Below are 144179 nucleotides of genomic sequence, written 5' to 3'. Positions count from 1 at the left end.
AGGCTGTAGTTACAGAATTACCTAGGCAGCTGTAAAAACTCCCCCGTGCCCAGGCCTCACCCTGGACGGATTAAAGTAGAATCTCTGGGGGGAGGGGTGGGTGTTAGTAGTGCGGAAGGAAGCTCTCCATGTGATTCCAACCCGCCGGGAAAGTTGAGGACATCTCTCCAGGCCGTGGCTTATTTAACCCTGCTTTATTAAGTTGCCACTCCTCTCTCTGCTTCCAGGAACTTATTGGTAGTGCTTATTTGCTGATGATGCTGATTCATTCACTAGCATTCTGTGATCTATTTTGTGTGTATACATGGTTTTTTATCATTTGTCATTTTAATGGGGTCCTTGGAGGTAGTAGAGATGAGTGCGAATAGTCAGCTTGCCTATCAAGTCAGAAGATCTTATCTTTAATTTAAAAAAAAGCTATTAACTATTTTCTTATGAAAACTTGAGGGGAAAAAAGAACACAAAAGTATCACTCTTAATCTCACAACCCAGAGACAACCTCTGTTGGCTTTGCTTTGGCATCTACCCTTCCAGGCCTTTTCTCTCTGTACCAGTCTAAAACAAAGTTGGGATCATGTGTATATAGAGGTTAGGATTCTAATTTTGCTTATCAGATCTCCTAAGCCTAAGTTCCATTGAAAACATGCATCTAAAAATATCTGTGTCTACTCTTCTATAGCGTAGCGGTAATATATTCTATTTAGTTGTTCTGCTATTGGTAGTCAGCTAGGCTGTTCCTAATTTGTTTATATAAAAATATAAAGCTGTTAGAATAATTTTGTTTTGAAATTTTTGTGCACATCTATGATTATTTTTTAGAATGGATGCTAAAATATAGAATTACTGGCTCAAAAATATGAATAATTCATAGGCTATTAGTACATATACATTTGTATTTCTATAACTCTCTATGAGAGTTAATTTTATGTGTCAACTTGGCTAGGCCCTGGTACCCAGATATTTGGTTACACACCAGTCTAGATGTCTCTGTGATAGTATTTTTTTTAGATGAGATTCACATTTAAATCAGTAGACTTTCTCATCCAATCATTTGAAGGCCTTAAGAGAAAAAGAAAAAAAAAAGTCCAAGGTCCCCCAGGGAGAGGGAATTCTGCCTACAGACAGCCTTCAGACTTGAGCTTCAGTATCAATCCTTGTTTGGGTCTCCAGCCTTCTGGCTTGCTGTGCAGATCCTGAACCTGCCAGGCCTACAGTCATGTGAGCAAATTCCCTAAAATATAGATCCCTCTCTTCACCTCCCTCCCCGCCCCCACACCCTATTGATTCTGTTTCTCTGGAGAACCTTTGCTAATACACTGTCCTTCCCCAGTATCTAGCACAGTGTTTTCTCCAGAGAAGTTGTATCAATGTTTATTGAACCCCAGCATTAACTCATTAAGATACTCAAGAGTATAAGAAAGTGTTTTCCTCATCCTCTTAAGATTATTTATTTATTTATTTATGTTTACATAGAAAACTTTTTGTTACATAAAGTTCAATGTGAAAAAGGAAGCTTTCGTGGTTATTTTACGTGATTCATCCATGTCCAAAGCATGTGGCCAAAAATCAAATAAAACGAAGGGTCTCTTTTGCTGGGCTTTGCTTGAGTTTCCTCAGACAACAATAACAATAAAAATTGTTTATGTCCTTTATTAAATCGCAATTTGTTGAGCAACTACTATGTCCCCAACATTGTCTGAAACTGTCCAGAGACTGCAAAAGCTACTTTATTTATTTAGTGGGTCCCTCTTAAAACTACAATGAAGTTACTGGTTACTAGAGATAGTTTCTGTGCTCTTTGTGTGTGTGTGTGTGTGTTTCCATTTCTGCAGGTAAGGTAAAAAATAAAAGGACACTTGGATGGCGTAAAGACTGTCTTAACACGTCATAGTAGCATAAGCTTATGATAGCTATGGTTTAATAACTTACTTTTATTTAAAAAATCTGTTTTGACTTAATAGCATGCTTTTCCATGATGACATCATTAATGGCACCTAGTAGAGAAAATAAAATATTTTCCTGTGAAACTAAAGTTTAGACTACTTTTAGATAAATCAGGATAGAACTATAAAGTGCAATATTGTCTGGCTTGCCATTATTCTTTATTATATTAAACTCCATTAAAAACAAATGATAGGACATTTCCTATTATACTGAATGAGCTATGGTAATAGGAATGCCAGCTGCTTATTGACAAAGGAATATTGAACTGCTTTCTTCCCAGAAAATATGAGTGCAGATATTTGATAATATAGTACAGCAATCCAACAAAGACGGGCTAAATTCAGACTGGAAGTATGATTCACTCTCAACTTGGGCAGAAAAGGAATTAAAATTGCTCTGAAGTGTAAATAAGTCTTTCATCTACCTGATTGCATTTATCCTAGATGGCAATGGCAAAAATCTGAGCATGTACCTTACAGTAACCATGGTCACTCCCTGGAGTCTTTTAAGGTCAGCGTTCCCAGGGCTGACCTAACATCAGATTTACCCAGAATGCTTGTTGCAGACTCCTGATCCCAGTCTAGATACCTAAATCGGAATCTCTCAGGGAATGGTCTAGGTATATGTATTTTTAACGAGTCTCCCCTGGTGATTGTTACGCTCAATCAAATTTGGGAAACGCTATTTTAGGCTATCAATATTCCTATGCAGGGTGCTAGACCAGGAGACCGGGGTGGCCATATGGATAAGTCACAATGAACTGGTTTGGTTGTAGTTGGCATGTAGGGTTTGAGGGATGGAGATGATTATATAAGATTATCTTCCCTCTCTTGTGTCTATAATCCTGCCATTCGAGATTAATATTTTACTCTCTTCATAGTTCTTTTTTGTAAGTTACACATCCTGGAAATATTTGCAGTATGAGATGTTAAGAATTTTACCACGTGACAGGAAGAACTGGGCATAATGGAAGCTCTGGGCTTGCATGGGGGATGACAGCAGTGTGGACACATATATAAAGGGGATTTGTGGAACACCACAGGTCTACTGTGCCTATTCCCAGACTTCCCCAAGAAGACAGCTCCATAGCAGTTAGAGTTCTAAAGAGCATCCTATATTTTAACAAGGAGTCAATTTTCTTACTGAAATATTGGGCCTCTGTTTATTTTCCCCTTAATAGAAGTGTCAAATGGGATAATATGTGAAAAAAATGGATAAAATATTATACACAGTGAACCATAACCTAGTGAAATAATTCAGTAACTTATGATTGGGAACATGTAATTATATACCCATGCAATGTGTGTGTGTGTGTGTGTATTTATGTACACACTCATACACACATTCCAAACACACACATATACACATATGTATGTGTATATTCGTATATGTTTAAGTATACCCAAGGGGTGGAGTAAGGAAAAAAAAAAAGTATACCCAAAATAACTTTGTTTCCAAGAATTATAAGATGACTCCCAGTGCTCTAAAAACCTTTGTCATATAGGACAGCTCCTCATACAAAGTGAAGATTCTCTCTTGCAATGGGATTCTTTGTTCATGTCTTTTGTTTATAATGATGTATGAGTAATGAAGGTAGTTAATGTAGGTGTTCACTGAGCTTTTGAGAACTACCTGTCCAGGGAGCACTCAGCATGCATTCCAGGGCTGGCTGCCTTCTGAATTGGTAATTCAATCTAGTGATAAAGAATATGAGCTTTGCTGTTAGGTTAGACTAGGGTTTGGGTACTACGTGTATTACTTACAAGTTAATGTAACTATTTTTGAGTCTCAGTTTTCACATCTGTAAAATGGTACTAATAATATTATAGTGGAAATAACTCTTGGAATTAGTATAAGGGTGGAATAAGGTTTTGCACGTAAAAAGAATATTTAACTTTTATTATAAATATTGAGACAAGCCTCCGAGGATACTGCCATCTCCTAACAACAGGGATGAGTGGCCTGACATATAATCCATTACTGTCATTTCCATCGAGATGAGGGGAATTCTGGTTCTAACAAAGTGATGGAGAAGAGTGAATTCAGCTGGTCCTAGAGATGATTCAACGTCTGCCTTCAAGGAGCAGGAGGGGGGCTCTTGGAGTAGACTCATTTGGTAACAGTGGCTCCTTATTCTAGAATGAGGATGAGAACTCCTCATTTTGCCTCTGATGGTTACCCAGGAGTCAGAAGAAGAGTAAAGAGTGAGATTAAGAGTGAAAACGTGCAAGTACACCCACATGACATGACCAAAGAGGGCAGACTTCCATAGAATGATAGGCGTCTGAGAATGAGTGAATAACATCTGAGATAGAGGCTCTAGAAGAGGTGAGGGTAAAGCCAGGCTCAAACTCTGAGACCAGAGAGGTCTGATTAAGTTAAAAAATCAGAATTATTTATTTTTAATGGCATTGGAACGGCGTATGGATCTCATCGAACAAGATGGAAATATTAACAGTTATGTGGTAGAGATTTTTTAGCATCGTCCATTTTCATGGAAGTCATTTTTAGCCCATTCTAAATTCTATGTGTTAAAAGGATACATGAATTCATTAAATTATTTTTAACTCAGCTCATTATTACAGTCAGCTTGACATCTCAGACAGTTGCTAATTTTTAACCAATTTAACAAAATGTCTTTTGTTAAGACTTAAGTAGCAATGCTTCCAACTTTTTATAGTTGAAGCAAAAGAAAGCCTTTTACAGAAGAAATAAATGTTTTGAAGGTATACCGAGTATAGAATCATGGTGAATCAAAGCCAGAAAGACCCTACAAATGATTGGGTTCCATCTTCCCTGGGACAGAGGAGGTAACAAAATCATGCCCTGATACCCACATTAGGGTGATAGTAAATAAGTGATGAACCTATCACATCTTTAGAGAATGTCTAATATATTCACGGCACTGTGCTACAGGGTGAAACATAAAGGAACTATGTAAGACATACCCTCTGCTCTTACATGAGGGTCACGATCTAGCCAAGGGATCAGACATGCTTGTGTAACCATGTTTGAGGTAGCTTATTATAAGTGGTACAAAATGTTACCTGAATCAAGAAGTTGGAAAGATCTCTTTGGAGAGTTTTTTCTTTTTTTTTTTTAAGATTTTATTTATTTATTTGACAGAAAGAGACACAGCGAGAAAGGGAACACAAGCCAGGGGAGTGGGAGAGGGAGAAGCAGGCTTCCCGTGGAGCAGGGAGCCCGATGTGGGGCTGGATCCCAGGACCCCGGGATCACGGCCTGAGCCGGAGGCAGACTCTTAACGACTGAGCCACCCAGGCACCCCTGGAGAGTCTTTTCTTAAAAGTTCACCCATCATTTTTTAAATGATAGAGATTTACGTTTAGTGATGAAAAAAGATGCCTTGGTAAGTTTTGAGTGGAAAAAGTAGCTTACAAAACAATATAGTGTAATCTATTGACTTTTTTTGGTGAATAGTTTTATGAACTTGAACACATGTGTAGATTGATATGACCATGACCACAATACAGAAAAGTTCAATCATCCCCAAAAAACTCCTTCATACTGTCTCTCCATGCACCAACTCCTAAACCCTAATAACCATTGATTCATCCTCCATCACTATATTTTCTCTGTTTGTGACTTTTTACAACTTTTTACCACTATCTTCTTTCACTCGGCCTAGTGCCTTTGAGATTCATTCAAGTTGTGTGGATCAGAAGTTCATTCCTTTTTATTGATGAGTAATATCCCACTGTATAGATGTAGCACAGTTTATTTGTCCATTCACCCACTGAAGGACATCTGAGTTGTTTTGGAGAGTCATAAGAGAAATGTCTTGAGCAGGGTGGTATTTTAGTTCACTCTCAGATTTCTCCTCAAACTGTGCTTGTATATAAGTTCATTTGATAATAATGCTTATGCAAATAACAAAAAAAATGCATGGTTAAAATTATTCATAGGGACTGAGAGGTTTTTTTTAAAATATAGTCTTGGTGCATATATTGTCATGCTTAGAAATGTTGATGTTCATTCATTCATTGAACCAATATTTAGTGAATGCCAACTGTGTGCTAGCCACGATGGATAAAATAACGAAACTAAGTGCCTCTGCTCATGGTAGAATCGAGTCGAGGAAGAAAGACAACAAACAGATATACAAACGGCCCTTGAATATTTCAGATTGTGGTGAATCCTACAAAGAAGCAGGGTAAGGAGCTAGCGAAGAGGGATGGGCGGGATGAAGTCCTGTTATTTTAATACAGACTGGTAAGGGAAGGTTTCTCTGTTGGGCTGGGACTTGAAGAAAGGGGAGTGGGAGGGGAGCCATGCACATAGCTGGGGGAAGAGCATTCTAAGCAGAACAAACAAGTAAATTGTATTAATATTGTTTATTGAACTAGCACAAAAGACATTTATTAGTCAAGCCTGCTTTTCTTCCCAATTACAGGTCAGGGTAAAGGACTTTCACTTGATGATGGAAAGGAGTTAATGAACTTATCACCTTATCACTACCAATGCAGACCTTCTATGGAAGGTAAGAGGAAAAAGAGGTGGGAAGGAGAGAAAGAAGGAAAGGGCAGGATGGAGCTGAGTGAGAGAAATGAAGGAGTGGAGACAGAGGAAGGGAAAAGAAAGACAGACAGATAAGACACCGGAGAATAATGGATTTGAATCCCAACATCAGCCTATCCAGACAAAAGCCAGGAACTTATCTCCTGCATCCTAAGCAGCATCTGCTACATACTTGTCTCTGAAATTGCTTGCACCAACAATATCCTGTTGTAGGGCTCTAGGTTCTCATTTTTTTAAGATTTTATTTGGGTTTTTTTTTTTACGATTTTATTTATTCATTTGAGACAGAGAGATACAGAGAGAGAAAGCATGAGCAGGGGGAGAGCCAGAGGGAGAGGGAGAAGCAGGCTCCCCGCTGAGCCTGGAGCCCCACGTGGGGCTCGATCTCAGGACCCAGAGACCATGACCTGAGCTGAAAGCAGACGCTTAACCATCGGAGCCACCCAGGTGCCCCTATTTTATTTTTTTTAAAGATTTCATTTTTAAGTAGTCTCCATACCCAACATGGAGCTCGAACCCACAACCCTGAGATCGAGTGTCACCTATTCCACCGACTGAACCAGCCAGGTGCCCCAGTTCTCATTTTTAAGGCAATCTATTTAATAATAAGGTCCCTCTGGATACCTGGTGTATGACCAGACCTGAGATAGGGCAGAGAGAGAGGAATGACAAGGCACAGTCTTATAGGCAGAAATGAATATTTATGTGTTCATAATATATTTTACAAGATGTATTTTCCTGGATTTCTCTTATATGCCCCCTACACACACACACACACACACACACACACACACACACACACACGGAGTATGGTAAGGTTGCTCACAAGCTTGTATCCAGCCCAACACATGACACATTTGAGGGATATAATAAACCCCCAAGAGTACTGGTGACTCACTACAGTAATGATTATCATAGTGTTGGAGCATGAATGTAATTCTGATCTGACCCCGAGGGCATAGAAAAAGTCTTACTAACCTTTTTCACATCATGGCATATATAGAAAAAGATAATAAAATTACGGCACACTGAAGTGATAAGAAGGATGCCCCAGACCCCAGTCAGCCGACCCCCAGGGCTGAGAACCATCTCTGGGCACATTAACAGCCCATTCACAGACTATCATTTGGAAGCTCTGGTTTAAGGATGAAACCCAAGATTTTCATTTGTATACTTTCCCCTGCTTCTGCTCCCCCCGGACTCCCCCCGCCCCGCCACCGCGTCAAGCTACCTTTTGTAGGCTAAAGCAATTTGAAGATGCTGAAATATTGTGAACCCACACATACATACAAGGTCCTTCCATTAGTATTGTGTATTTTTTTTTTTATCGCTTGAGATCCATTTTAACTTAAAGATCACCATCCAATGTCTATAAAGAATAGCTAACAGCAAATGCAGGAATGAGGGTCCTGTTGTATTTATTGTGGCTCATGATTTTTTATCTCCTTAAGACTTGGGCCTTTCTGAGAACCAAAGCCTGTGGCTGGGGAGGGGGGTGGGGGGATGGGGGAAATAGGGGCTTGGGATGAAGGAGAGCACTTGTCGTGATGAGCACGGGGGTGATGTATGGAAGTGTTGAATCACTATATTGTACACCTGAAACTAACACTGTATGTTAGCTAACTGGCATTTAAATAAAAACTTTTTTTTAAAAAGCCTGTGGCTAAGCCTGGTGATGGGTATTAAAGAGGGCAGGTACTGCATGGAGCACTGGGTGTTATACGCAAACAATGAATCATGGAACACTACATCAAAAACTAATGATGTAACGTATGGTGATTAACATAACATAATAAAAAAACCAAAAAGATAAAAAAATTAAAAAAGCCTGTGGCATAATATTGCACGCGAACAAAGCAGGATAGATGCTCCTTAGGAAACGCAGAATATGCGATTCACAACTTGTCAAATTTAAGCTTATCACTAAACATTACCTCTGCTCAGATATAAAAATCACTCCCATTGAAACAAAAGATTGCAGTCCATGACAAGTGTAGATAAGATGCTAATTAGTAAAAGTGCTTGCAATTGTGCCATTTTTGAGTTGACACTAGCCTTAGTTTGCTGTGAAAGATTTCAGTTTGCAATTGTAGTCCTTTTTTCAACCCGTTTTGGAAAATAAGACCATTTCTGTTATTTATATGGCAGAACATCATACTGAGGCCAGTATTTACGCTGTATGGAGTAGCTTCCTGAGAAAAAAGCCCTGTCTTTTAAGACTAAACTTCTTTTCTTCTTGCTGGCAGTCATACTATTTATTACATGTATAAAGATGGTGATTAATTAGTAGGAAGGAGTTCGGGGACAGTGATCTTCCCCTCTAATGGAGGAACTTGCCAACAAAACGGAGTTCTGAACATAATGAAGACTTGAAAATGAAATCTACTTTATCTGAAGAAAAGCTCTCCCAGCCGCTGGAGATATAAATAGGGAAAAATCAATTAGCACAAACTAGAATTGAAAATCATGTGGTTTATTAGATAATGAAATTGTTTTTGGTGAAGGAAATGCAAACGAATCCGTGACCAAGGATGATAACACTAATATCCTTCTCTGGAGGGACGGTGTAAAAATGAATGCTGGCAAACTGACACCCTTCTTTCCTCATTAATTGAACTTCCTCCTAGGCTGGGGGCAAATATGTAATTTTCACGCCCAGATGATAATAGGAGGATTAGGTTAAAACCTATTCTGGAATGGAGTGGGTGGGGGGAAATGCACAATCTATTTGGCTCAAGGCAGTTGTTTCACAGAAGTAGGAAGCTAATAAAGGAGGAAGGAGGGAAAAGCTCTTCTTTAGTGCTCTCTAGGATCACATACGCCCTGAGATCTTGATGAGCCCAATATGTCTTCCCGCATTGTCTTTTCAAGGGCAATCGTTGGTGGGTAGAGTTGTTTCTTACCTATCACAATGAGAATTATTGACAAAATGATGACTATAGCCCAATACTGTATAGAGACCGTCCTGTATGCACCATCTCCACTTGGAGATCAGCTATCAAGTACATAGACTCTCAAACATACCCAGGGAGGAGAGGAGATGGACCCCCTTTCCAAGGGTGATGAAACACCAGACTCTCAGAGCAGGAAGAGTGCTGACAAATCATCTAGTTCATTTCACAAAGGGGGAAAACTGAGGCCAAGGGAGAGAAGGGACTCTTCCAAGGTCATTTACTTGGTTGGTTAAAGCTCGTCATCTTCCTTGACTCTGAATCTTTCTATCAAACCATGCTACTTCTTGCTGAAGGTGAAATTAGGGTGGGGACAAATGAGAGACACTTCTTCCCTCATTCTCTCACCCATTCAACTAGGTTTGCCAGGTTTAGCCAATAAGCAACAATGCTTAACTATAAGTATATCCCAAATATCACATGGGGCATACTTATGCTAAAATCTATTTGTTGTTTATCAGAAATTCAAATTTAACTGGGTGCCCTGGATTTCATGTGGCTGTCCTACAGTCAACACATAGCTTTCATTCCTTCCCTGTGATTTCATTCTTGTCCATGCCAACAAGAAAGAGGATGGACAAAATAATTTGCGACACAGGCTGAAGTCAATGGGGCTTCAGAATTGGTGGCTATAGCTGTTCTGCTTGCTACAGCCTCATTAAACCACAAATGCTTCATTCATTCAAGGGACTCTTCTGCATGAGGTCACTTCTTTGGAGCCTCTCTCTCTTGCTTCTACCAGGTACGTTGTGAAGCCGGACAAGAGTCAAGGATGGATGGCAAGAGATATTGAGGAATTGAAGACTGCTGTATAAACACCGGCTGTGTTCGCAGAATCTTACAACACATCATTTTGGAAACTACGGTTATAAGAGATGAAACAATTAGTACCAGAGAACTAGAGAGTTAGTACTAGAGAAGAGAAGGTATGACAACTCGAACCCAGAGTATATCAGACATGGCTGATTTTCACAAACACCTGGAAATTTCTGAAACTACAGGTTCTTAGGTCTCACTCCCAACAGATCGAATTTAGGAGACCTGGGATTTAACTCAAAATCCTAATGGTGCTCATGCAGGTGGTGCAGGGACGACCCTTTGCAAAGCACTGGCCTGAGATATGTGAAGACAGTCTTTTTTTTTTTTTTTTAAGATTTTATTTATTTAGTTGAGAGAGGGAACAAGCCGGGAGGAGGGGCAGAGGAAGAGGGAAAAGCAGACTCCCCACTGAGCAGGGAGCCTGATGTGGGGCTCGACATGGGGCTCAACCCCAGGACCCCGGGATCATGAACTGAGCCAAAGGCAGACGTTTAACTGATTGAGCCCCCCAGGAACCCCTGTGAAGATCGTCTTCATCTCCCCTCCGGTCCTAATCTCTCTCTGCTCTCCTGTTACTCAACCATAGGTAAGTCCCCTTCAGGATTTTAACCTTCCCCCCCACATTTATTGTACCTGTGGAGCAGTCTATTTGCTAGTCACTATTTACTCCTTCTAAACATAAATTCCAAGTTATGAAGTAGCTTCCAATCTTCCTCCCAAAATAAGATGGCTAAGTGGTTGGAATCATAGGCCTGTTGCAGGTTACTTTTGTTTGATTTTGACCGGAATGTGCAAACTCTAGTGGGAAATGTCAATGTAAAACTTAGAGCTCTTTCTCCACCCTCATTCTGGATGTCATATACCAGTGCCCTCCTGTACCTTGAGAACGATGCCTCCCACCCATTTCTGTCACATTGGGAGATATTCCATCAAGAAAGGCAGAACATTGAATCTGAGCTGTTCCTTGAGGTATGAGCTAGACTTCAAAATACAGAGATAGAGGGAAAAATATCCTAGAAAGAGACACCATCACTAACAGGTTAATGTTTCTGAAAACCTGGGTTATCATCAGAATCACTGGAAGAGTTTGGTAAAAATTTATTCGGGGAGAGTATTCAAAATCAGTGTCAGATTTAAGTCCATGTAGAATGGGCTCCAGAGTCTGCCTGTTAGGCCAAGTCCACATTTATGAAGTATAATTAAGTTTAAGAACCATTTGAGCTAAAGTATGGGCACCTGAAAAAAAAAAAAGAAGTAAAGGACCCTGATATACTTGAATCATTTTTTTGGAGGGGAGTGGTCTAGGAATCAGGCCGTGACTTGCTGCACGCTGCACGTCTCCTTGATTTCTACTGCCTTGCCATTATGAAGTCAGACATGGTTTAAGGATGTGCAAAAATATGTTTTCCTCCTATCCACCCAACAGCAAATGTGCTAAGGAGAGCAGCGTGTGGAAGTGAAGTGCTGACCTACATTCACTCAAACAATAACAGACAGCGCTTCGCCAGTCATTACTTGGACCATCAGAATCAGTAAAGTGCCTAAAAATGACTGTGCATTATTCAGCAATCTAGATGTGCTTTGAAAGCCTCCTGTGATGGATTGGGCCTTCTTCAAGTGTGATTGATGGTTCAGACACCATATGCCTGGTGACCCAGAGAAAGACATTGAACTTCTATCTGCAGAGAGGATTCCAGTGCCCTGGTCATACTTATATATATATATGATGGCCAGAATTTGAATCCCATCTTTTAAAATCAGGAACAAGACATAATGTTCTGGGGTTAAAAAGGCCAGGTGTGGATAATGTGATTAGTGAGCCCGAAGAGTGTCTATTATGGGAGCTGGGGACATATCCTCACTGCCTTATTGATACACTCAGGGTGAGATTTTCCCCATGTTGTTCGTATTTGTAGGTATAAATTCAATCTCTCTGGAATAATAACAACAATTACTCTTACTGTCATTTGGGGGGTGCTTATGTGTGCCTGATATGTGGTTGGCCTTTTACACACATCATATTCTTTAAAAAAAAAAAAAGATTTTATTTATGTATTTGACAGAGAGAGACGAAGCGAGAGAGGGAACACAAGCAGGAGGAGTGGGAGAGGGAGAAGCAGGCTTCCCGCTGAGCAGGGAGCGTGATGCGGGGCTCCATCCCAGGACCCTGGGATCATGACCTGAGCCGAGGGCAGACGCTTAATGACTGAGCCACCCAGGCGCCCCCATATTCTTTAGTTCTTCAAACAAGTCATACAGGTAGATGTTATTCACTTCATTTCATGAAAGAGAAAACTTCTCTTGTGGGGCTTACGTGCTAGTGGAGGAATGCAGATCAAAACCAAAGAAATGGATATTTGCAGGTGATGATTAGTGCTAAGGAAAAAAAGTACCAAAAAAATAAGACTGTGTAAGGGGGGGAGAGAGTAGGAGCTGTTTTAGAAAGGATAATCAGGGAAGGCCTCTGATAAAGTGGCATTTTTGCGGAGTCCCTAAGGAGATGAGGGGGGAGGGTGACGAAGAGTCCACTCACCATTCCATTGCCAGAACAATCTACCACCTCAAGTCACTCTCAGCACCACAAGATACCTCCACCCAAAGATCCCCTTTGTCACAAGCTACCCATGTCACAAGAAAGAGACAAAAACAATTATTGGAATAAAGGACCACTAACCACAGAGGAAGACTGGTTTCACAGAGAAACCTCTGAGAGCTTGCTCAAGTGACTAGGCTAGTTGCAGATTTGTTCCGTATTTTATGACATATTTGTTGTTGTTGTTGTTGTTGTTTTAAGTGAACTCTACATGCAATGTAGGGCTTGAACCCACAACCCTGAGATCAAGAGTCGCATGCTCTACTGACTGAGCCAGCCAGGCGCCCCCTTGTATGACATGTTTGTAACTTGCAGGTACTAAAGAACTGAAAGTATACTGCTGTCCACCTGGAGATTGTGCCCTTCTGCTCGCTCCTCTTCTTGCATGCAGAATATCAGCAGTAAACAGCGGTCTCAATTTGAGTAAGTCTCTAGCCTTTATTTCCACAACACAAGCCGTACATATATCTGTTCAAAGAGCTTCCCAAGAAAAGAGAACAGAAAGGTCGAAGATCTGAGGCAGGAGTCCATTGGTGAGTTTGCCTTTTGCACCAGCGTGGCTGGAGTGGAACAAGGGTGGCAAGAGTGGTAAAAGACAAGGTCACAGAGGTCACGGGGTCCAGGTCATGCAAGTCACATAGCCAGGGAGTGGGAGAAACAGGATTTAACAAAGACCTCTCCGACTCTAACGTCCTCATTTCTGATAGACTCCAGAAGACAAAAACTACCAGATAGAATGCCCTCATCCTCCCATTGCCAAATCTCCCCTCCAGCCTGCATCAGTATTTTTCAGAACGAAGAACGAATGGTCTTGCTCCATATAAAGGACAAACTTCTCCATGTGGGTTCCAGATCCCAGCCTTCTTAGTTTTCCAAAGGCATTCCTCCTGCAATTCTCGCCTCTCTCCTGAATCGTCAATTTCTTCTGCTTTATATTTTCCATTAACATACAAATATGCTGTAGTATCTCAGACCCTTAAAAAAAATGAAATGAAAAGAAACCAACAGAACCTCCACACTCCCTTCTGTTTGTCTTTAAACCAAAGGATAAGTTACTGTCTCTACTTCTTCCCTTAGTAATTACTTTCGGAAGCTACTCCTACATCTCCGCTGAGGTTCCTCGTGTCAAGTTCACCAGTGACGTCCCTGATGCCAAATCTCTGGGCTATTTTTCCATTTTCATCTGAATTTACCTCTAAGAAAATTTAACAGAATTGTCCGCTTTATTGCAACACTTTCTCCACCTTTTCTAAGACCTCACATTCCTACTTCACTGGCTCTTCCTTCTTAGGCTCCTTTGCTGTGTTCTCTTTCCCATCTCTATATGGATTATTGTCCCGTTCAAATTGTGTCACGCCTGTTTTTCTAGGTGATCTCATCAAGTTCACTGGTGTTAACTGCCATTCATACACCATCTCTACCTCCATCTGGCATCTTATATCTGAGCTCCATATTTACTCATGTCTTGTTATCTATTTAATATGTCCCTCTTGGGGCACCTGAGTGGCTCAGTTGGTTAAGCATCTGCTTTCAGCTCAGGTCAGGATCCCAGGGTCCTGGGATCGAGCCCCGCATCGGGCTCCCTGCTCGGCGGGAAGCCTGCTTCTCCCTCTCCCACTCCCCCTGCTTGTGTTCCCTCTCTCACTGTCTCTCTCTCTCTCTCTCTCTCTCTGTCAAATAAATAAATAAAATCTTAAAAAAAATAAAAATAAAAGACAATATGTCCCTCTTAATGTCTCATAGATATTGCAAATCTAATATGTTTGGATTTCTTTCTTAAGCCTGTTGTTCTCCTGGTATTCCTTCTCTCAAACTAAGGCATCCTCCGCCCCCCAGAGATTCAAGTCAGAAAGCTAGGAGTCCTCCTGATTTCTCTTTCCCTCCGCTCCAGTAACGAGCCCTGTTAGCTCTACCAAACACATCGCAAAAGCATATACTCTTCTTCACCTCCATAAGCTACCAACTTACTCCCGGCTAGTATCATTGTGCACCTGGGTTACTACAGTGGTGTCCCAATAGGTCTCTTTGCTTCCAGGCTTGTCTTCAAAAACAAAATGTTGTCCCACAAAACAGCCAGTTATTTTTAGAAAGTTCTCGCTGGTTTCTGCTGGTGGTATGTTGAGGGGACAGAAGGAGCTGCTTCAAGCTGAGTCCACCTGGTGCCTCTAGTTGGGGGAGGAGAGTCTGGCCCCCTGGGTTTCCTGAGCAGGCACTTGATGTGGTGGGATATTCCCTGTCCGTGGGAGATGAAGAGAGGTTGCCAGGTCCATAGCTTGTTGTGGCAGGATCTGGATCTGTCTTGCTGGTGCCGACCTGGTATCTCTGGGTAGGGGAGGGAAGTCTCGGGTCATTTCCGGTCTGGGTGCTTGTTGAGGTGAGATCCCCTTTGCCAGCTTCCCAGTGGGCCACTCATCATTCCTTTGGGTGGGGGGAGGGGACTCCATTCATTTTGCGTTTCCAAATTACTATCTCCATTCTGCCCCTCTTATCTGAGTTCCATGCTTGTATATTCCACCATTTACTTAATATGTCCATTTCATGCCTAATGGATATCTCACATCTAATATATCTTGATCTCTTCTCAACATTTACTTACTTATCCAATCCTTGTCTTAGGGTAATTTCTTTGGGAAAGCATTCCTTAGAACCCATTTGAGCCTAGTGGGTAGGATATTTACTAAAAAGTGTTGTTAGTGGTAAGACTTGCGGAAGGGAAAGGCAGGAGGCAGGGCTGGGCACAGGGAAGAGTCAAGGTGTGATGCACACCCAAGAAGATCCTACAAGGAGGGATGCTTGGGTGGCTCAGTCGGTTGAGCATCCAACTCTTGGTTTGGCTCAGGTCATGATCTCAGGGTTGTTGAGATGGAGCCCTGTGTCAGGCTCCGTGCTTAGTGCAGAGTCTGCTTGTCCCTCTCACCCCGCTCCTTTCCCTGCTCACGCTCTCTCTCTCTAAATAAAATCTTAAGAAAAAAAAAATCCAACAAGGACCTATAGAGCAAGAATAATCCTTCATAATTGTTGCAAATTTGCCAAATTTGCTGGGCCCTTATATTTTCCGTGAACCATACCTTGGATGTGGGCCACCTGGGAAGGGGTGTGGCCTGGGGTGAAGCAACCATTAGGCCAGCTATAGCTAAAGGCTGTCTGCAAATAGCACTCGCAGCCACTGGGGCATCAAGTCCTTCACCGAAGTGGGGTCTGAGCAGCGCATCAGTTCCACACAATCCCTGTGTATATAACCGTAGTCCTGACCCAGCGGGCCTCATTCGTCTCAGCACAGTGGAATTGAGTAGACCAGCACAGAGTGTTTCTAAGTTCTTCCTGGAGGAGAACCTAGCCAAAGGTTCTTCCCTCAGCCTCGTGATCTGCTAAGAGTTTTCCTGGCCCCAGCGATGCTTCCTGGGTGTGCATACACAGAGGGTACACCCTGGTCTCGGCAGAATGCCAGCTCAGAGTTTCCTCCAGCCCCCACGAGGTACACTCATTCCTGTTGGTCCATTCAGGCCAAGATTTCCTCCCTAGCCTGCTTGCCAGGTGAGAGTTCTCTGCCTGGACCACGGTGCGCTCTCTGTGCAGGATTTCCTCCCCCGCCGTACCTGCCCTAGCGAAGAATTTCCTCCTGGCTGCAAACGGTCTCACCCTTAAGAGTTACAACTCTAGCCCTCTATAGGTCCAGTTAAGAGCCCTTTAAATATTGTAGTGATTGTGGACTTTCTTTGTGTGTGTGGGACGATAGTGATGAATAATGTTTTGCATGTTTTCACGAGTGCTTATTGGCCCTTGGTACATAATCTTTGGTGGATTTTCTGATTCCTTTGTTCAGTTGCTGGGAATGTTTGTGTTCTTATTGACTCGTGTGGGATTTTTGACTTGACATGGGATATTATTCACTTGTCTGGGACTCCGTATATAATATATACATATATACGAGGGAGATTTATTCCTGAACAAGCTTATTTTTTGAGTAAGATTACCAGCAGAGAAGCTAATTAGCTTGCTACTGTCTCTAGGCAAAATCTCCTTTTAGGTGACTTAAAGGGCACAGCTGTTAATCATTTGACCGCAAACAACTCTGGTCTTTGGATGTGAAGCTTCTGACTAGAACCTACCAACGTAAGCACCACGCACCCCCCCCAATAATTTCAAAACCATGTAATTTTTTGAGTTGCTCTGTGCCATTTGTCTGCATACATAGCTCTTGCCTCAAGTTAAACATACACCACCAGACTGTTTGATATTCCAAGCTTAAGTGCCCGTCTGAGAATTCAATTCAGAAAATAAGACCGCAACTCTAAACCCACACCCAAATGCATTGCCTGAAATCTTGATCTCTAATGAAAATACACTGTCACCGTTCTTCAAACAGCAGTCATTCTTGATGAGGAAAGTGCAGGCAGAAGTTATAAGTTGGGCGCTGCTTTAACACCAACCGGAGGATAAGCCCAGTTTTCGTGTGGAGAGATTTAAAGGTGCGAGAGGCAAAGAATGATGGGGACCAATTCAATCGAACTGGAGTTCGTGTCGGTTCGTTCAGTTCTTTAACCTGTCCCGTATGAGCTATCAAAGCCAAGCCCCTGGGTTTGCCTCTCTGCTACCGGGATCCGGGGAATGGACCGCTGTCCTGCAGGTGCATTCACATCCGGGAAGATGGGCTATGTTGGAGTTAGAGTTGAGTCACGTTAGCCAAAGGAGACCAGGCTTGGAAGTTCTGTAATCCTTACCCCTCCCTTCAACAAAGGTGAAACCACATGGAGAGGAAAAGGAAATATCCAAAAGTTAACTGAATTAGTTTCTGGTTTAGGTTACCAGGGGATTCGTCAGAGATTCTTTCCTCTATACTACTAATTTCAATTGTATTGTTTTTGACAGCACAGTTTGGTTTGTGTGAGAAATGAGTTCTGAATCTCGTTCCTAGAGCTGGCCTTCTAAAGTGAAGAAGGACATTGATGGTTTCTGATTGCCTTCCAAACCAGTTTCCTATTGCTTCTATTTCCTCTTCTAGTGCTGGTCTCATTTCCTGTTCTCTGGGGCCCATTCTATTAAAAAAAAAAATTCTCTCCACTTAAGATTCTGTTGCTAATGTCTAGCACTGGACTATATATCCTTGAAAAGCGTTCCGTTGTCACTTCAGAGAAATAAGCCTGTTAATGAAAGGTGTTTTACGGGGCGCCTGGGTGGCTCAGTCATTAAGCGTCTGCCTTCGGCTCAGGTCATGATCCCAGGGTCCTGGGATTGAGTCCCACATCGGGCTCCCTGCTCAGCGGGAAGCCTGCTTCTCTCTCTCCTACTCGCCCTGCTTGTGTTCCCTCTCTCATTGTGTCTCTCTCTGCCAAAAAAAAAAAAAGTGTTTTACAAAATTGTACATGGGATCTGAGGAGGAGGCTGGATTTATAGAACCATCGATAATTCCGTAGCATGGTTTTGGTTTCTGTAGGTTCCCCCCACTCCCATGTGCACTTGGAAGAAAAATAAAATAATAAATGGGAGTCTTCCTGTGACAGTTTGATGGCAGGTGAAGTCTGTTTCTGAAATGTGTGATAGAGTTGTTAATATTGTGACCATGTCCATGTGTGAACAATTCACAATTCCAAGCCAGCATGGGCTAGTTCATTTGGGCATGGGGATGGGTTTCCGTACTAGAAGGTGCTGTGAAAATCAAACTATTAACGGTAGTAACTTCCCAGTTGAAACAGGCATGGTTTTTATAGCAGATCTGGGGTTCTCAATATTTGGTAAAGAGTCAGAATAGTACGTCTAAAAAAAAAAAATCTCAAGTGCTTCTCATGTGCAAATAGAATTGCAAAATATTGAACCTCAAGAGTCTACTGCTGGTGTTTGACAAAATTTTAAATTACACGAGCTTTCCTTTTTTTGTTAATGAGGTATAATTTCCATACAATAAAGGGAACGGATTTTTTTTTAAAGATTTTATTTATTTATTCATGAGAGAGAGAGAGAGAGAGGCAGAGGGAGAAGCAGGCTCCCAAGGAGCAGGGAGCCCGATGCGGGACTCGATCCCAGGACCCTGGGATCATGACCTGAGCCGAAGGCAGACGCTTAACCATCTGAGCCACTCAGGCGCCCAAGGGAATGGATTTTTAAGTGTGCCGCTCAATTAATTTTGACAAATTTGATACCTGTGTGACCACCCAGCCTCAAACTCTGATCTGATTTCTCACCATAAGTTTGTTTTGCCTTTTTTTTTAACATTTCATATAAATGTGGTCATATAGCCTGTACTCTTTTGAAAATAGGTCACTCAGCAAAATGTTGCTGAGACTCCTCCATGTTGTTGTATGTAAAGATTGCTCCTTTCTCCATAGTATTCCGTTGTATGAATATTATGTTTGTTTATCCAAATTTATTTCTGTTCACAGATATTTGTTTTGATTAAAGTTGCTATGAACAGTCTTGCCCAAGAATTTCAGTGGATATAGGTTTTCAAGTCTGTTGGGTAAATACCTAAAACATGGGGAAGGTATATGCTTAACTTGATAAGAAACTGCCCAACAGTTTTTCAAAGTAATTGTAATTGCATCATTTTCCATTCCCTGCAGTGATGTATGAGGGTTCTGTTTGCTCAGCAACCTTGCCAGCATTTGGTATTAGAGACCTAATGTACGCTTGAGCCATTCTAGTAGGTATGAAGCGCTATCAGATTGTGCTTTTAATTTCCGTTTTCCTCATGACTAGTGCTATTAAGCATTGGTGATTTCTTCCAGCTTTATTGAGATATTATGGACATATAACATATGAGTTTAAGGCATTAACTGGGATGATTGGCTACACCTACATATTTTAAAGTGATTGCCACAATGAGGTTAGTTAATGCTTCCATCCCCTATCATAATTACCACTCTGTGTGGGTGTGTGCGCATGTGCATAATAACATTTGATTTACTTTAACAACTTTCAGGTATTGTTAATTATAGTCACCGTGCTTTACATCATCAGATCCTTAGAACTTACCTTAGCCCTGCAAATCTGTAGACTTTGAGGAACATCTCATTTCCTCCTCCCCTAGCCCCTGGCAACCATTATTCTCTGCTGTTTCTATGAGTTGAGCTTTTGTAGATTCCGCATGAAAGTGAGAACATACAATGATTATCTTTTTCTGCCTGACTTATTTCACTTATCATAATGCCTTCTTGGTCCATCCATGTTGTAGCAAAAGGCAGCATTTCCTTCTTTTTTGTGGCTGAATAATATTCCGTTGTGTGTGTATATATATATATATATATATATACACGATTTATCAATTCCTCTCTTAATGGACACTTAGGTGGTTTCCATGCCGTGGCTATTGTGAATAATGTTGCAATGAACAAGGAGGTGCAGATAAGGGTTCTGAATAGTGTTTTCATTTCCTTCAGATATGTACCCAGAAGTGTGATTGTTGGACCATATGGTAGTCCTATTTTTATTTTTCTGAAGAAACTCCGTACTGTTTTCCATAGTGATTGCAGCAACTTCCATTTCTACCAACCATGGTACGGGGTCCCTTACTCCACATCCTCGACAACACTTGTCTCTTTTTGCTAATGGCCATTTAACGGGTGTGAAGTGATACCTCTCACTGTGGTTTTGAATTGCATTTCTTTGGTGATTAGTGATGTATCTGAAAATGAGCAAAACAAATCTTCCACAGCTAAAGCCATAAAGAAGTCCACATTGAGAAGACTAGGAGGGGCAGTCACGTGGTTGGGAACCTAAACCCCCAGCAAGGCATTAACCCATAAGTAGGAGGAAAATCAGGCACTTAGAGGAGCCACTTTGGAAGACTGGCCGTTTCTTACAAAACTAAACCTACTCTTAGCCATTTGATCCAATACTCTCCTTGGTATTTACCCAAAGGAGTTGAGAGCTGGTGTACACACCAAAACCTGGGCATGGATGTTAATAAGCAGTTTTATTTATCACTGCCCAAACCTGGAAGCAACCAAGATGTCCCTCAGTAGATGAATGGATAAATAAAATGTGGTCTGTTCAGACGGTGGAACATTATTCAGTTCTAAAAAGAAATGAGACTTCAAGCCATGAAAAGACATGGAGGAAACTTAAATTCCTATTACTAAGTGAAAGAAGCCAATCTGAGAAGACTACGTACTATATGATTTGAGGTATAGGACATTCTGGAAAAGTCAAAACTATGTGGACTGTAAAGTTGTTTTACAACAATTAGTTGTTGCCAGGGGTGGAGGTTGGGGGTGGCATGAATAGTTGGAACACAAAAGATTCAGGGAAAATACCAGTATAGTACTGCAGTGGTGGATACATGTCCTCAGACCTTTGTCCAAATCCACAGGATATGCAACACCAACAGTAAACCATGGACTTTGGATAACTATGATGTGTCAATGTAGGTTTATCAATTATAACAAATACACTGAGAATGTTGATATTGGGGAAGGCTATGCATGTTGGGGGTATATGCGATATCTCTGTACCTTAGTTTTGCTGTGAACCTAAAACTCTACTAACTAAAATGTTTATTTAAAATGTCTATGCATGTTCTGCATGGAGCACTGGGTGTTATGCACAAACAATGAATCATGGAACACTACATCAAAAACTAATGATGTAATGTATGGTGATTAACATAACAATAAAAAAATTTAAGGAAAAAAATAAAATGTCTACGCATGAACATTTTAGGTCCTGTGATAAATGTATGTTTGACTTTAATGCCAATTGTTTACCAAAGTATCACACAATTTTTCATTCCTGTCTCCAATATATGAGAGTTCCAGTTGTAACACATATTCTCCGGTAATTGGATTGTCAGGTTTTTAAAAATTTTGTGCGTTAGACTAATTGGTATCTTACTGAGTCTTCAGTATGCATTTCTTTTATGACTAATGATATTGAACATCTATTTCAATTTTTTTTGCCATTTATATATAGTCCTCTGAAAAGTGTTCAAGTATTTTGCCCAGTTTTTAATTGGTTTGTTTCTTGTCTTATTTACATGGAAGAATTTTTATATATTCTGTATGCAAGTCTTGTGTCAGATCTAAGTAATGTGAATATTGTCCCATAGTCCGAGGCTTTTTTAATTTTCCTAAGGATATTATTCAAAGAACAGTAGGTTTTAATTTTCATGAAGTCAGTTTATCAATTTTCTTTATGATTCATGCTTTTTGGTTCTATCTAAAAAAAATCTGCCTACTATAAGATGCAAAGGATTTTCTCTTAGGTTATCTTCTAGAAGTTTTATTATTATAGCTTCCACATTTAAAACTATGATCTATTTTGAGTCATATGTTTTGTTTTTGTTGCATGGTAAGAATTGAGGTATTTTTTTTTCATATGGCTATTCAGTTATTTCAGCTGTGTTTTGAAAATTCAATCCTTTTCCCACTGAGTACCTTTAGTGCCTTTGAAGAAAGTTAGTTGACTATGTACATGTGGATCTAGTTTAGATGTCTCTATTCAGTTCCATTGATATAGGTCTGTCTTTGGCTAATACCACACTGTTTTATTTTATTAAAAGCCTTGGGGCACCTGGGTGGCTCAGTCATTAAGCATCCACCTTCGGCTGGTCCTGGGATCGAGCCCCGTGTCGGGCTCCCTGCTCCGTGGGGAGTCTGCTTCTCCCTCTCCCACTCCCCCTGCTTGTGTTCCCTCTCTCGCTGTGTCTCTCTCTGTCAAATAAATAAATAAAATCTTAAAAATAAATAAATAGATAAAAGCCTTAACATGAGGTAGTGTAAATTCTCCATCTTTTTTCTTTTAAAAGTTGTTTTCTAGTCTTTTTTTTTTCCAAGCTATTCCAAAACGAGTTTGGTTATTCAAGTTGGTTTTACATTTTCATATCAATTTAACAAGAATGTTAATTTTTATTTTAAAGCCTGCTGAGATTCTGATTGGGATTGCACTGAATCTCAGTTTTGGAAGAATTAACATCTTAAAAATGTGATTTTCTGATCCAATAAGTAGTATATTTCTCCATTTATTTAGGAATTCCTAATTGTTTCCAGTAATATTCATAGTGTGCTATGTACAGGTCTTCAGTATACAGATGTTTTATTAAAGCTATCTCTAGTTTGTCTTCAGAAATATTGCATTACTGTGAAATACCCCAAAAGCTTGTCATTTATTTCTAAATATTTCATGTTCTTTGATGATTGTATAGATAGGGTTTTGTTTTCACTTCCCAAATGTTTGTTCCTAGAATCAAGAACAATTGATTTTTTTTTTAACTGGTCTTGTATCTTGCAACCTTACTAATTTCACTTAGTAATTCTAATATAGATGTGATATATTAAGATTTTAAGATTTTCTCATTCAACAATCATCTGTGAGGAAAGACAGTTTTAAAATTTCCAGTTTTATTTTTTATTTCTTGCCTTAATGCGCTGGTTAGTATATCCAATACAATGCCAAATACAAATGGTGAAAGTGGATATCCTTGCCTTATTTTCAATCTAAGGGGAAAAATGTTTAACATTTCACCACTAAATATGATGCCACCTACTGATTTTTCTTTGGTCTTTGTCAGCTTGAGAAATTTTCCTTGCTATTTTTTTTAAAGGAATTTCCCTTATTTTAACATATTGCTGATTTTTTTTTAAACATGAGCAAATGCCAAATTTTATCAAATGCTTTTTCTGAATTTATTGAGAGGGTCATTTTTTTTCATTTTTTACTTTATATGGTATATTACATAAATTGATAAATATTGAACAAATTATGCATTCTTGGGATAAACTGCACTTGATGCATTTTAAACATTTTTGTTTGCTGGATTCTATTTGCTAATATTAAGAATTTTTAAATTTATTTTAATTAGAGGTACTGTTCTTCAGTTGTGATGTTTTTGTCAGGTTTTAGTATTAGGATAATACTGACTTCAAAATGAGTTGTGACATGTTCTCTCTTCCTCTATTTTTCTGAACAGCTTTATGGAAGATTGATATTATTTGTTCCTTAAATGTCTGCTACAATCCACCAGTGAAACTGGGTCTAAATATTTTTGGAGATTTTTATTAATTATATTCACTTAATATAATTTTATTAATTTTCTATTTCTTGTGTGTCTGTTTTGTTAAGTAATTTTTTGTAATTCCAGTCTGGTTAACAGTGTTATATTAGTTTCACGTGTACAATATAGTGATTCGACAGTTCTATATATTACTCTGTGCCACCAAGAGAAACGTACCCTTAGTCCCCATCACCTATTTCGCCCATCCCTATGTTTATTAGGTCATGTTTTGCAAGGAATTTGACCATCCAAGATGTTGAAGTTATCAGCCTAAAGTTTTTCCCAATAATAACCTTTTAATGTCTGTAGGATCTGTAATGATATTCTCTTTTAATTCTAATACTAATAAATGGGTAGCTCAGTCAGTTAAGTTGTCTGCCTTCAGCTCAGGTCATGATCTCAGGGTCCTGGGATTGAATCCCGTGTCAGGCCCCCTGCTCAGCCGGGAGTCTGCCTCTTCCTCGGCCCCTTTGCTGGGGATTGATTTTAAACCTTTTCTACTAATACAGGTATTTAATGTTACACGTTTTTGTCTAATATATTATTTTCATTATCTCTCAACTGAAGTATTTTTAATTTTCCTTTCAATCTTTGATCTTTAGGTTATTAGATGTGATATTTAATTTCAAAACATTTGGAAATTTTCTAGATATCTTATTAATATCTAACTGAATTCCATTGTTATCAGATAGTATACTTTGTAAAATTTCAAACATTTTAATTTAATGAGTTATATTTCATCACTTAGAATATAATCTCTTGATGAAAATTCTATGAAGTTGTTTTCTGATGTTACTGAGTGTAGTATCCTGTAAATATCATTTAGGTCCTATTCTTTGATTGTGTTGTTCATATTTTTTGTGTTTTAGTTTTTTTTTTAAGATTTTATTTATTTATTTGACAGAGAGAGACAGAGCGAGAATGGGAACACAAGCAGGGGGAGTGGGAGAGGGAGAAGCAGGCTTCCCTCAGAGCAGGGAGCCCGATGCGGGGCTGGATCCCAGGACCCTGGGACCATGACCTGAGCCGAAGGCAGACGCTTAACGCACCTTAACCCAGGTGCCCCGTGTTTTAGTAGTTTCTTTTCAACTTCAACCAGTTACTGAGAAAGGTGTACAAAATCTCTAACCATTATTGTAGATTTCTCAATTTGTCTTTTCAGTTCTATGTCGTGTATTTTGTGGGGTTCTTTTTAAGATTTATTTATTTATTTATTATTTTTATTATGTTAGCCACCCTGCAGTACATCATTAGTTTTTGACATAGTGTTCTATGATTCATTGTTTGTGTATAACCCCCAGTGCTCCGTGCAGTACGTGCCCTCCTTAATACCCATCACTGGGTTAACCTGTTCCCACACCCCCTCCCCCCTAAAACCCTCAGTTTGTTTCCCGGAGTCCATAGTCTCTCATGGTTCTTCTCCCCCTCCGATTCCCCCCCCTTCATTTTTCCCTTCCTTCTCCTAATGTCCTCCATGTTATTCCTTACGTTCCACAAAGAAATGAAACCATATAACTGACTTTCTCTGCTTGACTTATTTCGCTTAGCATAATCTCCAGTTCCATCCAGGTTGATGCAAAAGTTGGGTATTCATCCTTTATGATGGCTGAGTAGTAGTCCATTGTATATATGGACCACATCTTCTTTATCCATTCGTGTGTTGAAGGGCGTCTCGGCTCTTTCCACAGTTTGGCTATTATGGACATTGCTGCTATGAACACTGGGGTGTATATGGCCTTTCTTTACACTACATGTATCTTACTTTATAAAGAACATGCACAGAAGTGGGGGGAGGGGCAGAGGGAGAGAATCTTCAAGCAGACTCCTCACTGAGTGCACAGCCCAACATAGGCTCAATCTCAAGAGCCATGAGATCCTGAGCTGAAACCAAGAGTCAGGCGCTTAACCAACTAAGCCACCCAGCCATACCTACTTGATGTATTTTGTAAATCTGTTATCAGTATACACGTTCAGGATTATTATGTATTTATCTCAAAGTGTTCTTTTTATCACTCGCAATATTCCTATTTATCTCTGGTGCTAATCTTTGTTTTAAAATCTTCTTTGTCTGAATGTGTAGGCACTTTTTTTTTTGCATTGTTTTACTTCAATCTGTTTGTGGTCTTTATATTTAAATTACAACACCTGCAGACAGTGTATATTTCAATCTCCTTTTTATCCAGTTTGAGAATAAACAATTCTTCTATGTATATTTAATGTATTTAATGTTATGGCTCCTTTTGATTCTGTCATTTGCTGGTTGTGTTTTAGTTTTGTGTGTTTTTATTCACCCATTCCTCTTTTCCTGCTTCCTTTGGGTTAATCAAACATTTCATGGAATTTAATGTTCTTTATTGTCTTTGTAATGGTCTGCGTGGACTATACCTCTCCGTGTTAAGGTTGGAATTGTATGCTAATAGAGAGCCTAGAGTGAACATGGTGCTCATCTTCTCTGTTGCTGTTCTTTAAGTGTCATGTGATGGGCACCCGGGTGGCTCAGTTGGTTAAGCGACTGCCTTCGGCTCAGGTCATGATCCTGGAGTCCCTGGATCGAGTCCCACATCGGGCTCCCTGCTCAGCGGGGAGTCTGCTTCTCCCTCTGACCCTCTTCCCTCTCGTGCTATCTCTCATTCTCTCTCTCTCAAATAAATAAATAAAATCTTTAAGTGTTGTGTGTTGCCTCCTGTCCAGTGCCTGAAAACAATAGCTTCATATAGTTCGTTCAGTTTTATAACGGTTTACACTGGGAGGGCAAGTCTGGTACCACTTATGGCAACAGAGCTGGAAATGGAATTTTGATGTTTGTTTTTTAGATTCTCTTTCTTGGTGGTCTTTTTTTTTTTTTTTTTAAGATTTTGTCTATTTGAAAGAGAACAAGTAGAGGGGAGAGGCAGAGAAGCAGGGAGCCTGATGCAGGGCTGGATCCCAGGACCCTGAGATCATGACCTGGGCCCAAGCAGACACTTAACCAACTGAGCCACCCATGTGCCCCTCTTGGTTCTTTTTCTACCTCCTGGTCCTTTCTCTCCTTTCCCTACCCCTGCCCTCTCAGATATCCCGATTCTAGCATCTTGCTCTCAAAAACTGTGAATTAATAACTTTCTTAAGGTTTTATCTGATAAAAGCTGAGGGTGCAATATTGTCCTGAGTCATTTTCATGATTGTTAGGATTTTAGGAGATTCCATAGCCTCTAGGATGCAAAGGACTTCATCTCTGGTAGTGGAATGCACACAAGGAAGCAATATTTATTGGATATTATTGGATATCTACTGTACAGTAGCTATTTTCATAGTATCCATCAGAATGCTAACCCATACGTTTCTGTCCACTTCCCCTACTTTTATAACCAAGACTGTAGGAAGGAGAAGGGGTTTTGATGGTTAAATGAACTGTCAGCACAAATCCTTTTGTGGTGTTGGCCAAAAGAGGACAGTCCAGGGAAAATATAAAATGAGAGTTGTAGGAGTTGGGGATTTCAGCATGAGAACTGCACTCAAGAAGAGACAAAGCAGATGGAGGCAAAGGCATTTGGAAACACATCTCTCACATTCAGAGCTGACATTTTCCAGTCTTCTTGAGCTACTACTGGACTGATCAAAATTTTCCTGTTTTTATTTCTGACTGCCTCTTCTCTGTTCTTACTGTTTTCTTAGAAGCTTTTCTGTTTTTAATGCATGTTGATGGGTACAGTATTCTTTTTTCTTAAATTGGCATTCCATAGATTTACCAGTTAGTGAATTTTGTCTACCGGAAAATGATTTGGGTATTATCTTAGGCTATTCCACCATACCAGGAATTTCACTTTACAAATAATTGATTTAATAAGTATATTATAAAACCTTTTTTTTTTTATAAACTCTTACTGAGGACTTATAGTAGACCAGTAAGAACACTACATCGTGAATCAAAAAACTGGAATTGTTGTTCTGGCTCTATAATTAAGTGTGTGACCTTCAGGAAGTCACTCTATGTGGAAACTAAGCTAGGTGGTCCTTAAGGCCTGTTTCAGCTGTAAGAAAGATTCCATTTGCAAGTAAGATTTTCTTTATTTCTTCCTCCTCTCATTTTGGGGGATGAAGAATGTGTTGTTCTTGTATGACTCCTTGGTATTACTTGTATGTAAGAACAGAATATGTCCCAGTGAACAAACTTGTAAGCCCAACACAAACTTGCTGCCTAAACTCTGCCTTAATCATCTTGTTTCCCTTACCCCCAGTGTCTTGTAGCATCTTTCCAGATGATTTAGCTACAATTGACCACATAAAAAAAGAAAGAAAAGTTTTATGTTAAACTGGAATGTTTGTTTTTTTCTGTTGTCTTTCTAAGTCAGAATTCAGCCTAATTTTTTTTAAGACAAACATTTTGTAGCTTTAAGGGTATCTTGCAAAGTCAGAACTTGAATTTTTGTGTACCAATGATTCCGAGTAGCTTGGCTACCAAGAAAACAACCACATCAATTTCCAGTCTTAAGAAAGCAACCCTCAGAGAGAGCAATTCTCTCAACTAAGATTGAATTGCCAGTGCAGTATGAAGAAAAAATTTATTACCCTCTCCCTAGAGCCAAAAGGACTCTGCTTCAATCCTAAAACGGCAGACTTTGTCCCTAACTAAGCAGGAGGGAATAACAGAAGTCCGGCCTGTAGGCAAGTGGGGTGTGTGTGCATGTTTCCCAGATAAAAGAAAAACTTTTGAAACCATGTTGATGTCCCTTATATTGATGAGTGTGCCTTAAAAGATTTTGATAGAAGTATGTGGAATTAAGTTTGTCCAATGTCCTAGGTAAAATTATTATAATCACCTGATATTTAGGTAGTATTAACCTCTCAGTAAACCCAATTCTACTTTAAGTTCTTAAAAAAAATTATGGTAAGCTGGACAAATTAAAGCTCTATTCAGGACATGCCAAAAGATCCAGTCTATTCTATCAAAAATTCAGCTCCTAATCTGGTTGGTTTGATTGCATGACTATAAATGTCCTATTGGAATGAGTATTGGACTGATTATTTTGGCAAAGCCTCCATTGCAACAGTGTAGAGAGAAGGAGAGTGAGATTTTTAGGTCAACCTGATAACACAGAAGCTTGAAACTGGCAGGGATTTTAGGCATCTGTTTGTACACCTTTACTTATAAAAAAAAATTTAGGCTCTTAAAAATGTTTAATATTCTAAATAATTATGGTGAAGGAGGAGCTCTTTGGGTACAATTTAATTTTAATGTTAATAATTTTGAGCATTTAATACTTGAGATTTAATCTGATATACTCTGTAATCAGTACTTTGTATATATTATTTAATCCTAAAACCCACCATTTGAGTTAGGTACTACAATTGCCCCTATTTAAGGGCACAGAAACTGATGCATAGACAGGCTAACTGACTTGCTCAATGTTAAAGAGTTAATAAATTACGGTAGAGTTGGGATTCAAATCTGGATAGTCTGATTAGATTTAACTACTCTCTTCTATCGCCTCCCAATTAGCAAAGGCGATATTCTTGAATTTGTAGACAATAATCAAAATGTAAACTATTGTGGGTCTGTTCCCCAGAAAGGTATGCCTTCACTGTGAATGTTATTAACCATTGTCGGCAATGAACTATCACTTTAGAACTCTTGTTTCTAGGGTAGAAAAACAGTACTTTAATTACCAGGATTTATCTTAGCATAAACTATCAGTAATATCTAGTAATCTAATACAGAATCTAGCTTTATTCATGAGGTGTTTTACATTGTGACTTGTAGTGTGGCAGTATAGTTCATTGACTACAAATGGGTTTTCGAGTCAGATAGACATAGGCTCAGATCCTAGCTCTGTTCTTTATTCTAGAACCTTGAATGAGTTACTTGGGTTTGCTTTGCCTAGTCATCTCCTCTCAAATTGGTTTTCCCATCCTGGATATGGGGATGATAATAGTAATACCCACTGGGGGTAATGATGATCTTAGCTACTTCATAGGGTTGTTATGAGGATTAAATTAAAATTATAAAGTCCTTAGCACAGTGCCTGGCATATTGTAAGTGCTCAAAGCTGTTACTTATTAGAATATGTATATTATTATTAATTAGTTTGCTATGCCCATTCATTATTGATTGAGGGCTTTCTTTACCAGGGCCTTAGCTAAACATGTCTTCACTTTCATCCATTTCTTTGGTGAATAGCATTTAGTTGAGGGGAGTGGATGGTTGGTTGGTCGCGCTGTAGTGCTTGAGACTCTCCAAGAATTTGCATTTCTTGCCAAGCTTTACTGTTTCTGACTCTAGGTCTAAACTGGATTTTTTCCTTATGAATCATAGGAAGCTGATGATTACTATGGTTAAGAGCACTGAACGCTAACATTGTAATAAACATTTGGCATATGTAATATTATTTAAAACCCTTTCTGGGTAGCTCAGTAAGGCTAGACCTGATCAGATACACATTTTTGGAATTCGTACTAGCCTACCTGATTCTATTCTTATTCTGCTTCAACCCATCGTTTCTCCGCAGAGTAAGTTTTCCAAAATGAAACTCTGATCTTATCTAGCTCCGTTCTTTAAATGTTTCAGGGTTTTCTCATTGTCTTCAGACCATGGTTCTCAAATTAAAGTCAAGAAGACCCCTAGAGGTCTGTGAGATCTTTTGCTTTGCAAAGTCTAGACAATGTTCATGATCATATTGAGAGATTATTTGCCATTTTCACTTTCATTTGCTCATTAAGTCTACAGTAGAGTTTTCCATAGGTTAAGGGACATGTGACATTGCAATAAATAGACACAAGTCAGATATGAGAATCAGCTTGTTTTCTATATAAGCCAGACATTGAAGAGATTTGCAAAAAAACTCTTTATGTTGACATATAATGGGTTTTTAATTATTTTAAATCTTTTAAAATTTCCCAGTTTTTCTAATATGGCAAGTATTGATACATGTAACACTGACACTAAAGCTCCTTGGGGCCCTACAGAATTTTAAAGAATAGAACAGTGTCTTGGGGCATCTGGGTGGCTCAGTCAGTTAAGTGTCCAGCTCTTGGTTTCAGCTCAGGTCATGATCTCAGGGAACTGGTATTATCTATCTATCTATCTATCTATCTATCTATCTATCTATCTAACTATCTATATAACAGGTTTTTGAGACCCAAAAGTTCGCAAACTGTTACCTGAAGTTAATGTCCAAACTCTGTTATCTGCTTCACCAGCCATCATGTTTTGGGCCCTGCATGCTTTCCCAGCTTTCTCTCTCTGCCTCTTACCTATGTTCTAACCACCTTGAATTTTCTAATTCTTACTCTTCACCCATAGAACACATTGTTCCTCCTGCCAGGGATCTTCTCTTCCCTCTACTTGACTAAATCGTACCCATACTTTAAATTCAAAATTAGATATTACTTACATTGCAGCTGTCCCTCTCTTAGTAGTTATCATGCTATATTATAATTGCATGTCTATTTGTTTTACTTTCCCACCAGATCATAAACTGTATAAAAGCAGGCACTGTGTGTTATTCATACTGCTTTTCCAGGTCCTAGGACAGTAATGCACTACTAAGTAAAAAGTTTTGAAATGAACTAAATTAGAACAAACTGAAAGTTTAGTGAGATCCATTTGACAGATGTAGAAAAAGAATCTGGAGAAAATGACTTCCTCTTTTCATATAACAGGTCCATAAAGAGATCTGCAATAGTCGAGTTATTGGGTTCTACATTTACTACATTTATCTCCAGGGTAGGCTCTTCATCAACACAAGATAAATTGCTGTGACAAATAGCAGTCAGCTAATAGAATTCTGAAACCTGTAGTTTCATGTAGATAAATCCTTTAGTCCTAAGACTCCTGTTAGACCAAGTAAATCAGCTAGACTATGTAGAGCAGATGTTCCTTTATACCTAGTAGTATCCAGCCATACAGTCTAAACAGGAAGCCAATAAAAATGGTTTAATAAGCAGTAAGCTGAAAAACTTACTTTGTGAATAATTCCTATTTAGCAGAGCCAAGAAACAATTCATTTTTGCTCCATCTTATTTTAATATCCTCAAGTGTAATCGTTAAGATCTTGTTACTTATTTTTTTCCTTTAAATGTTTTTATTATGTTAATCACCATACATTGCATCATTAGTTTTTGATGTAGTGTTCCATGATTCACTGTTTGTGCATAACACCCAGTGCTCCACGCAGAATGTGCCCTCTTTAATACCCATCACCAGGCTTACCCATCCCCCCACCCCCCTCCCCTCTAGAACCCTCAGTTTGTTTTTCAGAGTCCATCATCTCTCATGGTTCGTCTCCCCCTCTGATTTCCCCCCCTTCATTCTTCCCCTCCTGCTATCTTCTTTTTTTTTTCCTTAACATGTATTGCATTATTTGTTTCTGAGGTACAGATCTGTGATTCAACAGTCTTGCACAATTCACAGCGCTCACCATAGCACATACCCTCCCCAATGTCTATCACCCAGCCGCCCCATCCCTCCCACCCCCCCACCACTCCAGCATCCTTCCATTTGTTTCCTGAGATTAAGAATTCCTCATATCAATGAGGTCATATAATACATGTCTTTGTCTGATTGACTTATTTTGCTCAGCATAACACCCTCCAGTTCCATCCACATCGTTGCAAATGGCAAGATCTCATTCCTTTTGATGGCTGCATAATATTCCATTGTGTGTGTGTGTGTGTGTGTGTGTGTGTGTGTGTGTGTGTATACACACACACCACATCTTCTTTATCCATTCATCTGTCGATGGACATCTTGGCTCTTGCCACAGTTTGGCTATTGTGGACATTGCTATAAACATCGGGGTGCATGTACCCCTTTGGATCCCTACATTTGTATCTTTGGGGTAAATACCCAGTAGTGCAATTGCTGGATCATATGGTAGCTCTACTGTCAACTTTCTGAGGAACCTCCATGCTGTTTTCCAGAGTGGTTGCACCAGCTTGCATTCCCACCAGCAGTGTAGACATCCAAATGGCCAACAGACACATGAAAAAGTGCTCAACATCGCTTGGCATCAGGGAAATCCAAATCAAAACCTCAATGAGATACCACCTCGCACCAGTCAGAATGGCTAAAATTAACAAGTCAGGAAACGACAGATGTTGGTGGGGATGCGGAGAAAGATCTTGTTACTTATAATATTGAGTGTGGTTAAAGAGGATTGGACTGAATTGATAAAAGGATAATTACCTCTCTGTGTTGTGCCATTTGCATTTGATTAGGAATATATTTAATTTTCTTGCAAGAGTAGGAAATTATAAAGGAATGAAATTTTAATTGGAAATAGATGTCTAGAAGTTTAAGTGGGAATTCTCCACAAAAGTCACATGAGAGTCCATTTTAGAAAATTGAGGTTACAAATGAAGAATTTATAAAATAGAGGTTATAATGAAGAATTATGAGTCATTAAACTTTATGTTTAATGTTGAAGAAATCATCATAAAAGCACACCTAGTTGTTCATCCCTAATATCCATGATCACTCTAAGTCTTGGAATGATTGTATGATATATTCTTGTTACTCAGGGTGTGGACATGCTGGTGCATAATCAATGGTCACCTGGGATCTTATTAGAAATGCCTCACTCAGACCTACTGTATTAGTTCTGTATTGCTGTGTACCAAATTGCCACAGATTTAGCAGCTCAAAATAACGCATTAACATTTCAAAGTTTTCATGGGTCAGGAATCTGGGGACAGCTTACCTGAATCCTCTGCTCAAGATCGCACAAGACTTCAGTCGAGATTATCAGCTAGGGCTGGAGTCTGATCCAAGGCACTGAGTCCTCTTCCAGGCTCACATGTTTGGTGGCAGAATTTATTTCCTTGTAGCTGTAGAGCTGCTAGAAACTCACTATCTCAAGGACAGCAAGAGAGTCTCTGACCTCTAGGCCCTCTTTTAATAGGCTTGCTTGATTAGGTCAGGCTCACCCAGGGTAATCTCCCTTTCATTAACTTCAAATCAACTGGTTTGGGACCCTAATTACAAAATCCTTTCATCTTTGTCATATAACCTAATCCTGAGAGTGACCTATCCTATACACAGGGACTGTTCACACTCAAGGTGAGGGGATTTTATAGAGCACGTACACAAGGCGGGCAGGAACCTTAGAATCTATCTAAAAAATTGTTTATAGCTACTGAATCAGAGTCTGCAATTAAAAAATATATATATCCAGGCAATTCATATGCATATTTTGAAGCTTTGTGATCACTTTCTGATATGAGAAAACCAAAGTAGCTACAAGTTAAGTAATACCATAGTTGATTATTAATGGAACCACTTAAACCTATGTCTTCAGTTATTGATGAACACAAAGCATGGCCTACGTTGGGTAGGTCCCAGACAATTAGAAAAATAGTCTGATGACCTGGAGTTTATGGGAAGAGTATAAAAGATCATTATAAAGAGTATAAAATTGATCATTACTAGGTACAATGTGGTATGCTTTGGCACTTCCACATATGGCATTACATGTAATTCTCATGATAACTCTACCATTATTATTGGGTGGTGGTAGTATTTTACTGATGAAGAAACTGAGATTAAGTAAGGTCATACATCTAGTATATGGACCTAGGATTCAAAGCAGTCATGCCAGACCTGATCTTTCCACCACATTGTCGTGTCTCCAAAGTGGGGAGGAGGACACAGCTGAAGACACAGCTTATATCAGGGTCTTGAAGACCCCGTTCTTCTGCCTACCTTGAAGTGAGAACTCCTGAGTCCCCCAGAGCTCTCAAGAAACAAGTGGAGATGTAACCAGTAGAGAACACAGCTCTCCCCCAGCAGCCCCTGCTCCATTTACTGGGATTTCCTGGAAGAAGATCATTACCTGAGTACGCTATCCATGTTCTGAGAAACTAGACTTAGGGGACCCTGCCTGATGATGAAGAGAGAAACTCTGTTTGGTGAGGACATTTAAATTCGTGAAAGCCAAACTGAAGACAGCATAGTTGCCAACTAATGATCGTAGTCTTCATATTAGAAAACATGCTCTTTTTCATTTTCCTTGTTTCTTTCCCCCTTGGCAAAAGTTGACTACTTCAGGTATTTTTTTTTTTTTCCAGGCAGCATTCAGGATGGGACTGATCTCTTCAAAACCAGAAAACATTTAGGATTTTATCCAATAGGAAGTTGCCTTATAGAAAGAGAAAGTAGATTAAAAGTTGCCTAAGGCAGGGGTTACAGGGGCTTAGAGGGTGATGGTTAAGGGGTATGATGTTTCTTTCTTTTAAGGGTAATGTAAATGTTCTAAAATTGATTTTGGTGATGGATGCACAAGTTTATGAATATACTAAAAGCTATCGATTGCATGCTTTAAATGAGTCCATTTGGGGAACATGGGTAAAACCACGAGTAAAAGGAGCCTGAGATCCCCTCCTCCCATGGATATACTAAGGCAACAAATACATGTATTGCAACTAAGATCAACCTAAAGAATGGCAGAACAGAACTTCCCCAGCTCTTCCTAGAGAGAAGGCCACAGAGAAAAGGGAGGGGCAGAGATGCAGTTGGGTACCAGATACCCTGTGCAATTAACCACAAATCGAAGGGACTTTACAACCATGGAAGGGCAAGGGGATCAGACCCCACATGGGTATCCCTGGCCCCCACTGGGAAGAAAACTCTCCATAATGTCTGGCTTTATAAATCAGCAGAGCTTAACTCGAGGACCTTAAGTGAATAGCAGGGCTTAACTCCAGAAGAGCTGGAGGGCTATAGGAAACCAAGACTCTGCCGTTAAAGAGCCAGCACACTAGATCACTCAGTCCAACACCCAGCACAGAGGCAGCAGTTTGAAAAGCAACTGGGGTATACACGAAGGAGATGTATTGACTAATTTTGGAATGTGTGCTGGAGGGGCAGGAATCTGCCAGAGATTTCTCGGGGAACAAAAATGCTGGCAGGCCCCATTTTTCTCACCATTCCCCAGACTATATAGCTGGACCTTGGCAGTAGCTGGTTTTAACACACTCCATCTACCTTGCTAGCAGAGCATGGCCCACTCTGGCCTTCCCCTGCTTTCCTGCTCCACCCAACCCAGCCACCTCAGTAGGCACCCTTTCAAAAGTGGCTCCTGCCCCAACACACCCAGCTGGGACAGGACCAGCACCACTCCAAAGTGATTCCTGCCCTGGGTGGGGGGCAGGGGGTAGGGGGTGGGAAATAACCCCACATACCCACAGTTCCTGTAGCTCAGCCTCCTAGCTGGCTGCGCAGGGAGTAGGCCATGTTCTTCAGAGGGACAGCAGGTGGTGCAGTGGCTAATTGTAGACAGCTGGGCTGAGTGCCAGCCCAGCCCATCAGCTAGCCCATGGTGCTCCTCAACAGCCTGTGGGAGCAAATTCTATCGAGTATGCATATAGGAAGTGAAGCAGGTTATTGTAGCCAGCTGGGATGAGGGTCAGCCCCACCTACCAGCATGCCCAAAGGAATCACAGCTGAGCTACAACAGGGGCGTGCATACAGAGCACACAGGAGAGCCTAATTCTGGTGACCAGAGGGGATTGTACTAAAGGGCATCACAGGACCCTCTTTGACATAAGACCACCACTTTTAAGACCAGGAGACATAGCAGACCGACCTAATACATAGAAACAAACACAGAATATTTTACAAAATGAGGACACAGCAGAATATCTACCAAATGAAAGAACAAGACAAAATTAGAGCTAAATTAAATGGAGCTAAGGAATATGCTTGATAAAGTGTTAAAAGTAATGGTCCCAAAGATTCTCACTGGACTTGAGAGAAGAGTAGATGAACTCTGTGAGAACTTCAACAAAGAAACGGAAAATGTGAAAAGAACCAGAGTTGAAGAATGCACTAACTGAAATGAAAAATACACTAGAAGGGATCAACAGATTAGTGGATGCAGAAGAATGGATCAGCAATCTGAAAGACCGGGTAATAGAAAGCAACCAAGCTGAACAGCCAAAAGGAGAAGAATAAAAAATAGGCTAAGGGATCTCTGCGACATGATTAAGTATGAGAACATTAGCATTATAGGGATCTCAGAAGGAGAAGAGAGGAGGCAGAAAATTTATTTGAAGAAATAATAACTGAAACTTCCCTAACCAGGGAAGGAAAAAAGACATCCAGGTCCAGGAATCAAAGAGAGCCCCAAGCAAGAAGACACATAATAACTACAGTGGAAAAAGCTAAAGGTAAAAAGAGAATTTTAAAAGCAGCAAGAGAAAAGCAAACAATTAAGGACCCACCCCCTCCACTTAAAGATATCACCTGATTTTTTAGCCGAAATATTTCAGGCCTAAACAGACTGGCAGGATATATCCAAAGTGCTGAAAGTAAAAAATTTACAACTATGAATACTCTACCCGGAAATTTATCAGTCGCAATTGAAGTAGAGGTGAAGAGTTTATCAGACAAACAAAAGTTAAAGTTGAGTTCATCACCACTAAACCAGCCTTACAAGAAATGTTAAAGGCAAGTCTTTGAGTGGAAGGAAAAGACCATAACTAGAATTAACAATATTATGAAAGGAAAATATTTTACTGGCAAAACAAGCATATAGTCAAGGTAGTAGATTAATCACTTATAAAGCCAGTATGAAGGCTAAAACACAACAGTACTAAACTCAATTTTATCTACAAAAATTAAAGATGGGATACACAAAATAAAAAGATGCAAGATATGTAAAGGTGTAAACTGTTTGATTTCACACATAAAACTTGGAGGGGGGAGGAACAATTTAGTGCTTTTAGAATGTATTCCAACCTAAGCCACCATCAACTTGATATAGACTGTTAAACACATGTTATATATGAACTCCATGGTAATAAGAAATCAAAAACCTGTAATAGATAGACAAACCCACAAAGGGATCTAAGCATAACACTAAAGAAAGCCATCAAACCACAGGGGAAGAGAGCAAGAGAACAACAAAGAACTACAAAAACAACCAGAAAGCAATTAACAGCATGGTAGCAAAATCTTTGAGACCCAGCAAAAGCAGTTCTAAGAGGGAAGTTACTTTAAATATAAGTGGACTAAATGCTCCAATGACATAGGGTGGCTGTATAAAAAAGCAAGACCCATCTACATGCTGCCTACAAGAAACTCATTTCAGACCTAAAGACATATACAGACTGAAAGTGAAGGGATGGGAAAAAGTCCATGCAAATGGAAGGAAAAAAAAAAAACGGGATAGAACTACTTCTATCAGACAAAATAGACATTAAAACGAAGACTATAGCAAGAGACAAGGAAGGGCATTATATAATAAAGGGATTATTTCAACAAGAGGATATAGCAATTGTAAATATCTATGCACCCAACATAGGAGCACCTGAATATATAAAGAAACTATTAACAGATATAAAGGGAGAAATTGAAAGTAATACAATAATAAAAGAGGCTATTCATCCTACTTATACCAGTGGATAGTTCAGACAAAGAATCAAAAAGGAAACAGTGGCTATGAATGGCACATTAGACCAGATGAACTTGACTATATGCAGAACTTTCCATCCAAAACCAGCATAATACACATTCTTTTCAAGTGTACATAGAGCATTCTGCAGGATAGATCACATATTAGGCCATAAAACAAGTCTCTGTCGATTTAAGAATATTAAAATCCTATCAAGCATCTCTTCTCACCACAATGGTGTGAAACTAGAAATCAATTACAAGAAAAAATACTGGGAAAAGCACAAACAAGTGCAGGCTAAACAACATGCTATTGAATAACCAATAGGTCAACAAAGAAAGAGGAAACAAATACATGGCAGAGGGGCACCTGGGTGGCTCAGTCAGTTAAGTGACTGACTCTTGATTTCAGCTCAGGTCATGATCTCAGGGCTGTGGAATCAAGCCCCATATTGGGCTCTGCACTCAATGGAGAGTCTGCTTGAGACTTTCTCTCTCCCTCCCCCTCACTCGCTTGCTCTCTGTCTCAAATAATAAATGAATCTTTAAAAAAATACATGGGAGACAAATGAAGTTATAAACACAATGATCCAAAATCGTTGAGACCTAGCAAAAGCAGTTCTAGGAGGGAAGTGTATAGCAATACAGGCCTATCTTAAGAAAGAAGAAAAATCTAAAACAAAATAACCTTATGCATGAAAGAACTAGAAAAAGAGCAAAACCCAAAGTTAGAAGAAAGGAAACAAAGATTAGAGTGAAAATAATTGAAATAGAGACTAAAAACAGTACAAAAGATCAATGGAACCAAGAGCTGGTTCTTTGAAAAGATAAACAGAATTGATAAACTTTAGCCAGACAGAGGAAAAAAAGAAGACTCAAAGTCAGAAATGAAAGGGGAGAAATAACCAACAGCACAAAAGTATAAATGATTGTAAGAGAATACTAGGAAATATTGCACAAAATTGGACAACCTAGAAGAAATGGTTAAATTCCTGAAAATACACAGTCCAAAATTGAATCAGGAAGAAGTAGAAAATTTGAATAGACTCAGTAGTGACAAAATCGAATTGGTAATCAAAAAAAACTCCCAACAAAGAAAATTATAGGACCAGATGGCTTCACAAGTAAATTCCACCAAACATTTAAAAAAGAGATAATACCTATTTTTCTCAAACTGTTCCAAAACATAGAAAAGGAGGGAAAACTTCCAAGTTCATTCTATGTGGTCAGCATTACTTTCATGCTAGGAGGACAAAGATCCTACAACAATTTACAGGCCAATATCTCTGATAAACATGGATACAAAAATCCTCAACAGAATATTAGCAAACCAAGTACAATAATACATTGAAGAAATCATTCATCATGATCAAGTGAGATTTATTCCAGGGATGCAAAGATGGTTCAATATTTGTAAATCAGTGTGATACAACATGTTAACAAGAGGAAAAATAGGGGCGCCTGGGTGGCTCAGTCGGTTAAGCAGCTGCCTTTGGTTCAGGTCATGATCCTGGGGTCCTGGGATTGCGCCCCACGTCCGGCTCCCTGCTCAGTGGAGAGCCTGCTTCTCCCTCTCCCTCTGCCTGCCACTCTGCCTACTTGTGCTCTCTCTCTCTGTCAAATAAATAAAATCTTTTTTTTAAAAAAAGGAAAAATAAAAAAAAATGATCATCTAAATAATTGCAGAAAAAGCATTTGACAAAATACAACATCTGTTCATTATAAAAACTCTCAACAAGTGGGTTTTGAGGGAATATACCTCAAAATAATAAAGGGTGCATATGAAGAACCTATAGCTAACACCATACTCAATGGTGAAAGACTGGAAGCTTTTTCTTTAAGATATAGAACAAGACAAGGATGTCCACACTCAACACTTTGATTCAACCTAGTACTGGAAGTACTATCCCGGGGCAAGAAAATAAGTAAAAGACATCCAAACTGATATGTAAAACAAAGTATTTGTAGATGGCATGATACTTTTTACAGAAAACCCTGAAGACTCCACCAAGAAACCATTAAAACTAGTCAGCAAATTCAGTAAAGTTTCAGAATACAAAATTAATACAAAGAAATCTGTTGCATTTCTATACACTAATAATGAAGTAGCAGAAAGAGAAGAAAACAATTCCATTTCCAGTTGCACCAAAAAGAATAAACTGCCTAGGAATAAATCTACCAAGGAGGTGAAAGATCTGTACTCTGAAAACTATCAAACATTGGTGAAAGAAATTGAAAATGGCACAAATGGATAGATATTTCATGCTTGTAGATTGGAAGAATTAATATTGTTACAAAAATACTGATTTGAAGGGATACATGCATCCCGATGTTTATAGCAGCATTATCAACAATGACCAAATTATGGAAAGAGCCCAGATGTCCATCAACTGACAAATGGATAAAGAAGGTAACAGTGGAATGTTATTCAGCCATAAAGAAGAATGAAATCTTGCCATTTGCAATGGCATGGATGGAACTAGAAAGTTTTATGCAAAGCAAAATAAGTCAGAAAAGACAAATACCGTATGATTTCATGCATATGTAGAATTTAAGAAACAAAACAAATGAACGTGGTAGAGGGGAAGAGAAGCAAACCAAGAAACGGACTCTTAACTATAGAGAATGAACTGAGGGTTACTGAAGGGGAGGTGTTGGGGGGGGGCAATGGGTTAAACAGATGATGGGTATCAGGGAGGGCACTTGTGATGAGAACTGGGCGTTGTATGTAAGTGAGGAACCACTAAATTCTACACCTGAAACTAATATTACACTGTATGTTAATGAGCTGGAATTTAAATAAAAATTTGGAGAAAGAAAAATAAAATGTCCATACGACCCAAAGCACTCTACTGCAATCCCTATCAAAATACTAATAGTATTTTTTTCAAAACTAAAACAAGTAATCCTAAAATTGGTATGGAACCACAGGAGACCCTGATGAATACCCAAAGGAATCTTGAGAAAGCAGAACAAAGCTGGGGGTATCACAAGCCCAGATTTCAAGATATAATACAAAGCTGTAGTAATCAGAACAGTATCATACTGACACACACACACAAAAGACACATAGATCAACAGAACATCACAGAGAGCCTAGAAATTAACCCACATTTATATGGTCAGTTAGCTAAGACAAGAATACACAATGGGGAAAAGACCATTTGTTCAATAAATGGTGCTAGGACAGCTGGGCAGCTACATGCAAAAGAATGGAACTGGGCCACTTTCTTAAACCCGAAAATAAACTCAAAATGGATTAAAGACCTAAATGTGAGACCTGAGACCTTACAACTACTAAAAGGAAACATAGGCAGTAATCTCTTGGACATCAGCCTTAGCAACATATATCTGTGGGTATGTCTCCATGAGCAAGGGAAACAAAACCAAAAATAATGTATTGGGATTACATTAAAATAAAAATCTTTTGCACAGTGAAGGAAACCAACAAAACAAAAGGCAAGCTACTGAATGGGAGATGATCTTTGCAAATGATTTATCTGATAAGGAGTTAATATCTAAAAAATACAAAGAGCTGCTACGACTCAACAATGGTTCCAAACAAAACAATAATCTGATTAAAAACTGGGCAGAGGACCTATTCAACATTTTTCCAAAGAAGACATGCAGATGGCCAACAGACACATGAAAAGATGCTCAACATCGCTAATCATCAGAGAAATGCAAATCAAAACCACAGTGAGATACCGCCTCACACCAGTCAGAATGCTTAGTATCAAAAAGACAAGTGTTGGCAAGGATGTAGAGAAAAGGGAACCCTCATGCACTGTTGGTGAGAATGTCAGTTGGTGCAACCAATGTGGGAAACAGTACGGAGGGTTTAAAAAAAAAATTTAAAGATACCATATGTTCCAGTAGTTCCACCTAGAGGGTATTACGTTAAATAAATCAAAGAAGGACAAATATCCTATGTTTTCACCTACATGCATAATCTTAAAACAAATGAAATACAAAGACAAACAGATTAGTTGAATACAGAGAACAAACTGGTAGTTACCAGAGCAGGGGGGTAGGGAGGATGGTTTAAATAGGTGAAGGGTATTAAGAGGTACAATTGCCAGTTATAAAATAAGTCATGGGGATGAAAAGTACAGCATAGGAGATATAGTCCATAATATTGTAATAACGTATGGTGACAAATTACCCTCAGTGTGGTGAGCATTGAGTAATGTATAGAATTGTCAAGTCACTGTTTTACACATGAAACTACTGTAACATTGCATGTCAATAATAAAATTTTTAAAAATGCGTGAATTTGTTCGTATGTGAATTAAGATTTTTTTTTTTGTTAAAGTTGCCTTTGTATCAAATTTTAGTGGATTAGAACAGGTCTCAAATTGAGATCAAAACACTATACCAAATAACAACCAGATTTTCAGCCTACATTTTAAATTAATTTTCTAGCAAATGGCCAAGAACCTTATGTGTAGATTTTGTCTTTACTTATAACCCTCTATGAGGAAGAAAAAAAGATAATTTGTTCCCCAAGAAATACCACTTTGACCCAACCCCTGAAATGAGTGGAATTACTTTTGGCAGAGTTGCAAAAGCAATTGCCATAGAGTTTCATGTAAACTATCGTCGGATAGTCTCTTTGCCCTCGTGAGCCCTTTGGAAAAGTTTTATAAAGTAGAAGAGCCAGTTCTGTTTTGATCCACAGAATCAGAATGGAGTGTATTTGGTCACAATTAGTTGATAGATGAGTGGGTTTACTTGGCTCCTCCTTCCATGCTCTCCTCTCTATTTCTTCTAATCTCTAACTTCTGTTTTCTTCGTTGCTTCTGGAAAACAGGGCTCCCTTCTCTAAAACCTTGCTGATATGTCCATTGTTTTTATGAAGCAGCTAAGCATAGTGGAAAGAGCGTACTGGCTTGGGAATAAGAGCTGTGACGGCTGGCTCTCTCAGTTACGGTGACACTTGGGGAAAACTTGTTTAACTTCTCTAAACTTCACCTGTTTCATTCCAAAGCTGGGGACAAGGCACTCATAGAGTAGGCATGAGGTTTACCTGATGTTCAGTAATAAATGGTGGCCATTGCTATAGTTATGGCTTACTAAGGTTTGGGTTTTTGTTTTTGTTTTTGTTTTTGTTTTTTACAACATTACATTAGTTTTCACTCATTGAATATTAATCTGGAATATTTAGAGTTTCACGTTTTGTTTTGTTTTTTAAATTCATTAGAGCACGAGCAGGAGGGGCAGAGGGAGAGGGAGAGAGAATCTCAAGCAGACACTGCACTGAGCGAGGAGCCCGGCTCGGGGCTCAATCTCACGACCCTGAGATCACCACCTGAGCAGAAATCAAGAGTGGGACACTTAACCAACTGTGCCATCCAGGCATCCCTAGAGTTTCATGGTTTTAAGCTCAGCTAAAAGTCACCTCTTGGTGACTTTTAGCCTCCTAAGTTCTGTGCCTGTACATCAAGATGCTCTCACATTTTACACCTTGCAGCCACATAATATATAAATTAGGTCCTCTAGTAGAAGGTTATAAGGCATTTTCTAGAAATGCTGAACGCTCCTATCTGCTAGGAGGTTGTAATTACAAATGTGATCATCTCTGGTTCTCTATCCTTTATCAGGGAAGGGAGGGGTGGGTGCAGTCCATATGAAAATAGTCAGCAAAACAAGAAAATGTTTGGAATACTGAAGAATGTTTTGAATATTTAATTAAATGGCAGGTTTCAAATATCCTGTATTTCACAGAGTCTATATGGTGGTGGCAGTTCATGTACGGTTTTTTCATTCCATTCAGTTTGTCCCCAGGCTTTAATGATGTGAGGTTCTAGCTCAGAAGTCGTGGGGGGCACCACATAGCCAGGATTTCAATTATGTTCTTCAATCCTTCATAGTTTCTTGATTATTTAGAACCAAACAAAGCCCTGTCCTTTTGTGTCTGGCCATATGGTAGAAATTGTCAGTAAGTGTGGGTGTCTTGTTCAGTTCACTTACTGGATGAGGAACTGGGGCATTGGATCTTTAATGGGGAAGGATGGGACAAAAATAAGCCCTCATTGAGGTATGTGCTTCAGTTGTATTCTTGAAAAAACAAAACCAGGCCTTTACACTAGGAAGAATAGACTCCTTTTAGCATTATCTCCTACACTTTATTATGTTAAAAAAAAAAAAACTATCTTCAGCCTCAATTTATGTTACCAAAGGTCCTCGACAGAGCCTCTAGCTTTCATAATCTCCAGGAAGATAATCGTGAAGAGAAAATCTGGACTGCCTTGAGAAAAATGCAGTAAATTTAGGAGGTGTGTTTCATATATACATTTAGTTTTATTTCTTGCTTTTAAATGTAATGTTCTGAACATTTTCATTGTAGATATATGTAATTTTTAATGTCTGCCTAGCACTTTATACATATTATAATTTATATATCTGTTTTCTTCAGTTGTTTGGCGTTTGGGGTTTTGCACTTAATATATAGTCCTGGATTCCTTCACCAAGTCCCTCTTCACAGGTGCAATAAAATAAAGACAAGTGGAAAAAATTTAGTGTGGGACTCCCAGGGCCACATTTTACCTTCTAACACTCTTTATTTTATTGCAAGTCCTTAGTCTGGCCATTTTTGTTTTCATCACCGTGATTCCTGGATTTTTATTATGAGAGGGTAAAATGGATCTAAAACCCTGATTGCTGACAAAAGCAATCATTAGCGGTGTACTTTCATCATCCAGCATGAGACCGAGGAACATGAAGCAAAATACATTGAGCAGTTTTTACCAGAAGTCAGCACATCTGTCCGTACAGACCTAGCACTTTAAATGGATCTGTGTAGAGTGACTTAGCAAAGCAGTTTATGACTACAAATTAGGTTGAAAGCCCAAATGAAAAGTTGTCACCTTGGTGACTTTTTTGATATGGATTTAATATAAAACACTATGATCCAAGATCATGGGGGAGAAGGCAGAGGAAAATTGTAGCATAATCAAATTCGAGCTGTGATTCCTTATCTTAAAGTTGACATCTTTGTAAGATGAATTTGTTCTCAGAATATCTTTATGAAATTGCAAAAAGTAATATATCACTTTATCAAAATGCAGATACAAGAGAAAAAGTCAAAAGAATCGGCCGGGCCTGGCTTGTGAAAATTGTCATGAATGCTCACGTTAGTAGTTGAACTATATAAGAGAGTTAAGAATCCTGGGTGCCTGGGTGGCTCAGTTGGTTGGGCGACTGCTTTTGGCTCAGGTCATGATCCTGCAGTCCCAGGATCGAGTCCCGCATCGGGCTCCCTGCTCAGCAGGGAGTCTGCCTCTCCCTCTGACCTTCTTCCCTCTCGGGCTCTCTCTCTACCATTCTCTCTCTCTCTCTCAATAAATAAATAAAAATCTTAAAAAAAAAAAAAGAATCCCATCACTCATCACACGGATGCTCAGCCTATTTGGGCCCGAATAAGTAATCCGTTTCCATCCAAATACACTCTGTGCATAATGTCTGATAAACTTGTACTTCCCATGATTAACCCAAGCTAAAGCTTTCATTAGAGGTTTTTATAGTCCCGGTATTGAGTTTTTAATTCAAATTAAACCAGATGTTTAGCTCTTAGTCCCTAAAAGTCCCAGTCCAACACTCTTCTCAGGGTGGACACAGAGGAGAACATATCACTCAAGCATCTATCTTGCTTATTACTCAAGCATCTTCTAACCTACTTGGCAGTAGTGCGGAGAAAGAGGTGGTGGGCGCAGATATGACAAGACAAGGGCACGGTGAGGAAGATTATGATTAGCGCCATAGAAAAGTCCATAGAGCCATTAAGTAATTTCAGAAGAGGAAAGAAGGAAGCGAAGATTTAGGAAGAGGACCGGAAATGCAGCAAATAGCAGTTCAACAGCAGCCAAGTTTGAGACGCCGTGAAAAGTAGTAGGCACAGCAGAAGGATGAGAGAAAACACAGTATGTGGTTTGCAGAGTTCATAAACTAGTGGGAGAAGTAGACCCACTTGTGGCATATGCTCGTATGTGAGCACATCCGGGCCGTGATGGAAGTCAGAATGTGGTAAGCAGAAACTCACATCTGCTCAAGGCCATCCTGTAGGCCAGGCATTGTACTTGACACTTGAAATATTTTCACAACTACCCTGGGCCTCAGTTATTATTAGAGCTATTGTACATAGAAGGAAACTGAGTTTGGGGAAGATTAAGAATCTAGCTCGAGATAATAGTAAGTAGCAAAGGGAGTAATTTCAACCCGCCATCAACAGCGTTTTAATGGCGATCATTGAGTGCCTACTACCTGCATATGGTACTATCAGACGCTTGATATGCGTTATGTTTTATAATAATTCTGCAAGGTATATGTTCTAACCATCGTTTTGTAGATCAAACTGAGTCTGAGAGAAATTTAACTTTCCAAGGTCTCGGCTGTTATTGGAACAATTAGGATTCGAATCTGTATCTAACTGATTCTAAGGAGTATGTCTTTTACAATTTAACTGCTCATTGGAGGGACAGGAGAGGTTTATTATGGAGATCTGGTGGGGGTGGCTTTTGGACAGGGTACATTTGAGACGGGCTTTTAAAATGGCTAGAACTTCAACAGCTAGAATTGGAGTAGAAAGATATTTAAGGAGGCAGGGAACAGCGACATAGCGATGTAATGCAGGGCATGGCTAAATTGTAGGGAACATCCAATGAAAAGAAGATAGAGCAAATGGTCAGGACACCAGAATAGCTACGGTATTATAAAGAAAAGTGGGTGTTTTCTTCTGCTTTTAAGGAGGAAATATGAGGGGGTCTGGGTGGCTCAGTCAGTTAAGCGTCTGCCTTCGGCTCAGGTCATGATCCTAGCGTTCTGGGATGGAGCCCCGTGTGGGGCTCCCTGCTCCACGGGGAGTCTGCTTCTCCCTCTGCCTCTCTCCCTGCTTGTGTTCCCTCTCTCGCTGTGTCTCTCTCTGTCAAATAAATGAAATATTTTAAAAAAGGAGGAAATACGAAACAAGAATTGACATGATCAGATCTGTGCTTTTTGCTTATTTGTGCCTCTCATCGCTAGACTGAGAACTCCAAGAGAGCAGGGATCATTTTTTTTTTTTTTCTGTGTAGTTCACTACTATGCCCCTAGTGACCAAAGTAGTGCCTAGAACATTGTTAGGGCTTCTATCTACAGCCACAGGTTTATAACCTGCATGATTTTGCAGGTGGCATTCACATATACTTACAATACAAATGGAGTGGTGCAGTTTTATGCACAGCAGTCATAATACACAGTTGAGAAATAGTTTGAATAAATGAATGATTCACTAATTTGCTTTAGGACAATGTGTCGGAATGGAGTTTCTGGGATGTATTGCAGCGGGGAGAGAAGCAGGGAACGGGAAATGTTAGGACAAAGCATTAAGGAGTCTAAGCCAGAGATAATGATCTGAACTAGCTAATTGGGAGTGGACCCGGCAGGATAGAGGAAAGACATGCTTCTGTGGTAGGATTAATATTGTTTTTACTGACTGGATATAGAAACGGGAGGGTTATAGGCAGGGGAACGTTGAAGACAACGCAAGGATTTTTAGCATCAGTGCCTGGGAGTATGATCATGGCACTAACTTAGAAAAGGAAAATAAGGAAGATAAGCAACTTTGATGTATGGGGTAGGTGGATAGATAATGAATTCAAAGGTGTAGAGGTTGAATTTGAGGAACCTGTGGGATACATATATAGACCTATTTGCTGGCCTTTGGATAAACTGATCTGAACCTCAGCAGAGAAACCAGGGCTAAGAAGAGAGATTATGAAGATTTTGAAGCCACGGGAGGAGCCGAGATGTAGAATGAGAAGAGAAGACAGCCAAAGGGAGCACCTTAAGAAATGCTTAAAACACAAGAGCGACATTGAAGGTGAAAATACAAGGACGCTGAGCAGATATGGTCAGGAGGCAGAAGAATAGGAGCATAGAGTGTCACTTAAGCAGGAGAGACAGAGGGGGCCATTTGTGCTGACTGCTGTCAGGAGGTCAAGGAAAAGGAGAACAGAGAAGCCACTGGATTTATTAATTGATGATCGTTTCTGTTGAGAGTAAACCCAACAAGGTGGGGAGATGAGAAGTTAGATTACCAGTTATTAAAGAGCGAGTGGGAGGGGAGAAGACAGAGCCAGCAGACGCAGATTAGGAATGACCAGTCAAAGGAACTAGAAAGATGGGACCGGAATTTGAGAAAGAAGCAGGGATGAGGGACAGTTTTCTAGGGTAGAGGAATGTTCACGGGTTTGTGTATTAAAGGGAAGGAATCAAATGGAGAGAGCGAAGGTCGAGATGATTGATGGCACGAGGTGCCCCAAAGACAAGAAGGGAACAACAGCCTAGCAAAATGGTCAGTCTGGCCACGTGTGAAGTACGTGTCTTTCAAGACAGGACGGAAGAGGGGAAGGAGAGGTACAGATAGAAAATCTAAAATGGAAGCAAGGCAATTTTCAGGAGTTCATGCTAGATGGCCTCAATCTACTCTGTGAGGTGGGGGGCAATTCCATCTGCTAAACCATGGACTCTTCCTTAGATTAAGAGGCTTAAGGCATTAAAATACAAATACCCTTAGGGTCATTCGCGTTTTGACAGCATGTGGTGAACTGTTTCTGTACTTATTCACAGCCTTACTAAATTCTATTTCAATGTGTTTTGAAAAGTTTTGTTCTAGAAAGCTTAGCTTGGCAACTCTAAGCCCTTTATCAGAAAGCAGTCATATCAGAGAGCAGTTTTATATCTAATCCTGTGTGTGATAGTTGCTATGGAAACAATCGAATGCAAACTTTATTTTATGTAACACCCAGCTAAGCTATTGATCAGGCGGGAGGGAGAGAGCTTCAAACCATTTCACTCAAGAAGAAAAAAAGAAACATTACAGAGGTTGTTTGGTGGAGACCTTTTGGTTGGGAAAAACACAATTTATGGTTTCACATATACAAATGTAGGGCACAGATGGTTGGGGCTTTATCTTTCTGCTTTTAACAAACAAAGGTATTGGAATCGGGTGCCCAGGGAGTCAAGCAGGGAAGGTGACAGGAGTCCTTAGCAGACAGAGCGATAATATATAAAATCCAGTTCACACAAGTGAAGGAAGACGAGGCCTGGGTCATTAAGTCCAAGTTAAATTAGAGCAGAACCAATGCCTGGGCTTCAAAATCAAATAGAGCAAGTAAGTAGAAAAGAGCCAGAGAAAATGGCAAAGCTGGGAAAAAAAAAAATCTTGTTTAACGGGAACACATCACACACATCATTGAGCTTTTTTTAAACTCTCATGTTACAAGAAGATATCAAGGAAAAATAAAGTTATTACTATTGGCTTTTATACCAGACCACAGTTCGGGTCTATACAGAGGCAGCAAAATCCCCTGTACTTTTCTATCTCTGGTCCCAGACAATGTTAGGGTGTTCATAGAACATATCGGTTATAGTTAGGGAATTGTACTTTCAGCTGTCCACAGCCTGGGCATAGAATTTCGCCGAGACCAGAAAGAAGTGAATGTAAATTCGATGCATTGGTAAAGCCCAAGAAAATAAAAATGTCCGTCGTATAGGGGGGTGATCAGCCATGTCAGTATAGAAACAAAACAGTCACCGAGAGAAATGGAAGGAAGTCACTAATACGAATTTCATGTGGGGGCGCCGGCTGGCTCAGTCAGTAAAGCATGTGACTCTTGATCTCAGGGTTGTAAGTTTGAGCCCCATGTTGGGTGTGGAGACTACTTAGAAAAATAAAATCAAATCTGAATCCCATGAATAACGCCCCTTGTTCAAAATCCACACTTACCATGCAAACTTATTTGGTTAACATTCTATCCTTCACTTGTTTGCACATTATAAAGATCACGTACACAAAGTTTAAAAATTAAAATCAACTATGACCTACAGATGAATATTGGTAGTATTTTGGCATATTCCCTTCTCATATTATGCTTTTGGAGTTATATAACTTGATATGGAGATAGATTTGCCAAGATATGAAGAAATATCTGTTTAATACATGCAAATATTACAAAATTAGAACAATAATATGTAAATCTACACTGTGGCACTTCACATTCTATAAAGACCTTTTCCCCAAAATCCTTAAATATCTTTTGAGAACGTAATTTTTAAAGGTTCCTTAGGAGCACTAATTTTGGGAATGTAATTTATTTACTCAATTCCTTATGGTTAGAAAACTGACTTCAAGTTTTAGACATTCATAAGTTTTTAACACCTTTGTCCATAAATCTCAGTGTATATTTATAGATGGAGAATCTTTAGGTCGACGTTTACGTATATTCTTAAGGCTTGTGATAAATAGTGCCAGACTGCCTTAAAAGATAGATTTTCAGAAGTAGAGGTTTTAGATTAGAGATTATGAAAATTTTAAGGCTTTTGATTAATAGTGGCAAATTTTCCTTCCAGAAAGGTTTTAACAGCTTATACTACTCCCAACCAGTATATGAAGTCTGTTTTGTTCTCACATCAACACAGGATACTAATATTTTTATACATGTGAGCAAGTTTCATAGGTGAAAAAATTGGTGTCTTGAATTAATCTGTGTTTTAGGTAAGGTTCGACATTGTTACATGCTTCTTTACCTTTTGTATTTTTGTGAATGTTCTATTCATGTCTTTTGTCCAAATTTCTTTTTCTTCTTAAAGATTTTATTTATTTGAGAGAGCGAGCAAGCATGAGTGGGGGAGGGCAGAGGGAGAGGAAGAAGCAGGCTCCCCGTTGAGCAAGGAGCCCCAATGCGGCACTCAATCCCAGGACCTCAAGATCATGACCCGAGCCGAAGGCAGATGCTTAACCCACTGAGTCACCCAGGCGCCCCTCTAAATTCCTTTTGATGTCTTCATATTTGACATTGTTTGCCAGAAATCCTTTTATATATAAAGAAAGTTAACCCTGGGGCGCCTGGGTGGCTCAGTCGTTAAGCGTCTGCCTTCGGCTCAGGACATGATCCCAGGGTCCTGGGATCGAGCCCCGCATCGGGCTCCCTGCTCAGGAGGGTGTGGATCTGCTTCTCCCTCTCCCTCTGCCTCTCTCCCCAGCTTGTGTTCTCTCTTTCTCTCAAATAAATAAAATCTTTTAAAAAATAAAAAGAAAGTTAACCTTTTATGTGTAATGTATGTAACAATTATATTTCTCCTGGATCTCATTTGCCTTTTAATTTATGGGGTTTTAATGTACAAGGGTTTATCATTTTAAATATAGACAAGTATATGAATCATTCTCTTTATGGCTTCTTTCAGTGCTTTTTCATTAAAAAAAACATTTTACGCTGCATCAGATACATTTTTACCTATTCTACTTTTTATGATTTCATTTATAAAATTTTGATATATCTGGTGTACACAAGTGTATGTGTTTGTATACACACACACATATATTTGCAAGGGCCTTTTGACTATAAAAATAAATGAGTTTTAATTTTTATTCCCAAGCTTCATCCCCTAGTCCCCTGCTGGTGTTAAATGTTAACTCAAAGACAGTTCAGGTTCCATCTTACTAAAGAAAATGCAAGGGTTTGTTATTAATCCTATACGATTTTTTGGTGATTAGGAAGCATTGTTTAAACCTTTTACTTTGTAATAAGATAGTTTTATTATGTTATAGTTTTATTTAGTGAATTGGTGGAGGGTTTTCAGTAAGGAATATTGCACTATAATTTTGTTCCCATTTAAATAGTAAGAAATAGTTCTTGGTTAGTATTTTTACATAAAATATCTGATTTTCAGGGATGGATTACTGATGTTAACTGGAAGGTACCTGGATCTCCTCAAGATTACATTCATATACACATCCAAATGTATCCAAATGTGGGAAACTCAGTTACTTTATATTCATTGTATGAATTGTGTGTCAGTACATTTTAATAATTGTTTCTTTTACAATACAGTTAAGTATACTTTTCTTCCAAACCTTTAAGTTTTGTAATTTATCCTTATAAATGAGCTACTGCTTCTTCAAAAAAACAACTTAGCCATAATTTTTATTGTAGTGGAATGAACTTATACGGTAAATTTCAGAAAATTTACTATCCTTACAACATTTATTCTTCCCATCAAGGAACATTTACTAAACATGTATTTGCTTTAGGAAAATTTTAAAGAAATTCTCATGTAGCCTTTGTGCTTTTCTTCTTTTCTTGTTAACTTTATGCATTGATTTTTAAAAAATATACATATGTGTGTATATATATGTGTATATATATAACACATTATCTACATGTAGTGGAATTTCATATAGATGAACCATTAATATTCATATTACAAGATATGGAATTTTCCTCACTCTGTCTTCTATTTCTAGCATCTAGGGTAGCTCTGGCTACATCTCATATTTATTCAGTTGATTCTCTAGTTTCCTAACTAATCATTATCTATAAATAATGATAATTTATTTCTATTCCAAAAATTTTGCGTTTGCTTTTTTGCATATTATTATATTACTCAAAACTTTCAGAACATTTTTTGGATTATTTACCATTTTATTCATATCACACTGGTACAAAGTAAAATAAAAATTATGCATATGCAGTTTCAGAACTTCTTTTAAAGTTTGAGACGGATGTTGAATTTTATCAAATGCCTTTTGAGCATCTATAGAATGTTGCTTTCTCTGCTGTCTTAATGATGTTATGATTCATATTAATATAGGCCTAATAATAAACCACACCTATGTTCATTGAATAAATACAAGTCAGATATTATTCAATTAGCCCTATAGAACATTTTTCATATATTCATAAGTCTGATTATTTTGTAATTTATATTTTCTCTGGTATTGGTTAAGTTTTGGTATCAAGGTATCTAAATTTCATTCAATCGATTGAGAAACTTCCTTTTTATCTGTGGTCTAAAATAATTTCCATTTTTAAATTTGATTTAATTTTTTTTTTTTTTTTTAGTGTGACAGAGGGATGGGGAAGGGCGGGGGGGAGAGGGAGAGAGAGATTATTGAGTAGGCTCCACACTCAGCATGGAGCCCAACGTGCGGCTCGATCTCACGACCCTGAGATCATAACCTGAGCTGAAATCAAGAGTCAGACTTCTATAAGCCAATCAGAGAAAGACAATTATCATATAGCTTCACTCAGATGTGGAAAATAAGAAATAGCACAGAGGATTATAGGGGAAGGGAGGAAAAACTGAATGGGAAGAAATCAGAGAGGAAGCCAAACCATGAGAGACTCTAGACTCCAGGAAACAAACTGAGGGGTGTGGAAGGGGTAGAGGGGTGGGAGGATGGGGTGACCGGGTGATGGGCACTAAGGAGGGCACGTGATGTGATGAGCACTGGGTGTTATATGCAACTGATGAATCACTGAACTCTACATCTGAAACTAATGATGTACTCTATGTTGGTTAACTGAATTTAAATTAAAAAAATTGGGGTGCAAGATGAAAAAGAAAAATCAGACCCTTAACCAACTGAGCCACCCAGGTGCCCCTAAAAGAATTTCTATGCCATGGAAATTATATGCTGCTTAAAAGTTACAGAACTATCAAAAAAAAAAAGTTACAGAACTATCTGGGCACAGAAACAACTCTGACGATAGTTGTTTCACATTCCCATCTTTTGCCCCCATGGTTATTGACTTGTCAGGTATTTTGGTCTTCTAATTAACTATGGTGCTCCATTTTTTAAGAAAATTATTCCCTTAATTGAGTTTCTCACATTTATGGTTTTTAAATTTTTCTCAAAGACTATTATTTTAAGAAGTTTCAAGTTCACAGCAAAATGGAGGGGAGGGCCCAGAGATGTCTCATTATATGCCCTGTCCCCATACATGTGTGGGACACTATCAACGACCCCTAACGCAGTGGTGTATTTGTTACAATTGATGAATCTACATTGGCACATCTTAATCATCCAAAGTCTATAGTTTATGTTAGGACTCACCCTTGGTGTTGTACATATGAGTTTGGATAAACGTATAATGACATGTACCCACTATTGTAATATCATACACAGTATGTTCATTGCCCTAAAACTTGTCCATGCTCTATCTATCCATTACTCCTTGCCCCCTAGCAAGCACTGATCATTTTATTGTTTGCATAGTTTTGCCTCTTCCAGAATGTCGTATAATTGGAATCCTCCAGTATGTAGCCTTTTCAGTTTATCTTCTCTCTCCTAGTAAGATGCATTTAAGTTTCCTACAGAAGGTTTTGGGTTTTTTTTAATGGCTTGGTAGCTCATTTCTTTTTAGCACTAAAAAATATTCCATCGTCTAGATGTACCTCAGTTTATCCATTCAGCTACTGAGAGACATCTTGATTGCTTCAAGTTTTGGCAGTTATGAGTAAAACTGTTATAAACATCCATTTGCAGGTTTTTGAGTGGACACAAGTTTTCAATTCCCTTGGTAGATATGAAGGAGTATATTGCTGGGTTGTATGCTAAGAGTAAGTTTAGTGTTATAGAAAATTGCCAATAGTCTTCCAAAATGGTCATACCATTTTTTATTCCCAGCAGTAATGAATGAGAGTTCCCATTGTTCCACATTCTCTACACTCCAGCACTTGTTGTTCTCAGAGTTTGGGATTTTGCCCGTTTTAGTAGGTGTATAGTGGTGCCTCAATTTTTATTTCCCCGACAACATATGATTTGCTGCATCTTTTCATATGTTTATTTGCCACCTGTATGTTTTCTCTGGTGAGGTGGCTGTTAAGGTTTTTTCTCTCAGCTTTACTGAGCTATAATTAACATGTGACAGTGTAAGTTTACGGTACATAATGCCACGTATAGATACCCGTAGGTATTATGAAATGATCTTCGCAATAAGGTTATATCAGTCACATCCTATTCTCACCATATTTTTTAGGGAGGGGGAGAACACTTAAGACCTACTCTTTCAGAAATGTTCAAGTATATAACACACTATTGCTACTTCTAGTCACCATGCTGTACATTAGAGCCCAAGAACTTATTCATCTTTTAAGTGAATGTTTGTATCCTTTGACCAACATCTCCCCATTTTTTCCCAGCCCTTTGCAATCGCCACTCTGTCTCTACAAGTTCTGCTTATTGTGTTTCCACATATAAATGAGATCACCCAGTATTCCTTTCTCTGTCTGACTTATTTTACCTTAGCATAATACCCAAAAGGTCCATCTGTGTTGTTTCAAATGGCAAGATTTCACCCTTTATCATTGAATAATACTCCTTTGTAGAAGTATATATAGACCACATCTTCCTTATCCATTCATCCACTGATGGACATTTAGGTTGGTTTTATGTCTCGGCTATTGTGAGTAAAGGTGCAGTGAGTAGGGCAAGGCCTATATTCCTTTTAAGTAATTGATTACATTTTCTTTGGACATATATGCAGAAGTAAGATTGCTGGATTGTATGGTTGTTCTATTTTTAATTTTGGGGAAGTACCTCCATACTACCTTCAATATGGTTGTGACGATTTACTTTTCCACCAGCAGTGCACAGGGCTAAGGTTACTTTGAGTATTTGGGGTCTTTTGTGGCTTCATACAAATTTTGGGATTGGTTTTCTTTCACTGTGAAAAATATCATTGGAATTTTGAAAGGACTGCATTGACTCTACAGATGACTTTGAGTAGTATGGACATTTTAACATTATGAACTATTCCAGTCTATAAATATGAGGTAGGTTTCCATTTATTTTGTATCTTCATTTTTTTTAAAGATTTTATTCATTTATCTGAGAGAGAGAATGGGAGACAAAGAGAGCATGAGAGGGGGAGGGTCAGAGGGAGAAACGGACTCCCTGCTGAGTGGGGAGCCCGATGTGGGACTCGATCCCGGGACTCCAGGATCATGACCTGAGCCGGAGGCAGTCGCTTAACCAACTGAGCCACCCAGGCACCCCGTGTCTTCAGTTTTTAAAATCAATGTTTTATAGGTTTCTGTGTACAGACCTTTCAGCATCTTGGCTAAATTTATTCCTAAGAATTTTATTGTTTTTGATGTTATTGTAAATGGGATTATTTTCTTTCTTTTCATTGAGATATAATTTACATATGACATTGTATTAGTTTTAAGTGTACAGCATAATGATTTGGTATATTTGTACAGGCAAAACGATTACCACAATAAGTTTAGTTAACATTCATCACTACAGAGTTACAAATTTTTTTTCCTGTGATGAGAATTTTTAAGATCTATTTTCATAGCAACTTTCAAATATACAATATGGTATTAACTATTGTCACCATGCTGTACATTACATCCCAGGACTTATTTATCTTATAACTAGAAGTTATGATTAGTTTCAGTTGCATGCATTTGTTTTTTCCTAGTCAAGATCTTAAAGAAATATGTCTATTTCATCTTTTTTCTTTCATTTCTGCTTCATAAAAAATGTTTTGATACCCTAATGAAAATAATTAAAATAAATTGTTTTCTCTATTAATTTTTAGAAGTGTGTTTCCTTTTTAAACTAACAATAAGAAAAAAAAACTAACCATAAGGTTCACTTTTTCTGGTACTATATGGTATTTTTTTTTATAGTCCATATATTAGATTGGGGTTTTTTTTTTACTGGGGTTAGCTCTGCTGAAATTACTTATAATTAAATAGAACTCTCTTTAGGATCTTTTTGGGGGGGCAACAAACACACACATGGCTTATCCTTTCCCCTTCCTGATTTCCATTTGGGTAACACTGCCAAATCATTTCAAAAGAAATCCTACATAGTAAGGGTCACACACCTGCTAACCACTTAGCAAATTGGCGAACTATCACATGGTAAAACCCTATAGGTGTGGAAAATGGTTGCGCACAGATCCCTTCAGCATACTTCCTTATTTGTAGAAAAGGAAAACTGAAATTCTAGACTCTCTTTGGTAAAAAAAAACAACAATGAAAAAAAACAGCCAGAATTAGGCAGTGGTATCTTTGGGTGTCCATAGATCCTTTTCTCAGATTTGTCCTTGAGAACAGGTTATGCATAACGTCTGTTCTAATTTTTCATTCTTGTTTTGTTTTTGTATGGTTCCACTCAACTGAGATTTAACTGTCTGCCTTCCATAAGGGAATGGCTACCGCATGGTGCCTGGCAGTCTTGCACGCATCTACATGGGCCACATAGACAAAGGCTTATCCTAAAACTGAACGTCAGTGAACATCTTGTGTTCCTCCTGGAGTGTGAGAGGTTGAGAGGTTTGTGAGCTATCTCTCACTCCTCTACCTACCTTCCTGTGAACGTCTGAAATCAGTTCCTCAACACCTCCCATATTCTGAGGAAGTATGGGAATTTCAGACCTGTGCCTTTCAAAATAGAGCTACAGACTATAAAAGTTCTTTTTTTTTTAAGATTGTATTTATTTATTTGACAGAGAGAGACATAGTGAGAGCAGGAACACAAGCAGGGGGAGTGGGAGAGGGAGAAGCAGGCTTCCCGCCGAGCAAGGAGCCCGATGTGGGGCTCGATCCCAGGATCCTGGGATCATGACCTGAGCCGAAGGCAGACGCTTAATGACTGAGCCACCCAGGCGCCCCAGACTATAAAATTCTTAACTGCAATCTATAACTGTCTCCTCAACAACACTGTAGTCACCCACATCTTTTCCTTTTTGATGTGCAAACCAAAGATTATGGGGAGCTGGCCCCTTTGGGTACTCTTCCTTTGGCTCTATGCAGGTAATACAACGTCTCAATCTACAGTTGGATTTTTCTATCTTTACTGGCTAAATCAGTCCTGCTTTGTCCTTAGCCATGGCCTGCTATTTTGGGTGGTTGACATCTCTACTACCCCTTTCTTTGACGCACTGAGTTATTCAATAAAACAGCTACTATTTCTGCAGTAGGAGAATGGTTCACAATTTTCTGTTTGGTATAAACCTTGGGTCTCTAGTTAGGGTAGAGGCAGCAGAAAAAGGGCCATGTGTCTCCTTATTATCCACCAGGGCATTGACTTTGCTGTCTTTCAAGTGACCATGCTTAAGTCAGCATCTAGTGATGGTTAGGATTTACATTTTTTAAAAATAGGTTTTAGGGGCGCCTGGGTGGCTCAGTTGGTTGGGCGACTGCCTTCGGCTCGGGTCATGGTCCTGGAGTCCCGGGATCGAGTCCCGCATCGGGCTCCCTGCTCAGCGGGGAGTCTGCTTCTCCCTCTGACCCTCTTCCCTCTCGTGCTCTCTGTCTCTCATTCTCTCTCTCTCAAATAAATAAATGAAATCTTTAAAAAAATAAATAAAATAAATAAAAACAGGTTTTATAATTAGTGAAAATATCTCCAAGGATATAACAAGAGGTGGAATGTTGATTTAGGTTTCCAAAGCATTTACCAGCTTCCACTTTTGCTAAATCTTCACGGAGACCTGAGCCAGAGTCAGAGCATCAGATTTTACCTCAAATGAGAATCTTTTGCAACCAGTGATTTTATTATAGCAATAACGACAGATAGGACGTACTGGGTGCCAGGCATTGTGTTGAGAGCCTTGCATGCTTTCTTTCCTAGTACTCTCAACCTTGTGAGAGGGAGTTACCATTATTGCCCCACCTCAAATATAAGGACATTGAGGTTTAAGTGAGGCTATGTGACTTGCCTGAAGGCACACATCTAGTTAGCCACGCTTTGCAGCAGTGGCCGTCAGTGCACAAATTCTGGTCTTTGCAACAGTTGGATTTTTTTAAATCATGTAGGGGAGGAAAATTTTTCCTTTGTCCTTCTGAGTTTTTGACTGAAACCCGGGTAATAAAGGAAGATTAACAAGAGAGAAACAAGCAGAAGTTTATTAACATGTATACCTCATAGATACATGAGAAATACCTAGAGAAAAATGAATAACATAAAGACATGCTTTATTTTTTTCTACTTACAACTGCCATTTTATTATAAAGAATACAACTCAGTGAATAAGTGGCTTATAATGCTGGCTTAAATACCATTGGCAGCTAATGACAAAGAAAGGTGTATGTGTGTGTGTGTGTGTGTGTGTGTGTGTGTGTGTGTGTGTGTAGGTAAGGAGGCCAGTTAGGCAAAGATAACCAGGAGAAGCATGATAAACAAGGGTAAGATTTGTCATGCAGATTTAAGTCAGCACCTTATCTCTTGATGTTTTTTTATGATTTAGTCATCCTTCTGAACTTCTTGAACAGAGTAAGAGATACCCTTACAAATGCAGATTTTCTTTAGAAATGTAACTTTCTCTTATAAAAGGGTAATTTCTACTCTGTGTTGAGAAGTTCTCCTGTGTCCACTGTTTCTCAAAATAATCAGTTCAAAATAATCCTTATAATAAAGGCATATTTTGAGATGGCATATTCTGCCACCATTCAATAACAATTAATACTTTGATATTTTGATTATATAAATCAATTATCAGGGGCGCCTGGGTGGCTCCGTTGGTTGGGTGATTTCCGCTCAAGTCGTGATCTCAGGGTCGTGAGATGGAGCCCGCATTGGGCTCTGCACTCAGCGGGAGTCTGCTTGAGATTCTCTTTCTCTGCCTCTACTCTGCCCTCAAATAAACAAATAAATCTTTAAAAAAATAAATCCATTATCTATGACATAGGCTTCATATTCCAATCTTGAGAACTGTACTTGTATTTAAAATTTAATAAAATCAATTTTCAAGCCAGGCATTTTGAAAATAAACTTTGGATGGTGATGAACTTAGAACGAGTAATGCTTCTTCATGATGACCCGTATGGTAAACTAGATGGTGTTCTCTGGCACCATCCCAGTCTCTTTATTGAGTGGGCACCTTTTCAGGGGAACTTCAACAAACAGTGATCATCAATGTTTATAAAAATCACATGGGTACCCTCTAATATCCTTTTTTCAGAACAGAAAGTTATATTTACGGTATCATTCTTAGCAAGTAAGTGCAATGCATGTTGTAGAATCAGTTCTATAATGAAGACTGAAGCCAAACAAGTTTTTTCCCCAAAGATTTATCTACCCATTTGAGATAGAGAACACGCGTGCACAAGAAAGAGAGAGTGTGCATGCATGCGGTGATGGGGGGGGGTTGCAGAGGGAGAGGGAGAGAAAACCCCAGACTCCCCGCCGAGCATGAAGCCCAATGTGGGGCTTTGTCTCACAACCCTGATATCATGACCTGAGCTGAAACCAAGTCCGACACTTAACCGATTGCACCACCCAGGCGCCCCCAAACGAGTTTTCTGATAAGCCTTCAATTAATGAAAAAAAACTAAAACTCCATTGATGAGAACAACCTCATTCGATTTAAATGAAATTTTATTTTATGATACCTCTTGAAAATAGTGTAGCTGGAGGGACATCTGTGACATACAGCTGGGAAGCCTGGAAACCTCTGTCCTTCAGTGGTCGACCCAAAGATTTCTGTTGTTAGTCACCTGCCATGCAAGGCAGTGCAGGGGGCATCTCCAAACCCATATCTGCTCTCCAGACAGGGCCCAGAAAGGACTTTTGTCCAAACTTGCCTTTTACTCTTCTCACTGCTGTTCAAGACATTAGAGTGTGTCTGATAATCTGTCAGGCACCCACATCCATTGCTTTGAAGTTGCAACTTTAATTTTGATGTAAACTTCAGACAAGTTGAATTAGCACATTTATTTCCTCCCTATTAAGTTTTGCCCTTCACTTGTTCACCCTGCCCAGACAAGCAGAAAAGACTCACTATTTACAAAAGATAATAACCCGGCAGGGCCAACTCGCTTGCTCATCCCAGGTCCCTGAGGAGGTAGTGATGCATTGTACTAATCTTCTCAGGGTTCATTGCCCTTTATATGAGGTTCTGGGAGAGGAATTGCTTATCCCACTGGAATGGATCTCCAAAGCTCTCTTGCAGCGTGGCTAAGAAGAAAGGATTTGCTATCACAGAGATGTGTGTTCTAATCCTGCTATATCACTGACAAGTGTGTTCCTTGTCCAAGTCCTTAATTCCTCAGTTTCCTTATCTGTCAAATGGGGATAATGATACGTTCTGTCTCATGTAATATTAAGTAATTATCATAGTGTCTGGAAAGCAGGAAGTACTAAAAATTATTAGCTATTAGTACTGGAAATACCATTTGTCCTCTCCACCGCAAGGATAACAGCATATGCTCATAAAGTAGCAGTGGCAATGATTCTCGATGAAGGGGAATGAGCCAGAGTCTTACTGCCTATTTAGCAATTTGAAAAAGCCCCTAGAAAATCCAAAATGTTCCCCCAAAGGAAGTTTGCTGCCACAGAGGAAAAAAATCATTGCTCCGATGGTAAAAATTCAGACCTGAGATTGTTTAAATATTTTGAGACTGGGGATCTTAATGCAGCCCTGAGATCGTGGCTATGTCATTGTTTCTCAAAATTTGTCTGTGGACCACTTTCATCAGATTTGCCTAAGGAATTGGTAAAAAAAAAAAAAATGCAGATTCCTGAGACCCTCCCACTCCAAACCTGCTGTAACAGAATCTGTGTAGGCAAAACCCAGGGTTATCAATTTTCCAAAAGCTTTCCAGGTAGGTACGCTGAGAACCATTGAATAGTTCAGCTGTAGAGTCAGCCTATAGGAAATGCCAGTCTAGAACCTTGTGGGGAGGTGATTGCCTTCAATTGTAATCAATATAGATCGGGGCAGGGGCTGGGCGGGTCCGGGGGTGGGGGGGGTGAGAAAAATCCCAGGGGAAACTGCAATAGAATATTCTGTTCATTTTGTATCCAAGGGAGTCACAACCTTCTGTGAATAATTCCTTCTCAGCCGTGAGCTCAGTCTGACCCTTCGTTCCTTGTACTTGGCTTGTCTCCCTCCAAAAATTCCTCAGAGAATGTCCAATCAACTCCACCCTCTGCTTACTCTATTACCGTTTGGTCTATTTAGCTATGGAATGCCTCTTTTTAAGAGTATTTTGACCTTCCCTTGTTGGGCCACAGCTTAGGCAAAATACAGACCCACCTGAGGCTTTATTTCTTCTTTCTCCTTCTCTGCTTTTCTTCATTACTGCCACCATGGACAACATTCCTGGCTGCCACCACTCTTGATCTCTCTCCAAGAGGTGAGATTCCAAAGTTCTACATAAAAGCAACCACAAGAACAATAACCCACAACAGAAACAACCAAGTAGAGGCCTAAAATTCCTTTGTGGCGTGCACCTGGGTCATCTCAATTCTCTCCCCACTTAGAAAGGTGAGAAAAAAAAAAAAGTTACTGCTTTTCCATCTTCAGCGTGGGTTTGGAAGATCACCTTCTTAGGAAGGTGTTTGGGCTAAGACAATATTCTAATTAATGACATAGAATTACTAGATTGTATTCCTCACTTTTGGGATTCCTGATTGAAGCCAGTTTAAGGCAAGAATTATAAAGATACTATGCTACACCGCCTAGGATTCCCGCTACTACTACCTCTGTTACTAACACACCACTAGTACTACTACCGGTTTTGACATTCATTGAGCACTTACGTTGTACCAGGCACCGTTCTAGGTGCTGTACCTATAGTACAACATTTAATCCTAAGAACAATGTAAGTTAGCTGTTATGATTATCACTCTTGTTTTTTAAAATGAGGACACTGAATTAGAGGAATTAAATTACTGGTCAAAATCACACAGCTGGTAAGTGGTTGAGTTGGCTTTCGAACCCAAGCAGCGTGCCTGGCTTTCTACTCTCAATTTAATCCAATCTTTTGTCAAGAAAGAAATCTTTTTTCCCCCCCTCTAAGTAATCTGGGTCCATGTATATAGCCTTTCAGGGAATAGTCACAGTGCCTGATACCTTTTGTCTATAGCCCTCAGGAGGTCAGCACTTTTAGATCATTGATATCATTGTTGATTTATGACATTGTTGGCTACTTTTTCATGGTAAGGGAAACAGTGCAGGGTTTTTGTTTTGTTTTTACTAACATTTTTGTATTTTGAAAACTGAGGCTTGGAGAGATTAACCTAAGGATAGTCTTGGCAGGGGCGCCTGGGTGGCTCAGTCAGTTAAGCATCTGCCTTCGGCTCAGGTCATGATCTCAGGGTCCTGGGATCGAGCCTTGCACTGGGCTCCCCGCTCGGTGGGGAGGTTGCTTGTCCCTCTCCCCCTGCTCATGCTCCCTCTCCCCCACTCCTTCAAATAAATAAATAAAACCTTAAAAAAAAAAGATAGTCTTGGCATAGCCATGACTGAAACCAGACTTTAAGCCTTCAATATTTTATTGTCAGACTAGAGTTTGGCAGAGAATGGAAGAAGTAAAAGGGTCTTGCTGTAGGAACTATAAGTTCCCAGCTATAGGAATATTTTCTATCTAGTCACTCAGAAGACAAAAATACTTCACAATCCAAATTTATGTTGCAATTGCAATTAACTTCCTGTCATCTATCTTGAACCATTAATTCTATTTATCACTTCAAAAGAGTTAAAAAGTTATAAAACTTTTGAAGATGCAATTTTTAAGACATTGTGCCTTAACAGCTCAAACACATTGCTCTGTATTGAGCATTGTTTTGTGCAGCCACATTGTGACTTATATTGTGTCTGAGTCAGCTGATCAGGATAAAAGGGTGAGAACCATAGCTGAAAATTCAAATCCACATACAGTTTTGAAACAAAATGAAAATAAAGGAAACAGCCATTTGGGGACCTCAAAATATGTTTTGAAAACTGTATTTTGTAGGAGTCAAAATTGAATTTAACCAGTAGAAGTAACTTCCTGATATGAAGATGTATAGTTCAAATCAATGTTTTAACTTGGACTATTATTTTGTCTGAGTGGTACTGGTATAAAGACACATAAAATACATGAATTGAGAAGTCAAGAAAAGCACAGATTGTCTTATATTCTGAATTTGAGAACATGACTAGGAAGACCACAGAAATGCTCCTTGACTTTGGACTTGGGAAAGAAGGCATTCTGATGTTTTCATAACACACTGATACATATAGAAATGGAATGTAATTTCGAAAGGGGACTGGCAGAGGATAGAGCTGAAGAACCAAGAAGGTGTTGTATTTTTTGTTTGTTTTTGTCATTTGCGCTATTTATAATGAAGATATTTATATTTCAGCGTCCAGTGGAATGGGTCAACAGCCGAAGCCTCCAGGTAACTCAAGCTACATATATTAAGAATATCAGGTACTAAATTGCAGTGGTTGAATTTATATAATAAAATCTTCAGAAACACTTAATCGGCCAAGAGAAAACGCTGCTCAACTGATTAATCACAGAAACGCTGGATCTGCTATGGTAATGGAAAGATAGCTGAGAAATGTAATCATGACCACGATTAAGTGGTATAATTAAGGATGAATATAGAACTATTGAATGGAAGGCATGGAGAAAGAATTGGACATCCTATTGATAATGTTAAAGTTCTTGTATGAATTACTGTAGGTTATTGAGTTGAATAGCATCCCCCTGAACCCCAAATTCATTTTCATTTGAACCTGTGAACATGACCTTATTTGGAGGTAGAGTCTTTGCAGATGTAATCAAGTTAAGATGAGGCCATACTGGACTAGGGTGGTCCCTAATCTCATGACCTGGACCCTTATAAAAAGAGAGAAATTTGGATACAGACACACACAGAAGGAAAATGGTCATGTGATGATGGAAGCAGAGATTTGAACTATGCTGCCATAAGCCAAGGAATGCCAAGAATTTCCAGCAACCACTATAAGCTAGAAGAAACAAGGGAGTATTCTTCCCTAGAAACTTTGGAGGGAGCATGGCCATGTTCACACCATTATTTCAGGTTTCTAGCTTCCAGAAATGTGAAGGAATCAATTTCTGTCTCAGTTTGTGGTACTTCATTATGGTAGCCCTAGGGAATGAATAGAGTTATGTTCCTTGAATTCTGGATGCAGTGTGATGATGTCTGTTAAAGTTCTGGAAGAGGGGCACCTGGCTGGCTCAATCAGAAGAACATGTGACTCTTGATCTCAGGGTTGTAAGTTCGAGTCCCACGTTGGTGGAGAGAGTACTAAAAAAAAAAAAAATTTTTTTTTTAAATGTTCTAGAAGATTAATTTAGCTTTGCAAACTGGAGTTCCTGCAAGGCAAAATTGTTCAAAGTTTTGATCCCAATAATGATGAATGGAAGACTTAGGTAAAGAAATGAGTGTCTTCCCTGAGATGCTGCATGAAGGGCATGATAACGCCACACAGGAGAGAGAAGTACAAACCAGTAAGAAGGTTCTGGGAGGTTAATGTGCCAACTTATCCAAGGCCTGCCACAAATGGTAGGAACATAAATAAAGATTTTTAAAGCTAGGATGACTATCCATTCCAGTTTTCCTGGGACTGAGGGGTTTTTCAGGATATGAAACTTCTGGTGCTAAAACTGGAACAGTCTCAAGCAAACCAGGATGAGTTGGTCACCCTGTTAAAGCTACATACAGAACAATAAAATAGTCAAGAAAGAGGTTTTCTGCTGCTTGAGCTATATTAGGCAATGTTAATAGACAACAAGAGAAATCACAATTCTTCAACTCTTACTTGATGCCTAAGTTCTCGGTCAGTGAGAATTATTTTCTCATGGAAAAGGAGGAAAAAAAATAGTTGTGAGTAATTTTAACTTGGTGGAAAGATTGAGAACACATAACTGCATCACACTGGCTCACCTTCTATTCGTTCAGCATTTAATGCACCAGACATGATTTTTAAGTCCTGGGGATACACAGTGAACAATGTTTCTGTCTACTTGGCAGCCTATAACCAGTACAATGGAAGGCTGGCCTTGCCTGTGCCTCTCCCGACCCAAACCAGCCTGCAGAACCTCGCAGCCCTGCTTCTCTGTAGTGCTTCTATCCTCCTGGGATTCAGGACTGTCAGAATTCACAGCCCTAGAAGTGCCCAATTCTTTCCTGTCTCCACCTTTCCAAATACAACCAGCTTCTTCCTCCTCTAGGTTTCACTTCCCTTCAGAGCCCCAACCTGCACTGTGGTCTTTGAATGTGAGTCACTTGCTTCCTTTAACACCTGCTGAAAACTCACCTGCTTTTGTATATGAGAAATTTGCTAAGAATAGATTTCAGGTTCTCTTACCACATACACAAAGATGTAACTGTGTGAAGGGGCGGTGATGTGAATTAGCTTGCCTGTAGTAATAACATGTCACTATGTATATCAAAACATCGTGTTGTATAACTTAAATACAAGTTTTATTATAAAAAAGACAAACTCACTTCCTCCAGAAAGTTTTTCTTGATCAAGTTCACTCTAATCCCTCATATTATTTCCTATCCCTGTGTTCTTATATACTTTATTAGGTATATTAATTGTAACCGCTATGATTAAAATTGTAATTGTGGGCTTGGTCTACAATCCATGTGATGTTCACCAATTCGAGGATTATGTATTAGATAGGAATCAAGATGTAGGTTGCCAAAAGGTAGGGTGATTGTCTCTGCTCACTTGTGTTTTATCTTGTATGTGCTCCTAATTACCTCCTCCCGAGAGGAGAGATAGGATGTGTGATCTCTATCAGAGTACAATAAGGATGGGAGCCCAGGATCCTGTCCTGGGCGCTAAATTGTTGATAACTGGCTAATTCTTGGGGCTGATCCTTTGAACTGATTAGAAGTTGCTTACCTGAGACTGCTCTGCCACACAGAAAGGATCCTAGAAACCCCTCACATGACTTACATTCCAGTCTCCAAGCTCAAATGAATGAACTCTTCAGGGCTGTGGCAGGTACTGCATCACTTAACACCTGTGATGGCTACCAAAACTGTGTACTTTTTGTTAGCATTGCTATATTGAAGCCTGAAGCTCATATGAATGCAGTCAGAAGGTTTTGATGAACATGTAAATTTGGGGGATGGAAAATTAGAAATAAACCAAAAACATCTCAAATTTTAAGAGAAAAGAGCAAGACTGACGTGATCTTTTGCCAAATTCTAGAATAATCCTTTTAAAGCAAAGTTAGTAACTAGATGTAACTAGATGCAATGATCACTCGTGCGCACTCTGGGCTTACTAAAAATAAGTCATATGAGTATAACCTAATACCCTTTGATATCACAGAAATCCACTAAACAAATGAATCGGAACTTCAGTGAGATTTGATTTGATATTTGACTAAGTATGAAATGACATCTATATGAAAAATATGGAGAACTGGGTCTAGTTGTCAGTATAATCCAGGGGAATTATTAGCTTCTTTAGTGGCCAGACCTGAAGGGACTGATTAATAAACTGCTGTGCTAAAGAGAGATTTCCAGTGAAGAATCTGTCCTCGGCCTAATCTTTCTAACAATTTATTAAAGGCCTGCATGTTGTATAGAAGGCATACTTATAAAATCTGTGCATGTGAAATAATTGGGAAGGTTAGTAAATGCATTAAGTAACGGAATCAGGGTATATGATTTGAATATACTAGAGCAATGGCCAATTGTAACAAGATACCATTTAACACTGATAAATCGCAGGTTATATACTTACATCCAGAAAACCAACTGAATGTGAATTCATTTGGGGAAATACTGCAGCCTCTAAGAATAAGAGACCTGAATGTTTTCACCGATCAGTATCACTCAGTACTGCTAAGAGAGCTAATGCAACCCTAAGGTATATCAATAGAAATGCAGTATCTGGATGGAGTGAGGTAATTGGTCCATATCTCATAGTCTTTTGTGCTTAACAAACCATATCCGAAGTACTGTGTTAAATTCTGAGCCCTACCCTTTAAGTGAATCTTTCCTTCTCATTCTACACCTCAAGGCAACATTTCTAATTCTACCTGGAAATCAATAATTTCCAAATCTGTATCTCCAGCTAGAAACTTCCTTTGGTTCCCACAACTGCATTTCTCTAACTGCTTACCAGGTACCTCTAGCTGGTCATGTTTTTGGCATCTTAAATTTAAGACATCAAAAATCAAAGTCATCATCCCCACCTCATGTCTATGTACTACCACACCAGTGCTCACACAATAAAACCTGTTTTTCCATGAGTATTTTTTAAAGATTTTATTTATTTTAGAGAGAGTGAGACAGAGAATGTGTGTGAGCAGGGGGAGGGGCAGAACAAGAGGGAGAAAGAGCCTCAAGCAGATTCTTCCCTGAGCACGGAGCCCGACGTAGGGGCTCCATCCCAGGACCCTGAAATCATGACCCGAGCCAAAACCGAGTCAGCCGCTCAACCAACTGCACCACCCAGGTGCCCCCATGAGTATTTTTAATCTCTGATAATGGTACTTACATGCTTTAACCTGAAACCTGGGAATCATCCTTGATTTCTTTTAACTCACTCCATATACCCGATGTTAATCACCACTTGCTGCCATTTGTACCGTTGCATTATCTCTTGACTCTCTGAATTTCAGAATTTAGTTCATTATTTCTCAGATTAGCTGCAGTTCCTTGAACTCCAAATTTCCCTAATATCTCTGCTTTTGCAATTTACTAGTATTTATACCTATAGGAAATACACGTGTCAGACACCGGGCTGTGTGATAGAGATGAAAACATGTATTTGCACTCAGTTTGCTCATGGTGTACTGGAAGAAAAAGCCATGTAAGTCACTGTAATATAACCAGTAAAGTGTAAAGACTGAGGTCTTACGGAGGTGCAGAGGAGAAATCCTGCATAAGTCAAGGCTGGGTGGGGAATTTTCTTGGAGGAGATGAGACCTGAATTCAGAGGGAAGAGGAATTCGCCAATTCTGCAATTCCTAGTGGAGGATATAGAACATGAGCCGTATGAAGGTAAGGAATGGATAGGTATATGTGGGAAAACTCATATGTCTGGTAGTGCTATAATGTAGAGCTCACGAGAGAAAGCTGATAGTATTTGAGTCTGAAGAAGTAGAGAGGGTCCAGCTTATAATGACATGATAAGGAACTTGGGGCATTATTTTACAAGTAGCAGTGAGCCATAAAGTGATTTAATTAGGGAAAATAGTCAAATTATCTCCGTATTTGTAATTTTAGTGGTCTTTAATAATAGTGTTTCATGCTTTAGCATTAGCTATTTTTAACAGCCTATTGAGATATAACTCACCCACTTAAAATACGCAATGCAATGTTTTTCTGTATATTTACAGATATGTGCAACAAGATCACAGTCAATTTTAGAATATTGTCATCATTGCACAAATAAACCCCTTACCTCTAGCTATTACACATCCTCCCATCCTCCTCTCCCTGCCCTGAGTAAACAATATAATTTCTATCTCTATAGTCGTTCCTGTTTGGGACATTTCATGTGGATTAGCTCATACACTTTGTGGCCTTCTGTGACAGGTTTCTTTCACTTAGTGTAATGTTTCCAAGGTTCACCTGTGTTGTAGCACGGATCAGTATTTCACTTCTCTATATAACCAAATAATATTTCATCACTGATACAGATTTTGTTCGTCCATTCATCAGCTGATGCGCATTCAGGTTATGTCAATCGTTTGGCTAATTAGAATGTTATTTCTGTAAACATCTATGTACACATTTCTGTGGAAATACCTTTTCATTTCTCTTAGGTATGTCCCAGGAGTAGAATCTTGGGATCATATTGTACCTCTATTTTAATGTTTTGGAGGAACTGCCAGAATGTTTCCAAAGTGCCAGCAGCATTTTACATTCCCTTCAGAGCATATGGGGGGGGTGGCGATGTTCCAATTTCTCCACGTTTGCTAACACTTATTAATGTCTATATTTTTTCATCGCATTTTTTCATAGCTATCCTAGTGAGTGTGAAATACTCCCTCATTATGGTTTTGATTTGCATTTCCCTAATGACTAATGATGTTGAGCATTTTATTTGTGTGCATATTGGCTATGTGTAGAAATGCTTGTTCAGACCCTTTGCCTGTTTTAATTGGGTTTTTTTTTTGGTTTTTATTACTGTCATTATGAGTTCTTTATATATTCTAGATACAGTCTTTTATCAGGTATATGATTAAAAATATTTTCTCCTATTATGTGGGTTGTCTTTTGACTTTCTCGATGGTGTCCTCTGAAGCACAAAAGTGTTTAATGTTTACAAAGTCCAATTTTTTCTTTAGTTGCTCATGCTTTTGGATTTATATCTAAAAATCCTTAACCATATCTAAGGTCATCAGGTTTCACCCCTATGTTTTCTTCTAAGAGGTTTATGGTTTTACTTATATTTATGCCACTGATCCACATTGTGTTAATTTTTATATATGGTGTGAGGTAATGGTCCAATTTCATTATTTTTCACATAGCTACCCAGTTATCCCAGCATCATTTGTTATAAAGATCTGTTGGGTGGTCTTGCCGCTCTTGTTGAAAATAAGTTAATCAGAGATGTATGGGTTTCTTTCTAAATTCTCAGTTCTACAGGTCTATCCTTGTCCCAGTATCACACTTTCTTGATTACATTTAATTTATATGGTAGTCCCCCCTTATCCACATTTTCAGTTACCCATTGCAGTTTAGAAGCAGATGATCCTCCCTGGAACATATCATCTGAAGGTCAGTAGTAGCCTAATGCAACATCACAATGCCTACGTCATTCATCTCACTTAATCTCATCACATAGGCATTTTATCATCTCACATTATCATAAGGAGAAGCATGACTACAGTACAATAAAGTATTTTGAGAGACAGACACCATATTCACATAAGTTTTATTATGGTAAGTCATTATAATTATTCAATTTTATTATGTTTTTGTTGTTAACCTCTTCCTGAGCCTAATTTATAAATTAAACTTTATCATAAGTATGTATATATAGGAAGGACATTATATATATATATGGGGTTTGGCATTATCTGTGGTTTCAGTATCCACTGGGGGTTTTGCATCATAACCCAGATGGATAAGGGGGGGACTACTTTATTAAGTTTTGAAATTGAGAAGTGTGACCCCGCCCAGTTTGTTTTTCTTTTTCAAGATTGTTGGGCTATTTTGGATCCCTTGAAATTCTGTGTGAATTTCAGAATCAGCTTGCAATTTTTACCAGGGCATAAGCTGGGATTCTGGTGGCTATTACCTTGACTTGGTAGGTAAGTTTGGGGAGAGTATTGCCATCTTAACAGTGTCAATCTTCCAATCTATGAACATGAGACATTTTCTCAATTATTTTGATGTTCCCTAATTTCTTTCAACAATTTCTTACTCTTGTTAAATTTATTCCTAAGGATTTTATTCTTTTTGATGCTATTACAAATGGATGTGCTTTTCTTACTTTGATTTTTGGACTGTTCAATGCAAGTGTATGGAAATACAATTGATTTTTGTATATTGATCTTGTATCCCGCAAACCTGCATAACTTGTTTACTGGTTCTAATGGTTTTTAATTAGATTTCTTAGACTGTGTCATCTGTAAATGGAAATAGATTTACTTCTTTCTGGTCTGGATCCTTTCATTTATTTTTCCAACCTTAATCGCTCTGAATAGGATCTCCAGTATAATATTGAACAGAAGTGGTAAGAGCATACATCCTTGTCTTATTTCTGATCTTAGGAGGAAAAGACCTAGTCTTTCACAATTAAGTATGAAGTTAACCGTGTGGTTTTTGCCGATGCCCTTTATCAGGTGGAGGAAGTTCTGCTCTGTCATTTGCTTGAGTATTTTTATCATGCAAGGGAGTTGGATTTTGTCAAATGCTTTTTCTGCAACTATTAAGATAATCTGGTGATTTTTGTTTTTAATTTTATTGATGGGATATATGAATTGATTTCCAGATGTCGAACCAGTTTTGCATTGCTATGATACATCACACTTGATTGTGGTATTGAATTCCTTTTTATATACTGCTGGATTTGTTTTTGTAACATTTTGTTAAGGACTTTTGCATCCACATACATAGAAAATGTTGGTAGTTTTTTGTGATGAGTTGGGAAGCTCTTTTTCTTCTTATCTTTTTTGGAGAGTTTGTGAAGAATTGGTATTCTTCTTTAAATGCTTGGTAGAATTCAGTGATGAAGGTATCTGAGTCTGGGTTTTTCTTTGTAGTTAGCTTTTGATTACTAATTTAATCTCTTCACACATTTTAAACTTAGATTTCCTATTCCTTTTATTGCTTTTAGAAGTTTTTGTCTTTCTAGGACTTCTTTCCATTTCAACTGAGTTATATAATTTGTTGGTACACAGTTGTTCATAGTAATCAATTATGGTCCTTCTTATTTAATAGAGTTAGTAGTAATTTCCTCTCTTTCATTTCTGATTCTATTAATTTGAGTTCTCTCTTTTTCTCTTGGTCTAGCTAAACAGTTGTCAATTTTGTTGATCTTTGCAAAAAACTAGATTTTGATTTCATTTATTTTCTCTATTATTCTCTGTCCTGTAGTTCATTAGTTACTGCTCAATCCTTACTATTTCCTTCCTCCTACTTGCTTTAGGTTTAGTTTGCTCTTCCTTTTCCAGTGTCTTAAGGTGGAAAGTTAGTTTATTGATTTGAGATTTTCCTTATAGGCATTTGCAGATACAAATTCCTCTTTCAGCACTGTTTTAACTGCATCCCATAAGTTTGGGTATGTTGAGTTTTTATTTTCACTTATCTCAAAGCATTTTCTGATATATCTTGAGGTCTTCTTTGACTCATTGACTACTTAGGAAGTTTTATTTGATTTTTACATATTTGTAATTTTTCCGATGTTATTCCTGCTATTTCTTTCTAATTTAACTTCATTGTATTTGGAGAACGTAATTTGTATTATTTGTATGCTTTTAAATTTATTGAGGATTGTGTTATGGCCTAGCATGTGGTCTATCCTGGAGACTGTTTTATTTGAACTTGAAAAAAATGTATATTCTCTTGTTTCATGGAGTGTTCTACAGAGTTCTGTTAAGTCTAGTTGGTTTATAGTGTTATTCACATATTCTAATTCCTTGTTGTCTTCTTCCTAATTTTTCTATTTATTATTGAAAGTAAGGTATTGAAGTCTCAACTATTATTGTTGAATTGTTTATTTCTCCTTTCATTTCCATCAGGTTTACTTCATGTATTTTGATGCTCTGTTATTAGGTCCATATATGTTTATAACTTATATTTTCCTGACGGATTGACCCTCTTATCATTATAAAACAAACTTCTTGGGGCACCTCAGTGGCACAGTTGGTTAAACATCCGACTCTCGGTTTCCATTCAGGTCATCGTTACCTCAGGGTGGGGAGATAGAGTCCCAAGTCAGGCTCTGGCTCAGCGTAGAATCTGCTTGGGACTCTTTCTCTGTCTCCCTCTGCTACCAACCCCCCCCCCCCCCCCACACACACCTGCCATGCACATGCACAAGCTCTCTCTCTCTCCCTCTCCCTAAAATAAAATAAATAAATATTTAAAAAACACCCTTCTTTATCTCTAGTAATATTTTTTTTGTTTTAAAGTGATTCATCTGGTATCATTATAGCCACTTTGGCTTTTTTTTGTGGTTGCTGTTCATATAAAATATCTTTTTTGCATCCTTTTACCTTTAATCTATTTGTATCTTAGAATCCACAGTGTCTTCTAGACAGCATATAGTAGGATCACTTTTTTTTAATCCAGTCTGATGATTTCTGTCTTTTGCTTTATTTATTCCATTCACATTTAATATTATCATTCATATTGTTGGATTTATGTCTGTCATTTTATTTGGTTGTGTTCTATATGTTCTACATGTTCTTATGCTTTTATTTTCCTAGTATTGCTTTCTTTGGCATTAAGGAAATAATTTATGATATAGTATTTTAATTTTTAAAAGAAATTTTCACTGGTTTTATTGAGTTGTTTTCTTAGTAATTGCTCTAGGATTTACCATATACATCATAACTTGTCCAAATTAACTTCCAATTTGTTATATTAGCTTAATTCCAGTAATATGTAGAAATGTTATTCCTAGGTAGGTCTATTCCTATTTCCCTCTTTTTTGTGGTACCATTGTTATACATATTCTATCTAATAATATTGCAAACAGCAATGCATTGTTATAATTCTACTTTGCAGTCATTTCTTTAATCCAATAAAGCTTTGTTCCTATTCACTGCCTTTGTGCTGTTGGCAGATATATTACATATGTTACTTTTCTGTATGTTAAGTCCAACAGTATATCATATACATATTATTATATACAATTGTTTTTTAAAACAAGAGGAGAAAATATGCATTTCTATTGTCTTCTATAATTACATAATTATCTTCACCATAATTTGCATCTACCCTTTGTTTTTATTTTTGTTTTTTAATGTAGATTCAAATTACCTCCTGGGCTCACTTGCTTTTGGCCTAAAGAATCTTTTTTTCCTTTAAGGTAGTTATTGCAGCAACAAATTCTCCCAGTTTCTGTTTATCTGGAATGTCTTTATGTTGTTTTCATATTTTATTTTATTTTCTTTAACTAAGCTTTATGGCCAACATTGATGCTTAAACTCATGACCGTGAGAACAAGAGTTGTATCCTCTACCAAGTGAGCCAGCCAGGTACCCCTGCTTTCATATTTGAAAGGTTGCTTTGCTGGATATAGGATTCTTAGTTGATAATGTTTTTCCTTTGAGCAATTTGAATAAGTTATTCCACTCTCTTCTAAACTTTATTGTGTCTGCTTGATAATTCAGCTGTTAAATTTACTTGGACTCCTTTATAAGCAATGAGTCACTTTCTCTTGCTGCTTTAAAGACTTTCTTTTTGTCTTTGACTTTGAATATTTTTACTAGGCTGCTTTCTGAGTGGCACCTCTAGTCAGTGGAGGGGTGGGCAGCAGCCTTATGTACCCTCAACTTGCCTTTCCTGGCGTGAAACTACCACATCCCAAGCCAGGACAAGAGTGGTCAGGGCCCCAATATCTCTGTGTGCTCTACCCTAAGTTTCATGAGTGCCTGTTAAGCAGAAGCCCCAACCTCCCCACCACACTATCCTGGGACTTAGCATCAGGTAATAGGGGGCAGGATGAAAAACACTGATATCTGCTCCTCCTGGCGGGGGGAAAGACCCTCTGAGTATTGAGAGGAGAAAGGGAGTCTTGTGTTCTTGGTTGAAGCAATCTATAGTGGAATCTCTGCCTTGCTGAGCTGGGATCAGGTGAGAAGGGGTATTCTTGGTTCAAATACCATAGTCTCTTACGTTTCTTACTGAAGTTTTAGAAATGTGTTCTCCCATTAGACTAATTGTGTCCTGAGTGGTGGGAATTTTATACTGTTCGTTACAGTGTCATTTCACCTAGCACAGTGCCTGACACATAGAAGGTACAAAATCATTATTTGCTAGTGTGTGAAAGACTAGGAACATTGTTCTATAAAAGACAGCTGAAGGAACTGAAAATATTTATGAAAGAGAAAAAATAATCTCAAGAGTGTTCACCTGTCTTCAGATATTTGAAGGATTGACTTATGGAAGAGGGATTTAACTTGTTTTCAGTGGCCTCTAATACCAGAATGAATAGAAGAAAGTGTGAAGAAAAGAGAATTTTCTGAATTTGAGAAATGGTTTACTGAATGATTTACTGCAAACATTAAATGAGTGGTTTTCGAGGTAGTGACAATTTCCTGCTACTGTGGTGTCCAGTTGCAAGATGAATGACTGCTTGCAGAGGACATTGTAGATAGCATTTACACATCAACTGTGTGACAGAATTTGATGATCTTTAAAAATTATTATTCAGGAGATTTTTATCATTATGCTTCAAAAGTCCATATATTATCAATTGGGCACAGGCTTCAAATTCAACAAACCATAGATGTGGAATCTTGGTCTGAGGAAAATATAAATATAAATATACAATCTGGGTTGCCAGATTTAGCAAAGAAAAATATAGGATGCTTAGTTAAATTTGAATTTCAGATGACATGAATAATGGTTTACTATGTTTATCCCCATGTAATATTTGGGATATGCTTATACTTTTAAAAAATCATGGTTTATTTGAAATTTAAATTTAACTGGTAACCCTGAATTTTATCTGGCAACACTCTCTGTAATGTCACGTACCAGGTACTCCACTACTATCATTGATGATGATATAAGGGGTGGGTTTTTAACATTGTGTCACAAGAAATATAATTTTCATGTCTCTTTGTAAATAAGGGATTCCATTCTCAGCTTATTCTAAGGGAGAGTGACTTTCCTCATTAAAAGTGGTTTATAATGCATCACCAACATATTGACAGAAGACTATTCAGTCTGCAGAGACCGAAGACATGATGCATGTGGGTTAGAGACAGAACTGCAGCATCAAGCAGCTATTGGCAGCACCTCATTGAGCCATATGTAGAGGCAAAGCTGCCCTTAAAAATAAGTAGATAAAAAAACTCAATACTAAACATTTGTAGTTTGAACAAGTGTATACACGAAGGCAAAAGTTGGTAATAGAAAACTTGAAGTAAGAAATGGATAGGCCATGCACTACAGACTAGACTGCATGAGACGACTCATGTACAAAGGGTTAATCATCCCAATGTATAAAGAGCATCCCCAAATGAATAAGAAAAGTAAGCTAATAGAAAAGTAGACAAAAGATATGAACAGAGAGTTTGCAAAAATCAAATACATATAGCTTTGGTTTGTGTTTAATCTTATTTACTCAGTAAAAGATTTTCTCATTAAAGTTCTATCAACATGCTACTTATTGCCTTACATACTGAAATAAATCAAAGGCTAATGAGGCTGTGGCACAGGGAAGTAGGCACTCTCACATACTCTTGATGGGAGCGCGAAATGGCACAATCTGTATGTGGTCCAATCTGCTGATATCTCCTAATATTCAAATGCATTCACTTCTAGGAATACATCTACAAATACATCTGAGATGTATTCTCACAGTGAGCAAAAGAAAATATGTATGGATATATGTACCTATTGACTAATTGCAGCATTGTTTGTAATGCCAAAAGCAGTGTAAATGCCTACCATCCGGGGGCTGGCTAAATAAACTGTGGTACATCCACACAATGGGCTATGATACAGCTGCAAAAAAATAAATGAGGAAGCTCCATATTTACTGATAAGGCAAGATCCCCAAGAATAAAGAGTTAAATGAGAAAAAAAAAGATGCAGAAAAGTATGTTTAGCATGCCACCATTTTTATAAAAAGAGAGCAAGAAGAACAATTACTGATATTTGTATTTGCCTAAAAAATCACCAGAGAGCTACACAGGAAACTAAAAAGAGCACTCACCTCTTTGAAAGTCAGTTTGAAAATTGAGAAAAGACAAAAAAGATATGAGAGGGAGGCTTTTCAATGACACACATTTATACTTAACTTTTACATTATTGGAGTGAGCATTTTGAAAGATGTTGCAGAAAGAGTTCTGTGATCATTGTAATTTTTTTTATAAGAAATGCTCTTTATGGGGCTCCTGGGTGGCTCAGTCGGTTAAGCGGCTGCTTTCGGCTCAGGTCATGATCCCCGGGGTCCTGGGATCGAGCCCCGCGTCAGGCTCCCTGCTCGGTGGGGAGTCTGCTTCTCCCTCTCTCTATGCCGCCGGTCCAAAAAAAAAAGAAATGCTCTTTCCTATAACCCCATGGACCTATCTGTCTAGAAATAGGGACACTCTATCGGGCTAAATTGTTGCACTGCTGGTGGTATTTGTCAGCATTGGTTAGAACACACCCTTTTAATCTAATTGTCTCAATATCCAAAACATCAGTGTAGTTGTGTGAAGTTGTATGTTGTATGTGTGAAATTGTGAACTTGTTCTAATTCTTTTGCTCTGTGACATTATCATTTCCCTTTATGGGTCCCTGTTCACCTGATTTCATCACCTTTCTTTTGCAATGACCATCATTTAAAAATTTCTCTTGTTAGTTCTACTTCATCCCACCTTGCCTCCACCTGTCCCATCTCCCTACCTTTTCTTTTCTTTAAGATTTTATTTTTAAGTAATCTCCCCATCCAACTTGGGACTTGAAGCCCGAGATCAAGGGTCAAGCGCTCCACGGACTGGACTGAGCCAGCCAGGCAGCCCCTCCCTGCCTTTTCATTTACACATACCATCCCTACTAATCTCTCACTTTCAGTGTGAGTATGTGCATACACTTCAGAGCATGCACAACTGCATGGAATTGTGCGTGCTTATTTCCTTGTTCTCTGAATCCTGGTTGGAGGTATCAGCCTACTTAATCTTCCATTTTTTCTTTTATTTTCTTATGCTCAGTGGGATCAGTGTAGTAGCAAGTAGATACTGATAATATGGTTACCAGAGGGGAGAGGGTTGGGAGGGGTGAGCAAAATGGGTGAAAGGGGTGGGAGATACAGTCTTCCAGTTATGGAATGAAGAAGTCACAGGACTGAAAGGCACAGCATGGAGAATATCATCACCGCTATTGTAATAGCGTTGTGTGGTGACAGATGGGAGCTACACTCATGGTGAGGCTAGCATAATGTATAAACTCGTCAAATCACTACGTTGTACACCTGAAACCAATGTAACATTGTGTGTCAACTATACTTCAATTAAAAAATATCAATCTTGGCTATTGGGATTGCCTCAGGAAGTGGGGCACATTTGAGTTTATAAGTGGCTCCATCAGATAGAGAACGAGAGGGTTGAGAGAGATCAAACAGGCTAACAGTAAATGATGGATGGTAGATGGATGTTAGCTGTTCTGTGGGGTTTTTTTGCTTGAGCCAAGGACAGTATTCTTAAATTAGGGACGCTTTTAGCTGTGGAATTTCTGGCATCAGTGTGTAGGTAGGATATATAATTTTTGAGGATAGGGGAAGAGCAGGGTCTATTTTTTTTTAATACCTATCATGTTCACCTAAGATGATTCCTCTCCGAAAGGTCAAGCCTTATTGACCTCATCTTTCTTTCATCTGTTGACTCAAGGTAACAAAAAAAGAAAATGAAATCCCCGGTGGTGGAATGGGAGAGGGGCTATTAATCTATCATTTCTTGTCATTACTCAGGATTCCTAGAGGTACTATTAAATAGGTAATAAGAGGAAGGGTTTGGGATCTTGTTCTGGGGCACGTGCAAGTGTCCAATCAGGGTTGATGGAGCTAAGGGTGTAACTATATGCATAAAGGCATGGTATACCATATCACAGTGCAGACTAAAGATGGTTTCAATGCCTTCTTCAGGTGGATAGGATCAAAAACGGAACAGGATATATAGAAGATAGAAGGTAGGTGGGTGGAAGTCATCATCTGGGAGATCTGCACATAAGGAGAGACTAGCATTACTTTCTTCCTCACAACTCTTTATGCAGCCACTGTGCTAGGTGTGCAGCTCAGACAAAGCTCCTGACCAGGGCATTAAGCAGGTTAGTTGAGTGATTGAGAGTAATAACAACAATAGGTAACATCTAGCATGTCCTTGCTATATGAAGACATCCCGTTAAGTGCATTAAATGCGCCATCTTATTTAATCTTCCTAATGACCCTATGAGTCATGTTTGATTACTATTTTAATTTTCCAGTTTTGAAAATTGAAGTTCAAAGTAATTGAGTTATTTGTACAGTCTCAAAGCAAGTCAGTGATAATTAGGATATGAACCATGAAATAGGATTCTAGACCCCAAGCTCTTTTGTTAAAAAAAAAAAAAGATTTATTTATTCATTTGAGAGAGAAAGAGAGAGCGTGCGCACACAAGTGGGAGGGGTAGGGAGAGGGAGAAAGAATCCCAAGCAGACTCCTGCCAAGCACGGAGCCTGAAGCAGGGCTCAATCCCATGACCCCAAGACCATGACTAGAGCAGAAACCAAGAGCCGGACACTTCACCGACTGCACCACGCAGGTGCGCCCAGACCCCAAGCTCATAAACTTTAAGGACCAAAGCCAAAACGGGGGACTCAGTCCTAGGACGGCAGTGACAAGGGAAAGCTGCAATCCGGAGGCAAACTAGCACCTAGGTGTCTTTAGGCACAAAATCACGGGCATATCTGAAAGCCATGTAGAACCGGGAACAATGTTGAGGTCCCTTACTTGCGACTGGAATTCAGTGTGAGGTATGTAGTGTATTTCTAAGTCCCACTGACTGTTGTTGATATTACAGATAAATTGTCTCAGGGAGGAAGTGGGGCATACCTGGGCCTAATAAAAATAGCAATAAAACTCAGCTTTGAGGAACAGAGGGAAGCAGAGGCGATATCATGGAGTAAAATGCACTGCTCTCCCAGTCAATTGCAAGTTTGGTTTTTTGGGGGTTTTGTTGCTGTTGCTGTTTTCTCATACAGGAAGGAGGCCTGAAGTAGTGTGAAGCATGGGAGAAGGGAAGGGTTTGCTGCATTTTGTTTTGTCTGTTCTGTTATTTTGTATCTGTCATTCAGATTACATAATCTTCCTTTGGATCTAGACATGCCTGCTGGAGAGTGACTAGATCTTTCAGGCCACCGTGACACCTTGTATAAGCGACTTAGAATTTGTTCAATTGGACCCTTAAAGACTTGACAGGTTCACCAGTTGTTCTGAAAGTGAATACCACTCAGGGGCGCCTGGTTGGCTCAGTGGGTAGATCATATGACTCTTAATCTCAGTGTTGTGAGTTCAAGCCCCGTGTTAGGCATAGAGCTTACTGGAAAAAAGAATAAAGAAAGTATCACTCAGAAGTTCACAGGGAAGCACAGAACCCTCTATCTCGTGAAAGCACTCTTCCAAGGTAGATTTGTGGTCATCAAGCTCTCCCTAATCAAAAAGTGACTGAAAGGGGACTGTGGCTTTCTCTAACTGTGAATCACTAAAGTTCGCAGACATTTCAGGAAGAAATTGTGAATCATGTACTAGAACACTGATTGGTGTCCATCTAACTTTGAACCCTCTGTGCTTCCTCCTTAAGCATTAGCACCTCTTTGTAGATACTGATTGGCCTTTCCCACATTGGTAAACAAGCAGGAGGCATGAGTCTGCACATTTGCTTTTTCTATGTTTGGATAAGCAGTGCATATAAAAATAAAAACTAATATATGACCTGAGTCATCATGTGCCTTTTTTAGGTTGAGTACAATAGCACATAGGCAGGCTGAAATCAGCACCGTTCCAAAACCCAGAGGAGTTCTGTGTTGTCACTTGTTCAGCAATCAGCTAATGGGCAGACCTTGCACAATAACTTGCTCACTAAGGACATTTGCATGTCTCACAGAACACCAGGTTCTGCAAGATGAGAGGCAAAAATGAGACAACCACTACAGCTAGGGACTTCAAGGATCTTTCTTCCTTAGGACCATTTCTGAGTCCTCACACTTCATCTTATTTGATAGTTGCCAGGAGAAGTGACACTACTGATGGGTAATTTGGTCAGTTATCAAGGAAGAAACTGAGCCACCGTCTCACGCTTTTTGCGGAGCTCTCTTGATAGATTCAGAAATCATGGACATTGTGGAGGTTATCAGTCAGCTGGGTGTTCTTAGGGAACAGGAAAAAAGAAGTCACACTGATGGATGAGTCAGGAAAGACCTCCACAAAGATCACTCACTGCCTGTTTTTTAGGGCATACAATGACCTAAAAATCTCTGTAATAGAAATTTGAAGGACCTTGTCAATTGTTTTTCCAAAAAAAAAAAAAAATCACCCACTGACTTATTAAAACACAAAAACTCCCCATGAAATTTTTTCCTGAAATAACCTGTTCCTCAAAGATAATATCCTGATCAGATCCCAGAGTCCACTTTCTAGAGTAGAGTGGTAGAGTCTCTGTTTGGAATGCCGGCTTGTGTGAGAGATAGTGGTGCTATATTTCTCAGTTTAGACTCACACAGTCTATATTCAAATCCCAGCAGACAATTTACTAGTTTAGCAGTGGCAATGGCCTTATCACTGCTTTCCCCTGCCCATAATTCCCATTAACCGTTAATTGAAGCCAACCCAATAATCTAAGATAATGGTTTATCTTGCCAACAAAACTTCAAGACAAGTCCCTTTGCTTTTCCCATTGGGTACCCCTACTAAACCCCTCTTTTACAGAAATTCTGGAGTTATTATTTGACCTTAGTCAAGGTACTTAAATTTTCATTTTGAGAAAGGTAATGACTAACCTATTCGATGTGAAGAGATTAAATCAAATGATATTATGTAAAGAACCTACCATAATTTTTGAACTTTATTCACCATTCAATGGCAGCTTGTTTATCAACTTTTAAAATGAACAGCACCAATATTTTTAATAATAAAAATAAGAATACTATTTTCTTTTATTACTGGTTCTGCTTAGCTTGACTCCAAGGATTCCCTTCTTCCTGACCCTATCTGACTTCTTGAATTTTTTTCTTTTATGGTTCCAGTGGTATTTTATACCACATAGGAGACATCCATTACTGAAATTGAGCAAGTAAGACTTACTGCATGTACATTTTTTAAGGCTTCATGTTAATGAATCACTATTTAGGGACACCTGGGTGGCTCAGTCGGTTAAGCAGCCTGTCTCTGTGCCAAGCAGTGTCATATTTAGACCAGGCTTGGTTTGTTTAATGGTATTAAGATGGAAGGGATTGAAAGGGTCAGGGCCAGGAAACCAGATGCCTCCCTTGGATTGGAGTAGATGTTGGTGAGGCAAACAGAAATAAAGAAGTCCAGTCCAACAAACAAAACATGATAATCAGGAGACTATAGGCAAGTAGTTAACTACCACAGTCAACATCAGAGAATCCATCAAAGAGCAATAAAGTAGGTGGGCCTGCGACAGCAATAAGCAATCTCGGATCAATAGAAAGTCAACAGTTGAGTCAGAGAATTGGAATAAGGGATGTCTGCTACATGACCACGTAACAGACCACGTTTAGTTACATCATCCCAGTCACCAACTTAGAATACACTATCAAAAGCTAGTCCCTGATGTTGAGCACACAGAATAGTAGAAGAGATATGGATTCTGAAGCCAGATGAATCTGGTTAAAGCACCAGGTTTGTCACTTATTTGTTAGATGACACTAGACACACTATGTAATCTCTCTGAGCTTTAATTTCCTTATCTCTAAAATAGAAGTAATATATATAATCAATGCTTCAACATTGTGCTGAGGATTAAAGGAGCTGGACTGTGTCTGGCATTTAAATGGGACTTCTGCCCTATTATTAATGTTTACTAAAGTTGTGAATAGGTAGTAGGAACTCCAATTTTGTACTCTGGCACAGGGAAAAAATATAAATAGGAATCAAGTACAAGAACTAAAGGTGGCCACTTTGTCATAAAAACAAGTTAGAAATCCAGTCATTAGAACGAAAGCACAAGAAAAGGGTAGGATTATGAACAAGAGTAAAGTGATACTGAGTTTGGTGGCCTAGTTAGAACTCCTAAATCCCTCTTTATTTACAGGGTTATAATTTGTTCAAGTAATGGGACTGAGCTCATAGATGTGTGTGTGGTGGTGGTGGTTGGGAGTGGGAAGTGCCTTTAGATAAGGAATTAAAGGGATTCAGGAACAGGGAACTAGGGAGGACCAAACATCCATATATAAGGTCCTGACCTCACATTCTAGGTCAGTGCTCTCCAATAGAACTTTTAGCAATGATCGACATTGTCTCTATCTGCAATGTCCAATATGGTAGCCACTGAGCCACATGTGGCTATAGAGTACTTAAAATGTAGCTATTGCAACTGGGGACTTATTTTTACTTGTATTTAATTTATCTTACTTGGAGTTTGTTGAGCTTCTTAGATGTGTAGTGTTTTTTCATCAAATTTGGAATAGTTTTGGCCATTCTCCAGATATTCATTCTGCCCATTTCTTTCTCTCTCCTCCCTCTCAGACTCCCACTGTGTGTATCTTAGTATGCTGGATGTTGTCCCACAGGGCTCTGAGGCTCAATTCATTGTTCTTCATTTTTTTCTTTTATTGTATAAACTTAATCGATTTTCAATTTCACAGAATCTGTCTTCTGATTGCTTAAATCTGCTGTTGAGCCTGTCTACTGAATTTTTCACTTGAGTTACTGTACTTCTCAACTTCAAAATTTCTACTTGGTTCTTCATTTTAATAATTTGTCTTCACTGAGATTCTCTACTTGGTGAGACATTATTTTCATACTTTAGTTGCTTAGACATGATTTCCTTTTGTTCTTTGGCCATGTTCAAACTATGTGACTTAAAGTCTTTGTCTAGTAAGTCCAATATCTGGACTCCCTGTATACAATCTACTGATTCGATGTCTTATGCATGGGCAATCCTTTATTGTTTTTCTTTTTTTTAAATTTTATTATGTATGTTAATCACCATAGGTTACATCATCAGTTTTTGATGTAGTGTTCCATGATTCATTGTTTGTGTATAACACCCAGTGCTCCATTCAGTACATGCCCTCTTTAATACCCATCACCAGGCTAACCCATCCCCCCCCCCAGAACCCTCAGTTTGTTTCTCAGAGTCCATAGTCTCTCATGGTTCATCTCCCCTTACGATGTACCCCCTTTCATTTTTCCCTCCTGCTGTCTTTTTTTTTAAATATAACATATTTATTGTTTTTCTACATGTCTCGCAAATTTTGTTAAAAATTGGACACTTTAAATAATGTGGCAACTCTCAATCAGATCCTCCCTCTTCTCCAGGGTTTATTGTTGTTGCTCTTTGTTGTTATTTGTTTATCCCGGGAGGTGTTTTTTTGTTTGTTTTATTTTGTTTTGTTTTTGTTTTTAACTTTCCAGTGTACCCACTGAACACTTTTTGAACTAAACTTATAAAGCCTATATTCTTTGTCATGTGTGGCCACTGAAGTCGCTGTTTGGTTAGCTTAGTTATAAGCTAATAATTGTTTATTTTAAAATAAATTAATTGAAATTGAAATTGAAATCACTTTTGACTACCCTATTGAGCTCTAGGTTCTTAAAATTATATGTTTGGACAATTCATTATGAAAAGCTAACTAATAATTTATCAGTATACAATAGGAGTCAACTTAGCATTAATGAAAAGCTAGCTTTCAGGGTAAGCCAGTGAAAGAAAAGTCTTTCCTAAAAGACTTTTTTCTTTTCCTAAAGAAGTGGAATTTGATTTGACCTTGAGAGTTTTTTTTAAGGTTTGTAATGAGGAAAAGGAGTAGAGGGTTTTTTTTTTTAAGATTTTGTTCATTTATTTGAGAGAGAGAGATAGCAAGAGAGAGCATGAGCATGAGCATGAGCAGGGGGCAGGAAGAGGAAGAAGCAGGCTCCTCACTGAGCAGGGAGCCCAATGCAGGGCTTGATCCCAGGACACCAGGATCATGACCTGAACCAAAGGCAGACGCTTAACAGAGTCATCCAGGCGCCCTGATGAGGAAAGGGAGCAGAGATTTTATGTGGTCAGGCAAATGACATGAGGGATGCCACAATGAAAGGCAAATTGTTCCAGAGACCATGCTTGCATTAATGTATTTAATGTATTTAACAAGAAGTTCAAAAAGGCGATTGATCAGTGACAACTTTGGAAATTTAGGTTGAGTATAGATAATGGAGAGCCTCAAATTACCAGACTGAGATATTTAAAAGTTGTGCAGAGTGGACAGCAATTAGAATTAAAAAAAAAAAAAAAGTTTAGTATCTTTCTTTTTTCGGTTAGAGAAGTAAATACATGTTGATTTGCTATTGATTTTCAAGTCACAGAGAGTGCTACTTCTCTTTATGACATTTTTCTATTATAAAAACAATACAGATACTAATATAACACTGTATGTTAACTATACTGGAATTAAAATTAAAAACTTAATAAAAAACGTTTAAAAATACATGTATATTTTAGAACATTTGGAAAATACAGGAAAGTATGAAGAAGAAAAAAATTGCACATAATTCCAGACTGATGTCCGTTTTCCAATAAACATTAACATAATTAAAGGTGTTTAGGGTACATTGATCTGGTCATGGTATGCAAGATAGATTGAAGGGGGTTGAAGTTATCTAGGTCTCTTCCAAAGCAGAGAGGTTGATGAAACTTAGAACATCTTGGAACATTATGTCTAAGAAATCTAGATTAATAGTTGCCACTTTTGGCCCATGTATAGGTAGACAAATTATAAAGGGGGAAGAGTGTTCTTCCAAATGGTCTGCCCAAATCAAAACTCTTTTTAGAATATCTCTTCTGTGCTGTGCATTCAAAACAGAAACAAAATCCTGTATTTGGCAATATATATTCAAAGTAAAAATGTGTATACATTTGGCACAACAATTGCTCTAAGAATTTATCTTAAAGATATTCTTCAACAATTACCAAAATGTTTATTAAACATTATTTAATAGCAGAAAAATTAGAAATATTAATAACCATCAGAAAAGGAGTTTTTTTATTTTAAATTCAGTTTAGTTAGCATATAGTGTATGATTAGTTTCAGGGGTAGAATTTAGTGATTCATCAGTTGCATATCACAACCAATGCCAATTCCATCATGTCCTCCTTAATGCCCATCACCCAATTACCCCACCCCTCCACCTACCTCCCCTCCAGCAACCCTCAGTTTGTTTCCTACAGTTAAGAGGTTCTTATGGTTTGCCTCCCTCTTTGTTTTTATCTTATTTTATTTTTCCTTCCCTTTCCCTACATTCATCCACTTTGTTCCTTAAATTCCACATATGAGTGAAGTCATATGGTATTTGTCTTTCTCTGACTGACTTATTTTGCTTAGCATAATATCCTCTAGTTCCAACCACATTGTTGCAAACGGCAAGATTTCATTCTTTTTGATGGCTGAGTATTCCATTGTGTGTGTGTGTGTGTGTGTGTGTGTGTGTGTGTGTGTGTACCACTTCTTTATCCATTCATCTGTCAATGGACATCAGGGCTCTTTCCATGTTTTGGCAATTGTGGACATTGCTGCTATAAACATTGGGGTGCATGTACCCTTTTGAATCACTATGTTTATATCTCTTGGATAAATACCTAGTAGTGCAATTGCTGGGTCACAGGGTAAGAAAAGAAGTTATTGAATGAACAATGGAATAATATAAAGCTGTTAAAAAGAATACAGTCACTCTTTATGTACTGATACAGGATGTTTCAGAGCAGCATGATTAACATGATTTGATTCATTTTTTAAAATTTTCTTTTTAGATTTTATTTATTTATTTGAGAGAGAGAGACAGAGATAGAGAGAGCACAAGTGGGGAGGAGAGGGAGAAGCAGGCTCCCCGCAGAGTGAGGAACCTGATGCGGGACTCGATCCCAGGACTCCGGGACCATGATTCATTCATCCAGTAAACACTTATTGACCTTGGCCTTGTGTTAGGAACTGAAAATCCAACCATGATAGAAACAGTCATGGTCACTGACCCCATGAAGTTTACACTATACAAGGGGTATTGCAACATTTATATAAGAAAGTATTGTGGGGCGCCTGGGTGGCTCAGTCGATTAAGCGTCTGACTCTTGATTTCAGCTCAGGTCATGATCTCAGAGTCGTGGGATTGAGTCCCGCATTGGGCTCCCCGCTCAGTGGAGAGTCGGCTTCTCCCTCTCCCTCTGCCCCTCCCCACTACTCGTGCTTGCACGCATGCTCTCTCTCCCAAATAAATCTTAAAAAAAAATAATGATGCCATTTCCTAATATCACAGATATCCTAAGGGCCCATCCAAATGTCATGTTGCTTATGGGCTCAGAATATGTTACTGCAAGCGTTTCAAGGGAACTTGGAAAAGTTGCTCCTTATGGTTTTTTATTAGATTAGGATACCTGGCAGTGCAATCCACTGATAGCATGCACTTTTTGATGAAGCTGAGCGACATCTTATTCTTTGAATGCCCGGCTTATAGCTGGGCTGGGGTTGTATCTTCAGGGGTATAATCAAATCTTTTTTTTCTAAATACCTCTTAACTCCCTAAGGAAACATGTGAATTTGGAAAACGAGTTTCAGTGTTTTTTATTTTGCTTTCTTTGTGTTTTCCCCAAAGGGTGAGAGGATGATGGAGGATTTTGGAGACAGAACTTTGTACTTTAAATTATCATGTCTCCACACTGCAAGGAATCCTTGGGCTGATTTTTTGCTTCATTCTCAGTCTGCTCCAGTTTGCAGTTGTTCCTCCATGGTTGCTGTTCACAAGACAGGGAGTTAGACTGAGTTGCAAAGATCCTCAGCATGGCTTCACAAACATGTTTAGTGAATTTGATTACTTGGTTTGGGAAGTAATACGAGACCTCGAACTCTCTCTTTGGGTTAGGATATAGCCTCCTTTGTGAGAAATTAACTAAGGTGTAAATGATTACATTGTTTCTCCAAGTGACTTCAGGTTGCTGAGTGACTCCATTCCGCGTTCCTGTCCTGCTGAATCTTCCTAGTCTATTATTAAAGTCAAGTTACCATAGCAGTTTGGTCCATTGCTATAGCCAGGTTATTTATCAGCACAGGACTGAGAAAGAGTGAGTAAAGAGAACAGCAATGGTGGAAAGTGATAACATCAATGAAATCAAGAAAGCCACTATCTGGTAACAGCTTGGCTGTTTCTAGACTTTTGGGACCTTTGCTAGTTCAGGTGTTACTCCACCTTAGAAATCATATGTGGGGATCACATTTCAAAATAAATGTCCCCGATTTACTTATAAACAATGGTGTGCTGGTAAATGTTTAACTGGCTGGAGGGGATGGAGTGAGGGAAGCTGATGATAGCATTCACTGTTTTCTATGGTAGAAATACTCCCTGCCATGGCTGCATTTAAGCCAGAAACATAACATCCCTGAACAGAGTTAGGAAAAGAGGTCCACAGTCAGATTTTGAGATCCCTGTTGATTCTACTAAAACATGGTCGTGGGTGGCCCTGAAACTGGCGTTTAGTTCCAAATAATCCCTCTCCCAGGCTTTGCTTCTAGGGAACCCAACATCATCGGGCCCCCAACACTGCCTTCATCATTTAGGTAACTGCTAAAACTAATTGGTAATATTTGTTAAGCTCTTACTATGAACCAAACACTGTGCTCTAAGTGCTATTTGTATTTATATGATCTCACGTAATCCTCACAGCAACCTATGGTAGATTGATTATTATCATTTTATATGTGAGAGGACTAAGGCTTAGAGGAATGACTTGGTTTGTCTAGAGTCACACAGCTTGTAGATGGTCTAGTTGGGATTCAGGAGCACAGTTCTGTCTGGTTTCAATGCCCCTGGATTCTGTGAAGTATTCACGAGGCTTGTGGGCCTGCATTTTCTAGGTTACTGCTTCCATTTTTGCCTTTCCTTAATCATTTTGCAGACACAGAATCAGCGCTGGGGCCTGTAAGTTGTCTCATTAGCTATCCATCTGAGCTTTCCCAGTTTTCTCTTCACACACAGTATGTTAGTCCTGCCCACATGACTTGACCTGCCTGACTGTCCTGGCTCTCTCTCCATTAGAGAAGGCAAATACAATTAGACTTTTCATCACACAATTGCCATCTGCTCACAAATGCCTTTTTAGCTGTTTAGGATCCAAGGGCACTTTGCAAACCAGCATTCAGCTACCAGGGAGATGTCTGAGCACCAGGATGCTCTGTACTAATGCCATGTTGTCTGAATATGCAAATTAGGAAGGCTGGAGTCTATCATGCCCTCATTTAGGTGGCCATGAGAGACATTTCCTGCTTTATTATCCAGAAGAAAAACAACTGCATATACACAGTGCTGTTCTCTTTAGTTCCCTAACAACCCTTTTGTTTTCTCTCCCTCCATTGCCCTCAGACCTATTTTAAGCTTATAAAAAAAAAAACCTCTTAATTTTCTGACCAAGAGCTCAGCATTTCATCAAGAATGATCTTGTCACTGGTGCTTTATTAAAGGGTGGCTGGTTTGACCTTCAAGCATGAGTGAAAATCATTTAATTTAAGAACATGTCAATAAGCAATACACCCAGACCTTGTACATTTAATAGCATCTATCAAACATTTTCCCTTAAGAATTTGCTGACCTTCCTGTTAGAAGGTGGTCTCTGAAACACACAGGTTCTATTCATCACATTGATCAAGAAGATTGACGTCTACTCATTTCACTACCTGATAAATTAGGTCAATAATTAGTACAAGCAACAGTGAAGTTTCTGAGTCCACCCTTTTGCATTGTGTTAAGCAGTGTCTCAAGTCTCCTTTTAAATCCCACAATACTATATTTATATGCCTTCCTTTGGTATCACCAAGGAGAAAAGTAAAGTGTTTGTGATACAGTCTTGATGTGATTTCTTTTTTATTATCAAGGATCAGTAAATAAAGAGATCGGTCAATTAGACAATATTAAACATTTAACAATAAAATGTTTTAATGAGTTAGTCATTAAATTATTTTGTACTTGTCCTAATATGAAAAATATCATGGGAATTTTACAATTTGCAATTCTTAATAAGATAGCTTGCAAGAATGGCTTTTCTTTAAAATCTAGTCTTTTCTGGTTCAGATTAATTTAAAACCTTTGGTGGAGAGAATTGTTAGCTCCTGAAAAAAAAATGGGCTCTCCTTTTAATGAGGGAAAGAAACGAAATTCCAAATACTAACATGAATTTAAAACTCAAACTATAAAAACTTCCTGAATATCAAATGAACTATTATATGTAATGATGAGATTCATACAAATAAATTTTACTGGCATATAAAATTGAAAAAGAAACCTGCCCCAAATAGAAGCATGAACTCAACCCATCTTGGAGGTTTTCGGATTAGTAGTATGATAAATTTTGAGATTCATGGTACTGTCTGTAAGGTGAATCAATCTCAACAAGAATGTCCAATGAAGAAAAGTAACATCCATAATTTCTGAATCTTACAAGTAACATCAACAAAGCCTGCATTGGCTGCATACCTAGTTTATTGACAAAAATGCCCACAATTTAGGGAATAAGCATCATGAGACTTCCAGAGTAGTATACTTTTCAAATATTTCAATCTTTTAAAAGTATTCTAAAGCTGTACAACTCTGATCTCTGTCACTGAGATAAAACTTGCAGATGCACTGAAAGACTGAACAGATGGTGTGCTGAAGGAGTTTGAATATTGAAGGGCCTTACAGAATAAAAAAAAAACATTTTTATGAGTCCACTATGAATTAGCTGAAAGGGCAATTAATTTTCATTTATCTCAAATTCTATGTAAATATAGTGATTTTCTATTTAATGTCATTTTGCCAGAGGTTTCTCTGAAACAAATTGAGAAGAGGCAATGTAAATGTTCATACCCAGATTAAAGCCTGAACATTAAGTGACACTGAATCCTCTATTCAAAACTAGTCTTTCAAATGTTTTCACCATCCTATTATGCTGTTTTGAAAGACTATTCGTGTAACCTCCTTTTGAGTGGGGCCTTCCAAACCCCTTTATTTCCCAGTTGCATAGAAATTTGTCTTTCTCAAAAATGTCTTGAAAAAACAGGGAAAATATTAGAGCAGGCACCTTTTTCTTAGAAATGATGGGAGCCAATTGATGTGTTTCTACCATAACATAAAATCATGAGTTCTTATTGTCTGAGAGCATGCAAAATGCGATGACTTTGATTTTGAAGGCTAACTTTATTGAGTCTACACTATAGACTCGTAAGGCACATCAGAATCACCTCATACAGGTCTTTAAAATACAAATTCCTGCATTCCACCCCTAGGGGATTCTTTTTCATTAGGGCTAGGGTTGACCTCAGCAATTTTCATATTTAAAAACCACTATGGGGACACCTGGATGGCTCAGTTGGTTAAGCGTCTGAATCTTGATTTTGGCTCAGGTCATCATCTCAGGGTTGTGAGATCGAGTCCCATGTTGGCCTCTGCACTGGCCGTGGAACCTGCTTGGGATTCTCTCTCTCCTTCTCCCTCTGCCCTTCCCACCCCACTCTCGCTCGCTCTCTCTCTAATAAAATAAAAGAAATAAAAAGAAATCACTACATTTGAAAAACATTAACACCGTGTTTATAACACACCTAGCAGTGGAATTTTCACCACATAACTATTTGTTCTTTTTTCTCATATTGTTGCTTACTCATTTAGGACTCAGCTTAAGTGCACCTTCCTCTGTGGAGTCTTCCATGAATCCTGCTCCCAGGCACAAAGCTGTGATCTCTAGGGTGATGGAACAGAATAGGGGCCTGGGGATGGAGGGAAGGTAGGGGGTAGGAGTGGGGTTGTCATAGGTACACAGAGTGTTGGCTGTCAAGATATGGGAGATGTTAGATGAATCTGGAATAATCTGAGATTTTTTACTTTAGATTGAGCAGTAGTGTAGAGGTTGTTCTAAGGGGTTAGAAGCTGGATCAACATATAACAAAAACTGCCTCTGAGTGATTGGAGCAGTGAAATTCAACCATGTAGTTTTGATGTCTGGGGAGGAGAGTTAGCAAAGATTTTATGGGAGTGTATGAAAGAAATAAAATGGTTACTGATTAGACAATTACACATGAGCAATGAGGAAGGGGCAGGTAGCACTTAGTGAGGTGGCTTAGATAGAATTACACCTAGGCAGAGAATAGGCAATTACTTATATTCCTAATCATATCTATATTATATGTATGCATGCATGCATGCATGCTTTCCAATCAGAAGAAAACTGCTTCTCACTGAGGAGCTGTCCTCCCCACCATCTAAGGTTTATTTTTAATACATTCTTTTTAAAAGACAAAAAAAAATCATGTAAAAAATCCAGTTACATGGTGCTTTTGTCCCCCCACTGTTTGGTAATTTGCTGTGCATGAAAAAACTATCCATAATACTCCATGTGACTGAGACCAATGGGTGGTCAGAGGTCAAAACCCTTGAGAAAATTTTGAATTCCTCGAAGGCAGCAATGAATGAAGGGTTTCCCGGAATAACAACAATAGCCAACACTTATCATCTAATCTTTCTATTTTTTTTTTTTCTAATAGAAAGAGCTAGTTCTATACATTGGCTGTAAAGTGCATATTATTAAGACTACAGATTATAGGGACTGTGTAATATGAGGGGGACCAGAATATGCCACCCCAAAAAATACCACTTTGGCACGTGTGTTATTTTGAGCTGAAGACAATAAAGGCCCAACAGACTCAGGAAGAACTGTTTACCCCCACCCCCTGCCCCTTAACTTCCTGAAAGAATTTAGATAGAGGGACTGTACCAGGAAGAGAGTTAATACCAAAGATAACTTTATAAGGAAAGACTTATCAGCAGGACGTGACAAACGTTTGTTTACCAACCATCTGCTCTTCTCATCTTCTTGTGAACTGTGGTCTCCTTGGAAGCCCTAGACCCCTCCTCCCTTCTCTGAAGCCTCAGTTTCCTGACTGTCTTTGGGTCTCTCTCATGTCTTTGGGGCTGTCATCCATACAAAATGTTTTTCTCCTGTTAATCTGCTTTAGGTCAGTTTAATTATTAGACTAGTTGAAGAACCTAGATGAGAAGAAAAAAGTTTTCTTCTACTACAAATGCTCTTCTCAATGTAGCCAATCCATTTAGGGATCTAATCACTGAAATATTTGTAGGAAACTTCCAAGTATAGATTATATTACAACATTTAAGAATGATGTACATCTTATAGCTGAAATACATAAATTTGAGTATCTTTCACTTTGTTTACCAGTCAATGCTTGCATAGAAGCCTTTTCTGGAATTACGAATCATCTTCATTGTAACCAATCTTCATAAGGATGTTGATGGCTTATTATTCTCCTGATATCATCATAATAGTTTCCTTCGGATTGCTACTGAGTCGTAGTGTCAGTGTTTTTAGGGATTCCTAAATTTCTTCCTTGAGCCAAATTCTGTGGATGTGAGAATTTTGTAAAAGAACTTAGAATAACCCTCACAATATTAAAAGTTTTGTCAAGAGAGAAATAGAAAACAATAAGTTCCCAATATATTTTTAATTCCAAACTGAACTCCATGCTTATCTTTTGCACCTAGATCTCATTTACAGTTCTTGCAGCTTAAATGTGTTTGTCATATCAGTTTATTTTCTGTTTCCCCCATTTAGACTGTTAGGGAATAAACACCGGTTCGAAGAAGAGTTTTACCCTGAGCTGCTCATTTGTTTGTCTGTAATTTAATCCCCTGAGGCCGATGTGTTTTTTCCTCCGCTGAACTGGATGCTTAGTCCTATTACTATCTGCACATCCTTCCTTAGGAGTAGCTGGTTATGCTTAAAGTCTAGCTGCATGTTTCTCTCCGCGCATCGTTTTGGCTAACTCAGGAAGGAAAAATTAAAGAACACAATGATGATGTGCAAAATTAAGATGTGTTTAGTTCTCTCTTCTATCAGTTTCCTCTAACATCTTTTTGGAGATGCCTTTTTTTAATCCTGTCTTCCTTCCAGATGTCTATTCTGGATTCCATTTTTCCTCTTAACTGCCAACTAATCCCTTCCCATTCTGTTGAACCCATATCTATACGTACATGCATATCATATCTCTCTCCTAAGGTGATAAGATTGTTGAAAGTAGGGACCAGATCATATACTCGATTTTTATTTTATTTTTCTTGAAGATTTTATTTATTTGAGAGAGAGCGCATGTGAGAGCACAAGTGGTGGGGAGGGGCAGAGAGAGAGAGGGAGAAGCCGACTCCCTGCTGGCTCGATCCCAGGACCTTGAGATCATGACCTGAGCTGAAGGCAGACACTTATCTGACTGAGCCACCCAGGTGCCCCCATATACTCTATTTAAAAAAAAATTATTTCAATTTAATTAACATACACTGTATTATTAGTTTCAGAAGAAGAATGTAGTGATTCATCAGTTGCATACAACACCCAGTGCTCATTACTTCAGGTGCCTTCCTTAATGCCCATCGCCCCCAACTCCTATACTCCATTTTAAAAAATGTTCTGAGTAATATTACATTATTATATATTGTCAAAGTGTATCCCCCATACCTCTAGAAATTTACAGTTATTTCAGAAAACTTCATATCCTAATGCATCTTTGAAAGAAATAATGATTTTTTTCTAAGCCCTGAGTCAGTATGAATGCATGAGGAGTATGTTCACTAAAATATGTTAGGTCTCTATTATACAATTTATCTCCACATTGTCTAGTGATATTTCTTCATACTCTGAGTCGGTCATTTTTTCAGCATATATGCACCGAGTGCCTGTTTTCTATTTCAATTTATTGTCTAATTCCATTTCAGATCCCTGCCACACTTTCATCTTGTACCTTATTATCCCCCATCTTTAAGGACTACCCTCAATTTGGGCATTAGACCATATTCATTTTTGAACCTTCTCAAAGCAACTTGTGGATAGTAGAATCTCAATATATTTGTTAAAAGAGTGAATCGATTAATGAATAAAAACTGTTTGAGGGTCTGTCCCTACACAAGAATATTGTTATCTTAATAAGAAACTCAGGCAGACCAGAATCCTCAGGGCTAAAGGAACCAACTTTCGACTGTAGCCCAGTATGGTGCCTCTTAGGCACATGGTACAGGCAGCACCTACTCATTAGGCTGCCTCTAGTAATCACTGTATAGATTAGCACAATCAATACCTCAATTTCATAAATGGGTTCTTGCAGTGTTGCAGGGACTTACAATCTATGAAATCAAAGCAGCTTTGTCAAGAACTCGTGCGTAATGACCAAACACATCAATTTCAAAGCTATTTCACATTCTCAGATGGAGGCATGATTTCTATGATTTCAAAGAGAGCAATATTGGCTTTTCCCTGGGGGACAGTCCTAAGTCTTTACATTTCTAGGAATTGTACAATTATATTTAAGACAGTCAACTCACTGGAATTTAAATGAACTGATGTTCTCAAGCCAAAGCATGAAACATGTTTCTCTATCAAAGATCCAGGAGAGGCATTTCCTCCCTCTGTTCCTCTTTAAAAAATGTCATCCCTGTACAACACCTGCATGCTTTATGGTGATGAATTATTATTTCTGAGGGTTGACCATTCTGTACACAAGCAAATCAATCATCCTATAGCTCATTATCAATTCATTGCTTATTATATTCTAGATGCAGTGTGGGGGATGTGTTAGGCCAAACTCATTAGCATTTATCATTTCATATAACTTGTTCGAGGAAATACAGTTGACTAGATAGCTGTGTAGTATCTCAGTGTGGCCTAAACAGCTCCTTTTTTTCTTTCTTTCTTTTCTTTTTCTTTTTTCTGAACATGTCCTGTCGGCAAAGCCTTAGAAAAAGTTTGTTTGCAAGAGATTTCCAGAGATAAAGAGAACCTGAGGTCTCGTGGTCATAGGAGATCAAAGAAACTTCACTTTGGAAACTTCTAAGTAGGATAGACTTTCAGATGGGCAGATCAAAGGAACCAAATTCAACAAGCTTCTGTGCTTGGCAGAGCAATAATCTAGCCCAATGTTTCTGGACTGAAGAGCTCACAGATTAAGTGTTTTTCTATGAGACATAATTGTATTTAAGATATTTCCTCAAACTAACAACCACATGAAAAAGACCAGTTTGTTTCCTTTCCATTACCCTATGGAACCAGAAAGAAATCACATGGATCATATTTTTAAATAATGGGGGCCGAGGTAACAATTATTCATGCTTCCTTAATCTGTATGCTATAAGGGAACACAAAAAAATCTGAATAAAAAAATGCCCAAATAAAATGTCGTATGGAGTTAATCTATCTGTCAAATATATCGTGTTACAAAGGAAATAGAAAACTGTATTCACACAATAGAAAAATCTTGGTTTAGAATTTTGAATAGCTGCCTTGGCAGGGAAATTATGCACCCAAATATTTTCACATAAAAGACCAATGGAAATCTGTTACAGATATGGTTTGTCACACAGGTTTCTGCTGTTTTTTCCTTTCTGCCAACATCAATTTGAACTCTTAGATTTTGTGCTGGTAGTTTCATTTTCTTTATTTCTATTCTTCTCTAGTATCAGATATCCTTTCTCAACCACATTGACTGCTACATTACTGGCAAAGAGTTTTCTTTCATCCTTACCGATGAGATCTCATTATTTTCTTATGAAAAATGAAGATATACATTCTGTCCCCGATTCCTGCTCATCTATGAGAATTTTGTCCTTATGAAGGGATCAAGGTATATTGTGGCACTCATTTGCTTAGCAACCCCCGTGCCACTCCCAAAAAACTCCTCTTGTGTAGAATTAGTGCTCTGGTGGGTGGCCCTGTCTGCACAACGGTTGATTTAGTTGACTGGAGCTCTGGAGACTGTCATCAACTTGCAGAAAGGGGCTGGCTAGCCAACCCATATGTGAAGAAGGGTGGATCCTTCCAGGCCTCCCTTCCCATACTAACCCTTCCAGGCTGGGCCTGGGAACCAGACAGATCTATCGATTAGGCCCAAACCACAAGCAGACAGCCTTAACAGAAACCTGAGCTACGTGAAAAGAACGAAGTTGGTTGTCTCTGCCATATTGTGCTCTTGCTTAAATACTGCCCTCCCACGGAAATGAACTCTGTCCTTTCTTTTCCTCACATCTCCTTCCCCTCTCTCCTCTCCTCCTTCTCCTGTTCCCCTAAGCAATCACTTACACATAGGCACGATACCAGTAGAGTTAGTCGTGGAGAATGTTGACAGTGGTTTAAGAGTCTCACTGCCCACTGGATCAACATGGCCACAGGGTCTGGTGGTGGTTTTTGTTTCACTTTTCAGTAATCAGAATTTGCTGCTAAATAACTATAGCTTCCTTCTTTTTGGCTGCTTTAGTGAGAATTTAGTCAACATTTCAACAGACATTATTAATCCCTCTTTCATTTTTCTAATCATCTTTTTGTCAATATGTGGCCTTCTAACCGAAATAATATTTGCTGACAAAGAGGTTGCCAACAGTGCTTACGGATCAACAGATCACAGTGGATCTTAGCTGCATCTCTAATAGTTTGCCTAGGCTCTGCATATCCAGGCAACATTATGCCCATTAGTACTGTACCACTGTAATTGTACTAGGTTGGCACAACCTCATTCTTTCTCTCTCTGTCACCAAAAATTTTGAGAACAATTTTCTCTGCCCTTTGGAAAAGGTAAAAACAACTACTTATACTGGCCTTGGTTTTGGTTCCATTTTGCTAAGCAGTCATGGAGCCGAAGAATGAAAAATGTAGTCAATGATCTAGATCATTCTGAACATTGACGTATGTAGTATCATAGAGTCTGCCCTTCTCTATGTAAAAGATTGAGGGAAGGGTTGAGTTAGGCTTTTGTGTCAACTGGGCTAAGATACACTTTAGTTGGTTCAGATCATTACGATAAATGTGCGGAACTTCTGGAATTATTTAAAAACCACCTCCCATCTCTTCACTTTGCATGTGTAGAGACAGCCTTTGCCAATAGCAGTCCCAGCTGCTAGAATGCTTACATATTTGGCTTTTTTCCCCTCTGTATTGAATTCAAGCTCTTTGATGCAAAATTTGTTTCCATTTGAGAACAGCAATTTTGACTTTCTAAAAATGGAATATAATGCCTCTTTAAAGTTATAGATCTTTTAAACTATCTAGATTATGAAAAAGCCAGAACTTTTTGAAAGAAAAGAAAAAGATTTGGCATTATAGGTAGCCCACATGGAAACATTAGACACAGAAATAAATTTGGTCAACTCTGCTTTATGAGTAGTCAGTGGAAATGCCTCCCCTTTTGCCAAGCCTAACTTTTAAGCAAAGTACCCTTTTTCAAAAGCTCCCTGCAGGCTATTCTGGCAGACCAAGCTGGGCCTAATCCCCTGAAGGTCATCTCCCACAGGATTTCAGAGATTCATTATTGGATGAAATGAGGCTCTCATTTGACTCCATGTGACATTAGGTGGGGTGCTCTTGTTCCCCAAGACACAAACTGAAGCTCTCCACCAAGCTTTCATGCGAAACACCTAACTACTCCCCAGTTTCCAGTTATTTTTTTATTAAATGTCACTCGGTGTGTCTTAAATATGTCTTTGTCTATTTTTTATACAATTGTATTGACATCTCCCACGATAACCCGGGATATCAGTCATTAAGTATTAATCTGACAGACTTTTGTGCATTAGGGGGTCAACAGGCAAATATGGACTTGAGACAGAGGTAGGAATTGTTTATCAAGGAGTTAAGTGTTAATCTGACAGACTTTTGTGCATTAGGGGGTCAACAGGCAAATATGGACTTGAGACAGAGGTAGGAATTGTTTATCAAGGAGTTACCTTCTATAATAAGTCTCTTTTCCCTAAGAGTCATGATGGATTTGAGCCTGGTTCAGAATAGGGAACTTGGCCCAGAATTACAATGGAGAGCACTGATTCAGAGTTCCTCTACTATGACAATTGTTCACATGGCAAACCAAGCTTTGGAGATGTGGATGGGATCGTCTTGGATGAAAATAGGACTTCTAGGCATGAGCAATTTTGCTAAGGACACTTGGTAGTAAGGATCAGAATTAAAACATTGGGAAAATCACTATTAGTGGAGAGACTGGGGAGGAGTTCGTTAAAATAATAGAAAGCATGAAGTCAGGCAAAAAGGGAGGGGCATAAAAGCAAATGGATTACGTTGGTGGGGATAAATTACTGATTTCTATGCATTCATTCAGCAAATATTTATTGTCTAGGTTGTGCCAGGCAGTGGGGGGCGTGGTAGGAGTGGGACAGCTCAGGAAACTTCCATACTCAGCTCAGAGAAAATAGCTGGAAGTGGTTGTGTACGCCTTGAGAAAGGCCTGGTAGCATTGCTTTCAGACTATAAGTCACAATTGACGGAGGACCAAAATAGGAAAGGGGGCTATGCGAGAACCTATTTGGGATTCAAATTCAGAACTGAATCAAAACAGAAGCTGTGCCAACTTCAGCACTGCAAGATCATGGGCCCCTTCATTATCTTTAACACACAATGTACTGACAAGGCCCGGAAGCTAATGACATAATCAGTGGGTGAAAGTAATCTGACGAATTTGTAATTTCATCTCACACAGTTTGTACAATAATAGTTCAGCGTGCCGCAACAGACATTGTTTGGTCCCCTCAAAAGTACTGTGAACAAAATGGTAGGTGAGGGTTGCCACCAGCTAGGAGAAGGCTTGAAAAGGCCATGAATCAGAAGCATCATGATAAAAACCTACCCCCCACATAGACACTTAGAATACAGTTCTTATGCACTAGTCCCTACTCTAAGAACATTACCTGCATTGCTTCATTTGGTACTCAGAACAAAGGAGGGAGGTTCTAGCCCCATTTTACAGAGGTATAAATTGAGGTTAAAGAGAAGCTGTACTTGTGTCTTCCGGGTCATAGAGCTAACAGGTTGCAGATTTTGGAATGAAACCCAAGAATTCTGGCTCCAGAATCAAACTTCTTTTTTTTTTTTAAGTTAATTTAATTTTATTGTTATGTTAGTCACCATACACCATTAGTTTTTGATGTGGTGATCCACGATCCATTGTTTTCGTATAACACCCAGTGCTCCATGCAGTACGTGCCCTCCTTAATACCCATCACTGGGCTAACCCATCCCCCACCACCCTCCCCTCTAGAACCCTCAGTTTGTTTCTCAGAGTCCATCGTCTCTCATGGTTCATCTCTCCCTCCAATTCCCCCCGCTTCATTTTCCCTTCCTCCTCCTAATGTCCTCCACGCTATTCCTTATGTTCCACAAAGAAGTGAAACCATATGATAACTGACTTTCTCTGCTTGACTTATTTCACTTAGCATAATCTCCTCCAGTCCTATCCATGTTGGTGTACAAGTTGGGTATTCATCCTTTCTGATGGCTGAGTCATATTCCATTGTATATACGGACCACATCTTCTTTATCCATTCATCTGTTGAAGGGCATCTCGGCTCTTTCCACAGTTTGGCTATTGCGGACATTGCTGCTATGAACACTGGGGTGCATATGGCCCTTCTTTTCACTACATCTGTGTCTTTGGGGTAAATACCCAGTAGTGCCATTGCTGGGTCATAGAGTACCTTTATTTTTAACATTGTAAGGAACCTCCACACTGTTTTCCAAGGTGGCTGTATTCCCACCAACTTGCATTCCCACCAACAGTGTAAGAGGTTTCTCCTTTGTCCACAACCTCTCCAACATTTGTTGTTTCTTGCCTTGTCAATTTTTGCCACTCTAAGTGGTGTAAGGTGGTATCTCAATGTGGTTTTGACTTGAATTTCCCTGATGGCTAATGATGATGAACATTTTTTCACGTGTCTGTTAGCCATTTGTAGGCTTCTTTGGAGAAGTGTCTGTTCATGTCTTCTGCCCATTCTTTGACTTGATTATTTGTTTTTAGGGTGTTGAGTTTGAGAAGTTCTTTATAGATCTTGGAAATCAGGACTTTGTCTGTAGTGTCATTTGCAAATATCTTCTCCCATTCTGTGGGTTGCCTCTTTGTTTTGTTGACTGTTTCCTTTGCTGTGCAGAAGGTTTTTATCTTGATGAAGTCCCAAAAGTTCATTTTTGCTTTTGCTTCACTAGCCTTTGGAGATGTATCTTGAAGGAAGTTGCTGTGGCCGATGTCAAAGAGGTTACTGCCTATGCTCTCCTCTAGGATTTTGATGGATTCCTGTCTCACATTGAGGTCTTTCATCCATTTTGAGTTTATCTTTGTGTATGGTGTTAGAGAATGGTTGAGTTTCATTCTTCTGGATATAGCTAATTTTCCCAGCACCATTAATTGAAGAGACTGTCTTTTTTCCATTGCATGTTTTTTCCTGCTTTGTCGAAGATTATTTGACCATAGAGTTGAGGGTCTTTATCTGGGCTCTCTATTCTCTTCCATGGGTCTATATGTCAGTTTTTGTGCCAGTACCATGCTGTCTTGGTGATCACTGCTTTGTAATATAGCTTGAAATCAGGCAACGTGAAGCCCCCAGCTTTGATTTTCTTTTTCAACATTTCCTTGATGATTCAGGGTCTTTTCTGATTCCATGAAAATTTTAGGATTGTTTGTTCCAGCACTTTGAAAAATGTCATTGGAATTTTGATTAGGATGGCACTGAAGGTATAGATTGCTCTGCGTAGCATAGACATTTTATTTTAACAATGTTTATTCTTCCGATCCATGAGCATGGAATGTTTTTCTATCTTTTTGTGTCTTCTTCAATTCCTTTCATGAGTGTTCTGTAGTTCCTAGAGTATAGATCCTTTGCCTCTTTGGTTAGGTTTATTCCGAGGTATCTTACGGTTTTTGGTGCTATTGTAAATGGAATCGATTCTCTAATTTCTCTTTCTACAGTTGCATTGTTAGTGTATAAGGAAGCAACTGATTTCTGTGCATAGATTTTGTATCCTGCCACATTACTGAATTGCTGGATGAGTTCCAGTAATTTGGGGGTGGAGTCTTTTGGGTTTTTCACATAAAGTATCATGTCCTCTGTGAAGAGAGTGAGTTTGACTTCTTCTTTGCCGATTTGAATACATTTGCTTTTTGTTGTCTGATTGCTGTTGCTAGGACTTCTAGTACTATGTTGAACAATAGTGGTGAGGGTGGGCATCCTTGACATGTCCCTGATCTTAAGAGAAAAGCTCTCATCTTTTCCCCATTGAGGATGATATTTGCTGTGGGTTTTTCATAGATGGGTTTTATGAACTTGAGGAATGTTCCCTCTACCCTTATACTCTGAAGAGTTTTAATCAGGAAAGGATGCTGTATTTTGTCAAATGCTTTTTCTGTATCAATTGAGAGGACCATATGGTTCTTCTCTCTCCTCTTATTAATGTGTTCTATCACATTGATTGATTTGTGAATGTTGAACCACCCTCGCATCCTGGGGATAAATCCCAGTTGGTCGTGGTGGATGATCCTTTTAATGTATTGTTGGATCCTATTAGCTAGGTTTTGGTGAGAATTTTGGAATCCATATTCATCAGGGACACAGTCTGAAATTCTTCTTTTGATGGGGTCTTTGCCTGGTTTGGGGATTAAGGTAATGCTGGCCTCATCGAATGAGTCTGGAAGCTTTCCTTCTGTTTCTATTCTTTGAAACAGCTTCAGGAGAATGGGCATTATTTCTTCTTTGAATGGTTGGTAGAATTCCCCAGGGAATCCATCAGGCCCTGGACTCTTGTTTTTTGGGAGGTTTTGGATCACTGCTTCAATCTCGTTACTGGTTATTGGCCTATTCAGGTTGTCAATTTCTTCCTCTTTCAGTCTTGGCAGTTTATAGGTTTCCAGGAAGGCATCCATTTCTTCCAGGTTGCTTAATTTATTGGCATATAGTTGTTGATAATAATTTCAAATAATTGTTTCTATTTCCTTGATATTAGTCGTGATCTCTCCCCTTTCATTCATAATTTTATTAATTTGGGTCCTTTCTCTTTTCCTTTGGATAAGTCTGGCCAGTGGTTTATCAATCTTATTAATTCTTTTAAAGAACAAGCTTCTAGTTTCGTTGATCTGATCTGTGTTTCTGGTTTCTAATTCATCGATCTCTGCTCTCATCTTAATTATTTCTCTTCTAATGCATGGCCTAGGCATCGTTTGTCGCTTTTTCTCTAGTTCTTTAAGGTGTAAAGTTAGTTGGTGAATTCAGGATTTTTCTATTTTTTTGAGTGAGGCTTGGACCGCCTTTACAGTATCCCATAGGTTTTAGACCAGCATATTTTCCTTCTCATTGGTTTCTATGAAATGTTTAAGTTCTTCTTTGATTTCCTGGGTGACCCAAACATTATTGAGCAGAGTGGTCTTTAGCTTCCAAGTGTTTGAATTTCTGCCAAATTTTTTCTTATGACTGAGTTCCAGTTTTAAAGCATTATGGTCTGAGAATATGCAGGGAATAATCTCAGTGTTTTGGTGTTGGTTGAGACCTGATTTGTGACCCAGTATGTGGTCTATTCTGGAGAAAGTTCTGTATGCGCTTGAGAAGAATGAGTATTCTGTTGTTTTAGGGTGGAGTGTTCGGTATATATCTATGAGGTCCATCTGGTCCAGTGTGTCATTCAAAGCTCTTGTTTCTTTGTTGATTTTTCTGCTTAGATGATCTCTCTATTGTTGAGAGTGGAGTATTGAGGTCTCCTACATTAATGTATTATTTCAATATGACTCTTTATTTTGGTTAACAGTTGGCTTATGTAGATGGCTGCTCCCATGTTGGGGGCATAGATATTTACAATTGTTAGATCTTCTTGTTGGATAGACCCTTTAAGAATGATATAGTGTCCTTCTGTGTCTCTAACTCAGTCTTTAGCTTAAAATCTAATTTGTCTGATGTAAGAATTGCTACCCCAGCTTTCTTTTGAGGCCTGGTGGCATGGAAGGTAGATCTCCATCCCTTCACTTTCAGTCTGGACATATCTTTAGGTTCAAACCACCTTGAATGTGCCCAATCTCATCAGAATCAAACTTCTAACTCTTACGTTAAATTCACTGCTTTCATTCCCACATAGTAAAAACAAAACTTACCCAAGAAATGCTGCCCTTCCGTTTTGTAAGAGGTATCCGTTCTTTCTGACTAGGTGGAAATGGAGCCCTCTTAGGCTTAGCGAATCAAAGATACTGTTAGAGTGTGGTAATGCCTTACAAAACCATTTTTTAGTTAAACAGCCAAGGATTAAGGTATTCCTTTCCCTGCCTCCTAGCCATCTCAATGTGTGCACATGTCCTTTTTCAAAATTTGCTCACAGGAGCAATCAAACCATTTATGGTCAGGTCAATCAAAAGCTAGTCTGGGGAATGCCTGGGTGGCTCAGTCAGTTAAGTGTCTGCCTTTGGCTCAGGTCACGGTCCCGGGGTCCTGGGATCAAGCCCTGCATTGGGCTTCTGGCTCAGCAGGGAGTCTGCTTCTCCCTCTGACCCTCTCCTGCTCACTCTCTCAAATAAATAAATTTTTAAAATCTTAAAAAAAAAAAAAGCTAGTCTGGTCTCCTTGGCTAACACCTTGTCTCATGATCAACTAAAGTTGAACTAGCTGTGCTTCCTGTACCAACTTCCAGTGAAGGTGCTAAATGTTCCCTTAAGACACACACTCAAGGGGAAATATTGAAATCCTAAATTGGGGGAAAAAAGGAATATTACAGAATATTAAATCCTCATTGGTGAGGAACTTCGTGCAGGGCTTTAATGTAGTGTTCTGTGAACTTTCAGAGTTGCAGCTGAATAGCAGATTGAATTGGATTAAAATAATTAGCTTTCTCTTGTCACAACACTGCTCCACACTGCCGCTTCTCCATTCCAGTTTGTTCTATTACTGCCACGTCGAATATTCAACAAGTCATTTCTTTTTATTAAGTGGAACCTCTATTGTAGTTGTTCTAGAAGGCTTTCATTCATATTTCAATACTATTGAGTTGAATTTTCTTCACATTCACAACAATTAATGAAAACGTATTTAGCAGTAAATATGCATTAGAAGTATTAACGGAGCAGTCCACAGTTGTTCTTTTGTGTGGTTAGAAGAGCAGTATTCAATTTTTAGCGTGGCTGTAAATGAATGATGGGTGAGGAAAGTCTGACGTGATTTCTGATTTGTAGGAGAAAGACACAGTGTTTTTCAAAGAATGATCTTAAAACACCTGTATCAGAGAGGCGCCCGGGTGGTTCAATTGGTTAAGTGTCTGCCTTCGGCTCAGGCCATGATCCCAGGGTCCTGGGATGGAGCCCCAAGTCGGGCTCCCTGCTCAATGGGGAGCCTGCTTCTCCCTCTCCTTCTGCCTGCAGCTCTCCTTGTTTGTGCACATGTGCTCTCTCTGTGTCAAATAAATAAATAAAATCTTAAAAAAAAAAACCCACCTCTATCAGAATTACCTGGGTTATCTGTTAAAGGTGCAGATTCCCTGGCCTCACTCCAAAACTGGTGAATTAAAATTTCATAGGGTGTAGCATGAGACTCAGCATTTTAAGAAGTTCCCCAAGTGAGGGGAGTGAAGTTTGAAACCACTGCCTCATAAGCCTATACTTACATGTGTTCTCCATATGCACATAGCTTGCCAGGCTGATCCTGCAACAGAAATAGGGATGTTTCTCACTGGAAGAGCCCTGAGAATTTACCTATGTCAAGCGCTTCTCAACTTTGCATTTTACTATAGGGTTGCTAGATTTAGCAAAAATACAGGGCTTCCAAATAAATTTGAATTTCAGATAAACAAGTAGTTTCTTTAGCCTAGATATGTCCCATGCAACACTTGGAACATAATTATACTAAAAATGTTTGTTGTTTTGTTTCTCAGAGTCCCTAGTCTCTCATGGTTGGGTTCTAGAGGGGAGGGGGGTGGGGGGATGGGTTAGCCTGGTGATGGGTATTAAAGAGGGCACGTATTGAATGGAGCACTGGGTGTTATTCGCAAACAATGAATCATGGAACACTACACCAAAAACTAATGATGTAATGTATGGTGATTAACATAACATAATAAAATTTAAAAAAAATTAAACAAAATAAAAATTTAAAAAATAAAAATATTTGTTTGTTGAAAATTCAAATATAACTGGGAGTTCTGTATTTTATCTGGCAAACTATAATGAGGAAATTAAATTTCAGAGAGGTGAAATGACATTCTACAATGCTATGCAGTCCCTAGAATTTCTAGGACTTCTTTAGTTTCTACCTTTAGTATAAATCATCAATTTCTGCTCTACTGAAGGCTTTCTTTTTTGACAATACTGTTGTAAAAACATAACTGAAATATCAGTTAAGTTTCAAATGCATAAAGACCTAGAGTATTTGTTTCATAACTGAGATACTGCCATACATCAAAGTGTCTTTTCATAAATCATTCAATACTACTCAGTCACAAGAAGAAAAAAAAACATGATTCTACACAAAGTGATTTTTATATAGATTTTCTCTCCTTAGAATTTCCTGAAAGTCAGTCCATCATCTACCCACCTATCTATTTCAAACAGAGTCATTGGCTGACCAAAGGAGCTTGGGTAGAAGTCTAAAACCTCAGTTCTGCTAATTAACTGAATTCTGAGGCTTCAGGAACTAAGGCAGGTCAGTCTGAAAACAGGATCTTAGAATCTAGGTGGTTTGAGCATAGAAAAGAAAATTTGACCTTATGCTTTCCAGAAAAAACAAAGTGTTAGGGACAGGTCCAAGAAGGTGGGGGGTGGTGAATGGGTCATGCCACCACACCCTTTCATCCTAAGCATAAAAGGGTCCAGACAACTTGTTAAAAATGTTTTCTTCCAAGGTTGAATGCTTAAAGGTAATTGATTCAATTGATTCATGTGCTGTATCTTTGGATGCTAAAAGTGTGGCAATTCATTTTTAAAAAGTTTGATATATTTGATTACTAATTGAATTGATTCCCACAGCATTTGATCTAGTTTCTTACACTCATCCAAACTGTATCATCCTCCAAATAATTGAAACAGTTTTGGAAAAGGTCATCCATGTATACAAATAAGGGTGTGTATTTAATACAACAAGAACCAATTCTACTCTGCAACATGTTTCATATAAGTCCATTTCAAATACAGTATTCTGTTTTACCCATAGAAAAATATTCTTAGGAGTGGGTAGATAACACCTGTCCTCTTCTCTAGGTGCAATCAGGTCCATATAAATGCTATGGAAGAGATTAAGAAGCAGCTTTATGTCAAGCAACACTTCCCTTTATTACGTATTTGCTTAACCAGAGGCTTCACAGACTTTTTGTAGTAATAATCTTTTAGGCTTCTATTGAATTCAGTAGGGATCAAAGTGCTTTCACATCCTTTATTTCACTTAATTCTCACTACAGTCCTGCAAGTATGCATAGCAATTCTTACAATCAGATTCTAGATTTTACACATTAGGAAATGGAGGTAGGATCAGACAGATAAACTCACTCATTTGAGGTAACACGAACACTGTGGCAGAAATCCATGTTCTTTGCCACCATTCCAACACCACCAAAACCATCATTGCCACTTCTTTCTACCTCTACTTCTCTTCTTCCTCTTTTCTTTCCCTCCATATGTCCTTCTTCTTCCACCGTCTGTTCCTCTACCTTCTCATCCGCCAACAGATTGGTTGAGCTTTAGTGCCAGGAATGATGGTTAGTGCTTTAAATACATATTTTTATTTGATGTGTACAATAACCTTATGATTGTCCTTATTAAACAGATGGAGACAACCTTATGATTATCTCTATTAAACAGATGTGTAAACTGAGCCTAGAAAAGTGAAATGTCAGAGTTAATATGTGATGGGCCATAATTAGAACATAGGCCTACTAACAGCTCGTTCATTGTTAGCTGACATGAATATCCGATCCACGAAAGCATACTATAATAATAGTATAATAATAATAATAGTATAATAATGCATATTCTGGCATTGAAACCAGGAGGAAAAGATGTAGGAAAAAATTTGTGTCTGTAACTTGCATTTCCTCTGCATCGTTTGACTCCTTTGATTTCTTCATTTTAGTTGAATGTACCTAGTGCTGAGATGATACCATTTAAATGGTTGAGATAAGGCATTCAACTTGATAAAGGCAGTATCCCGGTACTTAACTGAAACTAGGAGGCAGGTCCTTGTGAACGGCAGTATCTTTGACTTGATATTGAACCTCAGAACTTTGGATCTGTGAGTGGGGTTCTTATACTTAAGTCACCTAAAAGGTAGGTTTTTCCTTAGAGCTGCAAACTAGACTGAACCTGTGGGCACGAGTTAAGTGACTTTTGCTGAGAATTGTCACAGTGGAGACAGTAAGCCAGGGTTGTCATTATAGCATATGGACGAAGTACTGTTTTCATGCTCTGAGGTGAGAAAACGCTGCCATAAACTCAAGAGACTCTGAAGTTATCTTCATTCCCCAATGTCTGGAAGATGTGTTTACAGAGCTTTAGTAGACTATTATAGCTGTCTGTAGTTTGCTTTGGATAAACTCTAGATGCCAAGCTTCCATATAAATACAAGTATTTCCTACATATTCTTGATTGCCCTCAGGTCGTACCTTCTGGAAAATTAAGCTCGAAAAAACAAAAAACCACTTCCGGGCAGGCACTTCTTTTCTGGGTGGCAGAGGATAATTATACATGTTGAAGCATAGGGATTTGAAAGCACATGTAATATTATTATTAATGAATGGTGGGGGCACTTGTTTTTCATCATGGTCTAAGCAAGGGTTTCAAAATATCTTGGACTTCTCATTATTATGAAGTAAAAACTATCTCTCATTCATCTTTGTGAGCTATCAATATTTGAGCTTCTTGAACTTAAATTATACTCCACATACCATCTTGTTCCATTTCCTCTAAATGCTGTTTCAGCCCTGTGGTTGAAATATTTATTTTGAAAGTCATTCTTGTTATCTTTTGTTATAGGGAAAAGATATGGGATGAGTAGGAAGAACACAAGAAGTAATTGCCTGCTGTGAACAGCATTTTCCTTGAGCACATTTGTTGAAAGCAACCAGAGACAATTGTTGAACATTGTGGCTGCCTGAGGGGTTGGATGATTGTTGGGATACAAATTAAGAAAATTTGTTGGTAGCATATCTGCCCTACACGAAATACTAAAAAGAGTTCTTCAGGCTGAAATGTAGGGACATAGACAGTAACTTAAATCCTCATAAGTAAACAAACAAACAAAAACACCCTGCACAGTAACATAATAGGAAATATGACATATAAAAACACATTTATCTATTTTTATACATTTTCCCTATCTGACTTAAAAAACAGCCGCACAAAGCAATAATAAAAATCTTTTCTGATAGGTTTACAAGGTATAAAATTACCTAATATCATTCCTCATTAGGGAAATACAAATCAAAATCACAATGAGACCACACTCCACACTCACTAAGATGGCTATAATTAAAAACAGAGATAATAATAATTATTGGAATGTATGGAGAGAAAAATGACACCCTCACATTGATGGTGAAAATATAAGAATTGCAGCCATTTGGAAAAGTTTGAAAGTTACTAAAAAAAATGGGTAGTTATCAACCCAGCATATTCCATTCCTACATGTATACCCAATAGATTTTAAAATCTATATCCACATGAAAACTTGCACATGTCATTCATAATACCAAATCATGTTCATCAGCTGATGAATGTATTAAGAAAATGTGATATATTAATACAATGGAATATTTTTCAGTCCTAAAAAGACACAAAGTACTGATTCATGCTACAGCATGGATAAACCTAGAGAGCACTGTGCTAAGTGAAAGAAGCCAGACACAAAAGGCAACATACCATTATATTTATATGAAATGTTCTGACTACACAAAGCTTTAGAGAGAAAGCAGATTCGAGGTTTCCAAGGACTGAATTAGAGAAGGATGAGAGGATTGGTGGATGAAGTCAAAAGGGTATAAATGTTCATCTGGGGTGATGAAAACTTCCTGGAATTACTGGTTATAGCCGGACCCTTTGAGAATATAACCAAAATGACTGAACTGGACACTTTATAAGGCCAATTTCATGTTAATTATATCTCAGTAAGAAATTATATTTAAAAAGGAACCAATGTGTAACAAAAGTTTAAAGAAAATATATCAAAAATATTAACAGCAAACAAGTTTATTGAGAAAACGTGTCTCCCTCTCTAAGAATTCTCCCACATTGGTGTCATTCAGCAACCTAGTTATCAAATGGAGATAAAATATCTCTGCAGAAACAGGTCATTAAGAGGAAGTTGTTTTGCACTTCACTCTGCTGTTTAATCTTCTGAGTGTGACAAAAGGAAGTCCAGGGGCAGGGACAAGTATCTTTGCCAGCAGGCCACATGTGACTGATGATATTTTTACATGGTTCAATTAAAATGATTTTTTTTCTTTTGTCAGAGACAGGAGATAGCTTTCAGAGTTATGATACTGAGGGTGGAGGACAATTAACACTTACACACTTGGATAGACATCCATGAATTAACTTTTCAACTTGCATAGAAGATTTATTCAGCGTAATGAATATCTGTAGGTATTGCTTCAATAAAAAAAAGATTACAAGAGAAAAATAAAGCTTATAATGTCACATCCCTTTGGTACATAAAATCCTCAAAAACTAATGATGATAAAAGAAAAAACCTAATGACAAATCCAAACAGTGAGCCCTGGTGTACAGGGTACCCCTTGACCCACCTGCCTACTTTTCTATTCTTACCTAGAACCCTTTTTCACAACTCTATAAACATGACTGCCATCTTCCTTTGATCACCAGACTCCATTTCCTTCTTGGGTCTTTACTTTTGGTTTCTCTGCCCTAAGAATTCCTTCCTCAGTCTCACGTCTAGTTCCAATTATGACCAATTCAGGTCATAATCCCAACTGTTACCTCCTTAACTGATTTTTCTCAGACTTCACTCTCTATTAAATCATTCCATTTTAAATTTTTCCATGCTTTTTGTTGAGTAGTTGTTTTATTTGGTGACCATGGTGGTGTGCAGCCAAGGAAGAGGAGGCAATTCTTATTCTTCAGGTGTACAGGATGACCTCTCATGATAAACCCCAAGTTAGTCAAATCTAACAATGGAAATGCCTGGGAAACATCTGGTTTCTTCAGTGCTGAAGCTGTCATCCATACCACTGTCATGGTCTCTGAAGTGAGGAAAAATGGCAAAAAAGAAAAAAAAATGATTAAGAATTTTAGCCAGTCTATTCCTAGGTAGAAGCAAAATGGCTGTGACAGTTTCTCAAACTTCCCTTGCTTTTGGTCATCTTGACAATTTTGAGGAATGTGGATATTTTGTAGAATGGCCCTCAACTGGAATTTTTCTGGTTTCCATATTAGATTGGGGTTATAAATTGTGGGGAGGAAGACTCCCAGAGGTAAAATGTCATGCTCATCACAGCAAAGATACATGCTATCCAGATGGTTTATCACTGATGATGTTAACCTTGATCACCTGGCTGGGTTAGCATTAGTTTTCTCCATTGTATATTTACTACTGTTTCTGTTGTCCATACTCTGTGAAGCCCACACTTGAAGATTGAGAACTGTGGTCCACCATCTTGAGGGCATAGTGTCTACACAAATTATTTGAAATTCCTCTTCATGGGAGATTTGTGTCTTCTCCCACATTTATCACATTTATTTATTTATTCAGTCATTTATGTCAATAGACTCATGGTTATACTTTTATACCTCTTTACTAGTACTTTGTCAAACTGATCTAGTTTTGGCCATTGAGAGCTCTTTCTGTTGTCTTCTGTGTCACTTTGACACACTCCCAACGTTCTGATTCTTTGAACATTTCCTTAATTTGTTCACTACAAGATGCTGTTGGCTCATCTTGTATATTACCTGTCTCGATCCTTGAATCAGCCTCTTTTGTGAGTAACCTTGGTTCCCTTTATTGGAGATGAATACTATAAACCAAATTCCGGATACAGGCTATTCTCATTGCTACTGGGGTATCATTGCTCCTAGGCGTTGGTAGCTGATAGAGTAAAGAAATGTATTTAAGTATAAAAATCTGTGTTTGCATATAGCTATTAATCCTTCCACTATATCTCTATATAGTCTGTTACATATACTGTATGCATCTCTCACATTTATCATGTAAACATGAGTTCAGCGTGTTATTTCCCACTCTAATCGGTTACTACATAATCATTCTAGCCTCTCTCCTCTTGCTGGTCTATAAGCTCCCACTCCAATAACAAGACTCCCGGCTCTCACCATTTGCCATCAATTAACTTCTATTGCTCAGTTCTAGTATACAGGTTATAGCAGTCTTAGAACTGTTAACCAATATTTCCACGGGAAATGCTTTTGTCAACTAGACTACAGTGTTTATATGTACAGTTCCTTTTGCTTTTACAGTCTCCACTCATTTCCAAAATTACTCATGTCAGCATCTATTCTCCCTTTAGTGAGGTTGTTGGATATATTTGTAACCTAGTTAGAGACTTTCATCATGCTCTGCCTTCCATCCCGGGCTCTCCTGACCTCCTAAATTATTTACATTAAATTTACAGTTCTGCTATAAAGTTCTATGGCTTTTGACAAATGCATAGTGTCGTGTATCTTTGGATACAGCTCTTTGAATTTGATCATGTTAACACAAATGAGACGAGAATATATTGTTTGTGAAAGAGATTTTTTTTAAACTGAGGCTTTCAGTGAACACATGACTTTAAAACATTTTTGGTAGAATTTAGTTTCTTATTATTTCAAATCCTTCATTACCTCTTACTAGATATTTTTCTCCTGAAAGGAAGGTGAATTATTTAATTCTTAATCTTTTAATAAAATGGTACCTTATGAGACTAAACATTTTATCTCTTTAATCTCCTCAGTGTTTGGTCTTTGCATTTTAATATCCCTATGAGCAACATCATATCTTATCAAGTCAGATTTTGTTTGCTTTGTCCTTGTTTTTATTTTCCTTTGATGCAGCTTTAGAAATACATACTAGGAGGTTCAGAAAGGAATGGTAAGACAGCCTAATATGAGCGGCTATTGAATGGATTTAAAGTATTTTATAAAACCAATTGAGCTCTGGTTAATTTCCTTTTCCTTCCTGCCTTCTGCCTTCCTGAATTAGTGCCAGCCTGCCTGACTCTATCCCAGCAAAGCATCTTTGACTAAGTTATATATGAGAAAAATTAAAAGTCAGTTTGCACTCAGCCAAACATAATAATGACAAATGTGCTGACACAGTGGTTTTTAAAGTGTGGCCCCAGGAGGTTCACCCAGCTGGCTCAGTTGGTAGAGCATGCAACTGTTGATCTTGGGGTCGTGAGTTTGAGCCCCATGGGGGGGTGCAGAGTTTACATACATACATACATACATACATACAGATTAAAAAATAAATAAAGCATGGCCCCAGGGAACTTATTGAAAATACAAATTCTCATGCCTCGCCCTTTACTTCTTAAACCAGCATCTCTGGGAGTAGAGCCCAGTAATCTCTGTTTTAACAACTCCTCCAGGTTATACTTAATTTTCAGAATCACTGGGATAGGGGAAATGATTAAAGAGCAAGGCTTCTTCTTTTTCAGTAGGACACTGTCTTTCCCTGTGAAAATCCTTTTATCTTTTTCTTCATTTGAAATGCAATTGTCAGCAAAACACTCTAATACCTACCTCTTGATTACATTGTCATTTATTTAGAAGTGGATAAAAAAAAAAGGCCTCTACCAAATAGGGTAGATAGGGACTCATTTTATGCTTCTGGAATGAGGGAAACTAGAGGAGGAAAGCATGCATGTGGTCCCAGTACATGAGGCACTAGGTACAAAGGATCACTATCTTCTTTCCACAATCGGTTATTATGCTTTAAAAGCAAATCTGTGTGGTCTAATGTGATTTTAATCTTCTTAAGGAACATAAAAGACTTGAGAGTTGTGGGGTAGCCCTCTTGCAACATGTATAGAGATAAGCTGGTAAAGCCAGTCTGTGGAGAAAGGAAAATGAAAAGGCCAAATAGAAGCAATGATGAAAAACCATGAGTCCCAAAGAAAGGAGAAAGATTAAGACAGGATGAATAGTTTTTCAAATGGCTTTTCAATTCAGGTGTCCACTACCTCATGAGGCCTGACTGTATTTCTGCCCTTGGGGTCTGGGAAAAAGTAGTACTTTAAGATTGATTGATTGATTGATTGATTGTTTTGATAGACAGCACGGGAGTGCTAGTGCATGTGAGTGGGGGAAGGGGCAGAAGGGGAGGGAGAGAGAATCTCAAGCAGACTCTGCACAGAGTGCAGAGCCTAACAAGGGGCTCGATCTCATGACCCGGAGATCATGACCTGAGCCAAAACCAAGAGATGCTTAACTGACTGAGCCACCCAGGCGCCCCAAGAAGTACTTTATAGTAAGACCCTGCATTTGCTTATGTTAGTGTGAATTTCTGTTGCATATGAACTGACCACCCCTCAGCATTTGATTCTTTTTCTACCTAAATTTTTGTTCCACACCTTCTCAAATTCCTGTGGCTTCTGCTTGTTTTGAATACGCTATAACAACAGCTGGGAAACTCCTTTGAGTAAATGAGACTACTACATTACAATAAAAATTTGAAAGTAATTTCTTATAATCGGGACATGATATATCAGAGTTAATAAAGAAGAAATGCATCTTCTCCCTTTGGTTGTTTTATATGAAAACATCCCTCAGTAGAGTTTTGTATCAGTGTTTCATGAGATCTCCACTTATTTGGATAGCGGTTTTCCTCTGGAAAGTATAGAGCCTAAAACTCTGTTAAATGTTATTCTCTTCCTGGGGTAATAATTATCATCTTAAAAAGAGTTTACATTTATTAAGTGCTTGTTGTATCTAGGAACTACTCCAAAACCTCCTGTGTATTATTTCACTTAATGCTTACAACAGCTTTATGAGGTAGGGACTGATAGGGCCACCAGTTTACATTAGATGAGATAAATCTAAGGGAGGACAATACACTTAATCTGAATTGTACCAAAACTACTGGCGGAGTTGAAATCAGCATTCAGGCACTCCCACTTGAGAGTCTTCATTTGTAACTATTCAAATTATACTATCTTACAGGACATCTCTGGTTGATCACAAGTGAATATCTATCCTTGTTAACATGCACATCTGTCATCTAAAATTTCTCTGCTTTGTAATCAAAGAGAACATGACACTATATATAAAGAATGCAGTCCCTGAATTTATCCGTGGTTTCTTAGGAGAGGGGACACACTGTTGTGGTTGAGAAGCTGGGCTCTTACTTCTGAGTGCCTGAGTTTGAATCTTCTTGCTGTGTCACTCTGGGCAAGTTGTTTAACCTCTGTCACCCTCTGTGCCTCAGTTTCTTCATGTGTTAAATGGAAGTAAAAAAAAAAACACTAATTTTTTGCATGAAGATTAAATGTGGTAATAACATGTTAAATACTTTGCTGAGTTCTTAACGTACAACGGCACTAGTCAAAGTTTATATAGTCGCCTGCATATTTCCATTTAGGACCCAGCCACCATATTTCTGGTTACTGTGTGTACCCTAAAGTATTTCATATCTCAGGAATTCTTATTATAAGAAAAGTGAATACAGCAAAACCAATAATTGGGGCGATTACGCTGTATTAAATTATCTTTTGTTTTCAGAAAAAAAATAATACTTCTGAGTATTTTTCAAACAGGTAACACACTCTTCTCATATATGTAAAAAATTATTTATAAAACTTCAAAGTAGGGGCGCCTGCCTGGCTCAGTGGAAGAGCATGTGACACTTGATCTCAGGGTTGTGAGTTTGAGCCCCGTGGCAGGTGTAGAGATTACTTAAAAATAAAATCTTAAAAAAAAAAAAACTTCAAACTAAACACACTATTTCAGGAAAAAGTTGACTGATGTATTGTTTATTTTTTTTTAATATAAGCTCTATACCCAACGTGGGGCTTGAACTCAAGCCCCTGATATCAAGAGTTGCATGTTCTACCAACTGAGCCAGCTGGGTGCCCCACAAAGTTCAGTGGCTTAAGACAACAAGCACTTGTTTTCTCACAGTTTCTATGGGTCAATAATCTGGGCCTAACTTACGTGGGTACCTCTGCTTGAGGATCTCTAACATAGCTCAAAAGAGGGAGGAATTGATTTCAAGCTCACTCATTTGCCATTTGGCAGAGCTCAAAAGACTGACCATGAAGCTTCCTTGCATGGTGTTCAGAAAGCCTAAGTTCCTCTTAGGCCATTGCCCAGAGATCTCAGTTCCTTGCTACTTGGGCCTCTCCACAGAACTCCTGAGAATATGGTAGCTGGTTTCCCCAGAGCAATGGCACCAAGAGAGACAGAGTGAGAGAAAAGATGGAAACCAGTCATTTTGTTAACCTTGAGCAGCGATTTCTATGAAGTTTACCACTTGAACTGTATTTTCTTTGTTAGAAGCAAGTCACTGGTTCCACTCCACACTCAAGGAGAAAGGATTACACAAGGACATTAATCTCGGAAGGCAGGGGCCTTTGGGGCCGTTTTGGAGACTGTCTTCCATAACTGAAATGGAGTAAAGCAAAAGATAGCTACTATTTCCATTTTGTCAAATCCAAATTATTAGTTAAGGGTCAGTTTTTAAAATGTTATTGATTAGATATCTCTTACTAATAGCATTCCCTCTCCAGGCTTAAGTATAACTGCCATTACTATGCCTCCTTTAAATTCATTTTCCTTTCAATATTTAGTATAACTTCCCCTGGATACCCATATTTTCCTTCCTTTTTATTAGCTTTCCACATGTTTTCCACCAAAAATGTTCAGGAAAAAGACAGACTGCATTAAATCAAGAGTATAATTATTTTGATTGCCTCACATGTGATACATATGTCTGAGGAACTGAGTCTTTTCTGTGAAGTGGATTTAATTAGGAGATCATGAAATCAATATTTAACATTAAATATTTAACATGAAATCAAGTTTTAACATTACTAGGGGACTCTAGAGTAGAACAAGAGAAACATATCCAGAAATGACTATGGATGTCAGCTGAATAGGTCTTCTAGGATGCTTTTTTTCAACTGCTTATATGCACTGAAGAAATTGTCAAAATGTGCCAGAATCATTTATACTTGCTTTCATTTTTAAACGCTAACAGTAGTACAGTTAGAAACTGGCAGAGTTTGAACGTTAATATACACTTCTGTGAGTTTAAGAAGTTATTTATGATTTTCGCTCACCTTTCCACATGCCTCTGCGGGAAATAATTGCTATTCTATTATGAAAATGGGAAAGTTTAATGGCCTTATAATATGCTGCATTTTGTACATCTCTATTTCAGTCTTCAAATAGAGCTCTCATCAGTGGCATTTGGGAATGTCAAGAACATTCTGTGACCTGTTATATATATGTACTTAATTAACCTGACTTTGTGTCTAACTCCGGCTCCATAGAAAAAGCTCAGAATAAACCCAGGGTTTACCCCATTCTTACCATGTGTATCAACCCAACAGGAATCTTTGATCCCTCACCTACTCATTGATGCTACAGTGGCAGGAATACAAAGCAGAGGATTGGGTTTATTTAAAAATAAATACAGGCCAATTTTATTTTAATGCATCACATAGGCAACAAAGTAAAAAGTAAGTGTAGTCCCATTTCTCAGTCTGCTCTTTTTCCATAAGTTCACGCTTCAGCATATCTTTGTGTTTTCAAGACAAATCTATGCATCTACAAGCAACTATATACATTCCTCTGTCTAACTCAATGCATCTTATAGATCTTAAGTATGTGCCCAACTGGTATCATGACATGCATTCTTGTGTTACAACTGCTAAACAATATATCTTTGATAAGTTTTCATGGCAGTATAGCTATAATAATGTCATAATCTAGTTTAATAGTTGTATGGTATTCTCTTGTATAGTTGGACCACGACTGATTTAACCAGTCTGATACTGATGAACTTCTATGCCGTTGCCAACTTTTCCTGACTAACACAATGCCACTGAAAGTTTTATCTTTGCCTGCTTATGCGATTTTGTACGACAGATTCCACTGGGTCAAACGATACATGAGTTATAAATCTTTATAGATTGCCAAATTGTCCTCTAAAATGCTTGCACTGACTTGTGAAGGTGTGAATTAGTCTTGTAGACTTTTCACAATTATATAAACTACTTACCGAGCTATATAAAGGAAAAACAAACATTTCTGATCATGGAACAGTAACATATCTAATACTGTGAAGAGGTCCTCATTGCTTACCTTGCTTGGCTTCATTCTGAATTTGAATTGCAACCCAAGTCGAGGTAATTTCACATCAGTTCGCATCTTACCCTGATTTTCAGCAGGCAAATTTTGTTCTTTCAATTAAGAAATTTTTATCTCACTAGGAGTTGTTATTTTTAAATTAAAACCTTAAATTGTGTACTTAGTGATAAGGATACCTTTCTTCATAAGATTTAATGTTCTATTATAGAAACCAGACTTAGCCTTAGAAATCATTAACAACAGAAGATTAGACCAACAGGGGACACAGGCAAGATGATAAACTACAGGGCCCCAGGCCTCATACCCGATAGAAGCAACTATTTAACAACTACTCATGGATGGAAATAGTCCTGGGAGATCCCCAAGGTACAATGAAGTAGCTCCACCAACAAAGTGGATAAAAACCAAGAAGGACAGCATAGAAAAGAGTAGGAAGCATTTCCCCTGTGTCACCCCGCCTCCCAGGCCAGCGCAGCTTGGTGGCAAAGGGAATCTCCTTGGCTGTGGCTCCCACCACGGGGCAAAAGGAGCAGAGAGGCCTTCGCTTTTAAGGACTCCAGCAGTTGAAGTCACCACCACAGAAACTCACGACCTTTAACCACTGATGAGCCTCAGAGTCTTGGCCAGTGCTGATGCTGATGCACCTGCACAGAGTCTGTACCATAGCTAGAGCCACTCCTGCATCCTTCTGGAGCAGGGGCTGTCACTCCGTCCCCCTTTCTACCCTCCCTAGCCATGATGTCACTGTGGGCAAGCCTGTGCTCTGGTATCACCATTGTGTATGCACCTATAACCCTGTCTTCGTATTGGTGTGGTGTGTGGGCCTATAATTCAACCCTGCAGTCATCCCACTTCTACCCCACTAAACCAGCATCTCCATATGCATCTGTAACTGGCATCCCCATGTGTCCCTTTACCCAGCACTAGCCCCCGTGCCACCATGCACCCAAATCAAGCGGCAACCTTCTGCTCATCTGCAGGTTAGTCTTAGAAAGGCAGTAAAAGGTGACTGACTGTTCCTTCAAATGCGAAAATAACAACTCAAAACTATAAGGAATGTGAAAAATCAAGGCAACATCATGCCACCAAAGGAACACAACAAACTTCCAGTAACTAACCCAAAGAAATGAACATCCATGAAGTGCCTGACAAATACAAAATAATGATTTTAAAGAAACTCAGCAAACTATAAGAGCACAAAGGTAAAGACATCAACAGAAACACAGGGACAAAACAAATTCACCCGTGAGATAGGAAACATACAAAAAACCCAAACCAATTCTGACGGTGGAAAAGAAAATGGAAAAAATACAAAATTAAATACAAAACTTCAACAGCATATTTGATCAATCAGAAAAAAGAATCATTGAATTTGAAAACAATTCATTTCAGCTCAGGGAGGACGAAGGACAACAAGGCTTCTGGCAGACACATAACAGCAAGGTCCATGAACTAAGCAAGTGCCATGAAGGCAACATCAGGACTTTGCATGGGGCAGGGCAGCCCAGGATTTGACCTCCCTCTGGTTTCTAGAAGGCTAGGCATGAGCCATCACTGTAGCACCACGGGCCCCAGCAGATCTTTCTCCTCCCCTTCAGCCTGAGCTGGGAGACAACTGGTCGACCAGATGGTTAGAGGGGGGTGAAATTCATGAACTATCTTCTATTAAGGATCACCAATAACATATGCAGGCATGCTGTGCTCTCATTGCAAGGGATTGTGCTGAGGACTTGAATGGATGATTTTACCACTGAAGATTAGATGAACTCTACTGTCCTCTCCCCGTAAACTTTGTATAAACAAAGTGCTGGACTTTACCTGAAAGCTGCAAAAATTAATGGTTCAGATAGATTTACGATAAGCTGATTTAAACTTCTTCTGTGAGAAGAAAAATGAAGACCAATTATTTCAAAAGGAACATGAAGTCTCACTTCTAATGTGCTTTCTCATTAGTTCCTTCCATAGTAAGGTGTTAAAGCTATGATTGACGTTATTCTCATAATGAATCCACATGGCCTGTACAAAGGGAGAAGACATTTTCAAATTTAAGAACTTCATTATCAGTATAACCTTCCCTAGTTGAATGTTCTTTTCTTGTTCTATGAATCAAAAGACATACCAGATTCTAGGATTTTAAAATGGAGTGTTACTTATGGAAAGTCTTGCATAAAGTTGTTTGTTGTGTATATACCTCAAATTCAAATTTATGGCTTCGATTTATCGTCTAAAGAAAAGTGAATAACACAAATTAATACTTAGTCATAACCACAAAAAGATGAGTATAGGCATTGGTCTTAAGTGTCATTTTGTACCAGTTCCCTATGTTCTCTATACTACACTACTCAACCCTGAAAATTATTGACCTCTTTAAAAAAGTTAAAATAAAAAAAACTTGACATTGTGCACCTATTTTTCGTTGATCAAATCACATACATGGAAGCATATAATCCAACTGAATGGAATAACAAATTCCTGGTGTAGTGTTACTAAAAGGTAGAAATGCACATTGAACGTTATTAGATTGTTCCCTGTATTGAACTTTATACAATTTGAAACACTGAATAAAGTGTTAATACATTAATGAATTATTGTGATTAAAATTATCGAGTTTTTTTTTCAGTATTAATTAAAAACTGTTGTGCAAAACATTTACACAAAGAAGTATCACACTATATAAATGTGATCAAATAATTTAGCTAGTGTAAACAAGTATTAAATTATATGTCAAGCTTTGAATTAAATTTGAGATTTAAAGTGAAGCATTTTGCAAGCAACAAAGATAATTCATTAATTTTTTTTAAAGATTTTATTTATTTATTTGTCAGAGAGAGAGGGAGGAAAAGCACAAGCAGGGGGAGCAGCAGGAGAGGGAGAAGCAGGCTCCCTGCTGAACAAGGAGCCCGATGCGGGGCTCGATCCCAGGACCCTGGGATCACGACCTGAGCCGAAGGCAGATGCTTAACTGACTGAGCCACCCAGGTGTCCTGATAATTCATTAATTTGAAAATCCCTTAGAGTTGGAATAGTTTGAGGTTTATTATTTCTGTTTTATCTTCATATACAATGTGAATTTATTGGCAATTATAAAACAGAATTTGGTTGAAAAATTGATCAACATGAGCATGGAACGTTTTCCCATTTCTTTGTGTCTTCTTCAATTTCTTTCATGAGTATTTTCTAGTTTTCTGAGTACAGATCCTTTGCCTCTTTGGTTAAATTTATTCCTAGGTATCTTATGGTTTTGGGTGCAATTGTAAATGGGATCAACTCCTTGATTTGTCTCTCTTCTGTCTCGCTGTTGGTGTATAGGAATGCCAGTGATTTCTGTGCATTGATTTTATCTCCTGCTACTTTACTGAATTCCTATATGAGTTCTAGCAGCTTTAGGGTGGAGTCTTTTGGGTTTTCCACATACAGTGTCATATCATCTGCAAAGAGTGAGAGTTTGACTTCCTCTTTGCCGATTTGGATGCCTTTGATTTCTTTTTGTTGTCTGATTGCTGTGGCTAGGACTTCTAATACTATGTTGAATAGCAGTGGTGAGAGTGGACATCCCTGCCGCGTTCCTGACCTTAGGGGAAAAGCTCTCAGCTTTTCCCCATTGAGAATGATATTCGCTGTAGGTTTTTCATAGATGGCTTTTATGATATTGAGGTATGTACCCTCTATCCCTATACTCTGAAGAGTTTTGATCAAGAAAGGACGCTGTACTTTGTCAAATGCTGTTTCTGCATCTATTGAGAGGATCATATGATTCTTGTTCTTTCTTTTGTTAATGTATTGTATCACGTTGATTGATTTGCGGATGTTGAACCATCCTTGCAGCCCAGGGATAAATCCCACTTGGTCGCAGTGAATAATCCTTTTAATGTACTGTTGGATCCTATTGGCTAGTATTTTGGTGAGAATTTTTGCATCCATGTTCATCAAGGATATTGGTCTGTAATTTTCCTTTGTGATGGGGTCTTTGTCTCGTTTTGGGATCAAGGTAATGGTGGCCTCATAAAATGAGTTTGGAAGTTTTCCTTCCATTTCTATTTTCTGGAACAGTTTCAGGAGAATAGGTATTAATTCTTCTTGAAATGTCTGATAGAATTCCCCTGGGAAGCCATCTGGCCCTGGGCTTTTGTTTGTTGGGAGATTTTTGATGACTGCTTCAATTTCCTTAGTGGCTATAGGTCTGTTCAGGTTTTCTATTTCTTCCTGGTTCAATTTTGGTAGTTGATACATCTCTAGGAATGCACCCATTTCTTCCAGGTTATCTAATTTGCTGGCATAGAGTTGCTCATAATATGTTCTTATAATTGTTTGTATTTCTTTGGTGTTGGTTGTGATCTCTCCTCTTTCATTCATAATTTTGTGGATTTGGGTCCTTTCTCTTTTCTTTTTGATAAGTCTGGCCAGGGGTTTATCAATCTTGTTCATTCTTTCAAAGAACCAGCTCCTAGTTTCGTTGATCTGTTCTACTGTTCTTTTGGTTTCTAGTTCATTGATTTCTGCTCTGATCTTTATTATTTCTCTTCTCCTGCTGGGTTCAGGCTTTATTTGCTGTTCTTTCTCCAGCTCCTTTAGGTGTAGGGTTAGGTTGTGTATTTGAGACCTTTCTTGTTTCTTGAGAAAGGCTTGTATTGCTATATACTTTCCTCTCAGGACTGCCTTTGCTGTATCCCAAAGATTTTGAACAGTTGTGTTTTCATTTTCATTGGTTTCCATGAATTTTTTTAATTCTTCTTTAATTTCCTGGTAGACCCATTCATTCTTTAGTAGGATGCTCTGTAGCCTCCATGTATTTGAGTTCTTTCCGACTTTCCTCTTGTGATTGAGTTCTAGTTTCAAAGCACTGTGGTCTGAAAATATGCAGGGATTAATCCCAATCTTTTGGTACCAGTTGAGACCTGATTTGTGACCTAGGATGTGAGAACCAACATTGTGAAGATGTCAATGCTACCTAGAGCAATCTACACATTCAATGCAATCCCCATCAAAATACCATCCACTGTTTTCAAAGAAATGGAACAAATAATCCTAAAATTTGTATGGAACCAGAAGAGACCCCGAATAGCCAGAGGAATCTTGAAAAAGAAAAGCAAAGCTGGCGGCATCTCAATTCCGGACTTCCAGCTCTATTACAAAGCTGTCATCATCAAGACAGTATGGTACTGGCACAAAAACAGACACATAGATCAATGGAACAGAATCGAGAGCCCAGAAATGGACCCTCAACTCTATGGTCAACTTATCTTTGACAAAACAGGAAAGAATGTCCAATGGCAAAAAGACAGTCTCTTCAACAAATGGTGTTGGGAAAATTGGACAGCCACATGCAGAAGAATGAAACTGGACCATTTCCTTACACCACACACAAAAATAGACTCCAAATGGTTGAAAGACCCTAAACGTGAGACAGGAGTCCATCAAAATCCTAAAGGAGAACACAGGCAGCAACCTCTTCGACCTCAGCCGCAGCAACTTCTTCCTAGAAACATCGCCAGAGGCAAGGGAAGCAAGGGCAAAAATGAACTATTGGGATTTCATCAAGATAAAAAGCTTTTGCACAGCAAAAGAAACAGTCCACAAAACCAAAAGACAACCGACAGAACGGGAGAAAATATTTGCAAATGACATGTCAGATAAAGGGCTAGTATCCAAAATCTATAAAGAACTTATCAAACTCAACACCCAAAGAACAAATAATCCAATCATGAAATGGGCAGAAGACATGAACAGACATTTTTTCCAAAGAAGACATCCAAATGGCCAACAGACACATGAAAAAGTGCTCAACATTGGTCGGCATCAGGGAAATCCAAATCAAACCCTCAATGAGCTACCACCTCACACCAGTCAGAATGGCTAAAATTAACAAGTCAGGAAACGACAGATGTTGGCGGGGATGTGGAGAAAGGGGAACCCTCCTACACTGTTGGTGGGAATGCAAGCTGGTGCAACCCCTCTGGAAAACAATATGGAGGTTCCTCAAACAGTTGAAAATAGAGCTATCATACGATCCAGCAATTGCACTACTGGGTATTTACCACAAAGATACAAATGTAGGGATCCGAAGGGGTACGTGCACCCCAATGTTTATAGCAGCAATGTCCACAATAGCCAAACTGTGGAAAGAGCCAAGATGTCCATCAACAGATGAATGGATAAAGAAGAAGTGGTATATATACACAATGGAATATTATGCAGCCATCAAAAGGAATGAGATCTTGCCATTTGCAACGACGTGGATGGAACTGGAGGGTGTTATGCTGAGTGAAATAAGTCAATCAGAGAAAGACATGTATCATATGACCTCACTGATACGAGGAATTCTTAATCTCAGGAAACAAACTGAGTGTTGCTGGAGTGGTGGCGGGTGGGAGGGATGGGGTGGCTGGGTGATAGACATTGGGTAGGGTACGTGCTATGGTGAGCGCTGTGAATTGTGCAAGACTGTTGAATCACAGATCTGTACTTCTGAAACAAATAATGCAACATATGTTAAGAAAAAAGAAAAAGAAGAAGATAGCAGGAGGGGAAGAATGAAGGGGAGTAAGTCAGAGGGGGAGACGAACCATGAGAGATGATGGACTCTGAAAAACAAACTGAGGCTTCTAGAGGGGAGGGGGTGGGGGGTGGGTTAGCCTGGTGATGGGTATTAAAGAGGGCACGTTCTGCACGGAGCACTGGGTGTTATGCACAAACAATGAATCATGGAACACTACATCAAAAACTAATGATGTAATATATGGTGATTAACATAACAATAAAAAAATTTTAAAAAACTGATCAACATGATGTATGTTTTTCATAATTCAGAAGCTACATAATTCCATTATTTATAATTATCATTACTATTTTTTTAAAGTAATCTCTAACCCCAACATGGGGCTCAAACTCACAACCCCAACATTAAGAGTTGCATGTACCACTGACTAAGTCAGCCAGGTGCCCTGATCATCATTACTATTTAACAACTCTTGTAGATGCTGTGACATGGAACATTATCATTTACTTTTCTTACTGGAAACAAACACTTTTTTTGGTTTTTGTTTACGTATACCTCAAATTAACACTGTATATTAACTACACTGGAATTAAAATACTAGATTCAGGTGTACAATATAGTGATTCAACAGTTCCATATATTACTCAGTGTTCACCAAGCTAAGTGCATACTTAATCCCCGTCACCTATTTCACCCATCTCCCGCGCACCTCCCCTCTAGTAACTCTCTGTTTTCTATGGTTAAACGTCTGTTTCTTGGGTTTGTCTTTTTCTTTGCTCATTTTTCCCCTTTGTTACTTAAGTTCCACATATGAGTGAAATCATGGTATTTGTCTTTCTCTAACGGACTTGTTTTGCTTGGCATTATATTCTCTAGATCCATCCAAGTCATTGCAAATGGCAAGATTTCATTCTTTTTAATGGTTGCCTAATATTCCAGTGTGTATGTGTGTGTGTGTGTGACACACACCACTTCTTCTTTATCCATTCACCTATTGATGGACACTTGGGCTTCTTCCATATGTTGACTGTGGTAAATACTGCTGCAATAAACATATAGGTGTGCACGTATATCTTTAGTGTTTTTGTATTCTTTGGATAAATACCTAGTACTGAAATGCCTGGATCATAAGGTAGTTCTGTTTTTAACTTTCTGGGGAACCTCCATACTCTTCCACAGTGGCTGAACCAGTTTGCTTTCCCACCAATAGTTCACAAGGGTTCCTTTTTCTCCATATCCTCGCCAACACATATTGTTTGAGTTTTTTATTTTAAGCATTCTAACAGGTGTGAGGTGTTATCTCATTGTGGTTTTGATTTACATTTCCCTACTGATGAGTGATGTCGAGCATCTTTTCATGTGTCTGTTGGCCATCTGGATGTCCTATTGTCTGTTCAGGACTTTTGCCCATTTTTTAATTGGGTTATGTATTTGTATGTGTTGAAATGTATTAGTTCTTTATATATTTTGGATACTAACCTTTTATCAGATGTATCATTTGTAAATATCTTCTCCTATTCACTAGCTTGTCTTGTGGTTTTCGTGGTTGTTTCTTTTACTGTTGCAGAAGCTTTTTATTTTGATGTAGTCCCAACAGTTTATTTTTGCTTTTGTTTCCCTTGCTTCAGGAGACATAGCTAGAAAAGTGTCGCTATGGCAGATGTCAGAGAAATTACTACCTGTGTTCTCTTTTAGGATGTTTATGTTTTCAGGTCTCACATTTAGGTCCTTAATCCATTTTGAGTTTGTTTTTTTTTGTATGGTGTAAGTGGTCCGCTTTTATTCTTTTGCATGTTGCTGTCCAGGTTTCCCAACACCATTTGTTGAAGAGACTATCTTTTTTTCATTTCCTCCTTTTGCCTCCTTTGTTGAAGCTTAATTGAGCATAAAATCATGGGTTTATTTCTGGGCTATCCTGTTTCATTGATCTCCTGTTTTATTGCAAGCACCATACTGTGTTGATTACTATAGCTTTGTAATATAACTTGAAGTCTGGAATTGTAATACCTACAGTTCTGTTCTTCTTTGTCAGGACTCCTTTGGCTTTTCAGGGTCTTTGTGATTTCATACAAATTTTATGATATTTTGTTCTAATTCTGTAAAAACTGCTATTGATATTTTGATAGGGATTGCATTAAATCTGTAGATTGCTTGGGTAGTATAACATTTTAAAAATATTTGGTGTTGCAATGAATGAGAGTGGAATGTGTTTCCATTTCTTTATGTCATCTTCAGTTACTTTCATCAGCATTTTAGTTTTCAGAGAACAGGTCTTTCACCTCTTTGGTTAGGTTTATTCCTAGATATCTTATTATCTTTGATACAATTGAAATGGGATGCTTTTCTTAAATTCACTTTCTCCTGCTACATTATTACTGTATAGAAATGCAATGAATTTCTGTACATTGATTTTTCTATCCTGTGACTTTATTGAATTCACTTATCAGTTCTAGTAGTTTATCAGTGAACTCTTTAGGGTTCTTTATATGCAGATAATGAAGCTTTCACTTCTTCCTTACCAATTTGGATGCCTTTTCTTTCTTTTTGTTGTCTAATTGCTGTGGCTAGGCCTTCCAGTACTATGTTGAATAAAAATGGTGAGAGTGGACATATCTTATTCCTGACCTTAGCAGAAAACCTCTTGTTTTTTTCCCCTTTGAGGATGGTAGTAGATGTGGGTCTTTGATACATGGCCCTTATGATGTTGCAGTATGTTTCCTCTAAGCCTACTTTCTTAAGGGTTTTTATCCTTTCTCTTGTTGATGTGATGTATCATATTGATTGATTTCTGAATATAGAACCACACTTGCATGCCTAGAATAAATCTGAGTCGATCATGGTGAATGGTTTTTTTAATGTATTGTTAGATTCATTTTGTTAGTATTTTTCTGAAGTTTTACATCTATGTTCATCAGAGATATTGGCCTGTCGTTCTCTTTTTTTGTGTGCGTGTGGTTTTTATCTGGTATTAAATTAATTTGGAAATTTTCCTTCCTCTTCTATTTCTTAGGAAGGTTTGAGAAAAATATGTATTAACTCTTCTTTAAATGTTTGGTAGAAATTCACCTGTGAAGCTGTCTGGTCCCGGACTTTATTTGTTGGGAGTTTTTGTGTGTTTTGTTTTTTTGGTTTTTTTTACTGATTTAATTTCATAGCTGGTAATTGGTCTGTTCAAATTTTCTACTTCCTCCTTCAGTTTTGGTAATTTATGTGTTTCTAGGAATTTATCCATTCAAGGGTGTCCAATTTGTGGCATATAATTTTTCATAATATACTTTTACAATTGTTTATATTTCTGTGGTGTTGGTTGTTATTTTTCCTCTTTCATTTGTGATTTGAGTCCTCTCTCTTTTTTTGATGAGTCTACCTAGAGATTTATCAATTTTCTTGATCTTTTCAGAGAACGAGCTCCTGGTTTGATTGATGTGTTCCAATATTTTTTTACTTTCTCTCTCTCTTTCTTTTTAATTTACATAATCTCTACACCGAACATGGGGCCCAAACTTCTGAATCTGAGATAGAGTAGCTTGCTCTACCAACTGAGTGAGCCAGGAATCCTGTTTTTTTAGTTTCTAGGTCATTTATTTCTGATCTAATCCTTGTGGTTTCCTTCCTTCTGCTAGTTTTGGATTTTGTTTGTTCTTTTTCTCTATTCCTTTAGGTGTAAGGTTAGGTTGTTTGAGATTTTTCTTGCTTCTTGAGGTAGGCCTGTATTGCTATAAAATTCCCTCTTAGAACCACTTTTGCTGCAACCCAAAGATTTTGGACCATTGTGTTTTCATTTTTATTTTTCTGTGGGTATTTTTAATTTCTTCTTTGATTTCTTGGGTTGACACATTCATTGTTTAGTAGAATATTATTTAACCTCCATGTATTTGTGCTCTCTCCAGATTTTTTCTTGTGGTTGATATTGACTTTCATAGGGCTGTGGCCAATAAAAACATGCATGGTAGGGCTCTGATCTTTTCAAATTTCTGTATACTTGTTTTGTGGCCTAATATGAGATCTATTCTGGAGAATGTTCTGGAGAATATGCAGTTGAAAAGAATGTGTATTTTGCTGTTTTAGGATGGAGTATCCTGAATGTATCTGTTAAATCCATCTGATCGGTGTGTCATTCAAAGCCACTGTTTCTTTATTAACTTTCAGTTTGGATGATCTACTCATTGATGTAAGTGGGGTGATAAAAAGTCCCCTACTATTATTGTATTACTATCAGTTAGTTCCTTTATGTTTGTTATGCACCATGTTGGGTAAACTAGAGGACTTCTTTTCATAAGGCCATTACTTTCAAGTGCAGGAGATGGAGCTGACTTTTCTAACACACAAAACAGACACACAGTGTTAGACAAAATGAGGTGGCATAGGAATATGTCCCAGATGAAAGAATGGGACAAAACCATAGCAGGGAGACCTAAGCAAAACAGATATAATTAATATGCCTGATAAAGAATTTAAAGTAATGATCATAAAGATACTCACTGGACTTGAGAAAAGAGCGGAGGACATCGGTAAGCCCCTTAACAAAGATACAAACAAAAATCAGATGAAGAAACAATAAATGTAATTAAAAATACATTAGAATAAATAGCAGGCTAGAGAGTGCAGAAGAACAAATTAGTGACCTGGAAGACAGAATAATGTAATCAAGCTGAACAGGTGAGGGAAAGATTTATGCAAAATGAGAATAGACTTAGCGAACTCAGGAACATCATCAAGCAAAATAACATTCAGATTATAGGGCTCTCGAAAGAAGAGGAGACAGAGAGGGTGCAGAAAATTTATTTGAAGAAATAATAGCTGAAAACTTCACTCACCAGGAGAAGGAAGCAGATATCCAGACCCAGGAGGCACAGAGATCTCTCAATAAAATCAAGCCATGGTGGTCCACATAGCAAGACACATAGCAATTAAAATGGCAAAAAGTAGTGATACAGAGAGAATTTTAAAAGCAGCAATAGAAAACAGTTACATACAAGGGAAACCCCATAAGGCTATCAGCTGATATTTCAGCAGAAACGTTGCAGGCCAGAAGAGACTGACATGATACATTTGAAATGCTGAAAGGAAAAAAATCTGGACCCAAGAATACTCCATCCAGAAAGGCTGTCATTCAGAATAGAAGGAGAAATAAACAAAAGGTAAAGGAATTTATCACCACTAATCCAGCCCTACAAAAAATGTTAAAGGGGACTCTGAGTGTACAGAAAAGGACATAAGTAATTGTAAGAAAAGTAGGAAGAACAAAAGCAGTAAAAATAAGTATATCTATAAAAATCAGTCAAGGGACTCACAAAATAAAAGGATATAAAGTATGACATCATATACCTAAAACGTGGGGGAAAGGAGGTGTGAAGAATGGGTTCAAAAAAGATCAACTATCAACTTAATATAGACTGTGATTGCAGAGGATGATGTATACAAATATAATGGCAAACACAAATCAAAACCCAATAATGGATATGCAAAAGATGAAGAAAATGAAATCCACATATATCACTAAAGAAAGCCAGCAACCTATGAGGGAATAGAGCAAGAGAAGGATTAGAGAAGAACTACAAAAACAACCACAGAACAAGTAACAAAACAGCAATAAATACATACCTATCAATCAGTGCATTGCGTGGAAATGCACTAATCACTCCGAAAGACAAAGGGTGATGGAATGGATACAAAAAACAAGACTCAGCTATTTGCTGCCTATGAGAGACTCATTTCAGACCTAAAGACATCTGCAGATTGAAAGTGAGGGAATGTAAAAATATTTTTCATGCAAATGGGTATGAAAAGAAAACCAGGGTAGCAATACTCATATTGGACAAAATGGACTTTTTTTTTTTAGAGACAGAGCATGTGCCCAAGTGGAGGAGGAGGGGCAGAGGGAGAGGGAGAAAAAGAATTGTATGCAGGCTCCATGCCCAGTGTGGGGCCTGATGAGGGGCTCTCAAGATCTGAGATCATGACCTGAGCCAAAATCACGAGTCAGATGCTTAACGGACTGAACCACCAGGTGCCCCCCAAATAGACTTTAAAACAAAGACTGTAATGAGACAAAGAAGGACACTATATAATAATAAAGGGGACAATCCAACAAGAAGATATAACATTATTTTTATGAAGATGTAACTTTTCCTAAAAACAACAACAAAAAAAACAAAAAGCCTCTGTTTTAGGGTATTTCCTTTCAGTATCTGAAAGTTGAAGGTATTTTTGTTGTAACTATAAACAGGCTTAGTCTAAATGTGCTAAAACATAATCCTGGGTCCTCTGTTTGTGTATCTTTCATGCCCTGAAAATCTGAAAGCTAATCCAGAACTGGCATGTTTTAGAATATTCAAAAAAGAGTAATAACTTTTAACACCAGCCTTTTAGATTTCATGAAGATGAGACTTAGAAAATTCCTTTCTATGACACATAAAATACTTAATATCCAAATCCAAGTCAGCCTTGGGAAAGCAGTGTGTTTATCATGGACTGTGTTTTATAATTTTCAAAATGCAATTATAGCATTTTTATTTTTATTTCTTTTTGGATGTGGTGGTATGGATAAGCAGATTTATGGCTTAGGAGACTGGCTGGATGGAGTGCCAGGTAATATAAAGAAATGCAAGGAGAAGTAGTCTGGAGTACATACAAGCATAATGAGTTTCAGAAAATTTGTGGGTTTTTTTAATCATTGTATTTTTTTGTTGTTGTTTATGGCTGCAATTTTTGCCCATACAGGGTTTATTTAATGTTAAATGAAAAGATTCCCTCCCACCACTTTTGTTGTTGTTGTTGTTCCATTATGGTAAGCATATCCCTTAGTCCCCATCCCCTATTACCCCATCCCACAACCAACCTCCCCTCTGGTAATGATCAGTTTGTTCTCTATAGTTAAGACTGTTTCTTGGTTTGTCTTCTCTTTCTTCCCTTTCCTCATTGATTTTGTTTCTTAAATTCCACGTATGAGATCACATGGTATTTGTCTTTCTCTGACTGACTGCCTTTGCTTAGCATTGTACTCTCTACCTCCATCCATGTTGTTGCAAATGGCAAGATTTCATTCTTTTTTTTATGGTGGAATAATATTCCATCGTGTATATATATATATGTATATATATATATACACACACATGTATATATATACACCACCTCTTCCTTATCCATTCATCTGTGGATGGACACTTGGGCTACTTCCATACCTTGACTATTGTAAATAATGCTGCAGTAAACACAGGAGCACATGCATCCCTTTGAATTAGTGTTTTTGTATTTTTCTGGGTTAATAACCAGTAATGCAATTCTTGCATCATAGAGTAGTTCTATTTTTAATTTTTTAAGGAAACGCCATACTGTTTTCCACAGTGGGTGCACCAGTTTGCATTGCAACCAACAGTGCATGAGAGTTCCTTTTTCTTCACGACCCCATCAAACACTTGTTTCTTGTGTTTTTTTATTTTGCCCATTCTGACAGGTGTGAGGTGACATCTCACTGTAGTTTTTATTTGCATATCTCTGATAATGAGTGATGTTGAGTCCCAACTATGAGGACTACATCAAATAAGTTTCTGTACAGTGAATGAAACAATCAACAAAACTAAAAGGCAACCTTACTGAATGGGAGAAGATATTTGCAAGTGACATATGTGATAAAGGGTTAGCAACCAAAATATAAAGAATTGATATAACTCAATACCCAAAAAACAAGTAACTCAATTAAAAATGGGCAGAAGACACAGACATTTTTCCAAAGAAGACAGACACATGAAAAGATGCTCACAATTACAACATTTTAATATTGGTCAACGTATTTTTACAAAAATAAATCCTAAATTACTAAGCTTTGTAGAGAAGTAATTTGAAATTATACACTTGGAAGAAGAAAATGGAAAAAAGGAAAAAGAGTAGAAAGAGTACAACAGGATTTAGGAACGCTTTTAAAAAATTCATTATTGGAATCTCAGCAGGAGAAGAGAAAAAAAGTCAGAAAGCTTATTTAATGAAATAATGGCCAAAAGTTTCCCAAAATGTAGAAGGGAAATGGATATCCAGATTCATGGAAATCTAAGAACTCTAAAGAGGGATAATCCAAAGAAGACCATGCACAGACACACTACAATAATATAGTGAAACTTCAAGGACACAAAGAACTGTGAAAGCCACAATAGTAAAGTAGAATTGTGTCTAATTAAAAAGTTTCTGCTCAGGAAAAGAGTGAATAGAAAACTTACGGAATAGTAGAAAATGTTTGCATACCACATGTAAGTGATGAATACCCAAAATACATAAGGAAATTCTACAACTCATTAGCAAATAACTGCATTTAAAAGATAATGAGCAAAGGACACAAACAGACATTTCTCCAAAGAAGACTTAGAAATGGACAACAGGTATATGAAAAGGTGCCCAACATCACTCATCATTAGGGAAATGCAAAGCAAACCCACAATGCAATACTGCTTCACCCCTTTAGAATGACTTCTTTTAAAAAGTCAAAAAATAACAAGCATTGGCGAGAATGTGGAGGAAAGGTCATCTTTGTACATTTTTGGTGGGGATGTAAATTGGTACACCCATTATGAAAGCAGAATGGAGATTCCTCAAAAAATTATCGATGGAAGTACAACAAGATCCAGCAATTCCATTTCTGGGTATGTATCCAAAGGATATATTTGCACTCCTCTTGTGTTCATTACAGCACTATTCACAGTAGCCAAGACATGGAAACCACCTGTCTACTAATGGGTGAATGGATAAAGAAAATGTGAAATATATATAGCACATATATCTTTGTGTGTGAATGTGTATATGTATATATCCACATGTAAAAAATGTATGATCACGCTGAAATGCAGAATCTAAAATAGTCAAATTTGTAAGAAAAAAGTAGAGTGTGAGTTGTCTGAGGTTGGGTGAAGCGGGGAAACAGATGTTGGTCACAGGGTAAAAAGTTTAATTTATATAAGGATAAATAAGTTCTGGAGATCTATATAGCAATGTGGCTAAGGTTAACAATACTGTATTTTATACCTGAAATTTGGTAAGGCAATAGCTCTTGTGTTCTCACTACAAAATAAGAAAAATAAAAGAAAATGGTAATTATGTAAAGTGATGGCTGTTAAGTAGCATGATTACTTCACAATGTATATGTATATTAAATATCACCTTGTACACTTTAAATATATAATTTTTATTATTTGTACATCAATAAAGGTAGAAGAAAGAGACAGTGAGTGGGGAGTAGTGGTTAGGTGCATCAACAACTTTATGATTGACTTAATTGTTCAAATGCTAGCTCGTCTACTGATGAACTCTAAATTTGCACGTGAATAAATCTCCCTAAGATACTTTTCTCTGCTTATGTAATGGCAGTAGTAATAATAATAAAAACTGCACAGGATTTTTAAAAAATTTAAAAGAATTTATGTATTTAAAATATTTAGCACACTGGGAAACATTAAGTATTTATTACTTTTATTACATGGTCCTAATTGAATGGCATATGAAACGAACGGCTTGAGTTTTGATCGTGGTCTGATAGGAGTCTACTTTATTGATCTAAGTTTGTAAATTCAGTGTTTTCAGAAACTTACCCCAGCTATGTCCTTTACTACATTGATATCTTTCACAAATATATCTCCTATCTATATTCTGACTCTCGCCCCAGGTCCTTGTTGTCTCATTTATGTCTCAAAATGGAGTAATTCAACACCTATAGGTGGATATTTTTTCTAGCTCCTCTGTTTATTATGGCTTTATTGAGTTATGAGTGTGATGGTAAATGTTTAATAACTGGCAGTCTGGAAAAATGTGTGTATGTATTTATGTGCTGAAATTATCATATATTTCACAAATAAAAAATTTAGCACACAATTTACAAATAACAAAATATACACTTTACTGTAAATTCCATGTAATTAATCAATTCTCAGTAAATGCTATCATTGTTTCTGGTCAACTTGTGGATTCCTAACCAATCCGTGATTGTAACTGACAAATGAGTGTAGTTTTGACATGAACAAGGACTGATATTTTTCTTTATGTTAATGAATAAGATGAAATTTAAAAAATGAAAAAGTATGTAAAAATATAGCATGTTTGTCAGTGATGTGACTTTCTTTGGTGAATCACATAATACTTTTTGAATGCTAGAAAAATATTTTCTCAATTTTTTGTACTTTTCACAGTGTAATGGTAACAGACACAATTTTTTGTTTAATAAGGATTAAAATTGTCTCTATCCTGTTCTTTCTAGACAATCAACGACAACAACAAAAATGAATAAATCAAGCCCTTTTTTGTAGTATTTACCAATTTCTGTGGAGTAAAACTCCCTCAATGGCAAATTTCAGGCTACCAACATGGTGTTACTGACCATACAGTTGAGAAGAGGTGTGTGCTAGTAAAATATTATGTATATTATTCTCACCATACAGATAAAATTAACATAAAAAACTCAAGTGTATATGTAATATAGTTACATAAGAAGTAATGACCTTTGAGTTTCTATGTCTTTGATTTTAATGTAATTAATTCAAAGTTTATATAACTTAGTTTTTTTTAAATGGCTATGTTTAACAAGGGCTTGAAAATTTCTGAAAGTTAAACTGACTCTCATGAGTCAGGTCAAGCTCAACATTGTTATAAATGTAATATTTTTCTCAATTAAAAAAAAAAAAAACCTTCCATAATTTCTCTTCTCCCTTTGGCAACTTCCAGAACTTCCATATCTCTGTTTTTTGCTTTTATCAGCCAGAAATCTTTTAAAAATCTTTCTTTTATTAACTGTCTCCCTGTCTTTATTCTATTGACCCACTACTGTTTAGCTTTCTGCCCCCTATCTTCCATTAAAACAGATGTGGCTGTTGTCACCGGTGCCTCTAAACTAAATAGACTTTACTGTTCTCATTTTACTTCTCAGAAGTATTGTTTACTATTGACGAGCTACTCAATCATTCTTGAAACACTCTTCCCTTAGGTTCCACAATACCATACTTACCTATTTTATTTTTCTGGCTCTCTGTCCATTACATCTCTTCTCCTTTGGAAGCACAACTTTCTCTATCTGCTACATGTTGTAGTTAAAGAAAGTTGTTCTTAGACCTCACTGGCTTGTGACTCTATATATCTCTCCCGTGACTTTAATTTCCACATATACTAAGATTAGTAAATATATCTCCTCAATATTTATACATTTTTTAATATATGTATACCATCACCACAATCAAGAAAATGAACATAGCTTTTTACCACTAAAAGTTTTCTGGTGCCCATTTGCAATCTCTCTCTTCCTAGACAACCCAGCGCCCTTGTCCAAGCAATCTGTAATATTTGTTATCAGTATAGATTACTTTGCATTTCATCAAGCTTTATTTATAAATGGGATTCTTCAGTAGGGACTCTTTATTTTCTGGTTTTTATTCACTCAGCATAGTTATTTAAAGATACGTCTAAGCTTTTGTCTGTATCAATAACTTATTGCTGAGTAACATTCTGTTACATAAAGACACTGAAATTTTTTCATTCATTTACTTATATCAATAAGACATATGTTTTCTTTCTAGTTTGAGATTATTACAAAGACAGCTGCTATACACATTCATGTACAAATCTTTGTGCAGACATATGCTTTCATTTCTGTTGGGTAAATACCTAGGAGTGGAATGGCTGGTGTATTTTCAACATTATAAGGAACTGCAAACTATTTTCAAAGTGATTGGATTATTTTGAATATCCACTAACAACACTGTATCAGTGTACTTACCAATGCTTGGTATTTTCAGTCTTTTCAATTTTAGCCATTTTAGTAGTATGCAGTCGTATAGTATTATGGTTTTATTTATTTATTTTTTAAGATTTTATTTGACAGAGAGAGACACAGCAAGAGAGGGAACACAAGCAGGGGGAGCGGGAGAGGGAGAAGCAGGCTCCCCGCCGAGCAGGGAGCCTGATGTGGGGCTCGATCCCGGATCATGACCTGAGCCGAAGGCAGACGCTTAATGACTGAGCCACCCAGGCGCCCCTAGTATTATGGTTTTAGTTGACATTTTCTTAAGTGCTAATGATATTGAGCATAATTTAATGTGCATATTTGCTGAGTTCCTTCTTTTGTTAACTTATCAACTATTTTGCCCAGTTTTAATTCAGTGGTTTATATTCTCACATTCTAAAAGTTTTTTGTAAATATTGTAGGTATAAATTCTTTGTCAGTTATTTTCATTGTAAATATTTTCTCCCAGTCTATGGCTCACCTTTTCATCATTGTATCATTGCCATTTTAAGAGCAAAGGCTTATAATTTTGATGAACTGTAATTTATTACTTTCATTATTAATTTGTTCTATGTTATTTAATACATTTTTGTGAAATCCAAGGTTGCTAAGATTATCTCCTGCTTTGTTCTTAGTTTTATAACTTTCATTCCTAAATTTGGGTCTGTGTGATATGTTTTCTGTTAATTTTTATATATTGTGTGAAGTCGAAGTTCAGTTTTTTCTATTTTTGCATATGTCTATGTAATTTTCCCAGCACTATTTCCTCAAAAGATCACTCTTTCCCCATGAATTACCTTGGCAAATTTCTCAAAAATCATTTGACTATATATGAGTTAATCTACTTATGAAACCTCTCCTGTTCCTTTGATCTATGTTCCTATGCTTCCATAAACTCTACAGTGCCAATTACTGTATTTTCCCCAACTTTACTGAGATACAATTGACAGGTAACATTGCATGACCTTAACATTACACAACATGTTGATTTGATACACATATATTATAAAATGATCACCACCATAGAATTAGCTAACACCTCCATTAGATCATATAATCACCATTTCCCTTTTGTGGTGAGAACATTTAGCACTTAGCTAAGTCACGAAATTGGTTAGTAAATCCTCCACCTTTATACTTTTTTTCGAATTGTATATAAACATTTGAGTAAAGGTGTATGCTAAGCACTTATCAAGTTATTCTGATGATCCTCAGTATTCTGTTCCTAGAAATATCCAGTGTTTATTGTCTTCACTGGATTTACTTTTACTTGATTTTTCTAAGGTCAATATGGAGGTGAAAGCTGTATAAGTTAAAAAATGGTACCTGGAAGCCTCCTGGCTTGGGAACTCACTTCTAACTGTGCGAGGCCATCATTAATGAAGTTGAGCCGGGGAGTTCATCTGCCAAGAATATTATACCATAAATTAATGGCCTAGAAATGCTACCTACGGGAAATTCCTGAGAATTGATATCACTATATGATTATATTTTATTAATTTCAACAGTTTTACTCAGATTTTTTGTAGTTTCTGACTGGTGAGATAAAATTGGCTATGAATGAATATATATGCTGCCTCTTTCTCTTAACTCTTTTCAATATGGAAGCAAATTTAATGTGAGGTCTACAAAAGCATGAAAACAACAGCTACAATTTGAATAATTCATTCAATCAAGTAACTGGATTTTTTATAACATCAAATGACCAGTTTGACTTTCACTAAATTGACTGATTGGTTGACACTTTGAAGAGCATTAACTTGTCATCATCATCATTACCATGAAATAGTATTTATTAAGCATCCACAGTCACAAGCGGTATAAAGTTAGCCAAATAATCATAGACTCTGCCCTTTAGGAGTTTATGATCTGGAAATTCAACACATCCAGATGAGCTGGATGCCATTTAGCAAAGTACTGCTGTAGGACTCTGAGAAATGGTACTAAGTGGCTGTGAAAGATCAATTTCCTCACAAAGAGCCAAACCATCAACCAGAAAGTAAAGCAACGTGCACGTTGGGTGGATGTAAGTGATCTTCTCAGTTGAGATGGTGTTATTTTGGCTGAATTTGAACTAGAGATATCCTTTCCCCTGAAAAGATTGAAGCAGCACTTAGAGAAAATGACATGTCTGAGCTTATCAAAAGCAAATTAGTTCTTCAGGAGTCTAGGATCAGGTAATGATGGTGGGGGATGCAGTGGGGAAAATGGAACTTTTGGCATCAGAATAACTATGTTCTATTTCAACTTTGTTCCTCATGGGTGAGCACTGGGTATAATTCATCTAATTTTTCTGTATCTTAGTTTAGTCACCTGTAAATGGAGAAAGCTGTAATCATGTTAATGCCATCATGATATTTAAAAATTGTGCAGAGATCCTGCAATGAAAAGTGAACCCTGGATGAATTTATGCAACTGTTCTTGTCACAACAGTGAATGATTTTTTCTAACTAGACGGAGAGGTCTATGCTTTTGAAGATAAGCATTTGTATAAAATGCAGTTCTAATTCTCAGAGAGTATGTATAGGTTGCAGTAGTTTGGATTAATCTTTAAGAGGTAAAAGTATTGTGTCACATAGCTCAATTTAGAGCTTAGTTTTAGCTGTTAAGAATTAACTATGTCTAATCAATAATAATTCTATTAGAATTCCCCCCTTTTGGAATAATCATAGAACGTAAGATTTGAGAAGCCTACTAGAAATAATGTGATCCTGGGGCACCTGGATGCCTCAGTCGGTTAAGCAGTTGACTCTTGGTCTTGGCTCAGGTCATGATCTCAGGGTTGTGGGATCGAGGCTCACTTTGGGCTCTGCGCTCAGCGGGGAGCCTGCTTCTCCCTCTCCCTCTGCTCGTGCTGTCTCGGTCAAATAAAATCTTAATGTGATCCTATTTTATCATGAAAAACATAATGAAACTTTGAGTGCCAGCTACTTGCCCAGGATCCGGCAACAAGCTGAAAGGAAAGCCAGTACTAGAATCCAGGATTCCGGACTCCTTATTGCAGTACTTCTGCACACATTCCTGTCTCCTAAGAGTGGGCTAGAATGGAAAGCCACTATAGTAGAGTAAGGCAAACCTTGTAAACACTGAAGGGACAGCTGGTATTTCTGGGTGGGTCCTAGCATGGGCAAGACACAGTGTTCAAGGTGTGCATATGCTATTTTGGCATCTCACACAGTCCTGAGGAGGCATTCACAGCTCTTTAACAAATGAGGAAATTTAAAGTTGGTATTGCTCAAGGTGGTAAAGGTAAACACTCCAGAATGTCTGACATAAAAGTCCATCATCTTTCCATGACACTGCATGCTCTGTGGGGAAGGTGCCATCATCATACTGAAAATTCTTTCCATCCCGACCAGATGAGTCAACAGCACTGATCAGAGAGGACGTTGGGAAGTTCATCTGGAGCAACTCTAGTTTTCTCTTCCCAAGGTTTTCTTCCACATTTCATTGATCATGTCCATTCCTAGACCTCCAGCTCTACCGATGCTATTCTCACTATCCTTTTTGGACCCGGTGACCTCGAACAATATATAAAATTACCTTTCTCCTGCTTTTTTTCCCATTGCTCTATTGCATTATCTTATCTCATACTTTTCCTCCTTTGAAATTCTTCATTGCCTGAGTAATTAACTTTAATTATTACTAGGAAGGAAAATAATGATTTTTATACTATGCAGACAGGATAGGGGCTACCTATATATTGTTCCATTTTCACACTGACATTTAATGATTGATATGAACCCTTTTTCACACCCATGACATAAGAACAGGGCCCACCTAGCCCAGTCAGTTTTGGTGCTTCAAAAGCAGACTATGACTGAAAAAAAAAAAAACAAACACAAGCTGAAGGAATTCAGAAACAGCCTGAGAGCAATCTATTCATTTAGTGTACACAAGGGAGAATTATGGAGAGACATTAAATAGACTTTACGAACTCTTGGTAATGTTGTTTACGTTAAATAAGGAGTATAAAGTGCTTAGCACATATATAAATCTCAACAGGAGTTAGGAATTATCCTATATTGCTCTGGATATTATAGAAAGGTACAGAAACTAAAGACAATCTGATTTTGTTTGGAGTTTAAAATCCTAGGAAAGGTTCATTTAGGATTTAGATTTGTTTTTGAATCAATAGCTATTTAGAGATTCATGTTACTTGTGTGGGGGAGAATTAGCTAATTATGCAGATGAAATATACAAGTTCTAGATGAATTTATAAAATAAATTGGTATCATCTCATTTTTTTCTTGATATTTGGGATAAGTTAATAAGAATTATCCTTATCTAATGATATGGTAAATAAATCCTAAGGACCTTAATTGTCAAAGATCCAGTGTTTTCCCTCAGGAAGATATGTGAAAAAAAAATACCATTGCTTGTCTTCCAGTGAAACATGTTTAAATGTAAGGATGAAACCTGCACATTTGCATGCCCTGATTGCTCATAATGGGAGAGGATACTGTATATTTTAATATATAATTACACTCAGCAAATAAAACAGCAAATAAAAAAAGGTTGCTTATTCTCATCTGGTGAAACATGATTTCAAGAAATATCCACAACTGGATCTACCTTTAGACAGGTACGTGAAAGCTTTGTTTGGCTTTAGAATCATTGATAGGATTTGGCGCAGCCAGGCAGGTGTGTTACTGTGGGCTAGTTTTCTGCCCAAGGGAGTGTGTATTTTGCCTGAAGAGACTCCCCTGGCTTCACAGCCTATTTACAATACCAACATAGCACAGGTTGGGCATATCTGCAGGGCAAACTTTCTTTTTTTAATCGCAGTTATTGTGTTGCATATAAACCGGGGAGTCAGAAACTTTTCCCATCACCTACTTTTAAAAAACAAATGTATAGAGAAATTTGTAAACTTTAACAAATATTCTATTTCTTTCTTGGAAGCTACTACCATTTTCTCTCATATTTAGTTGCATGAGTATATAATTGTTCCAACTCATTCGGGAGTTTCACAACTTATAAAATGCTCAAATGATAATGAAGTGAGACTTCAGGTAAGATGTATTATAAAATGCTAGCTTGCTTTTCGTAAATGTTTGATTTATTAACTAGGTGAAGACTACAAAAAATGGGTCTTTGAGTAAATTTAGCATTGTGTATACTTTTTTTAAGACACTGAAAAATAGGCATATCTCATGCCTAGAGAAATTCTAGGTGCATATAACTAAACATAATGATCACACAAAAGTAATTTGGACAAATTTGTTACTCAATTTTCAAGGAATTATGTTATTCAAGGATTCAAATTAGCAGTGTACTTTGACAATCTTTGGGGAGCAATAAAATTGCATATAACCTAACTATTTTACCCTAATCAGACCCTTCAGCATGATTTTGAGACATGTTTGATGATTTGTTAATCTATATGAAAATGATGAATTAGTACTTTGAAAGAGGGTCTGACCTGAGGACTGGAGAATCCATATAATTCAAAACATGCCAATAAGCAGTTACTGATATGTTCTGGTTTTGGAAAGGACACTGGATAAGACACAGTGGGATACATACGGATGTGTCCGAAAATGTGATGTCTTGGGGGTTGATGGAAGAATCGATATTTTTATCAGTGTAAAAGAAACTAAAGACTCTCATTTCTATAGGAAATATCCCCTATTCAGCCTCTCCCTTTCCCTTACTTCCAGTATCATGCTGCTTTTAACACAACCAATAGAGAAGTAGGAGACAGAGTGGCTAGTCATGGTTAAAAACGTTTCTATTGATGCTAATAAGTTAATGAAAAGACAAAAGGGCTTTCCAGGCCTTCCCCTGCATGCAAGGCACACAAAAAAGACATTATAAAAAGACAATGAAAAATAACCCGTGATTTCAATCACTTTTCTTTCTTCTGACTGGTCTTTTTGTCTCAAAGAACTGTGTCAAATCTGGCCTGGTTTTTCCCACAATGCTCCTACTGTGTGGAGTCCACATTGTGGAGCCAAAACACATGGACTTTAGAAATAGACAAATTTGAGCTCCACCAACTGTGTATGATTCTAGGCAAGTTCCTTAGCTTTTATCTGAGACTCACAGAAAATTATCTCTACATAATTAATTTAGCATGTGTGAAATTCTAGTGCACATGGACTCACTTCTGTACCTCTTTCAGAGCCACATCATTTTTGGATCAAGTATTTATCTGAACTTAAAGTCATACCTGATTAGGATAATTTTCAGTAGAGGGAACTACGGATTGGATATGAAAATGGAAAGCACAGACATGAAAGAGCAAGGAAAGAGGGATTTTGTACTGAAACTTTAGGAAAGGCATAGGATATATGGAAAATTAAACCAGTCTTAGGATTCGCTTCTTTTGTCAATTAGACATGGGGAAGCTTAACTAGTGATAGTGTCAAGAAGGTTTAGCTCCTCTATAATCTTTATTAGCCCCTCAATACATTGTTAATCACAAATAAGAATACATTTAAGAACAAAACAATGTGCTCATTATACAAATGCAACCTCCACATGAGTGTTCAAGAACATTATAATTGTAAAATACCACTATACATGCAGAAAAATGAAATTGGACCCCTATATAATACACACAAAATTTACCTCAAAATGGATCAAAGACTTAAACTTGAGATGTAATACCAAAAAACTCCTTGAAAACAGAGGGAAGAAGGTACTCAACATTGGTCTTGGCAATTATTTTTTAGATACTGCACCAAAAGCACAAACAACAAAAGCAAATGTCACCAAATAAGACTACATCAAACTTAAAAGTTTCTGCAGAGAAAAAGGAACAAAATGAAAGAGCAACCTACAGAATGGGAGAAAATTTTTATAAACCATATTATCAGATTATCAGGTAAATATCCAAAATAGATAAAGAACTCATATAACTCAATAAAAAAACAATCTAATTATTTAGTTCCTCTGCCCGTCTTTTAGACATCTGTCCAAAGAAGACATCCAAACAGCCAACAGATACGCAAAAAGATCATCACCAACCATCAGGAAAATACAAATCAAAACCAAAATTAGATAGTCATCTCACACCTTTTAGAATGGCTAGTATCAAGAAGACAAAAGGATTCTGGTTCAAGATGGCAATACAGGGGATGTCTGGCTGGCTCAGTTGGTTGGGCATCTGCCTTCAGCTCGAGGTGTGATATCAGGTCCTGGAATCATGCCCAGCGTTGGGCTCTCTGCTCAGCTGGGAGCCTGCTTCTCCCTCTCCCTCTGCTTGTGCTCTCTCTCTTTCACACACTCTCTCAAATAAATAAATAAAATCTTAAAAAAAAAAAAAGATGGCAACACAGGAAGATCCTGTACTCCCATCCTTCCAGACACGCTGAATCTACAACTACCTATGGAACAACATCCTGAGGAACATATTCTAAAAATTTGACTTTTTCTTTTAAGATTTTTATTTTTTAGAGCATGAGCAAGGAGAGGGGCAGAGGGAAAGAGACTCTCAAGCAGACTCCCCAATGAACGGGGAATCCAACATGGGGCTCAATCTCACGACTCTGAGACCTGAGCCAAAATCAAGAGCTGGACGCTCAACCGACTGAGCCACCCAGGTGCCCCCACCAAAATTGGTTAACTCTTAAACATTATAAAAGTGAGAGGAAAACTCATAAAAGTAGATAGGAGAGGTTAAGACATAACCTTTACATAAACCCTATTCGCAGCATGACAATCCACAATCAGGAAGGACCTCAAAACCTGCAGCTTCCCTGTGAAGAGCAAAGGTTTTGAACCCTACAATTGGGCACCCCAACTTTTAA

This window comes from Callorhinus ursinus, unplaced genomic scaffold (assembly GCF_003265705.2).
Source record: "Callorhinus ursinus isolate GAN/ISIS: 27379988/994484 unplaced genomic scaffold, GSC_fseal_2.0 scaffold33, whole genome shotgun sequence".
NCBI lineage: Eukaryota > Metazoa > Chordata > Mammalia > Carnivora > Otariidae > Callorhinus > Callorhinus ursinus.
Note: the sequence above shows the minus strand (reverse complement) of the source record.